Genomic DNA, 144,179 nt, shown 5'->3' with positions numbered 1-144,179 from the left:
ATCTCTACCTAAATTGTTCTCTTTTTTAATTTAATTTTTATATTGGGGTATAGTTGAATTACAATATTACATTTGTTTCAGATATATAGCAAAGTGGTTCAGTTAGATAGATACATAAATCTATTATTTTTCAGGTTCTTTTCCCATCTAGATTATTCCTTTTATTATATTTTTAATTGGAGGATAATTACTTTTCAATATTGTGATGATTTCTGCTCTTCAATCAGCATGAATCAGCTATAGGTATATGTTTGTCCCCCACGTCTTAAACCTCCCTCGCACCTCCTTCCCCCCGCTTCCCCTCTAGGTTGGCGCAGAGCACTGACTTTAAACTCCCTGCTTCATGCAGCAAATTCCCACTGGTTTTCTACTTTACAGTGGTAGTGTACCCATATAGGTTATTCATAGAGTTCCCTGTGCTATGCAGTAGGCCCTTGTTGATTATCTAGTTTATTTTATTTTTAAACCTATATATTTATTTATGGCCATACTACATGGCTTGCAGGATCTTAGTTCCCAACCAAGGATTGTCCTAGACCCTTGGCAGGGAGACCTTGAAGTCCTAAGCATGGACCACCAGGAACTTCCGTGGTTATCTGTTTTGTATGTAGTAGTGTGTATATGTTAATCCCCAACTCCTAATTTATCCCTCCCCCTAACCTTTCATCTCTGTCAACCATAGCATTTGTTTTTGAAGTCTGTGAGTCTGTTTCTGTTCTGCAAATAGGTTCATTTGTATCTTTTTAGATTCCACCTATAAGTGATGGCATAGTTTTCTTTCTCTGCCTTCACTTAGTTCGATAATCTTTCAGTTCAGTTCAGTTCAGTTGCTCAGTCTTGTCCAACTCTTTGCGACCCCATGAATTGCAGCACGCCAGGCCTCCCTGTCCATCACCAACTCCTGGAGTTCACCCAAACTCATGTTCATAGAGTCGGTGATGCCATCCAGCCATCTCATCCTCTGTCATCCCCTTTTCCTGCCCACAATCCCTCCCAGCATTAGGGTTTTTTCCAATGAGTCAACTCTTCGCATGAGGTGGCCAAAGTATCGGAGTTTCAGCTTTAGCATCAGTCATTCCAAAGAACACCCAGGGCTGATTTCCTTTAGAATGGACTGGTTGGATCTCCTTGCCGTCCAAGGGATTCTCAAGAGTCTTCTCCAACACCACAGTTCAAAAGCATCAATTCTTCGGCGCTCAGCCTTCTTCACAGTCCAAATCTCACATCCATACCTGACCACTGGAAAAACCACAGCCTTGACTAGACAGACCTTTGTTGGCAAAGTAATATCTCTGCTTTTGAATATGCTATCTAGGTTGGTTATAACTTTCCTTCCAAGGAGTAAGCGTCTTTTAATTTCATGGTGGCAGTCACCCTCGGCAGTGATTTTGGAACCCCCCAAAATTAAATCTGACGCTGTTTCCACTGTTTCCCATTCTATTTCCCATGAAGTGATGGGACCTATCCATATTGCTGCAAATGGCATTTCATTCTTCTTCATGGCTGAATACTATTCTACTGTATATATGTGTGTGTGTGTGTGTGTGTGTGTGTGTGTGTGTGTGTGTGTATCTAAAAAGACTGAAAGGAAAATGGCCATGGACTTTTGTATAAAAAATCCCACTTTTTGGCAAGGCTTTATTGGGGCCCCTGCAGCAGCAAGGGAGATCAAGAACAAACAATAGGTTCCCTAACTTACTGACTCCCTAAGGGAGGCCAGCTTGTTGCTTGTGTGGTGTGAAGGTAAGGGAGTGTCCAGTGGTCAGGGCTAGGGTGGCTTGGGTATTTTGCCTGTTCCTTAGATGGTGGTGTGTGCATGGGGCAAGTGCAGTTCCCTGCTTTTGCTCCCAACACTCTGCTTCTGCTCCTTGCTCTTCCAAAGTGGCATTTGGGTTTTTTCATCTGTATGTATCTTTTGTTCATAATTTGCCCTAACTGTGCATGCAGGCAGTTAGTTTTAGTCCCATACGTATCTTTGTATTTTGTTGTTCTAGGAAAAGTGTGTTCAGGTGCAAGCATCGCGCACTGCAGCAAAGGCTCCCAGGTCCCAGCCCGTGTCATTCCCCCTGAAAGAGTCTACACCCTTTTTCTAAAGGGAGCCGAAATTCTCTTCTGAAACGTCTTCTTCCTGCAGACCCTAGCCCACCCAAGAGGTGTAGAAGTCTTTTGTGACTGTTCCAAGGACCTATAGGGACCTGGGCCACTCTCCACTGGAATTGGCTGAATTCCTTGAGCCATCATGAGCCTTACTTCAAACTGTTGGAGGATAAAAGACACAAACTTAATCAAAAGGTTCAACAAACAAGGGCTAAAATGGAGAGAAGCATCAATGGGCAATAAGGGCCTAGAAAGGGAAGGAACCAAGTTAACTTTGGGCTTGCTTAGCTGGTGACCAGACAAGGGAGGCAATATTGCCCCTGCCAAAATTATGAAGCCACTCTGCCTAGGCTTATATTTCCTTAATATTAAGTTTAACACGCCCTGTCCTATTGATCCAAGTGCAGCATTAAGTCTTAGTTATTGCACAAACTCTATCTAGTGCTGCCAGAAGGTTTAATGAAGAGCCAGACGATTGTCAAGAACCACATCAGCCAAGGAAATAAGAGAGGTCCCAAGTCCCATGAAGGCTTCAAACAGGAGCCAACCCACTACAACAGTTTACTTATCTGTTGATGGTGCCAGTCTTTTTTTTTTTTAAGCATTTAAAAAATTATTTATTTTTATTTTTTGCTGTACTTGGGCTTTTCTGTAGTTGTGGGAAGCAGGAGCTACTCTCTAGTTGGTTCAGTGTGCCAGCTTCTTGTTGCACTGGCTTCTCTTGTTGCAGAGCAGACTCGAGGCTCTTGGGATCAGTAGTTGTGGCACATGGCCTTAGTTGCTCTGCAGCACGTGGGGTCTTTCCAGACCAGGGATTGAACCAGTGTCCCCTGCACTGAATGGAACATTCTTAACCACTTGACCATCAAGGAAGCCTGGTGCCTGACTTTTGAATAGGTATCTCAGATATTCCAATGGCTCACGGGAGTACTGTTCCCCTCATGACCTGTGGGGTTTCTGGGGATAAAATTTTTAATCTCAACAAATGTACCGAACTAGATATCCCTCGCATTTGACAGCCGTGGGAGCGGTTAAAATTACTTTATAGGCATCCTCCTCCCATTTTGGCAATAGCTGATCTAGGGGGTACCTTTCTTTCCAGGTTTTAAAGAGGTTTCTTTGTGAAGGAACTGCTCCGTTACTATAGTTTTCAGTGGGAGCTGGCAGTGCCTTGCCTTGTGGGCCTAATCCTGAGTTGCCTTCTGAACTTGTCCTAGATTAGTAATATATCTCAGAGCCTGATTTACTTTCTCTTTAGTGGATGTCGGTAGTAAGAAAAGGCCTCCTGTAAGTCATTTCAAATGGGCTAAGTCTCTGACCACTCCTGGGCGCTACATGGACCCTGAGGGCTACATTAGGAAGCAAGTTGGTCCAGGGTTCCTGGGTTTCTTAGCAGAGCTTTGCTAAGGTTTTTTTTAAAAGTATGGTTCATTCTCTCTACCTTCCCTAAAGACTGGAAGTGCCAGGGGGCGTGTAGCTTGTGGTCTCGTCCTAGGGCCATTGTGAGGTCCTCTGTGATTCTGGCTATAAGAGAGGGCCTGTTATCAATCACTCTTGAGGGATTTTGGAAGTTCAAACTGAGGAATTATTTCTTTTAAAAGGGACTTACAGACATCCATAGCCTTTTTAGATCTGGTGGGGAAGGCCTCAACCCATCCTGGGAATGTATCAACAAATACCAGAAGATATTTACATCCTGATCATGGGGGAATTTGGGTGAAATCTAACTTCCAGTCTTTCCCTGGATGTCCCTCAGTGCTGGATTGGTCTGACTAAGGAAGAGGGTGTTGGATGGGTCTGTGGGTTATTAAGGGCATATAAATCACAGGGAAGCATTACTTATTTTACTTTTCTCGTAGTGAAAGTGAGTGAAGTTGCTCAGTCGTGTCCGACTCTTTGTGACCCCGTGGACTGTAGCCCGCCAGGCTCCTCCATCCATGGGATTTCCCAGGCAAGAATACTGGACTGGGTTACCATTTCCCTCTCCAGGGGATCTTCCTGACCCAGGAATCGAACCCACATCTCTCTCATTGCAGGCAGATGCTTTAACCTCTGAGCCACCAGGGAAACCCCTCCTAAAACAGCCTTTAGTATCAAGTCCATAGTGCATCCCTCCCAAAGTGTGTGGCATTGGTTAGGTTCTTACAGTTTCCACTGTTGGACTCAGGGATTAGAACCTTAACCTCCTTTTCATACCGGTCTGTGCTTCACTTCTAATAGCCCCATTTCTCCGCATTGTCTTGTTCCTGTGGGGAATACTGGGGAAGGCTAGGGAGTTCGCGGGGGCCATTCACTAGAGCCATAACTTGTTCAGGTTCCAGTTGCCTGTTTTGCAATTGGATTAGTTTTGCTGTTCCCTTGGCTCACAAAATTTCATTCCTCTGATGGCCCCTACAGTGACTGCTAGTCATTTGGGAGCTTCACTGCTTCTGAAAGAGCCAGAACCAAATCTTTATGTTTTCTGGGGGAATTTCTAGCAGTTAATATTTCTCTTTCTTTCCAAATGGCAGTATGATTGTGTAGTATGTGGAACCCATATTAAGAGTCAATAAAAAAATTTCTTTATCTTCCTGAATTGCAAGGTTCCCATTAATGCAATTAGTTCAGCCTTCTGGGCTAATGTCTGGGGTGTGGCATGGCTTTGGTTTCCGTGACTTCATCTAGACTGACTGTGCCATACCTTGCCTGTCGGGTTCTTATTTCTACACAATTTGTCCTATCGGTGAATCATTCAAATCCAGGGCTGTAAAGAAGCTCATCTGGAAGATGAGATCTACTGGAGTAAATTTGTTCTGGGGTCTCTATACACTGATGCAATAAGTCTCCACTCCCAAACACTGAGCAGAGTTGTTGGGGTCAGGGTATGGCACACCTGCAAGGTAATGTCCAGTGTGTCCATCAAAAGGGCTTAATAGCTTGTTAATCTTCCTTCAGTCAACCAATGATGTCCTTTGACTGCCAGCACAGTTTGTACCTGATGAGGGGTCAGCACATCTAAGTACTGTCCCAGGGTGACCTTCAGTTCAGCTCAGCTCAGTTCAGTTGCTCAGTCATGTCTGACTCTTTGAGGCCCCAAGGACCATAGCATGCCAGGCCTCCCTGTCCATCACCAACTCCCGGAGTTTACCCAAACTCATCTCCATTGAGTCAGTGTTGCCATCCAGCCATCTCCTCCTCTGTCGTCCCCTTTTCCTCCTGCCTTCAATCTTTCCCAGCGTCAGGGTCTTTTTAAATGAGTCGGCTCTTCTCACTCTTCGCTATTCAGCTCAACAGGTGGCCAAAGTACCTGAGTTTCAGCTTCAACATCAGTCCTTCCAATGAACACTCAGGACTGATCTCCTTTACGACGGATTAATTGGATCTCCTTGCAGTCCAAGGGAGTCTCAAGAGTCTTCTCCAACACCACAGTTCAAAAGCATTAATTCTTCAGCACTCAGTTTTCTTCACAGTCCAACTCTCACATCCATAAATGACCACTGGAAAAACCATAGCCTTGACTAGATGGACTTTTGTTGACAAAGTAATGTCTCTGCTTTATAATATGCTGTCTAGGTTGGTCATAACTCTCCTTCCAAGGAGCAAGCATCTTTTAATTTCATGGCTGCAGTCACCATCTGCAGTGATTTTGGAGTCCAAAAAAATAAAGTCAGCCACTGTTTCCCCATCTATTTGCCATGAAGTGATGGGATCGGATGCCATGATCTCAGTTTTCTGAATATTGAGCTTTAAGCCAACTTTTTCATTTTCCTATTTCACTGTCATCAAAAGTCCTTTCAGTTCTTCACCTTCTGCCATAAGGGTGGCATCATCTGTGTGTCTGAGGTTATTGATATTTCTCCCGGCAATCTCGATTCCAGTTTGTGCTTCATCCAGCCCTGCATTTCTCATGATGTACTCTGCATATAAGTTAAATAAACAGGGTGACAACATAGAGCCTTGAGCTTGGAAGCCTCATAACAGGACTGTGGCTGCGACTGCCTGCAAGCAGCTTGGCTGTCTCAGGACCACTGAGTCCAGTTGTTTTGAAAAGTAAGGCCCTTGTCTCTGGTCTGGTCCCAGCTTTTGGGTCAGGACTCCTGGTGCTATCCTTGACCTCCCATGAACGCAGAGTGAAGGGCTTGTACAACTTTGGAAGCCCCAGCGCTGGTGCTCTACTTGACTCAGTCTTTAGAGTCTCAAAGCCCTGCTGGCCGTCCTTGTGCCGTGGAAAGGGTTCCCTTTCTCCTTCCTTTAGTGCCTCGTGTAGGGGTTTTGCTATAAGTCCATAATTTGGAACCCAGATAAGACAGAACCCAGAACCCAGCTGTTCTGAGAAATCCTAGGAGTTGCCTTGTTCTGGTTGGAGATGATAATGCACTAATTGTAGTTCTTCAATCTGTGGCTAAGGCTCATGCCCCTGGAGTCAAAACAAATCCTAAATATTGGATCCACTGCTATAAGATCTGTGCCTTGGTTAGAGAGTCTTTATATCCCCTTTTGGCCAGAAAATTTAGGATCTAACAGTATTTTGATCTCAGTCTTGGTTGGTCTCACTATTTATCAATAAATTATCAACATACTGTAGCAAGTTCCCTTCTCAAGGCTCTATTCCCTTGCTAACGCATTTCCAAACAGATGGGGGCCGTCCCCAGAACCCTGCAGAAATGCTGTCATGTGTACTGGGTATCCTTCAGGGTGTCAGGGCTCTTCCATTCAAAGGCAAAATGTCACTGAGAGTCTGGATGGAGGTGATTACAGGGAAAAAATGCATCTCTGAAGTTCAAAACAGAGAACCACTGGGTGCTCCTGGCACTGGGTGAGGAGGCTGTATGGGTTTGACACCAGTGGGTGAACAGGGATGACTGCCTCACTCGCTGCTCCTAAGTCTTGTACAAACAGGCACTCCCCGCTAGACTTCTGAATGGGGAGGATGGGGGTGTTGCAAGGGGACTGGCAAGACCTAAATAGTCCGTGTTCTAGGAATTTTTTGACCAGTGATTGGATCCCCCTCAGGGCCTCAAGGCTTTAAAGATATTTGTCTCTTTCAGTAGTATCTTTCCCCAGGTCTTAATCTTTTCTTTTTTTTTTTAACTCTGTCAGAAAAAAATTTGGCAGTGTTTAATGTTTTTATTCTCGTTTCATGTATTGATATTTTTATTTCTTTTTTTAAATTGAAGTGTAGTTCTTTACAGTGTGTGTCAACCTCTACTGTACAGCCAAGTGACTCAGTTTTACACATGCACACTTTCCTTTTTAAAAATATTCTTTTCCATTATAGTTTATCTCAGGAGATTGGACACAGTTCCTTGTGGTATACAGTAGACCCTTGCTGTTTATGCATTCTAAATGTAACAGCGTGCACCTACCCGCCCCAAACCTAGCCTATCCCTCTCCTCCCCTGCTCCACCTGTGAACCTCGAGTTTGTTTTCTAGTCTGTGAGTCTATTTCGTAGACATGTTCATTTGTGTCATAGTTTAAATTCCACATATAAGGGATATCACATGATATTTTTCTTCGTCTTTTTGTACTTCACTTAGTATGATAATCTCCAGTTGCATTCTGCAAATGGCATTATTTCGTTCTTTTTTATGGCTGAGCAGAATGCCATTTATATATGTGCTACACCTTCTTTATCCAGTCATCTATTGTGGACATTTAGGCTGTTTCCATGTTTTGGCTATTGTGACTCTGCTATGAACATAGGTGTGCGTGCACATTTTAATTTATTTTTGGCTGTGCTTGGTCTTCTGGCTGCACACGTGCTTTCTCTAGTCTTGGCACCTGGGGGCTACTTTTCTTCGCAGTGCTCAGGCTTCTCATTGCAGTGACTTCTCTTGCGGCAGAGCTCAGGCTAGAGCGCAGGCTCAATAGTTGTGGCACACGGGCTGGGTTTCCCAGGTCATGTGGACTCTTCCTGGACCAGGGATCCAACCCATGTCCCCTGCATTGGCAGGTGGATTCTTAACCACTAGACTATCAGGGAAGTCTGCATGTATCTTTTTGAATTATAATTTTGTCCATGTATATGCCCCAGGCCTTAATCTTTATTCTGTAAAATAATTTATTTATGCTTTAGCCATGCGGCATGGCATGTGAGATCTTAGTTCTGCAACCAGGGATCAAATTTGCAGCCCATGCATTGGCAGAGTGGAGTCCTAACCACTGGACTGTGAGGAAAGATAACTCACCCTGAATATGTAACTTCAACTAATATATTATATAGTATGCATAAACACCAAATATAAAACCTCTAGGGAATGAAGTTGGAAGGAAGGAAATGAAACAGGGAGGGGTTAAGCAATATTCTTGGTATGTGGGTGCTCATTTTTCTTTATATCTTTTCTTAAGTCTAAAATATTTCATTCCTTTTTAAAAATTGAAGCATAGGTGATTTATAATATTAGTTTCATGTGTATCCCGTAGTAATTCAAAATTTTTATAGATTATACTCCATTTAAAGTTGTAAAATATTGGCTATGTTCCCTGAACTAACAATATATCCTTGCAGTTTATTTATTGGCATATAATTGCTTTACATTATTGTTAGTTTCTGCTGTACAACAGCATGAATCAGCTAAATGTATACATGTCTGAGCTTTCAAACCAATCAATCCTAAAGGAAACCAGTCCTGAATATTCACTGGAAGGACTGACGCTGAAGGTCCAATACTTTGGCCACCTGATGTGAAGAACCGACTCATTGGAAAAGACCCTGATGCTGGGAAAGATTGAGGGCAGGAGGAGAGGGGGCAACAGAGCATGAGGTGGTTGGATGGCACCACCATCAGTGGATATGAGTTTGACACGAGTTTGAGCAGACTCTGAGAGATAGTGAAGGACGGGGAAGCCTGGCATGCTGCAGTCCATGGGGTCGCAAAGAGTCACAACTTAGCGACTGAACAATAACAATAATCCAACTTCCCAGGTGGTGCTAGTGGTAGAGAACCTGCCTGTCAATGCAGGAGATGTAAGAGATGCAGGTTCAATCCCTCGGTCGGGACGATCCGCTGAAGGAGGGCATGGTAACCCACTCCAGTATTCTTGCCAGGAGTATCCCATGGAGAGAGGGGCCTGGCAGGCTACAGTCCATAGGGTTGCAGAGTTGTACATGACAGAATTGATTTAGCACTCAAGTGTACATATATCCCCTCCCTCTTGAGACTCCCTTCCACCCCGGTCCCCCGTCTACCCATCTACGTCATCACAGAGCGCTAGCTGGGCTCCCGGTGCTATAAGCAGCTTCCCGCTAGCTAACTGTCTTACACGTGGTAGTGCATATGTCAGCGCTACTCTCCAGTGCGTTCCAGTCTGTCCTTCCCCCACCCCTGCAGTGTCTGTATGTCCATTCTCTAAGACTGCATCTCCATTCCTGACCCGCACATAGCTCATCAGTACCATTTTTCCAGATCCCATATATATGCATTCACATATGATATTTGTTTCTCTCTCTCTGACCTATTTCACTCTGTATGACCTACTTCGCACAGACTCTAGGTCCATCCACATCACTGCAAATGACCCAATTTTGGTTTTTTAATGGCTGAGTAGTATTCCATCTTATGTACCACAGCTTCTTTACCCATTCATCTGTCAATGGACATTTAGTTTTCCTCCATATCCTGGCTGCTGTAAATAGCGCTGCAATGAATATTGGGGTCTATGTGTCTTTTTTGAATTATGGTCTTCTCGGGGTATATGCCCTGTAGTGTGATTGCTGTGCCCCAGGCTTTAATCTTATTTTTATCAGGGGAAGGAATTTTGTCCTTCCTGGCACCAAGTGATCCCAAACTACACAATCCACCTGTTCTCTCATTTCTTAGAGGATGTCCTAGGCTATATCTTGATGACCAGGAGGTGGATCATCTGGGGCTACCGCGACCACCAGAAGCATTTTCTGTTTGAATTCTTTACCACCTTGGATTTCACTTAAGACTCTATAGCTCCTAATTTATTTAGCAAATCTCTCCCGAGGAGAGGGACAGGGCATTCTGGCATATACAGAAAGGAGTGAGTAGTGATAATGGACCCAAGTCCATAGGCAAGGAGAGACGTAAACCACCTTCCCTTTGGCTGTCCATCATCTCCCATCACATTACAGTCAAGGCTGGAGAGGGGGCCAGCTGGTCAAGTCTCAACAGAGCAAGTGGCTCAGGTGCCTGAAGAAATTCCGTTTTCCTACCTGCCACGTCTAGAGTGACCTGAGGCTCTGCTGGAGTCAGAGGATGATCAAGTAGGATCTGGAGACAGGCAGGCACTCGGGTCCACCACACAGCATACAGGAATCTCATTTGAGAAATTATCACAAAACTGAGGCTGGTCAGGGATACCCCTTGGGCATCCCACCCCAGGGTGCTCAGGACATTCCCCCTTCCAAGGTCCCTCTTTCAGACAAAGGCACACCTGTTTCAGCCCAGGTGGCCTCTTGACTGTCTTTTGGACCTTCTCAGTCCTTCTCATCACCCCTCAGGTGGTGGAGGAACCAAAGCAGACAAAAGTTGTGTTTTCTTAATTAGCCTCATCCTTATTGGCCCTCTCTGTTAAGTCTCGGTTGTTATAGACTTTAAAGGCCTCCGCTATCAAGGTTGACGATGGGTTTGGAGCCCAGCCTGAATCTTTTGTAATTTTCTCTGGATGTCAGGAGTAGCCTGAGTGATAAAATGCTGGGCCAGTATGTCCTCCCTTCTGTGGACTCTGGGTCTGTATTGGTGTCCTTCCTAAATGCCTCTGTCACTCAGCTCAAGAAGACTGCCTGGTTTTTGTCTTTTCCCAATGTAAACTCTTAGATCTTAGAATTTAAAGGCTTTACCATACACCTTTTTATTCCTTCTGCTAGACAAGTAATACAATGTCTCATCCTAGCCTGGCCAACATGATCTTCATAGTCCCTGTGTGGGTCATGGTCTGGGATTGAATCCCCACCCACCTGATAAATTTAATGTGGACTGGTGGCCAGTAGGCCATCTGCATGTTCCCCAGCCTTTCTCGGTATATGCTCTTTTCATCCTAGGTGGGCCAAAATAACCATGATATCCTGCCACATGAAAGAGACTGCCAACCGCAGCCTGACAAATTCATCCCTAAACTTGTCAGGGTTCTCTGAGAACCTGCCTAACTTCTCCTTGCAGATTAACCCAATTAATTTAGAATCTCTCTTTGGGATGTGCCAGGCATTTGAGCAAACTCCAAGAGACAGTGAAGGACAAGGAAGCCTGGCATGCTGCAATCCATGGTATCACAGAGTCGGACACAACTTGGTGAGAAAACAATAATAGGTGGGCTAGAGTCTGTGTAGTTGCAAACAGTCGGACTCTACCGAGCATGCACGCATGCACACAGGCACAGGAGATCTTTGAAGCACCCCAAAGTTAAATGGAAGTCAAGAGAAGTTCGATTAGAATTTGATATTTGGAAAGTCTGTCAAAAATTTCTAAAAGTTTAAAAAACTTCCTGCCAGATAGGATCATAGGTTTCTGTGAAATAATACTTATGCCTTGCTCTAAGTTGGGGGAAAAAATCAAAAGTAAATAACAGATTTTATTTTACTTTTAATTGGAGTATAGTTGATTTACAGTGTTGTATCAGTTTGCACAGCAAATTGACTTAGTTATACATATACATGTGTGTTAGCTGCTCAGTCGTGTCTGTCTCTTTGCAACTCTATGACTATAGCCCTCCAGGCTCCTCTGTCCATGCAATTTTCCGGGCAAGAATACTGGAGTGGGCTGCCATTTCCTACTCTGGGGGGTTTTCCCCACCCAGGGATGGAACCGGGTCTCTCACACTGCATGCAGACTCTTTGGCCATCTAAGCCACCAGGGAAGCCCATACATATACATGATATCCTTTTTCAGATTCTTTTCTCATATAGGTTACTACAGAATATTAAGCAGAGTTCCCTGTGCTATACAGTAGGTCTTTGTTGGTTATCTATTTCATATATAGTAGTGTGTGTGTCTCAAGTTCCCAATTTATCCCTCCTACACATTTTTCCTTTGGTAACCATAGGTTTGTTTTAAAAATCTGTGAATCTATTTCTATTTTGTAAATAAGTTCATTTGTATCCTTTATTTAGATTCCACATACAAGCAATATCATATGATACTTCTGTTTCTGTGCCTGGCTTACTCCATTTAGGATGATAACCTCTACATCTGTCAATCTTGCTGCAAATGGCATTATTCAGCTCTTTTTATGGCTGAGTAATATTCCATTGTATACAGGTACCACTTCTTCATTATCCATTCCTTTGTCAGTGGGCATTCAGGTTGCTCCCATGTTTTGGCTATTGTACATAGTGTTGCAATGAACGTTGGGATACAGGTGTCTTTTTGAATTATGCTTTTCTCTAGATGTATGTCCAGAAGTGGGATTGCTGGATCATATGGTAGTTCAATTTTTAGTTTTTTAAGTAACCTCCCCATACTGTTTTCCATAGTGGCTGTACCAATGTACATTCCCACCAACAGTGTAGGAGGGTTCCCTTTTCTTCTTCTCTTTATTGTTTGTAGGGTTTTAAAGGATTAATTTATTTATTTTTGGTTGCACCGGGTCTTCACGGGGGCTCACAGGCTCTTCGCTGCTGTGTGCTAGCTTTCTCTAGTTGTGGTGAGCAGAGGCTACTCTCTAGCTGTGGTGAGTGGGCTTCTCATCGCGGTGGCCTCTCTGTTGCGGAGCACAGGCTGTGGAGTGCGCAGGCTTCAGCAATTGCAGCTCATGGGCTCTAGAGTGTGGCTCAGTAGTTATAGCACACCGCCTTAGTCGCCCCTTGACATGTGGGATCTTAGTTCTGCAACCAGGGATCAAACCGGTATCCCCTGCATTGACAGGCAGATTCTTAACCCCTGGACCACCAGGGAAGTCCCCCTGTTTGTAGGGGTTTAATTTATTTGTTTAATTTCTGGTTGTGTTGGAGCTTTGTGGTGGCGCGGGCTTCTCTAGTTGCGGTGGTGGGGGCTGCTCCCCGTTGTGGTGCTCAGGCTTCTCCTTGTGGTGGCTTCTCTTGTTGGGGAGCATGGGCTTTATGGCACAGGGGCTTCGTAGTTTCGACCCATGGGCTCACAGCTGTGGCTCTCAGGCTTCGGAGCAGAGGCTCAACAGTTGGAGTACGCAGGCTTAGTTGTTCCGTAGCCTGTGAGACGCTGCTGCTGCGTTAGCAGGTGGGTTCTTTACCACTGAGCCGCCAGGGAAGCCCTGTAGCTCTTCTGATGATGGCCATTCTGACCAGTGTGAGATGATGCCTCACTGTAGTTTTGATTTGCAGTTTTCTGATAATTAGAGATGTTGAGCATCTTTTCATGTGACCATCAGATTTTAAAATATTGAACCATCTTTATATTCTGGGGATAAAGTGATGATGCTTTTCATTATTCAATTTCTTTACTTGATACAGGGCTATCCAGACTGTTTCTTCTTGAGTAAATTTTGGTAATTTGTCTTTCTCAAGGAATTTGTTAATTGTGTATAAACTGTCTACTTTATTGATATACAGATGTGCACATTATTCCATTATCCAGTTTTTTAATTTAGTTTTTGCTGGGTACTTGTTGCCGTGTGGGCTCTAGGCATGGTGAGCGGGGGCTACTCTTCGTCGCTGCGGCGACTTACTGCAGTGCCCCCTCTTGCTGCAGAACCCAGGCTCCAGGATGTGGGGCGTAAGTAGTTGCAGCACATGGCCTGGGTAGTCGTGGCTCCCAGGCTTCAGAGCAGAGGCTCAACAGTCGTCGGGTCTCATGGGCTTAGTCGCCCTGCAGCATGTGAGACCCTGGGTCAGGGAACCCAGTGTCCTGCACTGACAGGCGGATTCTTTACCACTGAGTCACCAGGGAAGTCCCCATTATCCTTTTAATGCCTGTAAAAGCTGGAGTTATGTCACTTTTTTGATGCCTGACATTGGTAATTTCTTTTTTCATGGTTCTTTGTCAGTCTAGGTAAAGATTTATCCATTTTTATCAATGTAATCAAGAAAATAGTTTTTTATTTCATTGAATTTCTCCATGACTTATCTATTTTCACTTATTTCTGCTCTTAGTTTTCTCCTGCTTACCTTTGGTTTAATTTATTCTTCCTTTCTAGCTTTAAGACAATACTTTTATTGAAACAATTCACATACCATATAACTGAACAACTTAGAATGTGCTATTTGATGACTTTTAGTATAGCCAATGAATTGTGTATTCATTATCACAGTCAGTTTGGAAACACATTCACTAACCCAAAAAGAAACCTAATGCCAACACTCCCTAATTCCCCCACCCCCAGGCAGCCACTAATCTTTATTTTCTAGGTTTGTCTAGTCTGGACATTCATACATATAGAATCACATTACAATATGCAGCCCCTGGTGATTAATTTCTTTCACTGAGCATATATTTAGGGTTCGTCCATCTTGTAGCATGTATCACTACTTCATTTCTTTTTATTGCTGAGTAATATTCCCCATTGTATAGCTTTTCCAGATTTTTAAGGTGGAAACCAGATTAATTCTGGACGTTTCTTCTTTCCAATGTACACGTTAGTGCTGTAAACTTGCATCTAAGCACTAATTGTTTTTATTATACTTACTAAAGTTTTTCTCTATTTTCCTAATTGAATTTATTTATTTTATTATTATATTGTTTGGTTTTTATAATGCCCTTTAATATGCCAAGAAAAAATGAATAGGATGAAGAACATGATATCTGATGAACGTACTTTTCAGGCTCACCTGTAATATAACCTGAAGATTTTAAAGGCAACTTTTTCAAAACAGCACTTCACCATAATCAATACATTTTTTTCAGTTCTTAATCAACTGACTGAGATCAGGGTTTCTCAACTTGGCACTACTGACATTTGGGAGTGATCGTTTTTCTTGAGTTATAATTCTTATGACATATTAGTTTTAGGTGTACAACATAATGATTCGATGCTTACATATATTGCAAAATGATCATCACAATAATCATGAACATCCATCACTACACATACTTTTTTTTCCTAGTGACTTATTTATTAACTGGAAGTTTGTACATCTTGATCACCTTCACCCATTTTGCACCCCCAACCCACCCTTCACCTTTGGAAAACATTAACTCTTCTCTCTGTATCTATGAGTAGGTTTTTTGTTGTCATTTTGCCTTTTTAGATTCCACATACATGTAAGATCATATAGTATTCAATAGTTCTCTCTCTCTATCCCACTTATTTCACTTGGCATGACATTCTCCAATCCACTCATGGTGTCACAAATAGCAAGACTTACTTCTTTTTATGGATGATTAATATTCTATTGTGTGTATATATCACATTTTCTTTACCCATTCATCCATCAATGGACACTTAGGTTGCTTCCATGTTCAGTGTGGCAAAGAACATGGGGGTGCATGTATATTTTCAAGGTAGTGCTTTCATTTCTGTAGATAAAAAGCCAGAAGTGGAACTGCTGGATCATATGGTAGTTCTCTTTTTAACATTTTGAAGAAACTTCATACTGTTTTCCAGAGTAGCTACGCCATGAGTGCACTAATTTTAAATCTTTTTTTGATTTTATACTATAAATGTTAAAATTTTTTTCTGTTGCTGCTGCTCTGTCCTATGGGTTTGATAATCAGTATTTTCATCACCTTTCATATCTAACTATTTCATATTTTCCATTCTGGTATCAGAAGTACATTCTCTAGATATCTTGGGAAGGTATCATAGGAACAATATTTTCTGAGTTCCTGCATATTGATAGATTTGTCTGTGCCCTTTGTACTTAAAGGCTAAATTATGCTGAATATAAAACCTTTTGTTGACAATTTCCTTCCGTGACTATCTTAAATATATTTTATATCCATTTTCTTTCAGGATGAAGTGTTGCTGTCAACATCTAATAATGATCTAATTCTCTCTCCTTTATAAGTAATGTGGCCTTTTTGCCAAAATGCTCAAAGGAATTCTTTTCCCCCTTCAAATCTAGTAATTTTATAGGTATGTATTGATGTTGGTCATTCTGAGTTGTTACTCTCTGGCACACAAGTCTCTGCTCTTTCAATATATAGTTTTAAGCATTTTTAGGAAAGTGTTGTGTCTGTCTCAGCCTACTCATAGTGGTGCTGTTGGATAGGAATGCCTGAGACCGTTGCCTGGATCCCTGTCACTTGTGGAGAGCCCCCACAGACATTTCCGGACCAGAGTCAGTGTTGTGGCTGACCCAGTCCTGTGGTTCTTAACATGACTGCAGGGAGCACCTCAGCCATCAGGGAATGGATACTCATGGCTGATTCACATTGTTGTACAGCAGAAACCAACACAACCTGTGTTTTGCAGAAGGTTTTCACTTTCATCTCAGGTTTAAAGGATTTGTTAACAAAATAAGCCACTTGTTATATACAAATAAATAATACCTATATTTATTAGAGAATTATCTAGCTTACTTTCAGTATACTAACACTAAAAGGAAAGAGAAATAGAAACAGCAGAGGATACATCACAAAATTGGGTTTTTGACCAATATCCAAACTCAAAGGGTGCTGGAAAGTCCTGTGTCACAGCACATCTGGAATCCCAGTTGGGAAAAGGTCCCAGGCAGCGCATCTGCTCTGTGGGTGAGACTTCAAAAATTGCACTTTGGGTTCCTGCTTATAATCCCAGGACGCAAACTGATATCATCATCTATCTGTGAGCAAACTGCAGCTCTGGTTTCATGTTAATGCTGTTTTTTTTGTCTGGTAAAACTTGGACTGCTGTTAAGCCTGGAGCTTGGTTGGTCAGGGCCCCTCCAAGGTGTCAACAATCTCAAGATATGTCCCCTATCTTATCTATGGTGCCACAAGTCTTACACTCACAGCAGGCAGTCAGGGCACTCAGAGACAGGCCAGTGTCCAGGCAAAGACAGAGGCCTGCTCTGCTTTGTCTCTGAAGCCTAAACAAGACTATTTAACTTCCCTAACACACTGGAAAGCAACTATTGTTGTTTAGTCACCAAGTCATGTCTGACTCTTTGCAACCAACCCCAGGGACTGTAAGACACAAGGCTTCCCTGTCCTTCACCATCTCCCGGACTTTGCTCAGACTCATGTGCACTGAATGGGTGATGCCATCTGACCATCTCATCCTGTACCACCCCTTTCTACTCTTGCCCTTGATGTTTCCCATCATCAGGGTCTTTTCCATTGAGTCGGCTCTTCACATCGGGTGGCCAAAGTACTGGAATTTTAGCATCAGTCCTTCCAGTGATTATTCAGGATTGATTTCCTTTAGGAATTGACTCATTTGAGCCCCTTGCAGTAGTAGGGACTCTCAAGAGTCTTCTCCAGCACCACAGTTCAAAAGCATGAATTCTTTGGCACTCAGCCTTCTTTATGGTCCAACTCTCACATCCATACACAACTGGAAAAACCACAGTTTTGACTATATAGACCTTTGTCAGCAAAGTGATATCTGCTTTATAATGCACTGTCTAGGTTTGTCATCACTTTCCTTCCAAGGAGCAAGTTAATTTCATGGCTGTAGTCACTGTCTGCAGTGATTTTGGAGCCCAAGAATATAAAATCTGTCACTGTTTCAAATTTTCCCCTTCTATTTGCCATGAAGTGATGGGGTTGGATGCCATGATCTTAGTTTTTGAAATGTTGAGCTTTAAGCCAGCTTTTTCTCTCCTCTTTCACTGTCATTAAGAGGCTCTTTAGTTCCTCTTAGCTTTCTGCCATTAGAGTGGGATCATCTGCATATCTGAGGTTGTTGATATTTCTCCTAGCAATCTTGATTCCAGCTTGTGATTCATCCAGCCCGGCATCTCACATGCTGTAATCTGCATATCCGTTAAGTAAACAGAGTGATAACATACAGCCTGTTCAAACTCTTTTTCCCAATTTTGAACCAGTCAGTTGTTCCATGTAAGGTTCTAACTGTTGCTTCTTGACCCACATATAGATTTCTCAAGAGATAGGTAAGGTGATCTGGTATTCCCATCTCTTTAATAATTTTCCACATTTTGTTGGGATCCACACAAAGGATTTAGTGTAGTCAGTGAAGCAGAAGTAGATGTTTTCTGCAATTCCATTGCTTTCTCTGTGATCCAGGGAATGTTGGCAATGTGATCTCTGGTTCCTCTGCCTTTTTAAATCCAGCTTGTGCATCTGGAAGTTCTCAGTTCACATTCTGCTGAAGCCTAGCTTGAAGGATTTTGAACATAATCTTACTAGCATTTGAAATGAGCACAACTGTGTAGTAGTTTGTACACTCTTTGACACCACCCTTCTTTGAGATTGGAATGAAAACTGGCCTTTTCCAGTGCTTTAGCCACTGCTGAGTTTTGCTGATTTCCCAAATTTGCTGACATATAGAGTGCAGCACTTTAACAGCATCATCTTATATGATTTTAAATAGCTCAATTAGAACTCCATTACCTCCACTAGCCTTGTTGGTAGTAATGCCTTCCTAAGGCCCACTTGACTTCACACTCCAGGATGTTAGGCTCTAGGTGATGTCAATCACACCATTGTGCTTACCTCAATCTTTAAGACCTTTTTTGTACAGTTCTTCTGTGTATTATTGCCACCTCTTTTTAATTTTCTCTGTTTCTGTTAAGTCCTTACTATTTTTGTCCTTTATTGTGCCCATCCTTGCATGAAGTTTTCCCTGGATATCTCCAATTTTCTTGACAAGATCTCATGTTTCCCATTCTACTCTTTTCCTCTACTTCTTTGCACTGTTTATTTAAGAGGGTCTTCTTATCTCCCCTTGCTGTTCTCTGGAGCTCTGAATTTAGTTGGGTATATCTTTCCCTGTCTCCTTTGCCTTTCACTTGCAGGAGGACCTGGGTTTGATCCCTGATTTGGGAAGATCCCCTGGAGAAGGGAAAGGCTACCCACTCCGGTGATGTGACCTGGAGAATTCCATGGACTATACAATCACAAAGCAGCTTTCACTTCACTTTACTTCTTTTCTCAGGTTTGGTGAACCTCTTCTAAATTTCTGAGAATGAGTATAAGCACTCGATTTCCTTTAAGCCAATTAAATACAGCTCATTTGCAAGTTTGTTGTTATTCAGCTGCTCAGTTGTGTCCAACTCTTTGCGACCCCGTGGACTGCAGCACTCCAGGCTCCACCATCTCCCGGAGCTGGCTCAAACTCATGTCCATTGAGTCGGTGATGCCATCCAACCATCTCATCTGTCGGCCCCTTCTCCTCCTGCCTTCAGTCTTTCCCAGCATCAGGGTCTTTTCTAATGAGTCAGCTCTTTGCATCAAGTAGCCAAAGTATTGGAGCTTCAGCTTCAGGATCAGTCCTTCCAATGAATATTCAGGACTGATTTCCTTTAGGATTGGTTCATTTGATCTCTTTGCAGTCCAAGGGACTCTCAAGAATCTTCTCTAATACCACAGCTCAAAAGCATCAATTATTCAGTGCTCAACCTTTTTTTATGGTTCAGCTCTCACATCCATACATGACTACTGAAAAAGTTAGATTTTACACAAAGGCAGAACCAGAAATTTAGAAGTTAATTTTTACACAAAGATAGAACCAGAAATCTTGTATTTTCCCCACTTGTATTTAAAATGGCCCTTTTCCCCCTCAGTCTGGTAGACTACAGATGAATCAAGTAGTTCCTAAGAGCCCCGCAGGCTAGTTACATTGCAAGAACAGAGGAGGGGAGAATGCAAGCTCTTGTTTTTTCTTTCTCTTCTTAAAATCCCACTTAGTAAGCCAAAGCTGGAATCTCAGGCAATGGGGACTTGTTTGTTGCTCAGGGCTTCAGTGCTCCACTGTGTCCACAATATCTGTAAAGACTCACAGGAGCAGTAGGACAGACAAAACTACAGCACATACAAAGATACCGATGACAAAACCTAAAGACACGAACAAGAGTTTTCAGGATACAGAGGACTGGAGTAGAGAGATGAGGACCAAGGAAGAGGTGAAAGGAGGAGGGACAGAAAGGACTGAAAATGAGACAGACAGAGAGATTGCCATTTCCACCCACCCACTGTGGGTGTCTATTCAGATCCCAACCTGTACGCTTCCAGAAAGGGCCCGTTAAGGAGAGGGCACCCTGTCCACTGTCCACCAGGGTGATCAAGCCTGGGAAGCAGTCTGTTGTACATCATGTTTGGGACTGCAGCCCACAGGTGGAACTCTCACCCGCATGTACACCAGTATTTAGAAATCTGTCACTTCAGCCCACCCCCATGGGACTTCTCCTAGAGGCATGAAAATAAAGGTGGGAATATTGGGACGATCAGACTTCTAGCCACTACATGATATGAGGTTTCTCCTCAATCTCTGGTCAGTGGGGAGCCCCCTGGATGAAGGTCTGCCAGGTATGAGGTGAGTATCTCTCGCCTCTGCTCGTAACCCATCAAGGTGAGCCATTGCCGGCCAGAGGGAGCAGGTCTCGCAAGCTGAGAGGAGAGATGCTGTAGCTAACTGAAGTCCACACTCTCAGATGGAAAGGACAGAGAGAGAAGAAGTAGAGTTCAGGAGAGGGAAAGGGACAAAGGGAAAGTAATGAGTGAAAAAGGACAAAGTTAAAATGTTAGTCGCTCAGTTGTGTCTGACTCTTCGTGACCCCGTGGACTGTAGCCCACCAGGCTCCTCTGTCCATGGCATTCTCCAGGCAAGAATGCTGCAGTGGCTTGTCATTTCCCTCTCCAGCGGATCTTCCCCACCCAGGGATCAAACCCTGATTTGATTTCGGGCTGATTCTTTACCATCTGAGCCACCAGGGAAGCCCCAAAAGGACAGAGGGAAAATGATGAAGGAAAAAAGACAAGGGGAGGGGGGGAAAGCATTGCCGTAGTGAGGGGACGGAGGCCCCAGGGGGCTGGCAGGCAGTCTTAGCAAACATGGTGATGCTGAAGTACCAAGAGGTCGAGGTGGACATTCGTCACCCACCGGGTAGGTGTGTATGGCGATCATGGAGGCACCCATATCCTCTCCCCAGATAGAGACAACTGCCCTGTGTTGGGGTTACTGACCAGGGTTCTTGTCCTTTCCCAGTCGATAGAAATTAATCAGAGCCTGGAAAAAAAATCCAGACAAGGCTTTATTGGGGCTGTAGCATGGGTAAATGAGAACAATCAACTCCAAAAGTGAGGGGTTGAGCTTGTTCCTTAATGGGGTGAGGGTAGGGGTGTCTCCAGGGGGCATGTGCAGTACCCTGTTTTTGCTCTAGTCTCCTATGAAGTGGCAAGTGGGGTTTTGGTCTCTGTATTTTGGGGTCCAGAATTTGCCCCAAGTGTGCATGCATGCAGTTATTTTCCGTCCCATATAGTCTGTCTGTATTTTGTTGCTGGAGAAGAGGTGTATTCAGGCACAACCAGTGCAGCACTGCAGGAAAGGGTCCCAGGTCCCAGCCTGTCTCAGTTTGGGAAATGGACTTTTTTCTCTTACTTTCCTTTCTCAATTGTCAGTTATTATTGTATATAATTGCAACTATTTTTAAAAATTGATTTTATTCTGCAACTTTTCTTACTCCATACTGGTTTTAGTGGGGATTTTGCCTATAATTCTTAGACTTTTCTACATATAAAGTCATAGCACATGTGAATAGAGATCATTTAACTTCTCTTTCAATTTGGATGCCTTTTTGCTCATTCTTGCTCAATTGCTTGGGCCAGGACTTCCAATACCATGGCAAATAGAAGTGGTAAAACTGTCTTGGTCTTAGGAAAGCCTTTCACCTTTGAATATGTTAACAATGGGGTTTTTAAAAATCATGTTGAGAAAATCCCCTTTTATTCCTAATTTGTTAAGAGTTTTTACCATTAAAGGGTGTTAAAATTTGGCAAATGGATTTTCAGTGGCAATTGAAATTATCACGTGGGTTTTTCTTCCATTCTATTATTAACGTGGTGTATTATATTTCATACATTGTACCATCCTTGCATTTCAAGAACAAACCCCATTTGAAAAGAACAACAAAATAGATAAATCTTTTTGTCAGTGACTAAGAAAAAAGACAGGATTCAACTACTGAATCAGAAATGAAAGTGGGGACATCACTACCAATTTTATAGAAATGAAAAGTGTTGTAAGAGTACTAGGAACAATTGTACACCAATAATTGGATGGCCTAGATGAAATGGACAAATTCCTAAAAATACACAATCCAGGAGACTGGACAATAAAGAATGGAAAATCTGAATAAACCTACAACTAGTGTGGGATTGAATCTATAATCAAAGAGCTCTCAACAAAGGAGAGTCCTGGCCCAGGTGCTCCCCTGTTGATTCTATAAATCATGTACAAAGAGCTAGCACCAGTGCTTCTCAAATTCTTCCCAAAAAAACTGGAGAGGAAAGGACATTTTTAACTCATTTCATAAGTCCAGTGTACCAATGCGATGGTATCCACACTGATACCAATGCAAGACAGTGATACTACCAGAACAGAAAACTACAGGCAAATATCCCTTATAAGTATTGATGCAAATGTCTTCATCAAAATATTAGCCAACTAAATTGATCATCATTTTAAGAAATTATACACCATAACCTTGTGCATGCCTACTCTTAGCTCATTCCACCACCACAGGGCTCTCAAAGTTAGACATTTAATTTCCCTTTTGAGCCTAAGTATCACTTTATCTCTACTTTCATAATATCATTTTAACCTGGTATTACAGTTACTTGTATATAGCATGTTTCTCAGATTTTCCTATGTATTTAATCATATAACCTGTAAATAACAATAAATTTCCCCTTTTTAATCATAATTTCTTTCCTTGGCCAAGACTTATAGCTGCTTATATTAAATTATATCTAATTTAAGCAAAAAGTAGATTGTTTTAAATTATGTGAATTAGATGACTAAAACTACAGGGGTAGGAGATGCTGAGCTTGGATGTAACACAGCAAGGAAAAAGGCTGCCACTCAATATTTGTGAATAGACGCCAGAAACTCTGCCATAGAGGGCCCAGAAAAGCTAGTTGCCACCATCATGAAGCTGGCAGAAAGATCCAGTCTTCAAACGTACAAATGATGCCACGCGTTGCTCTCAAGTGTGTTTTTGTGGTAAAACCTAAGTGGATTCCTACAGACAGGAAGTCTTAAAATTGTTGTAGCTTTCAGTCTACTTGGTATAGCAAAATAAGAGTTGGAATGGGTAGAGTGAATCTTTCTAAACTGTCTGCCATGCACCTCTTATTTTTCTTGTTATGTTTACCAGGACCTTGACACCATTTTCTTAAAATTGTAGTATAGTTGCTTTACCATGTTGTGTTTCTGTTGTACAGCAAAGTGAATCAGCCACACGTATCTCCTCTTCCTTGGATTTCCTTGCCATTTAGGTCACCACAGAGCACTGAGTAGAGTCCCCTGTGCTATACAGTCCGTCCTCATTAGTTACATATTTTATACAGAACAGTGTATATATGCCAGTCCCAATCTTCCAATCCGTTCCACCCTCTCCCCCACTTGGTATCCATACATTTATTCTCTATGTCTATGTGTCTATTTCTGCCTTGCAGATAAGTTCATCTATACCATTTTCTTGGATTCCACATATATACATTAACATATGATATTTGTCTCTTTCTGACTTATTCACTCTGTATGACAGTTCATCCATGTCTTTACAAATGGCACAACTTTGTTCCTTTTATGGGTAATATTCTATTGTATATATGTACATCTTTATCCATTTCTCTGTTGATTGACATTTAGGTTGTTTTTATGTCTTGACTATCATAAATAGTGCTGCAATGAACATTTGGGGTGCATATATCTTTTGATTTGTGGTTTTCTCCAGGTATATGCCCAGGAGTTGGATTGCTGGGTCAGATAGTAGTTCTGTTTTTAGTTTTTTAAGAAATCTCCATAGTGGCTGTACCAATTCACATTCTACAGTGTACATCAACAGTGTAGAAGGGTTCCCTTTTCTCCATGCCCTCCCTAGCATTTATTGTTTGTAGAGTTTTAAACATTATTTATTTTTGACTGTGCTGAATCTTCATTTCTGAGTGGACTTTTCTCTAGTTGTGGCAAGCAGGGGCCACTCTCTAGTTATGGTGTGCAGGCTTCTCATTGTTGTGGCTTCTCTTGTTGCTAAGCACAGGCTCTAGGGCGTGCGGCTTCAGTAGCTGCAACATGAGGGCTCAGTAGCTGTGGTTCCTGGGCTCAGTAGTTGTGGCACACAGGCTGTTTGCAGACTTTTGGATGGTCATTCATTCTGACTGGTGTGAGGTGGCACTTCATTGTAGTTTTCACTTGCATTTCTCTGATAATTAAGACATTGAGCGTCTTTTCATTGCTTGTTGCCCATCTGCAGGTCGTCTGTGGAGAAATTTCTGTTTAGGAATTCTGTCCATTATTTGATTGAATTATTTGTTTGATGTTGAGCTGCATTAGCTGCTAATAGAGTTTTGAGATGAATCTGTCAGTTATTTTGCTTGCAAACATTTTCTCCCATTGTGAGTGTTGCCTTTTCATTGTTTGTGGTTTCCTTTGTTGTGCAAATGTTTTTAAGTTTCATTAGGTCCCATTTGTTTTTATTTTCATTACTGAAGAGAGTGGATAAAAAGAAGATCTTGCTGTGATTTATGCTTGACACTATTTTGAATCGAAGAAGTACTAGCATTTGACCTTTCCTCTGGTGTTAACTGAAATTCTTAAAAACAAATTTCACAATCAAGTGTGATATTTACTAGAAGTTTATAGTTGCTACCTGTTACAGATTAAGGAGGTTCCCTACTACTTTTAGTTTCCTATTTTATTTTTTAATCATGTGGATGTCAAACACCTTCTCAAGCAATTAATATTATATTTATTAAAGCTGTGGATTTAATTAGTCGATTTTATTTTATATTTTTTAATTTTACTAGAGTATAGGTGATTTATAATGTGTTTCAGGTGTACAGCAAAGTGACTGAGTTATGCATATACATATATTCATACTTTTTTAGATTCTTTTTCCATTGAAGAATCAAAGCTACTCCATTTTGTAAGGTTCCGGGAAAAGAGCCTTTGGAAATCCCCTGACCTCACCCCACCACCTGCAAACCAATCAGAACCCTTGGCCAGCCTGGGAAGTTCGAGTCAAGCCCGGGAAAGGAGAACCAATCAGAACTCAACACCTAACCCTTCACCAGAAGGTGACCAATCAGACCTGGAGACTCCCGTTTTTTAAATTTTTCGCACGATAATACCCTATATAAGCAATGTAACCCAGAGCTCAGGGCTCCTCCCTATAGCTGCTGCGTCGGTATCGGTGGGAGCCCCAGCTCCAGCTTGGTAATAAAAACTCTCTTGCTTTTGCATCGGATATCGGCTCCCTGGTGGTCATTGGGAGATTTTGCGACTTGGGCATAACACCATACAGGGAAAGGAATATTCAGTAGAGTTCCCTGTGCTGTATAGCAAGTCCTGGTAGGTTATCTATTTTATGTATAGTACTCCAGTACTCTTGCCTGGAGAATCCCATGGATGGAGGAGCCCGGTAGGCTGCAGTCCATGGAGTTGCGAAGAGTTGGACACGACTGAGTGACTTCACTTTCACTTTTTACTTTCATGCATTGGAGAAGGAAATGGCAAGCCACTCCAGTGTTCTTGCCTGGAGAATCCCAGGGAAGGGGGGAAGCCTAGTGGGCTGCCGTCTATGGGGTCGCACAGAGTCGGCCACAACTGGAGCGACTTAGCAGCAGCAGCAGCAGTGTGTATATATCCCAAGCTCCTAACTTATCCTTCTCCACCCCATTTCCCCTTTGTTAACTTTTTTTGTTGTTGTTCAGTTGCCAAGTCGTATCCAACTCTGTGATCCCTTGGACTGCAGCATGCCAGGCTTCCCTGTCCTTCACTATCTCCCCAAGTTTGCTCTAACTCATGTCCATCGAGTTGGTGATGCCATCCAACCATCTCATCCTCTGTCATCCCCTTCTCCTCCTGCCCTCAACCTTCTCCAGCATCACAGTCTTTTCCAATGAGTTGGCTCTTCGCACCAGGTGGATCAAGTATTGGAGCTTCAGCTTCAGCATCAGTCCTTCCAGTGAAGATTCAGGATTGATTTCCTTTAGGATTGACTGGCTTGATCTCCTTGCTGTCCAAGGGACTCACAAGAGTTCTTCTCCAGCACTATCATTGGAAGGCATCAATTCTTTGGCGCTCAGCCTTCTTTGTGGTCCAACTCTCACATCATTCATGATGACTGTAAAAACCATAGGTTTGACTATATGGACCTTTGTCGGGAAGTGATGTTCCTGCTTTTTGATACACTGTCTAGGTTTGTCACAGATGCTTGCTCCTTCGAAGGAAAGTTTTTAATTTCATGGCTGCAGTCACTGTCTGCAGTGACTTTGGAGCCCAAGACAATAAAAGTCTGTCACTGTTTCCATTTTTCCCCCATCTATTTGCCATGAAGTGATGGGAGTGGATGCTGTGATCTTAGTTTTTTGAATGTTGAGTTTTAAGCCAGCTTTTTCATTTTCTTCTTTCACCTTCATCAATACGTTCTTGAGTTCCTCCTCGCTTTCTGCCATTAAAGTGGTGTCATCTGCATATCTGAAGTTGTTGATATTTCTCCTGGCCATCTTGATTCCAACTTGGGATTCATCCAGCCCAGCATTTTATATGATGTACTCTGCATATAAGATAAATATGCAGGGTGACTATATACAGCCTTGAGGTACTCCTGTCCCAATTATGAACCATTCTGTTGTTCTATGTCCAGTTAACTGTTGCTTCTTGACCTGCATACAGGTTTCTTAGGAGGCAGGTAAAGTGGTTTGGTATTCCCATCTCTTGAAAATGTTCCCATAGTTTGTTGTGATCCATACAGTCAAAGACTTTAACGTAGTCAATGAAGCAGAAGTAGATGTTTTTCTGGAACTCTCTTGCTTTTTCTATGATTCAGTGGATGTTGGCAATTTGATCTCTGGTGCCCCTGCCTTTTCTAAATTCAGCTTGTACATCTGGAAATTCTTGGTTCATATACTGTTGAGGCCTAGCTTGAAGGATTTTGAGTATTACCTTGCTAGCATGTGAAATGCGGAGAAGGTGATGGCACCCCACTCCAGTATGCTTGCCTGGAAAATCCCATGGATGGAGGAGCCTGGTAGGCTGCAGTCCATGGGGTCTCGAAGAGTCGGACACGACTGAGCGACTTCACTTTCACGCATTGGGGAAGGAAATGGCAACCCACTCCAGTGTTCTTGCCTGGAGAATCCCAGGGATGGGGAGCCTGGTGGGCTGCCGTCTGTGGGGTCGCACAGAGTCGGACGCGACTGAAGTGACTTAGCAGCAGCAGCATGTGAAATGAGCGCAATTGTGCTATAGTTTGAAGATTCTTTGGCATTGCCCTTCTAAGGGATTGGAATGAAAACTGACCTTTTCCAGTCCTGGGGCCACTGCTGAGTTTTCCAAATTTGCTGGCATACTGAGTGCAGCACTTTCACAGCATCATCTCTTAGGATTTGATATAGCTCAACTGGAATTCCATCACCTCCACTAGTATTGTTTGTAGTGATGCTTCTTCAGGCCCACTTGATTTTGCACCCCAGGATATCTAATGACCACACCGTCATGGTTATTTGGGTTATTAGGACCTTTTTTTGTACAGTTCTTCTGTGTATTCTTGCTGCCTCTTCTTATCTCTTATGCTTCTGTGAGGTCCATACCATTTCTGTCCTTTATTGTGCCCATCTTTGCATAAGTGTTCCCTTGGTATCTCTAATTTTTTTGAAGAGATTTCTAGTCTTTCCCATCCTGTTGTTTTCCTCTATTTCTTTTCATTGCTCACTTAAGAAGGCTTTCTTATCTCTCCTTGCTATTCTTTGGAACTCTGCATTCAGATAGGTATACCTTTCCTTTCCTCCTTTGCCTTTCACTTCTCTTCTTTTCTCAGCTATTGGTAAGGCCTTCTCAGACAACCATTTTGTCTTCTTGCATTTCTTTTTCTTGGGGATGGTTCTGGTCACTGCCTCCTGTACAATGTTATGAAACTCTTGTCTATTGTTCTTCAGGGATTCTATTAGACCTAATCCCTTGCATCTATTTGTCCCTTACACTGTATAATCATAAGGGATTTGATTTAGGTCATGCCTGATGCAAAAAAAGCAAAATGGCTCTCTGAGGAGGCCTTACAAATAGCTGTGAAAAGAAGAGAAGCGAAAAGTAAAGGAGAAAAGGAAAGATAAAAGCATCTGAATGCAGCGTTCCAAAGAATAGCAAGAAGACATAAGAAAGCCTTCTTCAGCGATCAATGCAAAGAAATAGAGGAAAACAACAGAATGAGAAAGACTAGAGATCTCTTCAAGAAAATTAGAGATACCAAGGGAACATTTCATGCAAAGATGGGCTTGATAAAGGACAGCAATGGTATGGACCTAACAGAAGCAGAAGATATTAAGAAGAGGTGGCAAGAATACACAGAAGAACTGTACAAACAAGATCTTCACGACCTGGATAATCACGATGGTGTGATCACTCATCTAGAGCCAGACATCGTGGAATGTGAAGTCAAGTGGGCCTTAGAAAGCATACTATGAACAAAGCTGGTAGAGGTGATGGAATTCCAGTGGAGCTACTTCAAATCCTGAAAGATGATGCTGTGAAAGTGCTGCACTCAATATGCGAGCAAATTTGGAAAACTCAGCAGTGGCCACAGGACTGGAAAAGGTCAGTTTTCATTCCAATCCCAAAGAAAGGCAATGCCAAAGAATGCTCAAACTACCACACAATTGCACTCATCTCACATGCTAGTAAAGTAATGCTCAAAATTCTCCAAGCCAGGCTTCAGCAATACGTGAACTGTGAACTTCCAGATGTTCAAGCTGGTTTTAGAAAAAGCAGAGGAACCAGAGATCAAATTGCCAACATCTGCTGGATCATGGAAAAAGCAAGAGAGTTCCAGAAAAACATCTATTTCTGCTTTACTGACTATGCCAAAGCCTTTGACTGTGTGGATCACAATAAACTGTGGAAAATTCTGAAAGAGATGGGAATACCAGACCACTTGACCTGCCTCTTGAGAAATCTGTATGCAGATCAGGAAGCAGCAGTGAGAACTGGACATGGAACAACAGACTGGTTCCAAATAGGAAAAGGAGTACGTCAAGGCTGTATATTGTCCCCCTGCTTATTTAACTTATATGCAGAGTACATCATGAGAAACGCTGGACTGGAAGAAACACAAGCTGGAATCAAGATTGCTGGGAGAAATATCAATAACCTCAGATATGCAGATGACACCACCCTTATGGCAGAAAGTGAAGAGGAACTAAAAAGCCTCTTGATGAAAGTGAAAGAGGAGAGTGAAAAAGTTGGCTTAAAGCTCAACATTCAGAAAACGAAGATCATGGCATCCGGTCCCATCACTTCATGGGAAATAGATGGAGAAACAGTGGAAACAGTGTCAGACTTTATCTTTTTGGGCTCCAAAATCACTGCAGATGGTGACTGCAGCCATGAAATTAAAAGATGCTTACTCTTTGGAAGGAAAGTTATGACCAACCTAGATAGCATATGCAAAAGCAGAGACATTACTTTGTCAACCCAGGTCCGTCTAGTCAAGGCTATGGTTTTTCCAGTAGTTATGTATGGATGTGAGAGTTGGAGTGTGAAGAAAGCTGAGCGCCAAAGAATTGATGCTTTTGAACTGTGGTGTTGAAGACGCTTGAGAGTCCCTTGGACTGCAAGGAGATCCCACCAGTCCATTCTGAAGGAGATCAGCCCTGGGATTTCTCTGGAAGGAATGATTCTAAAGCTGAAACTCCAGTACTTTGGCCACCTCATGCGAAGAGCTGACTCATTGGAAAAGACTCTGATGCTGGGAGGGATTGGGGGCAGGAGGAGAAGGGGACGACAGAGGATGAGATGGCCGGATGGCATCACTGACTCGATGAACGTGAATCTGAGTGAACTCCAGGAGTTGGTGATGGACAGGGAGGCCTGGCGTGCTGCGATGCATGGGGTCGCAAAGAGTCGGACACGACTGAGCAACTGAACTGAACTGAACTGAACTGAACTGAATGGCTGAGTGGTTTCCCTACTTTCTTCAATTTAAGTCTGAATTTTGCAATAAGGAGTTCCTAAGTTGTTTTTTTTTTTAATCTGTGAGCCTGCTTCTATTCTGTAAATAAGTTCATTTATACCATTTTTAAAGAACTAGATTCCACATTAGAGTGAAATCATCTTTTTCTGCCTGACTTCAGTTAATATAATCTCTGTGTTTATCCATATTGTTGCAAATGGCATTACTTCATTCATTTTAATAGGTCAGTAATATTCCATTGTATATATGTTCCGCATCTTCTTCATTCATTCCTCTGTCAATGGACATTTAGGTTGCTTCCTTGTCTTGACTACTGTGAACAGTGCTACAGTGATTATTGGGGTGTGTGTATCTTTTAGCTATGGCTTCTCTGGATCTATGTCCTAGAGTGGGATAGCTGGATCATATTGTAGTTAAGTTTTTAACTTTTTAAGGAACACCCATACTGTTCTCCATAATGGTTACCAATTTACACTCCCTCTACAGTGTAGGAGAGTTCTCTTTTCTCCATGCCCTCGCCAGCATTTATTGTTTGTAGATCTTTTGATGATGGCCATTCTGACCAGCGTGAGGTGACATGTTATTGTAGTTTTGATTTACATTTCTCTGATAGTGATGTTGAATATCTTTCCATCTGCTTTTTGGCCATCAGATTTTTAAAATACTGAACCATTTTTATTTCTTAGGATTGTGTGGTAATGGTTTTAATTATTAATTCAGTTTCTTAACTTGATATGGGGTTGTCCAGGATATTTCTTTTTGAGTAAATTTTGGTAATTTGTCTCTAAGAAATTTGTCAATTTCATATGAATTGTCTAATTTATTGACATAAAAATGTTCGTAATACTCTATTATCCTTATCATACTTGTAAAAATTGTTGTAATATCCCTTTTTTGATGTCTGATATTGGTAATTTGTTTCTTTTCTCTTGACTCTATCAGTCTAGCTAAGGATTTATCAATTTTTATCGATGCATTCAAGAAAATATTTTTTGGCTTTACTGAATTTCTCTATGATTTGCCTGTTTTTATATCATTTATTTCCGCTCTTAGTTTTCTTCTGCTTCCTTTTGGTTTAATTTGTTCTTCCTTTCTTGCCTTAAACAGAAAAAAAAACCACTTCTACTAAAACAGAATTCACATATCATACAATTCTATAGCTTAAAATGTACTACTTGATGACTTTAATACAGTCAAAGAATTATGTATTCATCACAATCATCTTGGGAATACTTTCATTAATCCAAAAAGAAATCAATACCATCATTCTCTAATACTCCCATCCCCAGGAAACCACTAATCCTCTGTTTAGATTTGTCTATTCTGATGCTTTTGAACTGTGGTGTTAGAGAAAACTCTTGAGAGTCCCTTGGACTGCAAGGAGATCCAACCAGTCAAATCCTAAATGAAATCAGTCCTGAATATTCATTGAAAGGACTGATGCTGAAGCTGAAACTCCAATACTTTGGCCACCTGATGCAAAGAACTGACTCACTGGAAAAGACCCTGATGCTGGGAAAGACTGAAGGCAGGAGAAGAAGGGGATGACAGAGGATGAGACGGTTGGATGGCATCACCAACTCGATGAACATGAGTTTGAGTAAACTCCAGGAGTTGGTGATGGACAGGGAAGCCTGGAGTGCTTCAGTCCACAAGGTTGCAAAGAGCTGGACACAACTGAGCGACTGAACTGACTGACTGATTCTGGGCATTTCAAATACATGGAATTGTATCACCAATATTCAGCTCCTGCTGATTAACTTCTTTTGCCTAGTATATTTAAAGGTTCATCTACCTTGTAGCATGTATCACTACTTCATTTATTTTTATTGCTAATATTCTCTATTGTATAGTTTTCCAGCTTCTTAAGGTGGAAACCAGATTATTTGGTTTTTATAAAGCCCTTTAATGTTCCAAGAAAAAGTGAATAGGATGAAGAACATGATGTCTGATCAATGTATCTATCAGTGAAGTGAAGTGAAGTCGCTCAGTCGTGTCCGACTCTTTGCGACCCCATGGACTGTAGCCTATCAGGCTCCTCTGTCCATGGGATTTTCCAAGCAAGAGTGCTGGGGTGGATTCCCTTTTCCTTCTCCAGGGGACTTTCCCGACCCAGGAAACGAACCCGGGTCTCCCGCATTGCGGGCAGACGCTTTACTGTGGGAACTATCAGGCTCAACTATAATACAACCTGAAAACTTCACCACAGTGAGTACATTTCTTTCAGCTATTTTTAATCAAATGACTGAAATCAGGGTTTCTCAACCGTTGCACCACTGACATTTGGGAGTGATAATTTTTTTTTTGAGTTATACTTCACATAACATTGTGTTAGTTTCAGGCGTATAATATAATGCTTCAATATTTATATTACAGAATGATCATCACAATAATCATTAACATCCATCACCACACAGTTACATTTTTTCCTTGTGACGTTTTTTTAAGCAAAGAACTTCATTAATCTTTATTTCAAACTTCATTCTTAGGCTTTCCATCTTAATTAGCTGCTAAGAATGAACCGTATATAAGCAAAAACTGAAAAGAACTGCAGTGTCCAGTGGCTGGGCTTAAAGACACTAGAGACGCAGATTTTATCAGATCCATAAACAAAATTTCAAAAGCAGTCATAATATAAAATGGCAGCTCCCAGTAACTTCCTTAAGATTCATCTTCTTCAGAAGTTGACTCAATTCAGTTTGCTGCCTTCTTGGGAGCCTCATCAAAATTACCCACTAGACCTTACCTTCATCATCATCTTCTTCTCTGGCAAGTGGTGCCTCCGTACACAGATTGTTTGGGCAGAGCTTGGCGAGTCTCCTCAAACTAGTCATACTATCTGCACCAAGTCGGTTTAAGACGCTGGGTAACATTTCTGTCAGCTGCTGTGTCTCAGCATTGCCTGTAATGGTGGAAGTGTTTGCTGCCAGAGATGCCTGAACTTTAGCGTTGTTAAAGTGGATCAATGTTCCTTGATTTGTGAACCTACTCACTTCTTCAATACCAGGGATATTGTCTAACCCTAACTTCTTTACGGAGAACTGAATTTTCTGTCATCTACCGCGGTTGTTCTATGAACCACCTTCTTCTTTCTGCAAGCAGTTCCTTTCCCACCAGTGCACACTTGTGCGGGCAACTTTCTCCTGGTTCATGATAGTCTCTCTCATCTTGTTTGAGCGGAAATGGGGCTGTGCTGGGGACTAGGTTTGGTGCTCAGATGGTCTTGGGCAGACCAGCTGAGATTAGGCACACACATGTGGGGATGCGAGATGGCAGCTAGACGTGACTTATTTTATAACTGGAAGTTTGTACTTCTTGATCACCTTCACCCTTTTTACCCTTGACCCTAACCCTTTACCTTTGGAAACCACTAAATCTTTTCTCTGTATCTATATGTTTGGGTTTTTGTTACCATTTTGTCTTTTTAGATTCCACATACAAGTAAGATCATATAGTACTCAATAGTTATCTTTCTCTGTCCAACTTATTTCACTTGGCATGATAATCTTCCAGGTCCATTCATGGTGTCACAAATGACAAAACTTCTTTATGGATGATTAATATTCTATTGTGTGTATATATCACATTTTCTTTATCCATTCATTCATCGATGGACACTTCGGTTGCTTCCATGTCCCGTGCTGCAAAGAACATGGGAGTGCATGTATATTTTCAAGTTAGTGCTTTCAGTTCTGCTGATAAAAAGCCAGAAGTAGAACTGCTGGATCATAGTTCTGTTTTTAACATTTTGAAGAAACTTTACACTGTTTTCCAGAGTAGCTACACCATAAGTACACTAATTTTAAATCTTTATACTCTAAAAGTTAACTTTTTCTGTAGCTGCTGCTCTATCCTATAGGTTTGATAATTAGTATTTTCATCATCTTTCATATCTATTTCATACTTTCCATTCTGGTATCAGAAGTTCATTCTCTAGATTTCTTGGGAAGGTGTCATAGGAACAATATTTTCTGAGTTCCTGCATGTTGATAGATTTGTCTGTGCCTTTAAAGGTTATGCTATACATAAAACCTTTTGTTCACATTTTCTTTCCTTGACTATCTTAAATATATTTTATATCCGTTTTCTTCTAGGATACGGTGTTGCTGTCAACATCTCATAATGATCTAATTCTCTCCCCTTTATAAGTAATGTGGCCTTTTTGCCAAAATGCTCAAAGGAATTTTTTCCCTCTTTAAAATCTAGTAATTATGTATTGATGTTGGTTATTCTGAGTTGTTATTCTCTGGCACAGAAGTCTCTGCTCTTTCAATATATAGTTTTAAACATTTTTAGGAAAGTGTTGTGTCCATCTCAGCTTACTCATAGTGATAATGTTGGATAGGAATGCCTGAGACACTTGCCTGGGTCCCTGTTACTTGTGGAGAGCTCCCGCAGACATTTCCTGGACCAGAGCCAATGTTGTGGCTAGAACAGCCCTGTGGTTCTTAACTATGACTGCAAAAACCATTAGGGAACTTTAAAGAACAAGATTACTCAAAGAGCCTACAGCACTATCCAGGGCCACAGAGTTGGTCATGGGCAGAGTAGGGGGGAGCACCAATCTGGAGGATTCTGCCTTTATTAAGTTCCCAGGATAGGGTGCCTGAGATTTTGTGCCTGCCTCAGTATCGGCAAATTGCAAGTATAAGAGTGGGACCAGGGCATAGGAAGGGAAAAACAGATATGGTAGAATTGTCATTTATCTAGGAAAGAGGTCCCCAGCCACCTGTTAGGAACTAGGCTGCCCTATAGGAGGTCAGAGGTGAATGAGCGTGAAGCTTCATCTGCCACTCCCATCACTCTTCCATCACCCTTAGATAGGGTCATTTAGTTGCAGTTAAACAAGCTCAGGGTTCCCACTGATTCTGCATTATGGTGAGTTGTAGAATTATTTCATTATATATCACAGTGTAATAATAAAGTACACAATAAATGTAATGTTCTTGAATTATCCCCGAACCATCCCCCCGCCCCGGGTCTATGGGAAAATAATCTTCCACAAAAGCAGTCTCTGGTGCCAAAAAAGTTGGGGAGAGCTGATCTAGGACACAGGACTTTCTATTGATAAAAGGGGAATTCCGTGGGTGGGGATAGCCTGATTGCTGCTTATCTGTTTTGCTTCTGGCTGTGTCATACAGCTGACAGTATGTTTAAGATGGATGCCTTTGAATTGGATGTGTCAGCAATTGACAGCTTCTTGTCAGGCACTCACACTACAGAAAGTTTTCTTGAAATACTTTAAAGCATGATTCTCTTTACTTGGTTTTCTTATTTAGAGATTCTCATTATCTTTCTTAGATCTTCTTTGCTTATTTTCAGTGTCATTTTCTTCTGACTTATTTTTATTTTAAAAACTGTCCTCTATCTTTTACTTATCCATCTGTCTATTAATGGACCCTTGGATTGCTTCTGTTTTGGCTACTGTTAAATATAGCTGCTATTAAAGTGACTGTACAAATAAATATCTCTTTGAGCATCTACTTTCATTACTTTTGGAAACATACTCAAAAGAGGAATATATAGTGATTGAACGATTTTACATTCCCACCAGCAATGTGTGAACGTTCTTTGCTAGGGATGGCAAAACTACTTTTGCTATTCTTTTCCTTGTATCTTAAGAGCTTTCCCCTCTCCTTTCCTCTCTTACTGCCTTTTCTTGGTAATAACACATTTTGATTACTTTTCATTTCTATTTTCGGATGTTCTTCAGATATTTTCTTGGTGGTTACCATGTGGACTACATATAACATCCTAAAGTTATAATAATCTGAATAACAGTTTCTGTAACCGCAAATGAAAACTCTACCCCTGTACAGATCCACTCCCATTTGCTAGTGAAGTCACAAATTATAACTTTATATATCGTACACATTAACAGATTCATTTTTATGCATTTGTCTTCTAAATTCTCTAGGAAAAGAGATATAAACCAAAATCACAATGTTGATTTTCCTATTGCTCATACATTTACCTTTATTATAGATTTTCATGTCTTCTTGTGGCTTCAAGTCACTGTCTAGAGCCCTTTCAACTAGAAGCATTTCTTACAGGGCAGGTCTAGTGGTAATGAACTCCTTCAGCTTTTGTCTATCTGCAAATGTCTTAATTTCTCCCTTATTTTTGTAGAAGAGATTTACTATGTACATAGTTCTGGACTGTCAGTGCTTTAAATGTGAAGCACTGCCTTCTGACGTTCTAGGTTTCTGCTAATAAACCCACTGATAATCTTATTCAGGATTCCTCAGACAGTAATTCAGCCCTCTCTTGAGGCTCGTCTTTCAAGAGTTTCATTATAGTATATCTCAGGGTCGTTCTCTTGAGTTTATCCTACTGGGGATTCTTAAAGCTTCTGGAATTTGTCAGACTACTGACTGACATGACCAAAAATCTGTGAAGTTACTGACCATTATTTTTTCAAAGTATCTCCCAGAAATCTTCTTCCTCAAGAAATCATATAATGTTATGCACTAGGCTGTTCGATGGTGTCATGTAAAGTCCCTCTGGCTCTGTTCACTTTTCTATACTCTTTCTGCTCCTCAGACTTGATAATTTGTAATGACTTGTCCTCAAGTTGCCTGATTTATTCCTCTGCCTACTTGAACCTGCTGTTGAATCCCTCTAGTGTATTTTTCAGTTCCAGAATTGGTTCTTTTAAACTGATTTTCATTTTGTTCATATATCACCTGCTGACTTAGTTCTTTGTCCATGCTCTCCTTCAGCTCCTTGAACATATTGGGAACAGGTGTTTTCGGGCAGGAGGGAGGCTTGAAAGGGAAAAGATATATGTATACTTATGGCTGATTCACGTTGTTGTAAGGGAATGTGGGAAAGATAACACATTATTGGACTTTTCCCATTTCATGGTAACACATAATAACACATAATGACTTTTTTCCATTTCATGATAAAAATCTGAAAGTGTTTCATCTTACAGAGCCTTAAACTTTTCTGCTTTTTAAATGTAAAGTAAAAAATAGAACACATAGGTAAATTTAAGTATTTCTTCATCTATGAGTTAACAACTACAGGGTTATTATACATAATATGATTTAACCCCTGATATATCCAAACTCATATAAAACCTAAATTGCAATGGAGCTTAATTGCATTTATGGTTTTAAGGAAGATATTAAAATAATAATTTTGGCTCTTTGCAGACTTAAGTGAATGCCTTTTCTACAACTGACTAAGGATAAAATTCATCTCTCTAAAAAGTCATGAAATGTGCACATCACTCTATGTATTCTCTTTAAGATGTTCTGTTCTGAATCTTTTAAAGTGCTTAGCCTAAAACAGATCTGTATTACAAATCTGGTAGGAATTGGAACAACCAAACGACAAAAATCTAAGGGTTTTCTTTTCAGATTTTAGAGCTCATTTTACCTGTGATTATCTTTTTTTGTACACCTAATCTCAGCTGAATAGTGCACCAATAGGAACTCAACAAGGCTTCAAAAAGCAGAATATAAACTTTTACATTTGATAAGACTATTAATTTTTTATAATTTAGTCTTCCTGCATCAAAATATATATTTAACTGAAGGCTACATTCACACACAAAGGAAACTTCAAAGACCTCAAAAACAAGTTAATAAAACAGGCACCCAAGAACTTTACTGTTCCACTACAGTTACTTTTGCAAAACTCATTAGTGTGGTAGAATAAAATCCAAGGACACTAGGAAATTGGACTATGAAGTCTATTTCATTCTGATAAATCTTGTAATTAAACAAATGGTACTCTCTAGTACTGATAATTCATTCTTATTTCTCTAAGTTATCCAGTACCATTCCTGCTAAATAATACCCTTCTACCAGAGTGAAATGTGGTCCACTGGAGAAGGGAATGGCAAACCACTTCAGTATTCTTGCCTTGAGAACCCCAAAAACAGTATGAAAAGGCAAAAAGATAGGACACTGAAAGATGAACTCCCCAGGTTGGTAGGTGCCCAATATGCTACTGGAGATCAGTGGAGAAATAACTCCAGAAAGAAAGAAGAGATGGAGCCAAAACAAAAACAACACCCTGCATTTGTGGATGTGACTGGTGACAGAAGCAAGGTCTGATGCTGTAAAGAGCAATATTGCATAGGAACCTGGAATAGGTCCATGAATCAAGGCAAATTGGAAGTGGTCAAACAGGAGATGGCAAGAGTGAACGTTGGCATTTTAGGAATCAGAGAACTAAAATGGACTGAAATGGGTGCATTTAACTCAGATGAGCATTATATCTACTACTGTGGGCAAGAATCCCTTAGAAGAAATGGAATAGCCATCAGAGTCAACAACAGTCCAAAATGCAGTACTTGGATGCAATCTCAAACACAACAGAAGGATCTCTGTTTGTTTCCAAGGCAAGTCATTCAATATCACGGTAATTCAAGTCTATGTTCTGACCAGTAATGGTGAAGAAGTTGAAATTGAATGGTTCTATGAAGACCCACAAGTCCTTTTAGAACTAACACCCCCAAAAGATGTCCTTCTCATTATAGGGGACAGGAATGCAAAAGTAGGAAGTCAAGAAACACCTGGAGTAACAGGCAAATTTGGCCTTGGAGTACAGAACGAAGCAGGGTAAAGGCTAACGGAATTGTGGCAAGAGTACACACTGATCATAGCAAACACCCTCTTCCAACAACACAAGAGAAGACTCTACACATGGACATCACCAGATGGCCAACACCAAAATCAGATTGACTATATTCTTTGCAGCCAAAGATGGAGAAGCTCTATATAGTCAGCAAAAACAACACCAGGAGCAGACTGTGGCTCAGATCATGAACTCCTTATTACCAAATTCAGACTCAAATTGAAGAAAGTAGGGAAAACCACTAGACCATTCAGGTATTACCTAAATCAAATCATTTACGATTATACAGTGGAAGTGGGAAACAGATTTAAGGGACTAGATCTGATAGACAGAGGGCCTAATGAACTATGGATGGAGGTTTGTGACATTGTACAGGAGACAGGGATCAAGGCTATCCCCAGAAAAAGAAATGTGAAAAAGCAAAACGGCTGTCTGAGGAGGCCTTACAAATAGCTGTAAAAGAAGAGAAGCAAAAAGCAAAGGAGAAAAGGAAAGATATACCCACTTGAATGCAGAGTTCCAAAGAATTGCAAGGAGAGATAAGAAAGCCTTCCTCAATGATCAGTGCAAAGAAATAGAGGAAAACAACAGAATGGGAAAGACTAGAGATCTCTTCAAGAAAATTAGATACCAAGGGAACATTTCATGCAAAGATGGGCTCAATAAAGGACAAAAATGCTATTGTCCTAACAGAAGCAGAAGCTATTAAGAGGTGGCAAGAATAAAAAGAACTGTACAAAAAAGATCTTCATGACCCAGATGATCACGATGGTGTGATCACTCACCGAGAGCCACACATCCTGGAATGCGAAATCAAGGAAGCATCACTACGAACAAAGCTAGTGGAGGTGATGGAATTCCAGTTGAGCTGTTTCAAATCCTGAAAGATGATGCTGTGAAAGTGCTGCACTCAACAGGCCTGCAAATTTGGAAAACTCAGCAGTAGCCACAGAACTGGAAAAGTTCAGTTTTCATTCCAATCCCAAAGAAAGGCAATGCCAAAGAATGCTCAAACTACCACAGTTGCACTCATCTCACATGCTAGTAAAGCAATGCTCAAAATTCTCCAAGCCAGGCTTCAGCAATACGTGAACCATGAACTTCCAGATGTTCAAGCTGGTTTTAGAAATGGCAGAGAGGAACCAGATATCAATGCCAACATCTGCTGGATCATCACAAAAGCAAGAGAGCTCCAGAAAAACATCCATTTCTGCTTTATTGACTATGGCAAAGTCTTTGTGTTCATCACAAAAAACTGTGGAAAATTCTGAAAGAGATGAGAATAACAGACCACCTGACCTGCCTCTTGAGAAACCTGCAGGTCAGGAAGCAACAGTCAGAACTGGACATGGAACAACAGACTGGTTCCAAACAGGAAAAGGAGTACATCAAGGCTGTATATTATCACCCTGCTTATTTAACTTATATGCAGAGTACATTATGAGAAATGCTGGGCTGGAAGAAGCACAAGCTGGAATCAAGATTGCCAGGAGAAATATCAATAACCTCAGATATGCAGATAACACCACCTTATGGCAGAAAGTGAAGAGGAACTGAAGAGCCTCTTGATGAAAGTGAAAGAGGAGAATGAAAAAGTTGGCTTAAAGCTCAACATTCAGAAAACTAAGATCATGGCATCTGATCCCATCACTTCACAGCAAATAGATGGGCAAACAGTATCAGACTTTATTTTTCTGTGATCCAAAATCACTGCAGATGGTGACTGCAGCCATGAAATTAAAAGACGCTTGCTCCTTGGAAGGAAATTTATGACCAACCTAGAGAGCATATTAAAAAGCAAAGACATTACTTTGCCAACAAAGGTCTGTCTAGTCAAGGCTATGGTTTTTCCAGTAGTCATGTATGGATGTGAGAGCTGGACTATAAAGAAAGCTGAGCACCGAAGAATTGATGCTTTTGAACTGTGGTGTTGGAGAAGACTCTTGAGAGGTCCTTGGACCACAAGGAGATCCAACCAGTCCATCCTAAAGGAGATCAGTCCTTGGTGTTCATTGGAAGGACTGATGCTGAAGCTGAAACTCCAATACTTTGGCCACCTGATGTGAAGAACTGACTCATTGGAAAAGACCCTGATGCTGGGAAAGATTGAAGGCGAGAGGAGAAGGGATTGACAGAGGATGAGATGGTTGGATGGCACCACCGACTCAATGCACATGAGTTTGAGTAAACTCCGGGAGTTGGTGATGGACAGGGAAGCCTGGAGTGCTGCAGTCCATGGGGTCACAAAGAGTCAGACACGACTGAGCGACTGAGCTGAACTGAACCAGAGTGAAATAAGTGCACCAAGAGAAGGGACTGGTTCTTGTGTTGCTGGCCATCCAGACTTACTTAGATACCATTTTTCTCCCTTTTCTCTGCAAATCTCCATTTCATAATTCTGTTTATTCCTGCTCAAGTGACTTGGGTATTTAATGACTGTGGTGGTGGTTGTGCTATTTTGGTATTAAACAAAGATTCTTAATGGCAAGCATTTAGTCATTCAGTTGTTTAGCTCACAGGACCCTACACATTTGTTCATTTTTTACCTTGTATGGACTTAAGTGGAAACCTGGCATAGAATTTACATATAACCAATCATATGACTACATAAGGATATTCAGATTCTCCTCAGCTACAATGACATAAACACACATACACATATAAGGTATTATTTTTATATATGTGTATGTGTTTACTGCTTACAACTGAACCCTTTTTATGCTGTAGTAACCATTTTATTATAAATTCACCAAAGTACATGGTTGGTTGCTTCTTTCACTACTGCATTGACCATCTAGCTTTCTGAGGAATCCTAAAGTCATTTCATTGTCTTTTAAAACAATCCTACTAGTTACGACATTTACTTACCCCGACTGAGTGTTCTGGTGAACTCTCCCGTTCACTCCTGTCAACTTGATTGATACTGGTGATAATTCTATGGGAGTTTCATCGTTCATTAACTTTAACCAATCTTAAAGGATGGACAATTAGGGTTGGTGAGGAAACTACATTTTCCATGATAGCTCTAGCTCTCATTTATTTTAAAGTTCACCATAAAAAAAAACTGCAAACTTTTACACTGGATTTTTTTTTCTTCTTTGCATTTATAAAGAAAAATAGCTGGTAATTATAAAACTTGGGAGGTTTCTGTAAGACCTAACTAATACTGAAAAGAGTTCACCAATTCCTGTGTGGGGTTTTGGGGTTAAATATAATGAAACTGTTAAGATTATGGAATATATCACTTCCTTTCAATAAAGGTATTTTTTATTCTACTAGCTAAAACACATGTGGCAATAAAGGTTATATCCGTTCTTTGAACCCCCATTTATTTCTACAATTTTGAAATTACATTTCTTCCATCTAAAAAAGATTTTTTAAAAATCATCCATGGTCAGAAAAAATCTGAGTAGGTTAATGAATTTAATTCTCAACTTCTTACTAAAATACTTGTAGTGGAATAAAGGATAGGTAGAAGAAAGAAACTTCAGTTTACTTTTTACCAATTGTTTTTGAATACCCTGTTTCCCAGAGAATTAACCAAATTCCTATTTGAATACTGTGTGAAGGATAAAGAGCCCTTTAATGAACTAGGATTCACCATAAGAAATGTAAAGGTTAGCTTAAAGGGTCAAATAACATACTTCCTTAGGTTTAGAGCTTTCTGCTACCACACCATATATCTGAATAAAATAAAGTCTTATATAACATTATTGTAAAAATTCCATAACCATAGTATTAAAGATCAGAGCTCCCTTTGAAGGTAACGTATTTGATTAAATATCTGAAGGTTTAGAGAGCCTACATTTTCTACCATAACAATGAGACTTTAGAATGAATTGAACATCAAGAATAAGTCTAGGTCCTAAATAAAAAGAAATAACCTGTTATTGCAATAGCATACATTCACATTCAAATATGAAAAATACCACACAGAATACAGAAACATTTTTAAAAAAAGGTTTAAGATCATAAATAGGTTATTGTCACAACACATTTCAGAATTGAAGAAACAAACATTTTGACTGTTTAGGAAAAACTTTTTTTTTATCAATCCCCTCATCATTGAAAGAACTTGTACGTTTTAAAATTTCCAGTCTCCTAAGGCACAATATTTATTTAATCTGAATGCCAGCATCATCATCCCCTACTGTCTATAGCTGGAATAAGAGGCAAGGAATTAGCACTAAGGAAAACAACAAAAATTTTTGGACAAAATCATGAGTCATTTAAGAAAAAGAAGAAACAGGTGAAGTCATGATCATTTCTGTTAAGAAGGCCAAAACTTTTAATGTAGGACCTTCTGTTAAATTTTTTTTAAATCAAAGTATTTTAACTCAAATTTAATTCACCACAGAGGAGCTATGAAAGGAGCACATTGGTAAAAATAATACTTTAAAAAGGACTTGGGAGAAGGAAAAATCTACTTAGAAAACATAGGGGCAAACGTTAAACTGAACCGAGTTTAGAGGGCTAATTTATTCCTAGTCGTCAAGCAGATCCAGAAGAAAGTTAAGACTAGGTAAACATAGTACCTAGGTATACACTGTAAGGCATCTGTTCCTTAATCAGATGGACCATTTTAGTTCACCACCCACCGACAGAGATATACTGAAATATTATAATCAGATGCTTGACTTGAATTTTTTTTTCCAACAAAAAAAAATTTTAATATAAAGGTAAAAGTTCCTCATTTTTAACCCTGCCTTTTTGTCCTCTGTGATACTAACTGAACTGTAAGGTTTTTCATATGTACAATGTGGTGATTTAGGGTTACTTTTAAAAGGAAAAAAACCCCACAAAGTTAGTGATTGTCCACAGATGAAACACGGGATGAGGTTCATGACTGAATCAATCACGGAGTGTTAGTCAATTGTAAACTCTTGAAAGTTAAGACTGGGAATTGTGTGTATCAGACACATTAGAGTACAACAGGAGAGAAAGAAAGTTCATTTGTCATTCCAATTCTGACAAGGTGCATGGTCTTCGAAACTCCTGTCCACGTTCATGGAGCCATTTATTGGATACTGTGAAAGAACAAAATATATTAATGTATCCTGCTATCTAACTAGTATTAACTTCTGAGATATAGCTCTATAATGAAGTTTCAACATGGGTTAAAAAATTCAAGACCAAAACCAGACAAAGATGCATGCTACTAAGGCTATCTTTCAAGAACTTCACTAAATGATGGAGACACAGAAGATTTTATATGTATGTACATTTGAGAATCTGTAAATGTACGTTTCTTGAAGTTTCTAATGTTCAATCTAAGGCTTGTGATGTGGGTATGTGTTAGTCACCCAGTCATGTCTGACTCTGTGACACCATAAACTGTAGCCCACCAGGCCCCTCTGCCCATGGAATTCTTCAGGCAAGAATACTGGAGTGGATTGCCATTTCCTTCTCCAGGGGATCTTCCTGACCCAAGGATCAAACCCTGGATCTCCTGCATTGCAGGCAGATTTATTACCATCTGAGCTACTAGGGAAGCGATGTAGATATACACAGAACAAAACACTGTTTTACTTGCTCACAAAATACAACTTCTAATACAAAGACATTTAAAAGATGAACATAAAGTCTCCACGCTAAAGGAGCAACTCTATGATTAATTTCTATTATGTGCTCATTAAGTTTCCTGTGTTCCAAGATACTGTTTAATATACCCCAAAAGGAATTAATTTCCTTCTTCTCCTGTATTATAGAACATGGCATCAACATGTATAAAATATCTAAACTAACTCTTACTAATTCCTTACTAATTCTTAACTAGTCTGTTACCTTTCTTAACCTGTGTAGCCAATCTTCCATTAATTAAACCCTGTCATTTTCTCCTTCTTTGGTCTCTTCAATCTGTTCACTGCTCTCCAAATCATCTGCAGCTGCCTTAGTCCAGCCTTTTATCATCACCCACTTAAGACAACAGGAAATAGCCTTCTAAACTCATCTCTCCTGTGCTAGCCTCTCTTTATTCTAGTCCAGTGGTTCACAAATAGAAACATCACTTCTTTTAAATCTTTGAAGTGTGGCCAAGTGACACATACTAAAATAGTTATGGGGTTAAATGAATCTTTATTAAGATAATCTTACCCATTTCTATTCCCTTTTTTTAACTTGGCCAGTTCTATACTTGCATGACCCTTGAGAGTACCTCTCCAGCCTCATACGAGTCCTGGCCCTGGTCCCTAACATGCTTGGAAAACAACTGCTTATCTTCAAGAGCAAACAGAAAAATTAAAACTTCAAAGAAGCCTCCCTAAATGTAAGTAGTTACTGTCTTCTGTTTACATCTGTGTATTATCATATACTACATTATATTCTACCCACTAATGTGTCTGCGACAACTGCGAATCCCACGAGAGGAAGATATGGTCTAACTTAATTTTGAGTCCATTAGTGTTTCTCAGAGTAACAAGTGGAACTAGTATTTAAAATGTCACAAAAACTAATTCCAAAAGAAGAGACCAAAATCATAAATTCTATTCGGAGACTACAGGAAATATTTACCCCATTTGTTTCCAACCAGCACTGGACAGGCGGCATGCCGTGTACTATAATCTCCTTCTCCACTGGCAAACAGATTATACCAGAAAACAGCAGTTCCCTGAGGAGCAGAACACAAAATTATTCCCAAACAAAGTATGAGGTTATCGCTTTTACAGTAATTAAAATTTCCTCTGTTTTATGGAAGTAATTCCCCATGGCAGCACTATATCTCTTCTAATAGAATTCTGAAAGGATGACATAACTTAGGAAATTTTGGCAATGACATGAAAACATTAACATCAGAGTTGCTTAACAAAGAAGTGGGTTTGCCAAAGCTAACACATCTTATAAATAGCAAGCATCATATGGAACCCATTTTAAAAATGAAAACTTCTAAATACTAATCCCTGGTTGTTCATACCTCTGGGTACCCATGGTAAATTGTACAAAAAAAAAAAAAAAAAAAGTAAAGATTTTCCTATAGATAATGTATTCCTTAAGTATACTACCTTTTAAAATGTTATTTACTTTTATAGATAAATAACTATAGGTATCTCTCTTCCTGAGGGTAAAAAAAAAAAAAAAAAAAAACAGAAAAACACCCCCAGCTAAAATGACAAATCAAGCTTACCTTTTTGGGCCAAACACTAGCTCCTACTTCAGGAAAAACGGTGGCTCCTCCTGCTAACACATCACTCATCTAATAAGAGACGACAGAGTATTATCAAAAGTGCTGGTGGAATAAAATTAAACATGCCCCTTTCGGCCGGAACCTCCATCTTCCAACTAATCTCTCCCCTGGCCCATCAGGCTAATTCACCAAAACAACCAAAACTACAAAGGGCAAAAGGAGGATCACCCACTACGTGTTCTCTAGGCCTCTCAGAAAAACATGGAGTTGTTCCTTTGGCCACATACATGCGAATCTACAAGAAGGGTGATATTATAGATATCAAGGGAATGGGTATTGTTCAAAAAGGAAGGCCCCACAAATGTTACCATGGCAAAACTGGGAGAGCCTACAGTGTTACCCAGCATGCTGTTGGCATCACTGTACACAAACAAGGACAAGATTCTTGCCAAAACAATTAATTTGCCAAGATAGATTCCTGAAACGTGTGAAGGAAAATGATCAGAAAAAGAAGGAAACCAAAGAGAAAGGGACTTGAGTTCAGCTGAAATACCAGCCTGTTCCACCAAGAGAAGCACACTTCATGAGGACCAATGGAAAGGAACCCCAACTGCTGGAGCCCATTCCCTATGAATTCATGGCCTGATGGGTGTAAAAATAAAGATCTAAACTGTACAAATGTTTCTCTTAATTGAGTAGAGGTGTTGTATTCGAATTCAGTGGGTGATGTGTTTTCAAATTTAGTGTTTTTTTCTTCCTGAAAGATGTAACAGTTTGTTGTTCAGTATGTTCCACTGGTTAATAAACTGCCAGATATTAAAAATAAATAAATAAACATGCTACTGTGAGATAGATATGATACTGAATACTAGAATGAGAATACCTGGACTTCGAATTACATAGATGGCTTGGTGCACGCTGGTCAGTTTTTAAAAAACAAGATGCCATTTGGGTTTACATACATATATAAAAGCAAAAGAAAGATAAAGTCAGCAAGGGAGATTGGAAAAGGATTTGGGAGATAGCTATTTCTTTTATAGACAGAGGTAAAAAGAGAGGATTTAAAACTGACAAATTGAGTAACATAAGGGTATAAATATGTATGATATAGCACTAGAATATCACCTCCATGGGGGTAGGAATTTTCACCTGTTTTAATTGTTGAGCTTCAGTGTCTAAAATGGTACCTCAAAATAGTAGGTATTCAAGAAATATTTAAATAACTGAATTCAAACAAAATAGAAATAAACACTAAGAGAAAAGTAACAAACTACAACCAGTTTTGTCATTTCTCATGTAGGGTATCAACACACAGTAACTAAAAATTAGAAAATTAAGAGATTTATAGTTATAGTCTTAAAGGTAAACCAGAATAAAAACACAAATCTTCCAAATAAATTGAAGAAGTACATGCACAAAATGAGGCAAAGGAAACACAGATCATAGAATGAAGTTTTTTTTCAAAAAAATAAGGAAGTATAATGTAGTGTGTCATTAAGCAAAATCCATCTATATGCTACAGTCCGTGATATATAGGCAAATGCTGTACCAAGACACCAGGGAAGCTGTACCAAAGAAAACAGAGTCTGACCTCAATATCAAACAGTTTAAAGTTAAAGGCACTGAGTGATATAAAGAAGTGCATTTTGCTGTGATACATGTATGATCAGCATCAAAGACCTGATCGCTCTTAAGCAATGAAAAGTTAACTTTGGAGAAATTTAAACTTTGTGTTATGGGCCCATCTGGGAAGAGCATTCAAATAGTGGGAAAAAATGAAAACTAATTAATAAAAATGCTATATCTAACTAAAGGGAGGCATAATTAATATATAGTCTAAATAGATTATTTGTAACTTTATGAATACTGGACCAAATAATACAGCATCGTGTATGCTTGCTTTTATGAAACAAATACAGCCAAAAGCAAATGCTTAATGGCTCTTAAAAATCTGAAAAGATGCTCAACCTCTCTAATAAGAGAAATGCAAATTAAACCACAAAAACTGCTAGTCTGATGAAGTAAAAGATGTACAGATCAAAAGTCTGACAAGCATCACACTTAAAGATGGTATATAAATTAGTACAAGTCTACAGATCTCACCTCTAGAAAATATACAAAGACTTCACAACATGAATTTTTGCATAATGTTATCAGCTTCTCCCCTGGTTTTCCCTCTATCATTCTTAATTTATCTTATACATCTTAAATCCTTTTTTTATGGTGTCTTAGATCCTTCTGCAAACCAGATGGAGTTGTGAGAGGGATGAGGAGAGCAATCAGGAGAGTGACAAGGTAGGTTGGATACAGGGAAAGAGGTCTGTTAAAAAAAAAAAAAAAGGAGGGAAAGAAGAATGATCAAAAAAAACTGGGCAAAAGACAAACAGAAGGGAGCAGGGAGCAAGGAAGAAAGAAACTAGATGGAGTAGGGAGACACAGATCTGGTAGGGAGTGAAATAAAATAGGTAACAAAAAGATTCAGTTTCATATAAATCAAAGGAGGATAGGGGATGGAAATAACAATGAAATAAGCAAAACTAAGTCAATATAAAATACATCTTTTAAAGTTAATGAAGGTTACAACACTGTAGGAGACTGTACTTGCTAAATCTAATATACCCCAATATGTCCTGTCCCATGTGTTCTTTTTACATGACAGGGGCATGCTTCTTGAGTGGTAGAATCTATGTCTATGTTCCTTCCCTCTTGAAGCATGGCAGACATCTACAATGGCCTCAATTAATAAAATACAGCAGAAGTGACACTATTTGACTTCGGAGCATGGCTAATAAAAATGTCACATACTGCCTTTTGTGGGAGGATACTTGCCCTTAGAATCCAGTCACCATGCTGTGAGGAAGCCCAGGCCAAAAGTCAGTATTTTGGTCAGCTTCAATCTCAACCTTCAAGGTGACCCCAAGTGCCAGCCATCATGAGAGATTCAGAGCAAGAACCATGAATAAAGCCCAATCTCACCACCATGATAGGTAAAAATCAAATTATTAATTTAAACCATTCAGTTTTGGCATGATTTGTTATGCAGCAATAGATAACTGGGGCAAATATTATATGATCAAAGCTTGGTTTTTCTATATGTATCAATAGATAAACAATTTTTTAAAAGATCATACTGTTTTGAAACTAATGAACAATGTGAGAATGGTTACCCTTGAGGAAAGGGCTTCTAGGGTGCTGTAATGTACTATTTCTTGGTCTGAGTGCTGAATACACTAGATATGTTCACTTTGTGAAAATTTATCAAGTTAATACCTATGATTTGTACACTTTTCTGATACGATCATTTTAACTTTCTTCCTCAGGCTGTAGTAAGTACACTCTGAAAAAGCGATAAATGAAAAAAAAATCTTGACCCTCTTTACTCAGTTGTAAGAAACATTCAACTAAGATGTTAAGAGCTAACCAAAGCAAACATCTAAACACATTAAAATAAGTCATGTGATCAAATCCCAACTTAAAATGAAAATTTTAGCTATAACTTACATAAAACAGCCATGTAGCAATTCTATTTCCTGTCCCCAGCTCTTTGAAAGCATCTGGCTCATCTTTCTGTGAATAAAATACAATTGAGTGATGTAAAATTCAGTAATGCAAGTTCTCCACGGGCAACTAAACATCAGTAACATGCTGAACAGTATGCTAAAAATAGCCCCTAAAGGTTCCTTTGTAATATCCAGTGCACTATATACAAAAGGCTCTCAAATATTTGTTGACTGTTGATTCAACTAGTACACTGAATACTTTTGATAAGACCATTTGGGGGGAAAAACAGATGTGTTAGTCTATACAATGAAAACCAATATCTACTATCCACAGATTGTTTAAAAAATTAACAACTATAGTTTTAGCTTCCAAACAAGCAAGACATGAGAGACTTTCAGCCCCATTCATTAAATCAGTTCTCTGTGGGTAAAAAAAACTAACTTTGAGATTTACTTTGAACTCATGATCCATTCAAATATTCACACTGCTACTATTCCTGTCTTTTGATCGTCAGCACTTTAATCTGGCTAGAGAATTTACATCTGGCTATTTAAAGCTAATAAAATACAGAATAGTCTCTTGGCATTTTTTCAAAAAAAAAGTATTTTATTTTTCATACAGAAATTTCTACACATTCCTTTGTCATATCCTCAATATGTCCCTTCAGTTCAGTTCAGTCGCTCAGTCGTGTCCGACTCTTTGGGACCCCATGAATCGAAGCACGCCAGGCCTCCCTGTCCATCACCATCTCCCGGAGTTCACTCAGACTCACGTCCATCGAGTCCGTGATGCCATCCAGCCATCTCATCCTCTATCGTCCCCTTCCCCTCCTGCCCCCAATCCCTCCCAGCATCAGAGTCTTTTCCAATGAGTCAACTCTTCGCACGAGGTGGCCAAAGTACTGGAGTTTCAGCTTTAGCATCATTCCTTCCAGAGAAATCCCAGGGCTGATCTCCTTCAGAATGGACTGGTTGGATCTCCTTGCAGTCCAAGGGATTCTCAAGAGTCTTCTCCAACACCACAGTTCAAAAGCATCAATTCTTCAGCGCAGCCTTCTTCACAGTCCAACTCTCACATCCATACATGACTACTAGAAAAACCATAGCCTTGACTAGACGGACCTTAGTCGGCAAAGTAACATCTCTGCTTTTGAATATGCTATCTAGGTTGGTCATAACTTTTCTTCCAAGGAGTAAGCGTCTTTTAATTTCAAGGCTGCAGTCACCATCTGCAGTGATTTTGGAGCCCAAAAAAATATGTCCCTTAATATCCTTCAAAGGATGAATGACTAAATTGGTATTTCCATACCACGAGAAACTACTCAGCAATAAAAAGAAACACCCTATCAATATGTTCTGCAAAAACATGGATGAATCTCAAGGGAATTATGCTGAGTGAAAAGAAACCATCTTAAAAGGATGCATGCTGTATATAACATTTATACAACATTTATGAAATAACAATTACCATAAAGAACAGATTAATGATTACCAGCAGTTATGGATAGCAGAAGGGTATGTGGAGCTACAGAGTAGTATACAAGGGAGTCTTACAGTGATGGTGCAGTTATGTATCCTGACCTGTGCTGGTAGTTACACAAAGCTACACGTGTAATAAAACTATATACATATACACACGAGAGCCAGTATAACTGGTGAAACATGAATAAGCTCTGTTGCTTGTGCCAATGCCAATTTTCTGGTTTTAATAATGAACTATAGTTATGCAAGATGTTAACACTGAAGAAGGCTGAGTGAAGGGTGCATGGGATCCTGTACAGTTTTTGGGGGAAACTTCCTAGGAGTCTCTAATTATTTCAAAATACAAACCTAAGAAAAAAAGTTTAGTTACATTAATGTCAGAACTTAAACTGTAGTCTTTCACATCATCCAAGATCCTAAGACATTTTTCAGTAATTGAAAATAGAAGGAAAATAGACTAAAAATATATTCTTTGCTAGCCTATACACAGAAAGTATCTAGGATTTTAGGATTAAGTCAGTCAAGGAATATAACACAATATATTAACAGACTGCGTTTTCTTTCCAAAGAATATACTCTTATTCTAAAATGGTAATAGATCAAGAAGTTTATTAGAATACTTGGCGCATTTCTTAGAATTCATGTAATTATAATAAAGCTTAAATTAAGATTTGGTAATGATATAATTCATAGCTCAATATGTTAAAATTAATTTAAAAGGTTAAATACTTCAGCAAGAGTACTTGGGAAAGGATGTCTTTTTAACAAACTGCTTTAATATTATTTTTCCTCCAGTCTCTGCATCTATTTTTTTTTTCTTTCAAAATGTATTCCTGTAATTCCTGCAGATTTACTGGCCAGTTCACCATAGCTGTCTCTAATCTGTTTAACTTTATCCACTAAATTTAAAATTTCAAAAAATTTTTCAACCTGAAGATTCTATTTCAGTTAAATCATTTTGAGAATTTAAAAATAAAAGACAAAAATGAATGAAGTGTTGTATAGTTATTTTATATTCTATATCTGATCACTGAGGTATCAACACCCTGGGGGCACCTAATAGCTGTTGCAGGCCTATGCTTTCAAACTGCCCAAAGAAGCTTCCCATAATACATCTTACTCAAGCCAGGATGCAAAAGGAAACTCCTGAACTGTCCTGACTCAAAGCAGATGATTTTCTAGGCCATCCTTTCTTTCTCTGCAGGTGTATGCCTTTAGAGATTTAGGTTTTATGCAGGGATCTCAGGTCAGTAGCCTACATTTATGTAGGTCCTCTCAGAGCTGTTAATCTTCAAAGCTCTCCATTCCTGGAGGTATATGCCTTCAGCCTCAGCCTTTTTGCTTCCTTTTATCTCTCTAATTTTAGTCTCTAGATTTTCTTTGTTCAGTTTGCCTTTGAGAACTTCCTTTACTTTCCCCAAAGCTCAGCAATGCATTTAAAAGTATCCTAAATTCTTTTCCATGTCTCTAGTTGTTTCTTACTGCTAAAATGTGTAGACTATCTATCCCACCATGCTTCTACAAATGAGCTACATATCTCTTCCACAAATGAGCTACAAATCTCTTATAAAATAAGCTATGAATTTATAATACTAAAATAACAGAATTAACATGTCATGCCTAAGCTTCAGCGGAACTCCTACATTCTCCATTATTTTTGTTTACTTACCTGTGCAAAATCAAAATGGGGTCCTACATTCTCCATTTTTTTTTTTACTTACCCGTGCAAAATCAAAATGGGGTTCGTACTGTCCTCCAACTCCATAATTTGCTACCTGCATGAGAAACAAGGCATGATAAAAGAACTATCAAGATTACTATTCAAAAAAATCTGAGTCCCATTTTGATCTCTTATATATCACAGTTAGGTACTTCTAAATAAATGAGAAGCAAAGCATTTTTTTTTTTAAATCAGTGAGAGTTTCTAAGAAACCAAGGATGAAAAACTAAGAGATGTTATATGCTATTTTAGAATCTTAAGTTAATATGCTTTTCTTTAGCAAATGTTTGGAACACATGATTTTCCTAATACATAACAAACTTTGATTTTTAGAATTAGTTTTCTAAAATTAGAATTTCACAATTTTTATTATTGTCAGTAAACACTTTCCTTGAGAATTTAAATTAAGATTCATGTTTCCCAAAGCCCCAAATATTGGCAAATTCCCAATCTACTTTAATGAAATCCCCTTTGGATATGTATTTTTTCCCTACTTAAGTAAAAAAGGGAAGAAGTAAACACTAGTTTAATTATTCCTGTTGCAAGGCCCTGACAACTTCATTTGGATGTGACAATGTCCCAGTGAGAAGCAGCAAAAGAAAAATATTTGGTTTGGGTTCACGGTCCAGATTTCTTAGTTAAAATACAGCATATGTAACTTTGGATACAATCAGTTTTCTTGTTTGTAAAATAAAGAGAATGTTAACTACCTCTTTTCACCCCAATATAACAAAATGCTAACAAAATGAAAGGAAAATGTGAGCTAAAGAGCACTGTTGATAAAATGAGTACATAATGCTACATAATGCTAAAGAGCGCTGTTGATAAAAAGAGTACATAATTAAAACTTTGCTCACAGCAAAGTCCAAGTCTTATGTAAATTATTATTACTGTGGATAATTTACTTCTTACGTTGCAGACACCTTGGTTTGGATCAGACTATTCAGTCAGAAATATCAAGTAGCCTGAAAGAGCCTGTGACGGTTAGGCAGGTAAGAATAAATACAAATTAGGAAAGAAAAGACACATCATAGCTTTTATTTTTTAAATAATCAAATGAGTAACAAGGAAGTTGTAGATGACCATGGAGTAAATTATAACTTACTTAGGCAAACTTAAAATATAGGCATTCCTGTTTTGCATAGTTCTAAAATGCACACATCTCAGATATCATGGTTTAGCTAACCATTAACACTAAACCCCCAACAGCACAGTGGACATTTCAGTTACCGTATTACATTAACTGTGAGTAATTATATACAATACCGCAGTAATTACTATCAGTCAGTTCAGTTCAGTTCAGTCACTCAGTCATGTCAGACTCTTTGCGACCCCATGAATTGCAGCACTCCAGGCCTCCCTGTCCATCACCATCTCCCGGAGTTCACCAAAACCCACGTCCTTCAAGTCGGTGATGCCATCCAGCCATTTCATCCTCTGTCGTCCTCTTTTCCTCCTGCCCACAATCCCTCCCAGCATCAGAGTCTTTTCTAATGAATCAACTCTTCGCATGAGGTGGCCAACGTAATGGAGTTTCAGCTTTAGCATCATTCCTTCCAAAGAACACCCAGGACTGATCTCCTTTAGAATGGACTGGTTGGATCTCCTTGCAGTCCATGGGACTCTCAAGAGTCTTCTCCAACACCACAGTTCAAAAGCATCAATTCTTCGGTGCTCAGCTTTTTTTATAGTCCAACTCTCACATCCATAAGTGACCACAGGAAAAACTATAGCCTTGACTAGACGGACCTTTGTTGACAATGTCTCTGCTTTTTAATATGCTGTCTAGGTTGGTCATAAATTTCCTTCCAAGGAGTAAGCGTCTTTTAATTTCATGGCTGCAATCACCATCTGCAGTGATTTTGGAGCCCCCAAAAATAAAGTCTGACACTGTTTCCCCATCTATTTCCCATGAAGTGATGGGACCAAATGCCATGATCTTAGTTTTCTGAATGTTGAGCTTTAAGCCAACTTTTTCACTCTCCTCTTTCTCTTTCATCAAGAGCCTCTTTAGTTCTTTCTCACTTTCTGCCATAAGGGTGGTATCATCTGCATATCTGAGGTTATTGATATTTCTCCCGGCAATCTTGATTCCAGCTTGTGCTTCTTCCAGCCCAGTGTTTCTCACGATGTACTCTACATATAATTTAAATAAGCAGGGTGACAATATACAGCCTTGACGTACTCCTTTTCCTATGTGGAACCAGTCTGTTGTTCCATGTCCAGTTCTAACTGTTGCTTCCTGACCTGCATACAGATTTCTCAAGAGGCAGGTCAAGTGGTCTGGTATTCCCATCTCTTTCAGAATTTTCCACAGTTTATTGTGATCCACACAGTCAATGGCTTTGGCATAGTCAATAAAGCAGAAATAGATGTTTTTCTGGAACTCTCTTGCTTTTTCAATGATCCAGCAGATGTTGGCAATTTGATCTCTGGTTCCTCTGCTTTTTCTAAAACCAGCTTGAACATCTGGAAGTTCACGGTTCATGTATTGCTGAAACCTGGCTTGGAGAATTTTGAGCATTACTTTACTAGCATGTGAGATAAGTGCAACTGTGCGGAAGTTTGAGCATTCTTTGGCATTGCCTTTCTTTGGGATTGGAATGAAAACTGACCTTTTCCAGTCCTGGGGCCACTGCTGAGTTTTCCAAATTTGCTGACATATTGAGTGCAGCACTTTCACAGCATCATCTTTTAGGATCTGAAATAGCTCAACTGGAATTCCATCACCTCCACTAGCTTTGTTTGTATTGATGCTTTCTAAGGCCCACTTGACTTCACATTCCAGGATGTCTGGCTCTAGGTAAGTGATCACACCATCGTGATTATCTTGGTCGTGAAGATCTTTTTTGTACAGTTCTTCTGTGTATTCTTGCCACCTCTTCTTAATATCTTCTGCTTCTGTTAGGTCCCTAGCATTTCTGTCCTTTATCGAGGCCATCTTTGCATGAAATGTTCCCTTTGTATCTCTGATTTTCTTGAAGAGATCTCTACTCTTTCCCATTCTGTTGTTTTCCTCTATTTCTTTACATTGCTTGCTATATATAGTAGCAAATATTGCTACTAGCTCTTCAATCCACAAATTACTACATAAATAACAGCTACACAACATGACCAATGACCAACCACTTCTTTAAAGTATCAATGATTGGCCACTGCGTATCTGTTATTCAGTTCTTGTATAGATAGCAAAGCATATGCCTCCTCATTCTTCAGTAAAAATCTATGTGATCTTTTACAATAAGAGACAATTAGAAGAAATTGGCCAACAAAGGTAACTGCAGCAGAGAAATGGAAAGCAATAATGCTGTAACTGAAATTGAAATCAAACTGAAATGGACTTGGTTCTGAGACAAGATGGGAAAAGATGAGTAGGACCCGAGCTCACCTCTCTCACGATACAACTGATAGGGATTAATCTCCAAAATACACAAACAGCTCACACAGCTCAGTATCAAAAAATAAACCTTAAAAAATGGGCAGACAATCTAAATAGATGTTTCTCCAAAGAAGACATACAGATGACCAAAAATCACATGAAAAAAATGCTCAACATCACTAATTATTCAGTTCAGTTCAGTCGCTCAGTTTTGTCTTTGCGACCCCATGAATCGCAGCACACCAGGCCTCCCTGTCCATCACCAACTCCCGGAGTTCACTCAGACTCACGTCCATCGTGTCAGTGATGCCATTCAGCCGTCTCATCCCCTGTCGTCCCCTTCTCCTCCTGCCCCCAATCCCTCCCAGCATCAGAGTCTTTTCCAATGAGTCAACTCTTCCCATGAGGTGGCCAAAGTACTGGAGTTTCAGCTTTAGCATCATTCCTTCCAAAGAAATCCCAGGGCTGATCTCCTTCAGAATGGATTGGTTGGATCTCCTTGCAGTCCAAGGGACTCTCAAGAGTCTTCTCCAACACCACAGTTCAAAAGCATGCACATCAAAACTATGAGGTATTACCTCACAAGGGTCAGAATGACCATCATCAAGAAGTCTAGAAACAAAAAATGCTGGAGAGGGTGTGCAGAAAGGAGAAACTTCCTACACTGCTGGTGGGAATGTAAACTGACAGAGCCACTACAGAGAACAGTACGGAGGTTCCTTAAAAAACGAAAAACAGAGCTTTCATCTAATTCAGCAATCCCACTCTTGGGCATATATCCAGAGAAAACCATAATTCTAAAAGATACATGCACCCCGATGTTCACTGTAGCACTATCTGCAACAGCTAAGACGTTTAGGAAGCAACCTAAATGTCCACTGACAGAGGAATAGACAAGGATGTGGTATATACTTATCAATAGACTATTACTTAGCCATAAAAAGGAATGAAATAATTCCATTTGCAACAACATAGAGATTGTTATACTAAGTAAGTCAGAGAAAGACAAATATCGTTTGATCAATTATATGTGGAATCTAAAAAAATGATACAAATGAACTTACTTACAAAACAGAAACCAGACTCAGAGAACAAGCTTATGGTTGGGGGTGGGGGAAAGACTAAAAGAAAGGGACAGATAGGGAGCTTGGGATGGACATAAACACACTGCTATATTCAAAATGGATAACCAACAAGGACCAAGATGGGAGGGGAGTTTGGGGGAGACTGTGTGTGTGCACGCACTTAGTTGCGTCTGACTCTTTGTGACCCCAGGGACTGTTGCCCACCAGGCTCTTTTATCCATGGAATTTTCCAGGAAAGAATACTGGAATGGGTTGTCATTTCCTCCTCCAGGGGATCTTCCCAACCTAGGAACTGAACCCACATCTCCCGCACAGGAAGGCAGATTCTTTATCAGTGTGCCATCTTGGGGGGAATGGATATATGTATATGTATGGCTGAGTCCCTTCGATGTTCACCTAAAATTATCACAACATTGTTAATCAACTATACTCCAATACAAACTACAAAATTAAAAAAAAAAAAAAAACACACAAAAAACCAGACCTATGGTTACCAAAGCAGAAAGGTAGCAGGGAGGGATAAATTAGGAACCTGGGATTAACATACACATACTAGTTAATATGAGGCTTCCCAGGTGGCGCAGTGGTAAAGAATCTGCCTAGGGGATTTACGACTGACCAGTGTGTACACACACACTACTATATATAAAATAGATATAGTAAGGACCTACTATACAGCACAAGGAATTCTACTCAATACTCCATAATAACCTACAGGGGAAAGAATCTGAAAAAGAATACATATATACAGATATGTATAACTAAATCACTTTGCAGTATGCCTGAAACTAACACAACATTATAAATCAACTATATTTCAATATGAAAAAGAAAACTCATACTGATCCCCCCACAAATCAAACTAAAAGGCTGACAAGGAAAATGTTTCCAACTTTTGCTGTTTGAGAAACTCTAGATACGCAGTCAGAGGAACATGGTGAAGGTCAGAAGAATTTTGTTGGAGGTAAACTTATTAACATAAAGAAAGTGATCATGATGAAAAGAATGAAGATATATTGGAGGAAGTGACTCTGGAAAAAAATCATCAATAAAAGATCTCTCAGAGATATTTAACAACATTAAAGGCAGAAAGGATAAAACACTAAAAGCTGAACCAAACTTTGAAGCAGGACAATTTACAAAGAAAAAGATTCTCGCTCTGTATCATAAGTTTCACAATGAGAAGAAAGGAAACTACTGTTGATAAGTGCTTGAAGAAGTCAAGTCAAGTCAAGTCGCTCAGTCGTGTCTGACTCTTTGCAACCCCGTGGACTGTAGCCCACCAGGGTCCCCCATCCATGGGATTCTCCAGGCAAGAACACTGGAGTGGGTTGCCATTTCCTTCTCCAGGGGATCTTGCTGACCCAGGGATCGAACCCAGGTCTCCTGCATCGCAGGCAGATGCTTTAATCTCTGAGCCACCAGGGAAGCCCCTGATAGTGCTTCAGTTCAGTTCAGTTCAGTCGTGTTTGACTCTTTGCGACCCCATGAGCTACAGCACGCCAGGCCTCCCTGTCCATCACCATCTCCTGGAGTTTCCAATTTGGAACCAGTCTGTTGTTCCATGTCCAGTTCTAACTGTTGCTTCCTGACCTGCATATAGGTTTCTCAAGAGGCAGGTCAGGTGGTCTGGTATTCCTGTCTCTTTCAGAATTTTCCACAGTTTATTTTCCACACAGTCAAAGGCTTTGGCATAGTCAAAAGTCATAAGTGCTTACAAAGATTTAAAACACTATAATCCTCAATATTTCTAATATTTTAAATTACTGAGACAATTCAATAGTGAAGACTAGTTTTCAACAAATGATGCTGGGACAATTGCCTATATAACCACATGAAAAGAATGAAGTTGGGCCTCTACCTTATATCATATATAAAAATGACTCAAGATGGATCAAAGACCTGAGTGTAAGAAAGAAAACCATGAAAGTTATAGGAAAAACCACAGGTGTAAATCTTTATGTCCTTGGATTAGGCAATGGTTTCTTCTGACACCTTAAGCAAAAGCAACCAAAAAAAGACATATCAGACTTCATAGAAATTAAAAATTTTTGCCAAAGGACACCATCAAGAAAGTGAAAGACATCTCAGAGAATGGGAGAAAATATCTGCAAACCATACATTTAATATGGGTCCAGTATTCAGAACATATGAACAACACTTATAACTCAATAAAAGACAAATAACTCCATTAAAAAAATAGGCAAAGGATTTGAATAGAAATGTTTTTCATAGATATAAAATAGTTAATAAGCTCATGAAAAGACACCCAACATCATTAGCAACCAGTTCCGTTCAGTCACTCAGTTGTGTCCGACTCTTTGTGACCCATGAACCCCAGCACGCCAGGCCTCCCTGTCTATCACCAACTCCCGGCGTTAACCCAAACTCATGTCCATTGAGTTGGTGATGCCATCCAACCATCTCATCCTCTGTCATCCCCTTCTCCTCCTCCCCTCAATCTTTCCCAACATCAGGGTCTTTTCAAATGAGTCAGCTCTTCGCATCAGGTAGCCAAAGTATTGGAGTTTCAGCTTCAACATCAGTCCTTCCAATGAACACCAAGGACTGATCTCCTTTAGGATGGACTGGTTGGATCTCCTGGCAGTCCAAGGGGCTCTCAAGAGTCTTCTCCAGCACCACAGTTCAAAAGCATCAATTCTTTGGTGCTCAGCTTTCTTTATAGTCCAACTCTCACATCCATACATGACTACTGGAAAAACCATAGAGTTGACTAGACGGACCTTTGTTGGCAAAGTAACGTCTCTGCTTTTTAATATGCTGTCTAGGTTGGTCATGACTTTCCTTCCAAGGAATAAGCATCTTTTAATTTCATGGCTACAATCACCATCTGCAGTGATTTTGGAGCCCCCCAAAATAAAGCCACTGTTTCCTCATCACTTTGCCAAGAAGTGATGGGACTGGATGCCATGATCTTAGTTTTCTGAATGTTGAGCTTTAAGCCAACTTTTTCACTCTTTAGTTCTTATTCACTTTCTGCCATAAGGGTGGTGTCATCTGCATATCTGAGGTTATTGATATTTCTCCCAGCAATCTTGATTCCAGCTTGTGATTCTTCCAGCCCAGCGTTTCTCATGAAATACTCTGCATTTAAGATAAATAAGCAGGGTGACAATATACAGCCTTGACGTACTCCTTTTCCTATGTGGAACCAGTCTGTTGTTCAGTGTCCAGTTCTAACTGTTGCCTCCTGACCTGCATACAGGTTTCTCAAGAGGCAGGTCAGGTGGTCTGGTATTCCAATCTCTTTCAGAATTTTCCAGTTTATTGTTATCCACACAGTCAAAGGCTTTGACATAGTCAATCAAGCAGAAATAGATGTTTTTCTGGAACTCTCTTGCTTTTTCAATGATCCAGTGGATGTTGGCAATTTGATCTATGCCTTTTCTAAAACCAGCTTGAACATCTAGAAGTTCATGGTTCACGTATTGCTGACGCCTGAGTCGGAGAATTTTGAGCATTACTTTACTAGCGTGTGAGATAAGTGCAACTGTGCGGTAGTTTGAACATTCTTTGGCAACATTCTTTGGCACTGCCTTTCTTTGGGATTGGAATGAAAACTGACCTTTTCCAGTTCTGTGGCCACTGCTGAGTTTTCCAAATTTGCTGACATATTGAGCGCCACACTTTCACAGCATCACCTTTTAGGATTTGAAATAGCTCAACTGAAATTCTATCACCTCCACTAGCTTTGTTTGTAGTGATGCTTTCTTGACTTCGCATTCCAGGATGTCTGGCTCTAGGTGAGTGTTCACATCATCGTGATTATCCAGGTCGTGAAGACCTTTTTTGTACAGTTCTTTGTGTATTCTTGCCACCTCTTCTTAATATCTTCTGCTTCTGTTAGGTCCCTACCATTTCTGTCCTTTATCGAGCCCATCTTTGCATGAAATGTTCCCTTGGTATCTCTAACTTTCTTGAAGAGATCTCTAGTCTTTCCCATTCTATTGTTTTCCTCTATTTCTTTGCATTGATCATTGAGGAAGGCTTTCTTATCTCTCCTTGCTATTCTTTGGAACTCGGCATTCAAATGGGTGTATCTTTCCTTTTCTCCTTTGTTTTTCGCTTCTCTTCTTTTCACAGCTATTTGTAAGGCCTCCTCAGATATCCATTTTGCTTTTTCACATTTCTTTTTCTCGGGGATGGCCTTGATCCCTGTCTCCTGTACAATGTCACAAACCTCCATCCATAGTTCATCAGGCACTCTATCAGATCTAGTCCCTTATATCTATTTCTCACTTCCACTGTATAATCATAAGGGATTTGATTTAGGTCATACCTGAATGGTCTAGTGGTTTTCCAGAGAAATGCAAATAAAAACCATAATGAAATAGCATTTCAAACATATTAGAATAAACTTAATTTTAAAAAATGGGCAAGAACAGGTGTTGGCAAAGATGTGACAAAAATGGAACCCTGTACATTGCCAGTGGGATCATAAAAGCACTTGGCCATTTGGGAAAACAGTTTGTCAGCTCCTCAAATATTAAAGATAACACATGACGCAGCACACTTCGTTAAGTAGATATGTACCCAGGAGGAATTTAAATGTTGTCTGTTCAAATATTTGTAGACAAATGTTTAGTCATAATATACAAAGAGTGGAAACAAATGTTCCTCAACTGATAAATAAAATGTGGTATATCCAACAAGAGAGTATTATTCAGACAAGAAAAAGCATGAAGTGCTGATTCATGCTACAACAAATATATAGCTTAAAAACATTGTTAAGTGAAATAACCCAAATATACCAAACCACATATTGTATTACTCCATTTATATGAAATATCTAGAAGAGGCAAATTCATAGAAAGTAGAGAAGCAGTTGCCAGGCACACTAGAGCAAGGGAATGGAGAGTTATTACTTAAATGGAGTTTCTTTTGATGTGATGAAAATAGTGGTGATGATGTACAACCATGTGAATACTAAAATCAGGTAAATTTTATGGTAGATGAATAGAAAACAGAAAGAAAAAATTATTTATGCAAAACAGTGTACTAATATTAGTATTACATATTTTTCATTTCCCTAGAAATTTATACTCAACAGTAAGAGTTTTTAATGTTTTGAGAAAAAATTTTAAAGGTCTTAGGACAATTTCAAGTTTTCCCACTGATTATTAAGATCGGTGTACATGGTTTCACTATATATTCACTTTTACAGTCACAAAGTATATTGTGAATTGAATACTGTCTGTACAGTGACAGAAAAATCTCATCTGAAGCATCTTTTTAAAAAAATTTTTTTTAACTTTTTATTTTGTATTGGAGTATAGCCAATTAATAGTGTTGTGATAATTTGAGATGGATAGCAAAGGGACTCAGCCATGCATATACATGTATCCATTCTCACCCAAACTCCCCTCCCATCCAGGCTGCCACATAACATTGAGCAGAGTTCTCTATGTGCAACATCTTTTGAAGAAGTTTAAGAATAATGGGATTACCTACCTGTAACTCCTCTGCTGTGGAGACATCTAGTCCTGTTAGATCTTGGATTCTCATATTAATTCGCGACACCACAGGGTTTTCATAGCCAGACAGCCAGGCACTAAAAACATGAAGAAAATACTAGTTTTACTGATTAAGTTTCAATACATAAAGGCCATTTTAAAAGCCATAATATACAGCCATAATATTATGGCGTTATCTATAACCACTTAGTTGATTTGCTTCTTTGATATGGTTTTTACTGATGTTAAAGGGTGTTACATTCAACAGCTAGAGGTTGGAAAGGGAAAAAATTAATATCATTTATTACAGAGTTTTCATGAAAACAGGTGGGTTAATGTAAGAAGGCTATAAAGGACTATCTACACTGAGAATTTCTTGTTAATTTTGAAAAATATATATATACCAAATAAATATATACGTAAAACTGAAAACAACTGTCGCTTCTAGGTAAGGTATAGGAACTGGCCAGGGTGGAGGTTAGGGATTTTAGCTTGATTTATATAATGCTAATACTTTATAAGGAAAATAATTCATGTACTGATTGTATAAATGAAAAAGTTTTTAAAAGATACCCAGCACACACAGTAGGATGGCTATAATCAAAAAGATGGACAACAACAAGTGTTGGTGATGATGTGAAGTAATCAGAACCCTCATATATTACTGGTAGGAATGTAAACTAGTGCAGTACTCTGGAAAACACTTTGGCAGTTCCTCAAATTGTTAAACATAGAGTGACCTAGTAATTCCATGCCTCAGTATGTATATCCAAGAGAAATTAAAATGTGTGTTCATACCAAAACTTGTGCACAAATGTTCACAGTAGCATTGTTAATGGCAAAAAAGTGGAAATAATCCAAATGTCCATCAACTGATGGACAGATACATAAAATGTGATATATCCATAAGATGGATTATTGTGTCATGAAAAGGAAGTACTGATACATACCACAACATGGATGAACCTTGAAACCATTATGTTAAAGATAAATCAGACACAAAAGGTCACACATTGTGATTCTATTTACATGAAATGTCCAGGTAAATCTATAGACAGTAGATTAGTGGTTGCCAGGGGAAGGGGGAATTAAGGAATGGTTGCTAATGGGTACAGGATTTCCTTTTGGGTGGTGAAAATGTTCTGGAATTAGATAATGGTGATGACTGCACAGCTAAAAAGACTGAAAACCACTGAACTGTACACTTTAAAAGGATGAATTTTATGGTATGGAAACTATAGTTAAATAAAATGGTACTGCAAAATTCAACCCTCTCCTTTATGTAGGCTTTTTTCCTGTCTAACAGACTTTTTCTTTCTTCACTTCTCTCATCAAGCTATGGTCCATCATTTCTACAGCATCAGCAGTTTTTTTTAGTAGTGCCATGGCTGCAAGATCTTAGTTTCCCAAACAGGGACTGAACTCATGCCACCTGCAATGGAAGCGTGGCATCCATTGGACCACCAGGGAAGTCCTTCAACAGCATTCTTGATAAAAGCCTAAATTCAACTTTCTGGCAAAAAGACAATCCTGAATGAATTTCTTTTCTCCAAGCTTATACCTGTATTACCAAATTCTACTGGAGAAAATTGTGAAATAAGGCGCATACATTCCACTAAAAATTCACGAACGCTAACTCTAGGTGGGCCTTACCCTCTCCTTTATTCTGAACGCCAGCCTACCCATGACTTCCCCTTCACTCAGTGGACAACATATCTCCTACTTAGAAAACAAAACAGAAACCATACAATCTGTTCCTGATACACAGTTCATTCTAGTTCATTCCAGTTCCAAGAGGAGACTTCTCTCCATTATCTAAGGCCAATCCTTTGCCTTAGATTCTATTATCTCCTGCCATTCCAGGAATCATGAATCATTGATTAGCCCTTCTCTCTCTCACATAATCAACATCCATTCTCAGTAATTCCTCCCACAGCTTTTAACAGCGCTTAAGACTCTGCCATTAAACAAATAAGCAAAAATTTCAAATTCTTTTCCTCAATTCTTTCTCTCTCCAGCTACCAACTTCTTTCTCCTCCCTCTTCAGGTCAACCTTTTCACAGACTCCTCACTTCTCAAACCATTCCAATCTAGATTTAATCTCTATCACTCCATCGAAACTGCTCTTGCTAACATCACCCATAATCCTACTGTTATTAAATCTAACAAGATTTTCTGATTTTTCTCAGTTATTTGGGCTTTTAGTAAAGTTTCACAATGTTCATCCCTCTTGAAACTCATCTCCTCGCTCATGCATTCTCCAGGTATTCCTTGCTTACTAACTCTTTAGCCTGAAGACTCCTGTTATCAAGAACACCTTCACTTTTACCAGTTTAGCAAACTATCAGTCTAATCTTTCATTTTATGGTTTTAGAATTGTAAAAGCTTGTTATAGTCAACATTATAATATGCTTGTTTACTTAACAAGACTATAACAAATTGCTATAGTCAACAAATGGTTCTGGGACACAGGATAACCACGTGCAAAAGAAAGAAGATGAACCCCCTACCTCATTCACATTATAATTAAAAAAAAATTAACTCAGAAGGGATTAAAGATCTAAATATAAGAGCTAAAATTACAAAACTTTTTGGAAAAAAACACAATGTGTATCTCTGTGACCTCAGTCATTGTTTTAGCTATGCCCCCAAAAGTAGAAACAACAACAAACAGGACATCATCAAAATAAGCTATATTTCAAAAGACTTGAATTTCAGAACAGCATTATTTATAATAGCCAAAAAGTAGAAATAACCCAAATATCTATCAAAAGATAGATAAAATGTGGCATATCTATACAAAAGAATATTGCTCAACCATACCCTGAAAACATGCTAAGCAAAAGAAGCCAGACGCTAAAAGGTCACGTTTATGATTCCATTTACACAAAATATTCAGGATAGGCAAATCCATTAAAAACAGAAAGTAGATTAGTGGTTGCCCAGGGTTGGGGCAGGTAGGGGATTAAGGATTGGGTAGTTATGGCTGAGGAGTGTAAACCTTCCCTTTGGTGTAATGAAAATGTTCTAAAATTAATTGTGGTGATGGAGGCACAATTCTCTATACTAAAAACCACTGACATACACTTCAAATGGGTGAAATGTATGGTATATAGCTCAATAAAGCTGTTTTGGGGGGACACCAAGCAGCTTGCAGGATCTTAGTTCTCCAACCAGGGGCTGAACCCATGCCTCCTGGATTGGGAGCTCGAAGTCTTAACCACTGGACTGCAAGGCAAGTCCCTCAATAAAGCTATTTTTAAAAGAAATATTTATTATAAAAATTTTGAAGAGTATAAAAGTATATGAAGTCCCTTTCCTAGTCTCAAAACACTACTAACAAATAGATATATATCCTCTCAATAGCTTTTCCCTGTGTAAACAAACTTACTGAGAGAATTAAAAAAAAAAAAATCCACCCTTCAACCTTACACCTTAATATACACGTATACTTTTTTCTCCCTAAAAATACTTCTGACATATTTCCCAGTTAATACACATAATGCTACCTCATTTTTAAAAAAATTATTGTGGTAAAAAATATACAACATAAAATTAACCATTTTAACCACTTTTAAGAGTGCAACTCAGGGGTGTTAAATACATTCACAAAGTTGCACAAGCATCACCACTCTGTATTTCCAAACCTTTTTCTCCATCCCACACTGAAATTCTGTATACTCTGAAACAACAATTTGCCATTTCCTTCTCCTCCCAGTCCTGGGTAACCTCTAGTCCACTTTTTGTCTGTATGAATTTGCCTATTCTAGATACCTCCTATAAGTGGAATCATACCATATTTGTCCTTTTGTGCCTGGCTTATTTCACTTAATATAATATCCTCAAAGTTCATCCATGTAACAGCATGTATCAGAATTTCAATCCTTCTAAAGGCTGAATACAGTCCATAATTTGTTTATAGCACATTTTATTTATCCATTCATCCACTAATAGATGTTTGAATTGCCTCTACCTGTTGACTATCATGAATAAGGCTGTTATGAACATGGATGTACAAGTAATCGGTTTGAGACCTCTTTTCAATTTGGGGGATATATACCTAGAAGTGGCATTTCTAGATCATATCATAATCCCATGTTCGACTTTGTGAGGAACTGCCAGCCTGTTTTCCACAGCAACTATACCACTTTACGTTTCAATTTGTCACCTTTTTTTAATTACTGCTTTTTATTTTTAATATTAAAATTATCTTTAATTCCAAGATGACCACAAAGGTCTGTCAATAAAGCACTGGTTAAAAAAGGTTGTTCCTAATTTTTCTCTATTACAAACAATATTGTAACAAATTTCTGTATGCATTTTGCATACTTCTGTAAATATCTCTGTAGGATAATTTCCTAGATGTGGAAATACTACATGAGTTTTACATTTTGATAAATGATATCAAATTGCCCTCCAAAAATATTTGCGACTTATACTTCTATCAACTGTTTATGAGTGCCCATTTCATAAAATCCTTGACAGTATCAATCTTTTTAATCTTTGCCAATCTTAGAGGCAAAAATACTTTAATTGTTTAAATTTTTTAAAAGTTTTAATTTGCACTTCTTGCTATATCATAAACTATCTTAATAGAAGGCTTAGAAATTAAGCCTTAGATGATGGACAGTCACTGATAACCACAGCTTTAAAAGAAACTGCTATAGTCACTGGAGAGGAAAATGAGTTCTACCTACATAGGAGGTTATTTCACTTAATGTGACTTTTATATGAAACCTCTCCAAAATATAGTAAGATTCTCCTAAGCTGGAGAACACATTTAAAACATTTTATTCATCCCATCCTTAAAAGCATTGCTGCTAATCTGTCTTCAGGAACATTATTGTAGACTTATTGGACAGTTGAAATTAGCTGAGTTGTTTTAACACTACTAAAAATAACAAGACAGTGATACTGTAATATGTTAACTGTCTGTTCTTTAGGATCTAGAAGTCTTACTCCTACATTAAATGAAATAATCAGATATCAACATTCTTCTAGTACTCAGTGCTTTCACTGAGTTAGAATGTAAAATTATAGCATTTACTGTAACCTGCAAAAAATCATTTGAACATTCTTTATCTTTTGTACAATTATAATTGAAAATGTCAACTAAGTTATAAAGTGTTTTTTCCACAAAACATAGTTTAGCACTAGGAGAAAAACAGAACCCTTTTTATGTGTCCTTTTTCCATTAATAATTAGATAACCCAAAATATATTTCTTTTGGTCTTAATGACAGGAACCTGAGAGTTAAGTTGTACATGCATTAACATTAACATTTTTTTCATTTCTAATGAGTTTCTGCTATAAAAAAAAGTTCATTATCCTTTTACTATATACTTTAAAAAATATCACTGGAATGCTTTATTTAAGTAAGAAGAAACAGTCTCAAGTTACATGATTATATTTCTAATACTAAGGAATGCATGCTTAAAGTAAAAAAACACCACCACTTTGGAGGTTTTTAAGTGAAAGTCAGTCAGTCATGTCCAACTCTTTGCAACCCCAAGGACTGTACAGTTCGTGGAATTCTCCAGTCCAGAATACTGGAGTGGGTAGCCTTTCCCTTTTCCAGGGGATCTTCCCAACCCAGGGATCAAACCCAGGTCTCCTGCATTGCAGGCAGATTCTTCACCCGCTGAACCACAAAGGAAGATTAAGATTGTTACAAAACTGCCAAAAGAAAACATGATTAATGTAATCTGCATACCACTATGTGATTTTTATGCAAAGGCAAAATATAATTCAGGGCCCAAAGTGCCAGTTACAGAGGGCAAAACTTTCAATAACTCTTCCATAAGTGCTTCACAATTAACAAAGAAAGGCTAAACATCTAGAGCTGGAATTTATCCAGTCCCTTTGGTTCTCAGTGGGACAATTATACAATAACACTATAGATCCATCTGGATCTATCCATTTATCTCAATCTGAGAATGACTGTTATAGCCAATAGAAGAGGATGTTGTTGTTACAAGCTATGCCAATTTAAAAAAATTTGGTATCACTCAAAGCTATCTACACTGGCCTCTAAACTGTAAAAATATTAATACATTTTTACACTCCATTTGCTCCTTTTTAACATGGGGTATACTAAATCCTAAGCATAATAAAATATATTATAGGACATCTGTACTTCAAAGTAAAAAATGAAATCACTTCCAAGAAGTGATATTGATTCCATCAGAATTAAAGAAGCTTTTTCTACCACACTCAATAAACTGTTTATTTGCATATATTACTTTAACTGGACTTACAAACTCACATAACTGTCCTCTCAGAGTATACATCTGAATGTGTGTATGTGCGTATGTGTGCTCACTCAATTGTATCCAACTCTTTGTGACCCCACAGACTATAGCCTGCCAGGCTCCTCTGTCCATGAGATTTTCTAGGCAAGAATACTGAGTGGGTTACCATTTCCTTCTCCAGGGGATCTTCCCAACCCAGGGATTAAACCTGCGTTTCTTGTATCTCCTGCATTGACAAATGGATTCCTTTATCACTGTACCACCTATAACTGAATGTATCTCTTAAAAACTAAAATTCCATTACTCTGATTTAGCCAAACTATTAGCTTCTCCAGTAACAAGGTGAGGTGAAGTGGTGGTAAAGAATCTGCCTGCCAATGCAGGAGACACAGGTTCAATCCCTGAGTTGGGAAGATCCCCTGGAAGAGGAAATGGCAACCCATTCCAGTATTCTTGCCTGGAAAATTTCATGGAGAGAGGAGCCTGGCGGCTACAGTCCACGAGGTTGCAGAGTCAGACACAGCTGAGCACACACACACACAGTAAAATTTTAGGGTTTTTTTTTTTTTTAACACTGGAAAGACAAAAAATGATTTGCCAAAAGTTCACAGGTAGTCAATAAAGTAAATATTTTGTTTTTTAAACAGTAATGGATTTCTACACATACTCTGCCCAAAGAAAATTCTATTTGCTAGAAGATGAACATATTTTTTCTTCCACAGGTGGTGATGCAATCACTTAGAAATGTCTCAGAATACAGATATTTGAAATTCCCTTCTGACTCTTTCAAAATACAGATGTTCCCAGAGAAAAGGGGACCTCTTTAACTGATATCGGTACACAAACTTTTTCTGCTATTTTTGCATTGGAGATGCCTTCTTCAGAGGTATAAAATATGAAAGTGAAGTCACTCAGTCGTGTCCGACTCTTTGTGACCCCATGGACTGTAGCCTACCAGGCTCCTCAGTCCATGGGATTTTCCAGGCATGAATACCGGAGTGGGTTGCCATTTCCTTCTCCAGCAATAAAATATGAAGGAAACATAAAACACTCATTTATTTCACTTGTGAAATCTCCAAATTTCAGATTTACAGTGATGGGTAGAAAATGACTCAACAGAGATCAAATTTTCAAAATAGTAAAAACTTTTTATTTGTTAAAATATAAAATGTATTGGACATTTCAAGGAGCAAATTCCTTCCTTAACTGTTAAGACCTCTCACATTAAGATTTTATTTTTTAAAGGGCTGATGAAATTTTTTCCTTTAGAGTAAAAATGAAAACCACTGTGCTATGGAATTCTTTTTTTACTAGGTTGTTTTGAACACAAACACACACTCACACTGCATTCTTTGCCAAGTCTGTGTGAATTTACTGTGGTGTTATTCAGTCTTTCAATGTGTCTAATGTTACTAAGTATCTTCTACTGTTAAATATAATATAAAGTATGGCTGTGCCTTTCTCAAAAATCCAGAGCTATGAAATTATAGTATTTTCAAAAATAAGCTCAAAATGTTTAGAAATATTTAGCTCCAAAGAGAGAAAAAAAAGGTTTGGATCACCTTTCCAAAAGTAATTTGACTTTTGCTAAGAGTCCAGTGACTCTGTGGGCTGAATATTTTGTCAAAAAGTCCACTGTATATATAGAAAATTTCCAAAAATTACTTTGGAAACACTAAGTTCATAAAATTTTTTTTTAAATGCTTCCTAAAAACATCCAAATCTGGAGAATTTAGATACTTACTACCTTTATGACAGTTAAAAAAAAGGCTAAAACCATGTAATAATCTCTGATAAAATATATAATGGATTTAGTTATTTTTTTAAAAATAGATGAGTTCATTTTTTAGACACAAAAAGGTTCTATAAATGGAAAATTAGCTTACTTAACTTCAAATGAAGGTTAATTATTATACAATGTACAGAAGCATTACAATCATGGTTTAACATGTCTATCCAAATTATTTACTGCAAATCCTTACCTTGTATTAGTGTTAACAAACATCAAAATCACATTGCGGGAATGTGATTAGAGGTAAGGGGATAGCTACCGGTATAGGACAAACAGTTAGTATACCAGAATACGTGTGTGTGGATACTGAAGGTTAATACATAAAGAACATAAAGCTTTGCCTTAAAAAAGTAATTAAGAAAACAAATCAATGCGTTCTGTATAGTCTTTACAGCACTTCTGCTATGACTTACAGAGCAATGCTAGTTTTTGTTTGACTGCCTCCTAAATTAGTTGTTAAAATCTATGTACTCCTTTGCACAATTTTTAGCTGACAAATGAAATTTTTCATCCCAAGAGTTTCAAAAAATTTAATTCTGTCAAACTGAAAACAGTGGTAATTTCTGAAAAATGATTATTTTTTGATTTATCCAGTGAACTCTAAATATCATGATGATTTTATGCCCATCATCATCCACTTAAGAAAATACATGAATGAAGCATTTTTTAAATGCTTGAAAATTTTACATCAGTCTTCCCTTTTTTTCCTTGAACATGCATTTTCATTCCATTCCTATCTTAAAACAGTGGTTCTTAACAGGGGTAGGAGGTAGAATTCCCAGGGATGGTGGTGGAAATTTTGCCTACCAGGGGACATGTGACAATGTCTGAAGATATTTTTTATTGTCACAACTGGTGACAGACCGGTGCTGGCACTCAGCAGCCACTAGAGATGCTGCTAAATATCCTACAAGCCTCAGGTCAGTCAACAAACAACAATCATCTGATCCAAAATGTCAATAGTGCTAAGCCTGAGAAGCCCTCTCCAAGAGGGATATATTTTTATGATTTAAAGTCTTTTATTCATCACATTATACTTCTCCACAACAAAATATTTACATAAACTGATAAAAATATAAATTTCCTATAACATAAAGGCCTAACTGTTCAAAAAAAACAAAAACAAAAACATGTCTCCTAGAATGGGTTATTATAATGCTTTCAAACTGTGGTGCTGGAGAAGACTCTTGAGAGTCCCTTGGACAACAAGGAAGTCAAATCAGTCAATCCTAAAGGAAATCAACCCTGAATATTCATTGGAAGCTGAAGCTCCAACACTCTGGCCACCTAATGTGAAGAGACAACTCACCGGAAAAGACCCTGATGCTGGGAAAGATTTGAGGCCAAGAAGAAAAGGAGGCGGCAGAGGATGAGACGGTGAGATAGCATCACTGACTCAATGGATATGAATTTGAGCAAATTTTAGGAGATAGTGAAGAACAGGGAAGCCTGACATGCTGCAGTCCATGGGGTTCCAGAGAGTTGGACATGACTTAGTGACTAAACAATAGCAATCTAAAGAACATAATTAAACAATCATCAAATATAAAAAATGAAAATATATTAAAATATTCCTAAGGAGATGAAGCATATTTATTTTCAATTAAGTATTATATGTGAATAAATATTACTTGTTGCTACAATGAGACAGAATTCAGCTCAATGACACTTCTATTTTCATGAGAGCTGAGAAACTTTATTTATACAAATAAGTAAATGGAAAAAGAGTTCTGTTGAAATAACGTCATTTATTTTGTGAGCTTCTATTAAGTTATATATACTTACAAGTTACATAGCGACCTTTTATTAAAAATTATTTCAGTGACCTATCAGCCAATAACTTAGGCGATTCTCTTAAATATTGTTAAAAACAAAGAATTTGAAACCAACTGACTTACAGAGGACTTTTTAGGTAATCTTTCAAGGTGTCACTCTCACTACCTATAGCTACTGAGTCACCCTGAGATTTTTAAGCCCCTGCTTTACTACAAATTAAATTAGGCCTTGTTCTATGAAGAGTCTTTGGGAATGTCTGTTACTTTAACATGAGAACACAAATTCACTTACCAGGTAGGGTGTGGGCTATCTCAGCAGGCTTTTTAAAACCTAGCAAGTCACTTTGAAAAACCTCTATCAACTTCCCCATAACCATGTCCATCATGAAAAGTCATGCACAGTTATCAAACACCTATGCCTAATAGCCGAGGTCTTAGAAACGATAAGATGGGTTTTATGAAAACTAGACTCACAAGAAAGAAAATAGTCCAAATATGACTAAAATTCTTCCCATTACTCCCTTACCTCTTAGATACTCTGTACTGGGCTGTGGTCAATTTTCCAGTCTCAGGGTCATGTACTGTAGCTCGGCTCAGCTACAAAAAAAGAGAAAGGACAAGGGCTTACTCACGTAGCAGGCAATTTGGGGCTTTTGTTTTGTTTTGCCAAGCCACAGGTGATTGGAAGGGTTCAGATTGGTCTGGATGGTAGGCAATGGTTTCAAATCAGCAGAAACATTTAGAAAAGTGGCGATAAGAAAAGCCACTTCCAAATCAAGAAAAAAATGGGTTGACAGATTTTTGTTGCAGATTGTCCTTTCACTTTTTTTTTTTTTAAATCATTTGAAGCTGTATGTAAATGATTTATAGCACTGGGTTTCACAGGTTCTTTCTCAGATCTAGAAGTTTAATGTTCTTCAAATTATTTGAAAAAAGAGTAATTAGTAGTCTCTTTAAATTCATTTTTAAAAACCCTCACCAAGCTATAACTGTTGTTAAATCTCTCTAGTGAAGTAAAAGGCAACTAAACTCATAAGTAATAGCATTTGGAAGACTGAGATCTCAAGCATAACTCTGTTCTTTCCATTGCCAACATTTAAGTCAGCAAGTTTTTAAAAATAAAAACTCCAACAGGAGAAATACAAATTACTCCATAATGACAATGTTATTTTATAAGATGCATGAACAAATGCCAACACAATCATCATGAAGAATGATGTGAATTCACTGCAGCATATTTATGAATATGAGAGAACTACATAAACAAAGACTACTCCCAGATTAATCCAGGCTGCTGCCTTTTTTTTTTTTCCCCCCGTATTTGGCAAGAAAAAAGAAAAAGGAATAAGAAAACAAGTATTAGGCCAATTCCTGGACTGGCCTAACCTGATTTGATTCCTAACCTGAAGAAAGATGAAAAGCATATTAACTCCCTAAAAATAATAGACCAATTAAATATTAAAAACAGAACTTCTAGTTAAAGAGAAAGACCTGTGAAACACAAAGCAGTTTTTCCATGCTTAAAAATAGGCGGTGACTTGACTGGAGACTGAAAATGACCTACTTCCCTTAAATGAATAATTCCTGTAGGATGCACAAAACACTCATTAGAGGGCAAAATATGCAGCATACACATCTCTTACCTTTTGCTAATTCTGTAATGTACCGTCTCCAAGTCTCCTGTTATTGGGTTTGAAATGGTGGCTCGCCTCAGCTGTGAAGCCAACCATCAAAATAGGTGCATTACAAAACAAAAAAAAAATGAGTCACATTTATCCAATCAGTCAGAAATCTGGGATTTTTACACAAAGGAGGCTAAAAAGAGAAAATAACTCCATAGACTTCCAGTCACCTGTGTTGAGCCTTGAAAGCCAGTTGACTTTTAAATTTTTTATATTAAAAAAAAATTTTTTTTGCATGAATGGAGTGTACACAAAACAGACTGGGAATTAAATTTCTTTGAAAGGTTACAGGATGTGAAATAGGAAAAGAAATTTCTAAAATTTGAAGTTAATTTATAGTTACAAGAATCGTTATATGCATTCAATAACTCATTACAAACTTTTAGTTTTTTTCAGTGATGGAAATGCTTGCAAAGCTAATGTTCAAAATCAGTTTGAAGAGAAGATGGCAGAGTAGGTGGACAGGGAGTACATCTTTCTCCGTGGATAAATCAGGAGCACACCTTCAGACACAGAAGTGCATGCAGAATACCAGCTGAGGGTGAACAGGAGAACCCGACCAGAGGAAAAGAATCTACAGAGCCACACAAATCCCAAGAGCAAGCCCTGAGCCTATGGGGTGGGAGCACTGACTCCAAGACCCTAGACTACCAGAGAACTAACCCTACTACTACTAAGTCGCTTCAGTCGTGTCTGACTCTGTGCAACCCCATAGACGGCAGCCCACCAGGCTCCCCCGTCCCTGGGATTCTCTAGGCAAGAACACTGGAGTGGGTTGCCATTTCCTTCTCCAATTCATGAAAGTGAAAAGTGAAAGTGAAGTCGGTCAGTCGTGTCTGACTCCTAGCGACCCCATGGACTGCAGCCCACCAGGCTCCTCCATCCATGGGATTTTCCAGGCAAGAGTACTGGAGTGGGATGCCATTGCCTTCCCCGAGAACTAACCCTAGAGAGTGTCAAATAGTGAGAACTCACACAGTGGAAACCACTTGAATACAAGACCTGGCATCACCTAACCAGCAGGAGTGCCCTGTGCAAGATGCCTCATCTAAACAACAAACAAAACAAAAATACAAACCCAATCATCAGCAGACAGGATCACCACCTCACTCAGCCTAGCCCATCACAGGAAAAACAAACAAAAACTCAGCACAAATCTCACCCTATATGAAGCTTACATAAACCACTGGACCAACCTTAGGAGGGCAGACCAAAAGGAAGAAACAATTCAGCCTTGAAGTTGGGAAAAGGAGATCTCAATCACAATAAGTTAAAAAAAAAAAAAAGAAAGAAAAGGCAGAGAAATACTACACAAATGAAGGAACAAATTAGAAACACAGAAGCCCAAATAAATGAAGAGGAAACAGGCAAACTCCCTGAAAACTCAGAATAATGATAGTAAAGATGATCAAAAACCTTGAAAACAAAATGGAGAAACTGCAAGAATCAATTAACAAAGACCTAGAAGAATTAAAGAATAAACATTCAGAGACAAATGAGACAATTACTGAAATTAAAAATACTCTGGAAGGAATCAATAGCAGAATATCTGAAGCAGAAGAATGAATCAGTGAGCTGGAAGATAAAATGGTGGAAATAACTTCTGAAGAGCAGAATTAAGTAAGAAGAACAAAAAAAACTGAGGATAGTCTCAGAGACCTCTGGGACAATATCAAAAGCACCAACATTTGAATTATAGGGGTCCCAGAAGAAGAAGAGAAAATGAAAGTGTATCAGAAAATTTTTGAAGAGATTATAGTTGAAAATTTCCCCAACATGGAAAAGGAAATAGTCAATCAAGTCCAAGAGGCTCAAAGAGTCCCATACAGGATAAACCCAAGGAGAAACATGCCAAGACATATACTAATCAAGCTAACAAAGACTAAACACAAAGAAAGAACATTAAAAGCAGCAAGGAAGAAGCAACAAGTATCATACAAAGGAAACCCCATATGCTTAACAGCTGATCTTTCAGCAGGAACTCTGCAGGCCAGAAGGGAATGGCAGGATATATTTTAAGTACTGAAAGGGAAAAATCTACAACCAAGATTACTGTACCCAGCAAGGATCTCACTCAAAACTGATGGAGAAATAAAAAGCTTTCCAGACAAGCAAGAGTTAAAGAGAATTCAGTACCACCAAACCAGCTTCACAACAAATGTTAAACAGACTTAATAGTCAAAAAACCAAGAGAAGGAAAAAGATCTACAAAATCAACTCCAAACAATTAAGAAAATGGCAATAGGAACATATATATCAATAATTACTTTAAATGCAAATGGATTAAATGCTGCAAACAAAAGACAAAGACTAGCTGAATGGATACAAAAGCAAGACCCATATATATGCTGTCTACAAGAAACCCACTTCAGACCTAAAGACACATACTGAAAGTGAGGGGATGGGAAAATATATTCCATGCAAATAGGAAGCAAAAGGAAGCTGAAGTAGCAATCCTCAAATCAGAAAAAATAGACCTTAGAGAATATTACAAGAGATAAGGAAGGACACTACATAATGATAAAGGGATCAAACAAGAGAAAGACATAACAATTGTAAATATCTACACACCCAACATAGGAGCACCTCACTACATAAGACAAACAATAACAGACACAAAAGGAGAACCCTACAGTAACACAATAATAGGAGGAGACTTTAACACCCCACTCACACCAATGAACAGGTCATCAAAACAGAAAACTAATAAGGAAAGACAAGTTTTAAATGATATATTAGATGTGATGAATCTCATCAATACTTTCGGGACATTCCATCCAAATGCAGAAGAATACACCTTCTTCTCAGGTGCACATGGAACATTCTCCAGGACAGACCACATCTTGGATCACAAATCAAGCCTCAGTAAATTTAAGAAAACTGAAATAGTATCAAGCATCTTCTCCGACCACAACACTATGAGACTAGGTATCAATTACAAGAAAAACAAACTGTAAGAAACACAAACACATGGAGATTAAACAACACACTTCTAAATAACCAACAGGTTACTGAAGAAATCTAAAGGGAAATCAAAAAATTTCTAGAAACAAATGACAATGAAAACATGACAACTCAAAACCTATGAGATGCAGCAAAAATAGTTCTAAGAGGGAAGTTTATAGCAATACAATCCTTCTTCAAGAAACAAGAAAAACATCGAACAGACTACCTAACTTTACACCTAAAACGGCTGGAAAAAGAACCAAAAAAAAAAAAAACCAAATTGGTAGAAGGAAAGAAATCATAAAGATCTGAGCAGAAATAAATGAAAAAGAAATGAAAGAAACAATAGTAAAGATTAATAAAACTAAAAGCTGGTTCTTTGAGAAGATAAAACTGACAAAACTTTAGCCAGACTCATCAAGAAAAAAAGAGAAGACTCAAACCAACAAAACTAAGAACGAAAAAGGAGAGGTTACAACAGACACTATAGAAATACACAGGATTATAAGAGACCATTATGAACAACTATACGGCAATAAAATGGATAACCTGGAAGAAATGGACAGATTCTTAGAAAAGTTCAATCTTCCACGACTGAACCAAGAAGAAATTGAAGCTGTGATCAAAAATCTCCCAAAAAACAAAAGCCCAGGATCAGATAGCTTCACAGGAGAATTCTATCACACATTTAGAGAAGAGCTAATGCCTATCCTTCTAAAACTTGCAAAAAATTGCAGAGGAAAGAACACCTCCAAACTCATTCTACTAGGCCACCATCACTCTGATACCAAAGCCAGACAAGGACAACACACAAAAAAGAAAACTACAGGCCAATAAAACTGATGAACATAGATGCAAAAATCCTCAACAAAATTTTAGCAAACAGAATTCACCAATACATCCAAAAGTTCATGATCAAGTTGGGTTTATTTCAGTAATGCAAGGATTCTTCAATATATGCAAATCAATCAATGTGATATACCATATTAACAAATATGAAGAGAAGATGATAAGTCTATAGCAAACACTATTCGCAGTTGTTAAAAACTGAAATCACTCCCCCTAAGATAAGGAACAAGACATGGGTGTCCACTTTCACCACTATTATTCAACATAGTTCTAGAAGTCCTAGCTACAGCAATCAGAGAAGAAAAAGAAATAAAAGGCATCCAGATCAGAACAGAAGTAAAGCTCTCAATGTTTACAGATGACATGGTTCTGTACATAGAAAACACTAAAGATAGTATCAGAAAATTAACTAGACCTAATCAGTGAATTTAGCAAAGTTACAGGACATAATATCAATACATAGAAATCACTTGCATTTATATATACTAACAATGAAAAATCAGAAAGAGAAATTAAGGGATCAATCCCATTCACCATTGCAACAAAAAGAATTAAATATCTAGGAATAAACCTACCTAAGGAGACAAAAGAACTGTACACAGAAAATTGTAAGACATTGATGAAAGAAAGACAACATAAACAGATGGAGAGATATTCCATGTTCCTGGGCAGGAAGAATCAATATTGTGAAAATGACTATACTACCAAATGCAAATCTACAGATTCAATGTGATCCCTATCAAATTATCAATGGCATTTTCCACAAAACTAGAACAAAAAATTTCACAATCCATATGGAAACACAGAAGACCCTGAATAGCCAAAGCAGTCTTGAGGAAAAAAAATGGAGCTGGAGGAATCAACCTTCCTGACTTCAGATTATACTACAAAGCTACAGTCATCAAGACAGTAAGGTACTGGCACAAAAACAGAAATACAGACCAATGAAACAAGATAGAAAGCCCTGAAATAAACCAATGCACCTATGGGTACCTTATTTTTGACAAAGGAGGCATGAATATACAATGGGACAAAGACACCCTCTTCAATAAATGGTGCTGGGAAAACGGGACAGCTACATGTAAAAGAATGAAATTAGAACACTTTCTAACACCATACACAAAGATAAACTCAAAATGGATTAAAGATCTTTATGTAAGACCAGAAACTATAAAATTCTTAGAGGAAAACCTAGGCAGAACACTCAATGACATAAATCAAAGCAAGATTCTCTATGACCCACCTCCTAGAGGAAAGGAAATAAAAACAAAAGTAAACAAGTGGGACCTGATTAAAACTTACAAGCTTTTGCACAGCAAAGGAAACTAGAAGCAAGGTGAAAAGACAACCCTCAGAATAGGAGAAAATAATACCAAATTAATCCTGATGAAGGATTAATTTCCAAAATATACAAGCAGCTCATACAACTCAATGCCAGAAAAACAAACAACCCAATCAAAAAGTGGGGAAAAGACCTAAACAGACATTTCTCCAAAGATGACATACAGATGGCTAACAAACACATGAAAAGATGTTCAACATCACTCATTATTAGAGAAATGCAAATCAAAACTATGATGAGATATCACCTCACACCGGTCAGAATGGCCATCATCAAAAAGTCTACAAACAATAAACGCTGGAGAGGGTATGGATAAAAGGGAATGTTCTTGTACTGTTGGTGGGAATATAAATTGATACAGCCACTATGGAAGATGGTATGGAGATTCCTTAAAAAACTAGGAATAAAACCACCCATATGACCCAGCAATCCCAATCCTAGGCATATACCCTGAGGAAACCAAAATTGAAAAATACACATGTATCCCATTGTTAATTGCAGCACTATTTACAATAGCTAGAACATGGAAGCAACCTAGATGTCCATTGACAGATGAATGGATAAAGAAGTTGTGGTACATATACACAATGGAATGTTATTCAGCCATTAAAAAGGAACACATCTGAGTCAATTCTGATGAGGTGGATGAACCTAGAACCTATCATACAGTGTGAAGTGAGTCAGAAAGAGAAAGATAAATATCATATGCTAACACATATATATGCAATCTAGAAAAATGGTTCTGAAGAATTTATTTACAGGGCAGAAAAGGAGAAACAGACATAGAGAATAGACTTATGAACATGGGGAGATGGGAGGAGAGGATGAGATGTATGGAAGAAACTTACACGACCATATGTAAAATAGATAGCCAATGGGAATTTGCTGTATGGCTCAGGAAACTCAAACAGGGGCTCTGTATCAGTCTAGAGGGGTGGGATGGTATGGGAGATGGGAGGGAGGTTCAAAAGGGAAGGCATATATATATATATATATATATATATATATATATACACCTATGGCTGATTCATCCTGAGGTTTGACAGAAAACAAAAAAATTCTGTAAAGCAATTATCCTTCAACAAAAAAATAAAAAGAAAAAATCAGCTTCAAGGTCAATCTTTTCTTCCTTCAAGATATTTGCTCATGTATTTCAGATAAATAGTGAAATAATCTTAGACTGAGCACAAAGATTGATGAAAAGAACTCATGTTATTTAAAAAAAACACACACACACAGAAAGAGATGTCAGCCAAGATAATGATTTTAAACTTTTTTCTAAAAATGAAAGATGGTTTGGAGGTTAACAAGAATATAAAATTTTCCTTGTCACTGTATTTTTTGATCAAATAATCTAATTGAGGCATCCCTTTTAAGACTGAGATCTCCAAACTCAGAGATATAAGACAGTCTCCAAGCGGAAATGAATTCTTATTTAATATTCTACCACAATAATTTTGGTTTACTGACACAAATAATAGACTAAAATCCAAAAAAAAATGACAGAATAGGACATCACTATCTTTTACCTCTTTAAAAGATTTATAAGCGCTCCCTTGGACAATACCCATACATATTAGACAAGTCTTTTCATTTAAAATACTGGAGTGGGTTGCCATGCCCTTCTCCAGGAGATCTTCTCGGCCCAGGGATTGAACCTGAGTCTCCTGCATTGCAGGCAATTTCTTTACCATCTGAGCCACCAGAGCAGCTCATAATCTTTAATAAAAAAACAAAAAGTACTCATTTGGAAAAGTAGTAAAACTTAACAGCAACAAACATTCTGATTTCAAGTTTATTCTGCAGTATAGATATCCAGACAAAGAACAGCAAACTATGGTCCATGGGCTGAATTCATCTCCCACTTGCTTCTAGAAATAAAAGTTTTACTGGAATATAGCCATACTCATTTATGTATTTTCTATGACTGCTTTTGCATTACAACAGCAGAGGTGAGTAGTTATAATAGACTGTACAGCCTGCAAAACCTAAAAAGATTTACTATCTGGACCTTTACAGAAAAATTTTCCAGTTCCCGTATAGTAAGTGAGCAAAAATATTTCTAGTGTTTACTTAACAGCCTCTTTTTATGAAAATAATCATAGTTTGTATTTTGCTGTCAATAAGACCAAACAGATTTTAAGAACAAGCTGATGGGAAAAAAGGCAAGAGCATAAAGGTCATTCTTGCTCACCAAAGATGAATTTCTATGCTAAACTCTAAAGCTTATAGGATTGTGTTTATCATAAATTCTTTCTTATTAAGATAAATGATGTAGGCTGAAGCTAGGAAATGATGATATCATTATTTCAGATTAGCAAGACGTTCGTGCCCAATGATATTCTCCAAGTAATAATGTAACTTGACAGGAACAAAAATACTTCAAGTATTATTTCAGATAAAACTACAGAAGTTATATATAAAAAGTTGGCCTTTGATTAGTCTCTAGGATTAAAGGGCTCCAAAGTACACAGAAATTTTTTCAGGAAAATGCTGAAACACAAATCTATTAAGTGTGAATAAAAATATCACCTATGATTTTCATAATTCAGTGCTTAAAACCTAGTTGCAAGGTTACATACAAAGTATGTAATATGTGTCGATAACAAAAAGAGAAAAACTGGTATAAGTAGAGCTTAGTTAATTCCATTAGTTTGCAACAATAGTATCTAAAACTATCTATGGGGTTATTGTCATGTCAATTATCATTTTTATAATCTTACAAAGGAAAAGCTGAAACACAAGTAAATTGAGGAGAGAAAAAAAGGAAAAAATTATTTACCCTTGGTTTTGCTAGATCTTTAACAATTTCAATTTCTGCATCAGAAATAATATCATGGAAGCGGATAATACGAGGCTTGTCCCACTCATCCTCCTGTTTGGCTGGAGCCAGAATAAACTTAGGGTTCCGGTTTCCATCATGGTAGCGACAGAAGAGTTTTTTCTGTCTCCGAGGAGTCTGAACAAGAAGTTTAAAAAATTATAAATATATTAGAGCAATAATATTTTTAATGCTTGTTCCTATGAAGACAAGAAGCAATAATCATGCTGGTGTATAGACAGAGTACTTGAGGAAGAACATGCAAAAGAAATAGTACTCTGCAAATACTCTGCATCAAACAGGACCTTCAGAATTTTAAAAGATTTATTAATGATTCTTTTCTGGAAGAGATGGTGAGGTTTCTCTTTAACCCTTCTCTCATCAAAATAAAGTTCAGGCCTTATAAATATGAACAAAATAATAAAATGATTATAGAAATATGAAATGAATGACCAACCCTGCTCCAAACTTCACAAAGTAACTGGGAAGAACCCAGAAAAGTTTCTTAAAGAAAAAAACCTAACCAGTACCCAAGTACCTCCCAATTTTTAAAAATTTAGGTGTTTTTTTTTTTTAAGATGAAAAGCAGTAGCTCTGAAAGAGAGAAAATTAGTTATTAAACAAAGAAGCCAGGTGCTTTTAGTAGCAGGTATTAAAGTCAGCAAAAATCAACAAAGGTACTCTTCAATCACCTATGTATCACATTAACTAAATATGGGATTGACCAAAAAGATCTTACCAAAAAAAACACCCCACATGGATGTTTTGGCCAATCCAATGTTATGCCATTGCTGATTCTTCTCTTGATTAAAGAAGTATTTCATATTATGAAGTAGAACTAATAATGATTTGTGTTTATTCTTGTTCTTCATTTACCAAGAATCAAATACAAGGTTTTAAATATATCTTTTATATGATGATAAGACCAGTTTAACTGTTCTGAGAAAAAGCACGCTCCTTTGATTTTGGGCTGAGTTTACACGTGTGTCACCTCAACAAACGGGCAAATTAACACACTTCTGTTTCATAACTACAGTTCTATTTTGCTCTCTTATTTAAGAGTTTCTAAGGGCAGTAAAAAATATCTGCTCACTATTGGAAACCTGAACACTGACTAGGTACTTAATGATATTACGCCAACTACTAACGATATTGGAAATATCATGATAATGGTATTGTGGTCATTTAAAAGTTCTTATCTTTAAATGATATACACTAAAATATTTAGATGTGAAATTAAAAAAAAATGTTTCATGAGTCTAATTTGTATGTATTCATTAGATCAAAAGTAAACATGTTCTCTGGGAATCCATGAACTTATCAAAAGTGTCAACATAGCTAAGATCTACTTATTTGCTGGTAGAGGTTAGGCTGTCAACAGTAAATCACCAAATATCAAGAAGTCATCAATATCAAAACATAAAACTCAGCCTAAGTTTATCAGTAGTAGAGAAAAGTTAAACACTATTCAAATGCTTTCACTTAAAATTACTCCATAAATGTACTAAATCCTTCTATATACACCAGCATTCAACTGAACACTAGTACCGTATGATACTCCTTTAAAAAGGGTTCTATGATCAATTAATGTTGAGAAACAAAGTATATCATACTCATAATCATCAATAACAAGGATCTGAAAAGCCCTAAAGCTGAAGAAAGAAACCTATGTTTCCAAGGCTTGAACTGTATTATTTGTGGCCTATTACCTTTTTAGTATTCTGGTAAACTGAGTATAAATATATAATACAGATATACAATAAACAAAGGGATATTTACAGACACATTTTAGTGTTTAAAAAAATAAATGTTATAAAGCCAAAAGCTATTTAAAGTCTTTATGCATTTTTAATATTTCTTAAATAGACTAAAACATTACATTAGGCAGTCTTATCAAGGCTGACTAGGAGCAAAACCACAAGATATCACTGTATAGATAAATCCATCGTTTCATAGGATAAGTTAGAATGGTATATTATTTCTATGTAAGACTCCTGAAATCTCTTTTGCATTAAGATATAAGAAAATACTGTATCACTTCTCTTAAATAATCTGACCCTTCACCTTAAAAAGCCTCTTCTAATCTATGGAAAGGGTAATAATTACCAAAAATGCATGTAATGGTATAGGAGTCACAAGTTTTATTTTAAAGCCATTTTACTAGAAGTTGGAACACATTGAGTGCAACACCAACAATAAAGTGATGTGACAGACTGTAATACTTTAGGAATAATTCTGATTTTTACCACAGTTTAAAAAATTCTGCATCTCTCCAGAACTACGTACAAACACACATGCACATTCACACACACACAATTGGCTTTTCCACTTTACCATTTTGATACCCTCCCCACGGCACAGCATTTCGTACTTCTGTCTCTCTGGCAGGTAATCCACAGCAGCACCTTTTTTCTTCAGTGTGGTTTTCTGATCAGATTGGTCATCTGAAGAAGACTTATTGGCATCTTTTTCTTTAGCCATTATATACTCAAAGTATTTTAAGTTACCGTTAGCTCTCTGATGTTCAGGATCTATTACAAAAGAAAGCAAGCATGTCCATGAGTAAGTTTACAGTTGTTCAAGCATGAGCGTAAGATACCAGTGGAGGAACATGTTTACCTTCCAGACCAGGTTGCTTTATGAGAGTGAAAGGAGGCATTAATGAAAATTATTATAGCAAAAGAACAGGTGTAAATCAGTACTGCCCCAAGCAAATCAAGATGTACAGTCGCCCCATATAAAGGGAGTTCTGGAGATGGAATCAGCCATCTATTTCAAAGTAGTAATTATTGCTTTTACTTTGAGAATGTTCCATGTGACAAATTACTAAGCAGCCAAAGGAACTATGATCAATTTGATGTCAAATGAATTTTAAAGTATTACTGATTAAACTTATTTTAAGCAACAGAAAAGATTTTTCTGAGACTGAAATATAATGACCATGGGGAAGACAGGGTATAGAGTTCAAAGGTAACCTTTACCACAGATAATATTATAAATGCCGAACACAGCCTACTTCTGAGGGCTGAGTGCATTTCAGTCCCAAAATTCTAAGTGAGACAAAAAAGAGAAACTAAAAATATAATTTTCAAATAAGCCAGAATCCACTAACTGCCTGAGAATTGCTAGTCATAATTTTTAGCTATCTTTTAGTAGGGGGAAGGAGGACTACTCCACCCATCTGGGAGAAAAAAAATATAAACCACCACACACACACACACACACACACACAAATGAAAAAGACAGAGTAGGACACAGAAAGTTCATTTGTGACATTAATTGAAGTGTTTTTAAAAATCCAGCCTTAGATTTGTCAAATACTTCTTTTCTTTGAGAAACTGCTTATGTTGTGATGTACAGAATATGAGGCTAATTTTACAAAAGAAATGGAAAAATGGGGGGAGAAGAGGGTATGCTACAAGGAAACAAAAAAATTCGTAGGTATCTCTGGGTGATTGGTTTATGGTGACTCTTCTGTATCTTTTTCTACTTTTTAAATTTTTTCTAAAATGAAGTATTTTTAAGTCAGGAGGAAAAAAATCACTTAAAATACTGGGGGGAAAGGGCTAATGGAATATCTCAATTTATCAATTCATTCAACTAAGAAATAACCTAATTTCAAAAGCTTATTTTCAGATGACCAATCCTTTTGAATTATTTGACTCTCCTAACATACACATATTTACCTATTCATAAAAAGAATTTAAGTTTTAAAGCTTCATTATATACCAAAGGCCATATGACTTTTTTTAGCATACAATTCCACCACCACAGATTCTAAGTTAGTAGGTTTGGGGTGAGATCAAGGAATTTTCATTTCTAATAAGCATCCAAGTAATTCTGATCACTGGCCTTTGGATCATACTTAGAGAAACACTACTGCTACTGCTAAGTCGCTTCAGTCGTGTCCGACTGTGCAACCCCATAGATGGCAGCCCACCAGGCTCTGCCGTCCCTGGGATTCTCCAGGCAAGAACACTGGAGTGGGCTGCCATTTCCTTCTCCAAGAGAAACACTACATTCCTGTTAAAAATACTAGTGGTAAAATCTTTGTATCATATTTTCCTAATATTTAAATACGACAATCAAATATATTTTCATTCTTTTTATTTGTGAAATAATTTCAATCTCCGATGGAACTGGAAGATATTAAATGGAAAATCTCATTCATGTGACCTCAGGAACACAAAAATTAAAGACTGAGAGACTGATTTCCCATAAATGCCTGATTTTCAGAAAACTGATAATATTGGAATGTTCTTAAATTTCAGGGAATCGGCCAGGGGTGGCCTCATATCAATCTTGGGAAATTTTGCTTACACTTTCCAAGGGCATGAACAAGAAATGACCCAGTTTGAGATGGTCTTACAAAGTAAGCTAAATTGAGCTTTGTTTGTATGACTGGAGGGTTTTGTCTGCCTAGGGAATGTTCAATGCTGGTCCCCATTTGTTCCTGATTTCAACAAACTCTAACTGAACTCTCACCTCTTCATATTTTCTGCCCTACTCCAAACCCTCAACGGACTTACCTGTAGCTTCCTACAGCTTGCATGTCCCAAATGCAGTTCCTCTGCTATTCCTGAATAAACTCTTCTTTCTGACAATTATGAGTTTGCTAAACCTTTTCATTTAGGTTGACATTTCAAATCACTATTTCCAAATAGGAGATTCAGTAAACCAAAAATTTCCTTCAAAGGATACTGGTTAATATTTAATACGGCAACATGGCAAATAAACAGTTTTGACTGAGTTAGCTATGTTCGATTCAATTTTGAAGTTCCTAAGAAGTACACAGCAGAGAAACACACCTACTCTTATAGCACTGTTAGGTGAGAAAGATCAGTTGCCATTTATTTATTTAGAGGATAAATAGAAAGATAAAGTATGTCTGACAGATGAGCTCTTGACTTGTGACAAAAAGTACCAAAACTATATGACAAATATACATACTCACACATAATTATAATTAGTATTATCTATATATCCCCCAATATATCCTTAACCTTGAATTAGGCCAAATTAACATACCTAGTTCAAGAAGCTTCTTTGTGAGCAAAAGCGCCTTATCCAGGTCTCCCTGCTGGTATACTGCATAGCTCAAATAATCCAGAACGGAGACTTTATCAATGGGAGAAACCTCGCCTTCATCCAGCTGCCTCAGGGCTTGTTCCATCCACAGTTCTGTATGGTAATAATCTGCTTCTGTGTAGGCCACTTTGCCCAACTCAAAACAGTCCTCAACTGTTAGAAAAGATTTGTGTTTTACCCCTATGGAAAGAAAATACAGAGAACTTTAGGAATCTATTATATGTTTATTATACTATTATATATTTATTTAGGACTATATGGCTTTCAAAGTACTATCTCACTCATTTGAACCTCCCAACAACCTTCTGAGGTAGGAAAAGCAGGAATTACCCTAGGTTTATAAACAAAGGAACAAACTACAAGGTAATGAAACATGGCAAGGATCACATAGCTAATAGGTGACGTGGGACCTAGAGAATCCAGATTTCAATTATCAGTCATCATACCAAAAAGATGCACCAATTAAGCTGAAGTATGCGATTTTCCAACACAGTGGGAAGCACCATATGAGATATATCTAACTCTTAACCAACAACTTAGGATAAACAGAGACATGGAAGAGAGACAAACCTGTTTATTGATTCCTTCCCCTACTATTCCCCTTTTCAAAAATATTAATGATATGCAATTTACATACCATAAAGTTCACCTAGTTAAAGAATTCAACAGTTTTTCACTATATTCACAGAGCTGTACAACCATTACCATAATAGGATTTTAGAACATTTTCATTACCCCAAAAAGCAACGCTGTAACCATAAGCAGTCACTACCCATTATATCTCCCCTTTCCTGCCCTATCCCTAGATACCACTAATCTACTTTCTGTATCTACTTGTCTATTCTGGCTATCATACATAAATGGAACTGGACAACAGGTAGTCTTTTGTGACTGGACTGCTTTAATCAGCATGTTTTCAAGGTTCTTTTTATTGCCAAGTACTAGCCCACTGTAGGACAGACTACATTTTGCTTATCAGTTGATAGACATTTGAATTGTTTCTACTTTTCTGACTTCTATGAATAATGTTACTATAAACATTCATGTACAAGTTTTAGTGTAGAAATATTTTTTCATTATTCTTGAGTATATACATAGCAGTGAAATTGATGGGTCTTATGGCAACACTATGCTTACCATGTTCAGAAACTGCCAAACTGTTTTCCAAAGTGGCTGCACCATTTTACAATTTTACAATCCTGTGTGTATGCTCATACATAAATCAGTGTATGAGGGTTCCAATTTCTCTGTATCTCACCAATACTTGCTACTACTCATCTTTTTTATTATAGCCACTGAGGGTATGAAGTAGCATTTCATTGTGGTTTTTAAATTTTATTTCTCTAATGATGATGTTGAACATGTTTCTACATGCCTATTGTCCATCTATATATCATCTTTGGAAAAATGTCTGTTCAAATCCTTTGTCCATTTAAAAACTTGGTTGTCTTTTTACTATTGACTAATTATGTTTCAAATGTTGTATAATCACCATTACTTTTATAAGATTAAGGAAAAGATAAATAACTACAGAAAGATATAAATGTAAAAAATATTCTCTGAATGATAGCAATCATGTAACATTTCATTTTATAAACAGTAAATCAGTGAGTTAAGTAGAGACTTTAAGAGCCTGAGTATTTTTATGTTGTCCTTTGTTTATAGCATGTTAAGTAAGCAATAGTGAGAAAATTACATCTGGACCACATATTCTGGGGGTGGGGAAGGGAACTGCTTCTGATATAAAACACAGGCGATCCTTGAACAACAAAGTTTGCATTGCATGGGTCCACTTATATGTGCATTTTTTTCAGTAAATACATATATGTATTATAAATGTATTTTCTCTTCCTTATGCTTCTCTAAATAACATTTTCTTTTCTCTAGTTAACTGTATTGTAAAAATGTAGCATACAATAATACAACATATGAATTGTGTTAATAAGCAACTGTTTAAAATATCAGTAAGGCTTCTGATCAATAGTAGGCTATTAGTAGTTAAATCTAGGGAGAGTCAAAATTTACATGCAGATTTTCAACTGCTCAGGAGCTCAGCAGCTATAACACCAGCATTTTTGAAGGATTAACTACTCTACCTAGAAATGCTGGATAAAATGTAACAGTTATCCATTTATCCATTTGTACCATGGCCAGATTCACAGGAATTAAGCAAATTTTTTGAGGTCAAAGCAAAAAGGAACTTGAAACCTAGAGAGTTAAGTAGAGGATGAAGCTGCATCTCCTCTGGAGGCAGTCATCAGATGAGAAAACTAGAAGCATGATTTTTAACCATCAAGAAAGGGATAAAGAGGGCTTCCCTAATGGCTCAGTGGTAAAGACTCTGCCTGCCAATGTGGGAGACATGAGTTCGATCCCTGGTCCGGGAAGATCCCACATGCTGAGGGACAACGAAGCCTGTATGCCACAACTGAGTCTGTGCTCTAGAGTCTGCCAGCCACAACTATTGAGCCCATGTGCAACTGCTGAAGCCCCAACGCTCTACAGCCTGTGCTGCACAACAGGAGAAGCCACCTCAGTGAGAAGGCCGTGTACTGCAACTCTCCAGCTGGAGAGTAGCCCCGCTTGCCATAACTAAAGAAAAGCCTGCACAGAAATGAAGACCCTGCACAGTCAAACAAATAAATAAATAAATTTTAAAAAGAAAGGGATAGGAGATAAAGCCACAGGCCCATGCAAAATGACAGAACAGACCCTTGAAAAACCACATCTTCAATTAAAAAATGAGCTAGAAAAAACTCTTGTCAACTGGCAAAGAGAAACAACAAAAAACTTATTTTTCTCATCCTGCACTGTAGGTAAGGAAACAATCTCTTAAGAATTCCACAGGCGTGCCTTCTGGGAGGTTTTGATTTCAAATATACACTATCTCCATGGTCTGGGAAACTAAAGCCAAGAATTTAACTTAAAGTGGTTGGAGGCTGGTAAGGTCAAAGGACACCTGGCAGAAGCAACATTTATACTCTGCAAAACCCACCCTCACCTCAGGTTTTGCAATATTCTCACCCACAATCTGAAGAGATGCACACAATTCAAAATCACAAAGCACACGATTAAACAAGCCACTACGAGCAAAATCAGCAGAAACTATTCAAAAACAGTATTAGATATCACCCAGTATATTCAGATGATATCAGGTTAAGAACACAAAATAACTACGATTAAAACGTTTAAAGAATTTCTAAAAAAAATTAAAGATAAACATGTAAGATTCCCTAAAAAGACTAGGAAGATGTGAGTAGGAGAAAATATAGAACTTTCAAAAATTATAAATATTATCAAAGAGACAAACATGTATTGCTCAGGTCAAACAGCAAGTTAGACACAACAAAAAAGAGAATAACACACCTAGAAGAGAGAACTGAAAGAATTACCATAGGATAAACTACTCAGAATGCAGCAGAGAGGAGGAATACATATAACGTGCTAGTTAAAAGATAAGGAAGAAAAACTAGGAAGACCACAGAACGTGGAGAAGGCACTATTTAAAGAAATAACAGTGAACAAGTTTCTAGAATTAGAATGCATGAAACCAAAGATTCAGGGAGCACAGAGACTCCTAAGCCAAAGTACATGCAAGGGATTCTCAAGGATTTGTTTCAACAAGGAGGAGGAAAATAATTGCTAAGGAAAAGTCTGAGGTACCAAAAAAAAAAAAAGATAGAGAAATTGGTATACATTTAAAGAAAAGTGAGCTATCAGATTGGCAAAAATTTCAAAGTCTGAAATTTTTTGTGTGATGCTGTGGGGAATAGGCACTCTCATGTATCACTAGTAGAAAAATGACAGAACCACTATGGAGGGAAACTGGAACAAAATTAGCAAAATGTCCCATGCATCTACTCTGAATCAGTGGCATCGTTTCTAGAAAAAATATCCCAAAGATCACTTGGCAAAAAAAACCCCCAAAAACATATGCACAAGGTTATTGGCAATCTTATTTTTATAACAGTAAAAGACTACAAACAAAACAAGTGTCCATATCAATGGGGCCCCAGTTAAATAAACTATAATAAAATTCACAAAATACAGTAACAGATAGCTGTAAAAAGAAATGAGGATTTCTACATAGCATATGAGGTAATATCTAGAGCATATCAATAAATTAAAATACCAAAATACAGAAAGTATACTATGCTGCCTTCTCCACCGAAGCTGAGAGGAAATAGGAATATATATACACAGCCGCTTACATTTTAAAGAAGAAACAGTGAAAATGAAAAACCTAATCAAGTGGTAGTTCATATAGGAAGAAGAAAGCAACAGGTTGGCAAGTAACAGAATGATAGTAGAACTTCTATAAGTGGACCTTATTAATACAGTTTGGACTTTGAGTGAATAAAAAAACTGCATAACTAAAACTAATATGAGAGACATGGTGATGGTGGTCAAAAGGTACAAACTCCCAATTATATGGTAAGTCCTGGGGATGTAATGTACAGCATGTTAACTATAGTTAATAATACTGTATTGTATATTTAAAGTTGCTGGAAGAGTAGATATATTTTAAAATAAAAAATTTTTTAACTATGTGACGTGATGTGATGGTGCATGTTAACTAAACATATTGTGGTGATCATCTTGCAACACAGACATATCCAAGTCATACTGCACACCCAAAACTAACACAAAGTTATATGTCAATCACATCTCAATTTTTAAAAAATTGGGCGCCTCTTTTAAATAAAAACATTAAAATTTTTTAATAATAGAAGAGGACAAAGATAGGATATAAATTAAAAACTGAGCCTGTGGGGCTTTCCTGGTGGCCCAGTGGTTAAGAATCTGCCTTGCAATGCAAGGGACACCGGTTCAGTGTAAGGGACACCGGTTCGATCCCTGGTCCAGGAAGATCTCACAAGACACAGAGCAACTAAGCCCATGCACAACTACCAGCCTATGCTCTAGAGCCTGTGAGCTGCAACTCCTGAGCCCACGCCCTAGAGCCTGTGCTCCGCACCACTGCAGCGAGAAGCCTGTGTACCAAACACAGACCAGACCCTGCTCGCCACAACTAGAGAAAGCCCATGTGCAGCAACAAATACCCACCACAGCCAAGTAAATAAATCTAAAAAAAAAAATCCTGTGATAAATCTGATTTTAGTGAAAAAGATATAGAAAAAGGAAGGGGAGAAAGAAAAGGAGGGGTATATTTTCCAAATTTTGATACCAATGTTCAAACAATAAATGTGAAGCTCTGGGCGGTTTACTGTTAATGTCAAAATATCTTACTTCCTATATCAAAACAAAAAGGTATAGCATGTCCATGGGTTAGAAAATTGTCTTGTTAAAATGACAAATGTTGCCCAAATTCTTCCCAAGATTCAAAATAAACCTAATTAAAACACCTACAGGCATTTTTGTAGAAGCTACCAAGGAAATTCTAAGATTTATTTGGAAATTCAAAGGATCTAGAATAGCCAAAGCAATTTTAAACAAAGAACATATTTAAAGGACTTATTCACAAGTGTTTGCAAGTACGTGGAGGTACTGAAATGCCCATATACTAATCACAAGAGTATAAAATGGTACAACCATCTGGTAGTTTCTTAAAAATCAAATATATACCTACCAATTATTTCACTTTAAAAATCAGATATATACCTACTATGCAACCCAGCCAACTGACTTCTAGGTATTTAACCAAAAGAAGCACATGCCTAATATGTCTGAAGGACAAAGGAAATAGATAGAAAAAGGAACACAACAGTGTTTTCCTTAAAAACTTCTGACTGAATGTACTTTAACGAATCAGTATATTGGCTAGAATCAGACTTAGCTCTAACCTACCCAATGGTGTCAACATTTTTTTTTTCAGTGCTAACAGAAAAGGTTCATGAAAAATTAAGAAGAAATAAAATCTAGGACACATTTTGCTAGTGATTCTTTGTCTAGGGGATAACATGCTCTGGTCTGAGGATGTTAGATTTCAGTACAAAGCAGCATCCTAATACAGAAGTATATGTACTGGAGGATCACACGGACCAATACAATCAAATATTCAAATCATACAACTACCTCCATTTACTACATATATATATATACATATATATATATATATTTGCCTATTAGTCATTTATGGATAGTAACTGATTATCATGCTTGCATGCTCAGTCCCTCAGTAATGTTTGACTCTGCAACCCGATGGACCATAGCCCACCAGGCTCCCCCGTCCACGGAGTTTTCCAGGCAGGAATACTAGAGTGTGTTGCCATTTCCTCCTCCAGGACATCTGCCCAACCTAGGAACCAAACTCAGTCTCTTCCATCTCCTGCACTGGCAGGTGGATTCTTTACCACTGTGCGACCTAGGAAGTCCATAACTGATTACCAGTGTACTACTAAAATGAAGATAAAGATCCATATTGTGACAGTTACTCTCTACTTCTCTCTAGTCTAGAAAAGGATACCAACAAACTAACTTATTAACAGTTTAACAAGATGCAATTTCAGAAACAAAAGAAACATACTGAATTTTGACTGTTATTTTTCAGTTACGAGAACTGGAATACAGTTCTAAGACGAGCTTTACAGTGCAGAAATTAAGAATGTCTTTTCTCAGGGATATACAAAAGACACAAGAGGACAGTATTTATTAATTTATTTATTAATAAATTTAAATTATTTATTAATAAAATTTATTAATAAATTTATTTATTAATAAATGTAGACAGCACCAGTAAAATTTTTCACATGACCTTATATCCTGGCAATATTATTTGAAAGCATAATGGAGACAGTAGAGGATCTTGAGCTATTCTGCCTTGGTAAAGTATCTCTGGTCATCTTACCTATTGATCTATTCACAATTATTAAAGGCAAACTGTCTGGGAACTGTATTAAAGAAAATGAAAGAGAAGTGATATAGCATTTGAAAGGGAAGGCTGCTTCCAAAGTAGAGAATGTGAGAATAAAAAGTAATGGACAAGAAGACAAATAAAATGACATAAGGGAAGTGATGCTGGCAGGAAAAAACCATAAAAAGCGTTCATACAAAGCATGAATAGTTAGAATTTGATGACAAAAAAAGGAAAATTCTTTCGGTTCAAAGCAGATGGCACAGATGATTGACATTAGCATGTCAAACTGAATGCAGTGAAGGAGAGGATAGGATGAACTGAGAGAGCAGCACTGACATACATATGTACAGTACCATGTGTAAAATAGACAACTAGTGGGAAGCTGCCGTATAATACAGGGGAGCTTGGTTCGGTGCTGTGATGACCTAGAGGAGTGGGGGGGGTGGTAGAGACTAAAGAGGGAGGCGCTATATGGATACTTAATAGATGATTCACAATGTTGTGCAGCAGAAACTATCACAACATTGTAAAGCAATGTTTAATCTCCCAATTAAAAAAAAACTGAATGTAGTAACCCAAATTTACAGTTAAAACACAAAAGTCTTTTAAATTTATTATCACAGTATAAACTATAATAATATGTGACAGGAGACAGTATAGGAAAATTTACTTAGAAATTTTTGGCTCACCCTTAAACTGCAAGATTTTATTTTAAAATTCTTACCCTTTATAGGAACACTTACTGGATAAAAACTTGATTTGTAAGGAACAAATACATTTAAAATGCACATACCTGGGAAGCTGATGTCTTGCATCAGAGGCAATATGGTACACTCATAGCTGAGTGCACTCCAGAGATGTACAGAGAATCTACTGCTTGGTGTTGTAGTAAGCTTATCAGTTCACCAAGATAATGATGTAAATGACCAATAAGAATGTTCAACTTCTACCTGAAGTAACTCAGATTTTATATATGACATATTCCATACCAAAAAAAGTGTAGAGGACACAGTTTTGAGGGCATTAGCTCCCTGTTGTCCCCTTTGCCTATCAAAGCAATACCACCATTCTTTTCTACTTTACCACCTCCCCTCAAAAAGTGTAATATCTCTGGAAGCTATGAATCTATTAAACAAATTAGGGTTAGGAACAACCTGAAACTAAAGGAACAGTCCATATGAACTGTAAAGGCAACATCGATGCCAAAATACATATAACTTATCAGATTTTATATTAAAATATCAAGAAAGCATTTCAAAAGGTAGGCTCAAAAAAGGAGAAACAGACAAAATTAATCAAGGAATAACATCACATCAATATAAATCCACTGAAAAAAGCTTTCTCTGATTTTTTGGGGGGGTGAGGCAATTTAAAAAGGCAAATCATCCTTCCCTCCAGTCCTCATCCTTAAGGCTTTACATCTCAACTGCTACAATTTTAAATCTGACAAAACTAAGTGTTAGCAAGGACATTAAGAAATGAGAACTCCCATACATTGCTGGAGGGAATATTACTGTACTTGGGTACATCTGCTCTGGACAATAATCTGGCTACATCTAGTAAAATCTGAGAAACTTATATCCTAGAGAAACTTTTGCATGTGTGCAATGGACACAAGAAAACATAATGAAAATGTTTGTTGAAGCCTTGGCCCTGCAAAAATTGGAAATAACCTAAGCTACCACTGTCATCTCTTAAATTTTTACAACAGCCTCCTCCCTGATTTCTTTGTCTCTACCTTCGGGTCTCAAACCATTCTGCAGCCAGAATGATATCTCTAAAATGAAAATCATATAATTTCCCTGTTTAAAACTTTTCAGTAACTACACATTATACTCAGAATGGTTCAAACTTCTCTACATAACTTACAAAGTCCCTCAAGAGATGGCTTCAGCTTTACCTACATAGCCTCATCTCTCACTATTTCACAGCATCCCGTGCCCCTAGTTCATGCACTTAGCTCTTAAACAAACTATGTTCTCTCCTCTCTGGCCTATATACATGCTCTGTTTGGAGTACTTTTTTCATACCCTCTATTTCTGGGCTAATTCCTTGTCCATTATTTCACAGTTTTTAAACATATTCTGTCTTCCAGGAAGTCTTACTTTACACCTCTCATTTATCAAGTTCAGAATTAGATTTCTGTCTATGCGCTCCATGGTCTCCTAAGTTATCTCCAGCTAGGCATTCATCATATAATAGCATAAGAATATAAGTACCCTAAGGGCAAAAGCAGTGTTATTCATTACTGCATCTCTAATACTTAGACACAATGGTTATCATGTTAAATAGATATTAAATAGATACTAAGTGGCTTATATCTATTAAACAAATTATGTTTTAAACCAGAAGCAAATTTAAAAACAAGGCTGTGATCTTATCACAAGTATTATAACAGTAGAAACAGAAATAAAATTTGTAAATGTATACTTTTTCAGAAGTCCAACTTAATGGAATTACATTACAGTTTAATGGAACACCATGGTTAGTTTTTCCACTTGCTACTTCATTCCAAATTTAGAAAGATAAGCAAGAAAAACATCTTAAGTCATTCATCTCACTGTATTTTCTTACTGAGAAAGTCAATTTCAGTATGAAGACAGAGGTAACATATTTTATTTTTACAATTGATAAGGACAAGAAGATAGTAATGGTATATTCATAGAATAAATGACAGATCGCAATAGTAAACTATCACATGAAGGTAAATATCAGTAACACAAGTAAAACTGGAAAATTTCAAATTTTGCAAAAACTAAACAACACACTCCACACTCTTTAACAGCTAACAGAAAAAAAAAAAAAAGAAATCACAGGGAAAATTAGAAAATACTTAAAAGACAAAAGAAAATGAAATTACAACATACCAAAACTTACAAGACACAATGAAAGCCGTGCTAAGGGTGAAATTTATAGTTATAACTCTTGCATTAAAAAAACAAGATCTCAAATCAACAACCTAATTTTACAACTTAAGAAACTAGAAAAACAAGAACAAACAACCCAAAGCTAGCAGAAGAAAGGAAACACTGAAGCACAGAATAGAAAATAACAGATAAAATTAATGAAACCAAAAGTTGGTTCTCTGAAAAGAATTTTGTCAATAAAAGTGACAATCTTTTAGCTACATGGATCAAGAAAAAAAGCCAAATAACTAAAATTAGAAATGAAAGTGGGGATACTTCTACTGATTCTATAGAAAAACAAAGGATTATAAGAATTCTATGAAAAATTGTACACCAACAAACTGAATAATCTAGATGAAATGGACAAATTCCTAAAAACACAAAACCCACCAAGACTAAGAAAAAAATAGAAAATCTCAATAGATCTTTAACTAGTAAGGAAACTGCTGATGCGAACAGCTGACTCATTTGAAAAGACCCTGTTTTGGGGAAAGATTGAGGGCAGGAGGAGAAGGGGACGAGAGGATGAGATGGTTGGATGGCATCACCGACTCAATGAACATGGGTTTGGGTAGACTCCGGCAGTTGGTGATGGACAAGGAGGCCTGGCGTGCTGTGGTTCATGGGATCGCAAAGAGCTGGACACGACTGAGTGACTGAACTGAACTGAGTAAGGAAACTGAATCAGTTATCAACAGTCTTCTGACAAAAGAAAAGCTCTGTTATTAACACAAATAAATGGAAAACACGTGCCATGTTCCTGGATTAGAAGACTATTAGCTTCACTGGAGAATTCTATCAAATACTAAAAAAAAAAAAACTAATACCAATCCAGAAAATTCTAGGAATCCTGCTGCAAAAACTCTTGTTAGAACTAGTAAATGAATTCAGCCAAGATGCAGGATGCAAAGACAACACACAAAAATAAGTTGCATTTCTATGCACCAATGAAAGTGAAAGTGAAGTCACTCAGTCGTGTCCGACTCTTTGTGACCCCATGGACTGCAGCCCACCAGGCTCCTCCGTCCATGGGATTTTCCAGGCAAGAGTACTGGAGTGGGTTGCCATTTCCTTCTCCAGGGGATCTTCCCGACCCAGGCATCAAATGCTGGTCTCCCATATTGTAGGCAGACACTTTTACCGTCTGAGCCACCAGGGAAGTCCTATGTACCAATAATGAACAATATAAAAAATTACAAAAACAAATCTAAGCATACAGTACTTAGGAATTAACTTAACCAAGGAGGTGAAAGACATACAGTGAAAACTACAAAAAGCTACTGAAAGACAACATAAATAAATGAAAAACACATGCCATGTTCATGGATTGGAAGACAGCATTATTAAAATGTCAATACTACCCAAAGTGATCTGCAGATTCAATGCAAAAGACAGAAATAGAAACAGAAAACTCCACCGTAGAATTCATACATAATCTTAATAGTCAAAACAATTTTTAAAAAGAACAAAACTGGAAAACTCATATTTCCTGATTTCAAAACTTAATACAAAGCTACAATAATAAAGTAGTGTGTAAAAAACCAACTTATAGACCAGCATAAAAACAGACTTAGAGACCAATGCAATAGAGAGCCAGAAATAAATCCTTGTATATACTGTCAAATGATTTCTGACAAGCATGGCAAGACCATTCAATGGGAAAATGACTATCTTTTCAACAAATGGTGCCAGGAAAACCAAATATTCACATGCAAAAGAATGAAGCTGAACCCTTACCAAATACCACATGTAAAAATTAACTCTAAATAAATCAAGGACCTAAATATAAGACCTAAAACAGTAAAACTCTTAAAAGAACCACAGGACAAAAGCTTCATAACACTGGGTTGGGCAGTGATTTCTTGTATATGACCCTAAAGGCACAGGCAACAAAAGAAAAAAAAAAACAAAACTGGATTTCATAAAAATTTAAAAATTTGGATACAAAATACAGTTATCATTGGAGTAAAAAGGCACCCAAAGAAAAGGAGAAAATATTTGCAAATCACGTATCTCATAAGGCATTAATATTATATAGAGAATCCCTAAAACTCAACAACAAAAAAATGAATAACCCAACTAAATAATAGGCAAAGGACTTGAACAGATATTTCTTCAAAGAAGACATACAGACGGCTGCTAATAAGTACATGAAAAGATGCTCAACATCAGTGATTAGAGAGATGCAAAACTTCAGTGAGATACCACCTCACATGCACTAGGTTGGCTACTATCAAAAAAAAAAGAAAAGAAATAGGGAACAAAATAGCCACCAAAGACCAGGAAGCCCAGAGAGTCCCATACAAGATAAACCCAAGGAGAAACACAAGACACATGTTGATCAAACTAACAAAAATTAAACACAAAGAGCAAATATTAAAAGCAGATAGGGAAAAGCAACAAATAACATACCAGGGGATCCCCATAAGGCTAACAGCTGATCTTTCAACAAACTATTGGTAAAGAATCCACCTGCAATGCAGGAGATCCTGGTTCAATTCCTGGGTCAGGAAGATCCCCGGGAGAAGGGAGAGGCCAGTATTCCTGGCCTCCTCTTGTGGCTCAGCTGGTAAAAAGTCTGATTGCAATGTGGGAGACCTGGGTTCAATCCCTGGATTGAGAAGATCCCCTGAACAAAGGAAAGGCTACCTACTCCAGTATTCTGGCCTGAAGAATTCCATGGACTGTATAGTCCATGAGGTCACAAACAGCCAGACATGACTGAGCGACTTTCACTTTCATACAGGCCAGAATGGAACAGCAGGATATATTTAAAGTGATAAAAAGCAAAAACCTACAACTGAGATTACTCTATCCAGCAAGAATCTCATTCAAAGGAAAAATCAAAAGCTTTACAGACAAGCAAAAGCTAAGAGAATTCAGCACCACCAAACCAGCCCTTCAACAAGTGCTAAAGGAACTTCTCTAGACAAGAAACACAGAAAGGGCCTATAAAAACAAACCCAAAACAATAAAGTAAATGGTAACAGGATCATGCTCATCAATAGTTACCCTGAATGTAAATGAGCTAAATGCTCCAACCAAAAGACACAGATTGGCTGAATGTATACCAAAACAAGACCCCTAACCCTATATATACTGTCTACTAGAGATCCACCTCAAACAAACTGAACAAACATGAACAAACTGAAAGTGAGGGACTGGAAAAAGATATTCCACGCAAATAGAGACCAAAAGAAAGAGGTAATAGCAATGCTCATACCAGACAAAATAGACGTTAAAATATAAAGAACATTAGAAGGGACAAAGAAGGACACTACATAATGATCAGAAGATTAATCAAGAAGACATAATGATTACAAATACATATGCAGTCAACACAGGAGCACCTCAATACATAAGGCAAACGCTAACAAACAGTAACACAATAATAGTGGTGGATTTTAATATCCTACTCACAACAATGAAAAGATCATCCAGACAGAAAATTAATAAGTAAACACAGGCTTTAAATGATACATTGTACCCATTGGACCTAAATGATATCTACAGGGCATTTCACCCAAAAACAATAGATTTCACTATTTTCCCAAGTGCACATGGAACATTCTCCAGGACAGATCACATTCTGGGCCTCAAATCAAGCCTTGGTAAATTTATTTAAAATTGAAATCATTTCAAGCATCTTTTCTGATCATAACACTGTAAGATTAGATATCAACTACAGGAAACACTAAGAAACACAAACACATGATTGCTAAACAATACACTTCTGAATAACCAAGAGATAACTAAAGAAATCAGAAAGGAAATCAAAATATGCCTAAAAACAAATGACAATGAAACCGTGACAACTCAAAGTCTATGGGATGCAGTAAAAGCAGTGCAAAGAGGGAAGTTTACAGCAATGTGAGTCTACCTCAAGAAACAAAGAGAGACATCAAACATACAACCTAAACTTACACCTAAAGCAACTAGAAAAAGAACAATAACAACAACCAAAAAAACCCAGTTAGTAGAAAGAAATAAATCATAAAGATCAGAGCAGAAATAAGTGAAAAAGAAACGAAAGACTATAGCAAAGCTGGTTCTTTAAGAAGATAAAATTGACAAACTGTTAGCCAGACTCATCAAGAAAAAAAGGGATTAAAAAAAAATCAGAAATGAAAAAGGAGAAGTTACAACAGACAACACAGAAATACAAAGGATCCTAAGAGACTACTATGAGCAACTACATGCCAATAAATGGACAACTTGGAAGTAATGGACAAATTCTTAGAAGAGTATAACCTTCCAAACCAGAACCAGGAAGAAATAAAACATGGACAGATCAATCACAAGCATGGAAATCAAAACTGAAATAAAAAATCTCCAACAAACAAAAGCCCAGGGCCAGATGGCTTCATAGGTGAATTCCACCAAAAGTTTAGAGAAGAGCTAACATTTATCCTGCTCCAACTCTTCCAGAAAAATGCAGAGGAAGGAAAACTCCCAAATTCATGCTATAGGGCCACCATCACCCTGACACCAAAACGAGACAAAGATGTCACAAGAAACGAAAATTACAGGCCAAAATCACTGATGAACATAGATGCAGAAGTCCTCAACAAAATTCTAGTGAACAGAATTCAATAATACTCTTAGAAGATCATACATCATGAACAAGTTAGCTTTATCCCAGGGATGCAAATATTCTTTAATATTCAAATAAATGTGATATACCATATTAACAAATTGAAAGACAAAAATCATATGATCATTTCAATAGATGCAGAGAAAGCCTCTGACAAAATTCAACATAAGAAGGAACATAACTCAACATAATAAAGGCCATATACAACAAACCCACAGCAAATATCCTCAGTGGTGAAAAACTGAAAGCATTTCTTCTAAAATCAGGAACAAGACAAGGATACCCACTCTCACTACTATTATTCAACATAGTTTTGGAAGTCCTAGCCAAATCCAGATTGGAAAAGAAGAAGTAAAACTCTCACTGTTTGCAGATGACATGATTCTCTACACAGAAAACCCTAAAGATGCCATCAGAAAACTATTTGAGCTAATCAATGAATATAGTAAAGTCACAGGATATAAAATTAATACACAGAAATCCCTGGAATTCCTATATACTAATGAAAAATCAGAAAGAGAAATTAAGGTAACAATCCCACTTACCATTGCAATAAAAAGAGTAAAATACTTAGGAATAAATTTACCTAAAGAGACAAAAGATCTGTATGCAGAAAACTATAAGACACTGATAAAAGAAATCAAAGATGACACCAAAAGATGGAGAGATATACAATGTTCTTAGATTTAAAGAATCAATATAGTGTAAATGACTATACTACCCAAAGCAATCTATAGATTCAATGCAATCCCTATCAAACTACCAATGGTATTTTTCACAGAACTAGAACAAATAATTTCACAATTTGTATGGAAACACAAGCGACCCTGAACAGCCAAAGTAAACCTGAGAAAGAAGAATGGAACTGCAGGAATCAACCTTCCTGACTTCACACTACACTACAAAGCTACAGTCATCAAGACAGTATGGTACTGGCACAAAAACAGAAATATAGACCAATGGGAACAAGATATAAAGCCTGGAGATGAATCCATGCCCCAGTGGACCTTATCTTTGACAAAGGAGGCAAAAATATACAATGGAGAAAACAGTCTCTTCAACCAGTGGTTCTGGGAAAACTGGTCAACTGCATTACTAATAGAATGAAATTGGAACACTTCCTAACTCCATACACAAAAATAAACTCAGAATTTATTAAAGACCTAAATGTAAGACCAGAAACTATAAAAATCTTAAGAGGAAAACATAGGCAGAGCACTCTCTAACATAAATCACAGCAAGATCCTCTATAACCCATCTCCTAGAGGAAAGGAAATAAAAACAAACAAACAAACAAAAATAACAAAAAACAAAAACTGTGACCTAATTAAAGTTAAAAATTTTGCACAACAAAGGAAATTATAAGAGAGGTAAAAAGACAACCCACCCTCAGAATGGGAGAATATAACAGCAAACTTAATGACTGACAAAGATTTAATCTCCAAAATATACAAGTAGCTCATGCAGCTCAATACCAGAAAAACAAACAACCCAATCAAAAAGTAGGCAGAAGACCTAAACAGACATTTTTCCAAAGAAGACATACAGATGACCAATAAATACATGAAACATGCTCAACACTGCTCATTACTAGAGGAATGCAAATTAAAATTATAATGAGGTATCACCTCTCATTGGACAGAATGGACATCAAAACATCTACAAACGATAAATGCTGTTTGATGTGGAGAAAAGGGAACCCTCTTATACTTCTGGTGGGAATACAAATTGATATAACCACTAGGAAGAACAGTACGGAGATTCCTTTAAAAACTAGGAAAAAACTAACATACGACCCAGCAATCCCATTACTGGGCATTTACCCTAAGGAAACCATAATTGAAAAGGACACATGTACCCCCATGTTCACTGCAGCACCGTTTACAATAGCTAGGACATGGGCATGACATTGAAAGATGACATGGATATAAACTGAAAGATAGGACACGAAAGATGAACTCCCCAGGTTGGTAGGGCCCAATATGCTACTGGAGAAGAGTGAGAAATAACCCCAGAGAGAATGAAGACACGGAGCCAAAGCAAAACAACACCCAGTTGTGGATGGGACTGGTGATGGAAGTAAAGTCTGATGCTGAAAAGAACAATATGCATAGGAACCTGGAATATTAGGTGCATGAATCAAGGCAAATTGGAAGTGGTCAAACAGGAGATGGCAAGAGTGAATGCTAGCATTTTAGGAATCAGTGAACTAAAATGGACTGGAATGGGTGAATTTAACTCAGATGACCATTATATCTACTACTGTGGGCAAGAATCCCTTAGAAGAAATGGAGTAGCCATCATAGTCAAAAAAGAGTCCTAAATGCAGTACTTGGGTGCAATCTCAAAAATGACAGAATGATCCCATTTGTTTCCAAGGCAAACTATTCAATATCACAATAATCCAAGTTTATTCCCCGACCAGTAATGCTGAAGAAGCTGAACGGTTCTATGAAGACCTACAAGAACTTCTAGAACTAACACCAAAAAAAGATGTCCTTTGCATCATAGGGGACTGGAATGCAAAAGTAGGAAGTCAAGAGATACCTGCAGTAACAAGGCAAATTTGGCCCTGGGAGTCCAAAAACAAGCAGGGCAAAGGCTAACAGAGTTTTGTCAAGAGAACACACTGGTCATAGCAAACACCCTCTTCCAACAACACAAGAGATGACTCTACACATGGACATCACCAGATGGTCAATACTGAAATCAGATTCATTATACTCTTTGCAGCACAAGATGGAGAAACTCTATACAGTCAGAAAAACAAGACCAGGAGCTGACTGTGGCTCAGACCATGAAATTGCCAAATTCAGACTTGAAGAAAGTAGGGAAAACCACTAGGCCATTCAGGTATGACCTAAATCAAATCCCTTACAATTATACAGTGGAAGTGACAAACAGATTCAAGGGATTAGCTCTATTAGACAGAGTGCCTTGAGAACTATGGATGGAGGTTTGTGACATTGTACAGGAGGCAGTGATCAAGACCATCCCCAAGAAAAAGAAATACAAAAAGGCAAAATGGTTGTCTGAGGAGGTCTTACAAATAGCTGAGAAAAGAAGAGACGTGAAAGGCAAAGGAGAAAAGGAAAGATATACCCATCTGAATGCAAAGTTCCAAGGAACAGCAAGGAGAGATAAGAAAGCCTTCTTCAGTGATCAATGCAAAGAAATAGAGAAAAACAACAGAATGGAAAAGACTAGAAATCTCTACAAGAAAATTAGAGATACCAAGGGAACATTTCATGCAAAGATGGGTTCGATAAAGGACAGAAACGGTATGGACCTAACAGAAACAGAAGATATTAAAAAAAGGTGACAAGAATACACAGAAGAAGTATACAAAAAAGATCTTAATGACCCAGATAACCACGATGGTGTGATCACCCACCTAGCACCAGACATCCTGGAATGCAAAGTCAAGTGGGCCTTAGGAACCATCATTATGATCAAAGCTAGTGGAGGTGATGGAATTCCAGTTGAGCTATTTCAAATCCTAAAAGATGATGCTGTGAAAGTGCTGCACTCAATATGCCAGCAAATCTGGAAAACTCAGCAGTGGCCACAGGACTGGAAAAGGTCAGTTTTCATTCCAATCCCAAAGAAAGGCAATGCCAAAGAATGCTCAAACTACCAGACAATTGCACTCATCTCACACATTAGCAAAGTAATGCTCAAAATTCTCCAAGCCAGGCTTCAACAGTATGTGGACCGTGAACCTCCAGATGTTCAAGCTGGTTTTAGAAAAGGCAGAGGAACCAGAGATCAAATTGTCAACCTCTGTTGGATCATCAAAAAGGAAAGAAAGATCCAGAAAAAATCTGCTTTATTGACTATGCCAAAGCCTTTGACTGTGTGGATCACAACATACTGTGGAAATATGAGACTACCAGACCACCTGACCTGCCTCCTGAGAAATCTTATGCAGGTCAAGAAACAACAGTTAAAACCAGACAGTGAACAACGGACTGGTTCCAAGTCAGGCAAGGAGTATGTCAAAGCTGTTTATTGTCCACCCTGCTTATTTAACTTATATGCAGAGTATATCATGCGAAATGCTGGGCTGGATGAAGCACCAGCTGGAATCAAGATTACCGGGAGAAATATAAACAACCTCAGATATGCAGATGATACCACCCTTATGGCAGAAAGTGATGAACTAAAGAGCCTCTTGAAAGTGAAAAAGGAGAGTGAAAATGTTGGCTTAAAACTCAACACTCAAAAAACTAAGATGATGGCATCTGGTTTCATCACTTCATGGCAAATAGATGAGGAAACAATGAAAACAGTGAGAGACCATTTTGGGGGGCTCCAAAATCACTGAAGATGGTGACTGCAGCCATGAAATTAAAAGGCACTTGCTCCCTGGAAGAAAACTATGACCAACTTAGCATATTGAAAAGCAGAGACATTACTTTGCCAACAAAGGTCCATCTAGTCAAAGCTATGATTTTTCCAGTAGTCATGTGTGGATGTAGGAGTTGGACTATAAAGAAAGCTGAATGCTAAAGAATTGATGCTTTTGAACTGTGGTATTGGAGAAGACTCTAGTGACTCCCTTGGACTGCAAGGAGATCAAACCAGTCAATCCTAAAGGAAATCAATCCTGAATATTCATTGGAAGGACTGATGCTGCAGCTGAAACTCCAACTGGCCACCTGATGCAAAGAGCTGACTCACTGGAAAACACCCTGATGCTGGGTAAGACTGAAGGTAGGAGGAGAAGGGGACAACAAAAGAGGAGATGGTTGGATGGCATCACCGACTCAGTGGACATAAGTTTGAGCAAGCTCCGGGAGTTGGTGATGGACAGGGAAGCTTGATGTGCTGCAATCCATAGCGTCGCAAAGAGTCAGACATGACCAAGCGACCAAACGGAACCGGATGTGGAAGCAACCCATATGTCCATAGACAGATGAATGGATAAGGAAACTGGTACATATACACAATGGAATATTCCTCAGCTATAAAAAGGAATGCATTTGAGTCAGTTCTAATGAGATGAATAAACATAGAGCCTATAACACAGAGTGAAGTAAATAAGAAAGAGAAAGACAAATACTGTATATTAATGCATACATATGGAATCTAGAAAGTTAGTACCAATGATCCTATGTGCAGGGCATCTGAGAAGACACAGACATAAAAAACAGACTTTTGGACACAGTAGAGGAAGGAGAGGGTGGGATGATTTGAGAGAATAGCCTTGAAACATATACGCTCCCATATGGAAAACAGATAGCCAGTGAGAGTTTGATATTAGATGCAGGGAACCCAAAGCCAGTGCTCTGTGGAAACCTAGATGCACAGGGTAGAAGGGAGGAGGGTGGGGGTATCAAAAGGGAGGGGACATGTGTACCCGTGGCCAATTCATGCTGATGTATGGCAAAAACCATCACAGTATTGTAAAGTAATTGTGCTTAGTCGCTCAGCCAGGTTCGACTCTTCGAGACCCCATGGACTGTAGCCCGTCAGCCCCTCTATTCATGGGGATTCTCCAGGCAAGAATATTGGAGTGGGTTGCCATTTCCTTCTCCAATTGTAAAGTAATTATCCTCCAATTAAACATAAATAAATAAATAAATACATAATCATGTGGCAAATAAGGTACAATATTAATATGAATCCTAGGTGGCAGGTTCATGAATGCTATTCTCTATACTTTCTGTATATATGAAATTTGTGTAAACAAATAAATAATTTTAAAAAAGAAAATAACCAGTGTAGGCAACGGTCTAGAGAAACTGGAACCCTTGTGCACTGTTGGTGGGAATGTAAAATGGTTTATCTACTATGGAAAAGAGTATGGTGTCTTCTCAAAAATTAAAAATAGAATTACCATCTGATCCAGCAATTCCACTTCTGGGTATATACTCAAGAATGAAAGGCAGTGTCTTGAAAAGCTATTTGCATACCCTTGTTCACAGCAGCATTACTCACAATAGCTGACATGTGGAAGCAGCCCAAGTGTCCATGGATGGATGAATGCATAACAAAATATGGATACATACAATGGAATATTATTCAGCCTTAGAAATGAAGGAAGTTTCAACATGTACAACAACATGGATTACCCTTGAAGGACATCATCCTAAGTGAAATAAGCCAGTCACAAAAAGGCAAACACTATATGATTCTACCTACATGATGGACTCAGAGTAGTCAAAATCAGAGACAAAAAGCAGAATGACAGTTGCTTGGGGCTGGGAAAGTGGGGGTTGGAGAGTTGTTGTTTAATGAGTACAGAGCCTCGGTTTCACAAGATAAAAAGAGCTATGCAGATGGATGGTAATAATGGTTGCATAAAAATGCAAATGCACCTGAAGCCATAAACTGCACATTTAAAATTGGTTAACATGGTAAATTTTGTTTTTATTTTCTTTTCACAATAAAAAACGGATTGTCATGAAATCAGCTGTAACTTGAAAAAAGAGGGTTTGGGGGCTTCCCTGGTGGTCCAGTGGTTGACAGTCCACCTTGCAATGCACGGACATCAGTTTAATCCCTGGTCCAGGAGGATCCCACATGCCATAAGGGATGCTATTGTAAGCGTGTGTGCCAAATACTGAGCCCACACTCTAGAGCCCACACTCTAAGCCTGAAAGCCGCAACTACTGATTCCATTCTCCTTAACTACTCGAGCTTGAGTGCTCTAGAGCCTGTGTTCTGCAACAAGAGAAGCCACTGCGATGAGAAGCTAGCATACCGCAACTCCAGTAGCTCCCACTCTCTGCAACTACAGAAATCCCACATGAAGCAACAAACACCCAGCACAGCCAAAAATAAATAAAAGTATTTAAAAAGCGTTTTGTGAAAAAGAAGTCAGAAAGCAGGATGTTTCATACTACAGAATACTAAAAATCAGCACACACTCAACATGTCTTGGTTTTAAATTACTGAACATACAAACTTTGGTATTATAAAGAAAGACATTTGGAAAAAGTTTCTTTTTCTTTCATGCTAAAATTGCTTAAGTTAGTCCCTATAATCACAGGCTTTCACAGTAACAAGCTAGCAGCTTATCCACAACTATTAAGAACTAGAGAAAAGGTTGTTTTGACCTCAAAGGCTATGAAACAAACTAAAGTTAAAAATTTTTAAATAACTGAAGTCTTCTTATATTAATATTGTCCTAATGGACTGAACAGAGAAGCCAGGAGATGGGTTTTTTCATAGGCTACAAGAATTCTTACCTGGAAGATCACCCTTTGAGATGGTATCTGTATCCAAATTGTAGGTGTCCTGGAGACGCAACAGAGCTTTGGCTGCCCCAACCTGATCTTCATCATTAGGGAAATACTGTCTCTGAATGGTTAGGTTAGAGATAAAACCTTAAAATAGAGGAGCAAAAAAAGATTTAGACACAAGTTTGAAATGTACAATGTAGAGAATATAGTTGATAACTATGTAATATATTTGTACGGTGATGACATTTCATACCTGGTCTTCTCATGGTGGTCATTTTGAAATACACAGAAATATAGGATCAATATGTTGTATAACAGGAACTAACATAGTGTTGTAGGTCAATTATATTTCAAAAACAAACTCATACAAAAAGAGATCAAGTTTGTGGTTATCAGAGGCAGGTGGTAGGGGTATAAGGGATTTGGAGGAAGGCAGGCAAAAGGCACAAAGTTTCAGGTATAAGATAAATAAGTACGGAGGATGCAATGTACAACACAATAAATATAATTAACACTGCTACATAAAAAAGAGTACACCCTAAAAGTTCTCATTACAAGGAAAAACATTTTTTTCTATCTTTTAAATTTTGTAACTACATGGGATGATGAATGTTCACTAACTAACTGTGATAATCATTCCATAATGTGTGTAAGTAAAATCATTGTACTGTACACTTTAAACTTCTATAGTACCATGTCAATTATATCTCAATAAAATTGGAAGAAAAAAGACTCTAGACCCTCACAGACTTTTAATTTCTAACGTAAGTCTTATAAAGATTTTTTTAATCTACATTATTATAATTTTCCACTATATCATGTGTAGTAAGAAAAAATTAAATATACTGAATGAGACTTGATATACCTCTAACTTGTTAAATCTTCCCAAACCATTTTTAATGTTGCTTATGTAATCTGAGGTCACTGCACAAATTATACCTATATGAACAGGTTTTAGTTACACAGTACAGCCTCTGCTAAGCTTGAAGCTTGAAAAGCAAACAGATTTAAAGACTTGAAAACCATATTCACTGGCAACAAATTATATTTTCAGATAAAATGTATGTTCTTAAAGTTCTATTTTCTTCTTCCATGTGCCACATATCACATAAATGTGTAAATATATAAAGTTTGGTGGAATTCTTTAAGGAGAAGGAAGAAATAATTACGTATTTCAGAGTGTTGCATAAGCTCATTTATTAAAATATATTTAGATCTATTTAATTATCAAATATAGTGTCATCAATCCAGGTTTGCTCTACATAAATCCTAATATTAATTTTAAAATGTTTTACATAAAATATAGCAAAAATCAAATTCAGAAACTAATTACTGATAACTATGTAACTCCTAGGGGTTCCCTGATGGCTCAGCTGGTTAAGAATTTGCCTTCAAAGGAGGAGACACAGGAGATTTGATTCCTGATCAGCAAGATCCCCTGGAGGAGGAAAATGGCAACTCCTCCAGTATTTTTGCCTAAAAAACATTCCATGGGCCTACATGATGATCTTTTATTTAGTTTGTTTCACTTTTTCTATTTTATATTCAAAGCTCCCATTTCACCTAGTTTATGTTTTCCAATTTCCCCATCTTTTTTTTTTTTTGATGTTCTCAAGGCTTTATCAAGCATAGTCGTAAAGTTTTTGTACACATATATATGTATAAAATATATATTTTAGAAAACTTATGAAATTTTGCCTAATTAAAAAATGTATGACATTTTGATTACACTTTTTTCACTTACTATGAATAAAATGCTAAAGTTCTAATTAAAAAAATACAGATATACAACAAGCAACACAGGTTTACTGTATAAAACAAGGAACTATATAGTCAAAATCTTGTAAAAATCTATAATGGAAAATAATTTCAAAAATAACATATGCATATATATAAATGAATCACCTTGCTGTGTACCTGAAACACTGTAAGTCAACTATACTTCAATAAAATATATATATTAAGGAAAAAAATCCCATGAACAGAGGAGCCTGGCAGGCTACAGTCCAAAGGGTTGTAAAGAGTTGGACACAACTGGGCAACTAAGCCCAAGTACATACATATAACTCCGAAGGAAAATGGATGCTAAATACTCCCTTAATAAATCAATCCAACAGAAACAAAAAGTGATTTAAAATTTGAATAATGTATGTGTCATCATTTGCAGATCAAAGTTAGGTATGAGACTTCCCTCCATTCTCATTTACTTATAATCAATTATGCATATACTCTGATCATCAAAAGGCCAGGTATTGTTATGTTAATTGAAATGTATAAATGAACAACTAGCTAAAGAGGTCTAAGTTCATATTAAGCATATTCTTTAGTTTTAAGTCACAAAATCCACACAATTTTTACAAGCAAGTTTTACAGAGAACTGTAATGTTTTTTATGCCTCAAAAAAAAAATCTCTTAGAAGTTGCTTAAAATCCTCTCCAATAAGAGAAAATGTATATCTACTATGGCATTATGGGGTACTACCATGGATTAAAATACCAAAGTCTTAAGGCTTATCTTATATATATGAATATCTATGACCTTAAAAATATTCTCATGGTGTTATATAAGAGAGCAAATGATCATAGGTATTTCCTTCTCATGTCAAAATATTTATAAGTGCTTGCCTGAATTTTTCTTAGCAAGGTTTTCCTATCCTATGCATAATAGTTTAGTTTACTGCTCACAAACACTTGAAAGCACCCTTGGAGTACTTCACCTACACAACTGGCTCAGTTTGTTTTTTTTTTTCTTTTTTTGCCATCTTCAATCATTCAACAAATAAATACTATGTACTAAGCATAATAATACCTTTACTTTCTTAACCTTCAGACTTAGTTTTCTGTATATGTTACTTAAATATCTAAAACATCTCATTACTCCAACTACAATTTCATTGTTTCATTGAGAAGGACACTCATTATTACTGTTTGCAGTCTCAGTTTTTAAATTTATAGTTTATGTTAAACAAAACAACCCTAAGCTTCAAAGTACTAAAACACAGCTAATGCTTTCCCTTAACAGTACCACTCCCAGTACATTAATAATTGATTAGAAGATAAACAACTAGCCATAAATTTTTTAAATCTGAAGGTAATCCTAAAATGCAAATGATTACCCTCAGAAATGAAGCTATATGCCAATAATTGATTCACTTTAGTATATTTCAGAGTAAAAACGACCAGTGTTAAGTAAATGACTAGAAATTACTTCTTTAAGAATAAAATTTTATTTTTCTTTGTTTTCAGTTTTTACTTTTTTTTTTTTTTTAATCAAGAATTCAGGATCTAGACTAAATTAACTCTAGTCAAATCAAACACATTTCAGCAATAATTCAGTTATAAGACTGAACACCTGATGTTCTGGGAACTGAATTTATCACTTCTTTTGGCATTTCTACAGGTTGTACCAAAAATGCCGTGTTTTTTTTTTTGGCTCGTTAGTTTTACCATCTGACTTACCATCTGACATATCCTTAAGGACCAGATTCTCCAACTCACTCCACTCAGTGTTCAGACGTTTCATTAATTTGAATGCATTTACAGGGTGTCCAACAAATCCTTCTGGATCTTTTGTCGCTGTGCTGGTTAACCGATCTAATTTCTCTGCCCATCTAAAATGGAACATAAGACATAAGTATGTATATGTATATGCATGTATATGTAGACATACGTATATTCCATTAAGACATAAATGGAATATACATAAAGTATATGCACACTTAATGAGGAAGAACATAATTTAGTAAAGCACTCAAAAAAGATTAGAGGTTTTTGAGTTAAAACTATAAAAAATTTTTTAAGCAAAGTTATAAAGATTTTTTAAAAAGCAAGATTCTCTTACAGATAAAATCTAATTTGGAAAAATTAAAATATAAGACTTTTTTAGTTTTATGTTTCTCCCAAATGGTTACAGTAAACTGTAACATATCTTAGTAAAAGTTGATTGGACCCCTCTAGTAAGAATCTCAGAGAAGGCAATGGCAACCCACTCCAGTACTCTTGCCTGGAAAATCCCATGGACAGAGGAGACTGGTAGGCTGCAGTCCATGGGGTCACTAAGAGTCGGACACAACTGAGCGACTTCACGTTCACTTTTCACTTTCATGCATTGGAGAAGGAAATGGTAACCCACTCCAGTGTTCTTGCCGGGAGAATCCCAGGGACGGGGGAGCCTGGTGGGTTGCCGTCTATGGGGTCGCACAGAGTCAGACACGACTGAAGCGACTTAGCAGCAGTAGCAGCAGCAGTACGAATCTAAAAATTTATTTCCCTACAAGTCCAAATAATTGATTATTACAAAGTACAAACGAGCCCAATCCAAATTCAGTTACATATTCATTTAAATCACACTTACAGAAAAATTTTGTACTCAGTACTTAGAAACTATATTTTAAAATAGAAAAAATGGGGCTTCCCTGATAGTCCAGTGGTTGAGAATCTGCCCGCCAACGCAGGGGACACAGGTTCGATCCCTACACCAGGAAGATCCTACATGCCGAGTGGTAACTAGGCCCATGCACAGCTACTGAAGCCCATGCACCTAGAGCCCAAGGACGCAACAAGAGAAGCTACCACAACAAGAAGCCCGTGCACTGCAGCTAGAGACAGCCTGAGCAAAGCAATGAAGACCCTGCACAGCCAAAAATAAATAAATCAATCAATCTTAAAAAAAAAAATAACCTGACTACTTAGCTACTCTTTAAACAAAGGCTAGGAACTCTCAGGTCAGGATTAACTATGAACCTGAGTCAATTAAAGATAAATTAGCATTTCAAGAAAAACCATATCAATTAAATAATACTATACTTACCACTGTAATCTCTAGAATGCAACCATAAAACTAAAGGCTAAATAGCACTGGAAAACTGCTTGATGAGGGAGGACAGAAGATACTAGCAACTATTTAAAAAAAAAACACTGTCAGTCAGTTACCTGTATCCATTTACATTCTTATCTCAATCCATATTCTTCCACATGCAGTCTTTAATTGGGCCTAACTTTTGTTTTCTGTAGTCCTATTTTAGCCCTTATCTGGCCTTCTAAGACTGACAGAGGGCTTTCATTTTCACTTAAAGAATGTTTTAGCCAGGAAGAAAACATCCAGGTGGAGTCACTCATAGTAAGTAAAACACTTGGCTTACTTTTTTATTTGTTCTAATTTGTCCTCTTCTGCCTTTATATAGTCTTTCAGGGAAGTCACGAGATCTTTTTCAGTATGAATCAAATCAGTCATCTGACCTAGAAAGAAGAGAAGAAAGTTATCAAATACCCATACTATCAAAACAAGTTTAAGAATGATTGAGAATGCTTCATTTAATGAAAGGACTTAACTGGCATGAACCAGATATGTTGAAGACAGCATCATTTTTTTATCTTTTTAAGACCAAATAAATAAAAATTAAGCCCCAAACTTTCTAAGCATGTGGTCCAATTCTAATTTTCAGGCTACTTAATTCTGCAAGCTTGGACCATATCGACAAATTGTCTGTTCATCTAAGAATTTATTTTTTAATTTCAAAACATTACTTTCCAAGGATCAACATTTCTTCTTCCCTACCTCCCCCCTCATCCTTTTTGGGTTTTGAGACTACTGATAATTAAATTTTTATTCAATTTGACAAAGACCACACTAACAAAAAGTTTAAACTTTTAAAGTTTAACTTTTAAAGTTAAAAACTTCACAACTGAAATTCAAATATCCATATTTAGTTATTCCTAATGGGATGAGAGAAAAAAGTGGCACAATTGTGTCTCCTTGCAACCACATGGACTGTAGCCCACCAGGATTCTCTGTCCATGGGATTCTCCAGGTAAGAACACTGGAGTGGGTAGCCATTCCCTTCTCCAGGGGATCTTCCTGACTCAGGCATCAAACCCAGGTCTGCATTTCAGGCAGATTCTTTACTGTCTGAGCCACTGCTGCTGCTGCTAAGTCGCTTCAGTCGTGTCTGACTCTTAGCGACCCCATGGACTACAGCCTACCAGGCTCCTCCATCCATGGGATTTTCTAGGCAAGGGTGTGGGTTGCCATTGCCTTCCCTGGTCTGAGCCACTAGGCAAGCCCCAATAGGATGAGAAAACTCATCATTTTACATTCCAAAATTAAGTGTCATAAATATATTTGCTTGTGTTTTATTTAGCTCCACAATCACATTAGGGTAAAACTGGTCAACAGGACGAAGGGAAACACCTCTTTTAAAACATATCAAGTATGCATATAAGAAAATATAAAAGACTAAGTATATATATTAAGTGATTTGCCAGGTAGACTCTACCAGAGAATTTTCTTTTGTATGCTTTACAAAGTTTTAGCAATCAGAAAAAATCAAATATTTAAATATGAAGGGAAAAAATGACTTTAAAAGAAAGATTTTTAGAGGGGTAGGGACTGAAGTAATGTTTCAGTCCTGGAGAATACAATGTATTTGTTTTTACCGATTTAAAAATACGAAAAAAAGGAAAATCTTAAATACAAAAACAAACACAACAAAATAATTAAGACTTACCAATAGAAGTGAAAAAGCCTGGATGGGCCAAAGACTGGGGAAGTAGAATCCCTACAACTAAAACATACCAGATCATCTTCAAAGGTTTAATTTTACAGGCTCACACACCTACAAGAGAAATATGGCCATTATTTTAACAAAAGAAGGATAGGACAAGTTCCTAACCTATTTTGCCTATGAATAAAATGTAAGTCAGACTTTAAGATTGCCTATAGAACACTGTTAATTCTAGTAAACTGATTTAATAACCTAGTAAGAGCTACTATCTTATTTTTCATAGAAGAGTACTCACTTGATATTTCATGTTAAAAGAAAAATATACATGTTTGCTATCACCATGATAATATATGCTTTAAAATGCAGTTTGTTTTCTCTTTAGTTACTACTACAGTTAGATCAACCGGATAGTAGTACACTTTTTCATTAAGTTCACTTTGCGATCTAGATCTAAGTCATGAATTTCCCATTAAAATATACCACTTTACTATAGTAACTCAATTTAAATACTACCAAAATATATTCTAAAATGTTAGAATACATTTAAAGGGACAAAATGTTTCAGAGCTTTCTGATTAAAATCCCCTTAATTCCTAACTTGGTCCATCTTTTCCCTACAATGGCTTTAAAATAAGTTCAATTAAAAGTTGTAGATTTGGAGGTGATGAATATGTTCCAAAATATACTGTGGGGATTGACGCCTGAAGAACACTGTGAAACTACTCAAAATCAACCAACCATGAATATTAAATAGGTGAACAGTGTGGTATTTAAGCTAGCAAGCTGTCTATTTAGGCTAGTAATCTCTCTCAAAGGACCCAATGTTGAGCTTTTTCTCTTATTTACTGTGTTCTATGTAAAAAATCCTTAGCCCAGTACATAACTGTAGCATTCAGGGGGCAAAAAAAAAAAAAAAAAAAACCTGGCAGCAAAGCCGTTCTGTCTTTCTTTTCTGGAATGGATTCTTCATGGCAGATGCAGATTTTCAACGAACCAGCAGATTTCACCCTGCTTTCCGAAAGGCCCTGTTAGCACTCTTCTCTTGCTCCTTCTTTACCACATAAACATGGACTTTTAAGTTCTTCTTTATTACCTTACAGGAAAACAAGTTACCCCTGTAATACTGTTTACCCCAGTAACAGACACCCATTGCTTATTCTCACTTGTCACCCTATTCCTTTGTGCAGGCACCTCCGATTCTCCCCAAGAGACTTCACTGAAAGCAACAGGTTCAAGTCCACGTTAGAAAACTCCCTATCACTCACTCACTCACTCACTGACACACACACACACACACACACACACACACACATTTTCCACATTAGAAAACTCCCAATCTCTCTCTCACACACACACACACCAACACACATATACACACACCATTTTCCACCTAACTTGAATCAATAAAAATAGATCACCGCAGAAACTGACATGCTGGAAGTCCTCCTAAGTCTCCTCCTCCAGAACCACACAGTAGTGAAATACACTGTTCTCTTGGCTGCCTTACAGTAACTCTTTGGGAAGGCTTCTAGAATGTAGCAGATGCAGATACTTCCTCTCCTGGGCTCTTGCCAAAGCCCAAGGTTTTTTCAAAACCCTGGGCTGTCTGAACAGTCTAGAATTTTCTCACTGTTTAAACAGATTTCTGCCATAATTTCTTCATAAATGAATGTTATTTCCAGCAAATACAAATGCTTTTGCTGTACCAAGAGAAGGCTAACCAGAAATGTTGTCTAAACATTAACTCTGATGAGAAAGTTTAGATCCGTCAGATAAGAAGTTATCATTTTTTTCATTGCTAAAATGTATTTTGTCACTAAAGTTTCTCTGTCATCTTTCATTGTCCTTAAATCTTACAATGAATCACAAAACACTGGCCTACAGAAATTGCCAAAAAAGCTTGAAAATTTCTTTATTCTAGATGAGATAAAGAGTCATAATAACAAAAAACAAAACAACAAAAGTTACTGGACCTCTGAAAAAAGAATTTTTAAACTTAAAAATAAGACAATTTATCAAAAGCCAGATGGAATTAAAATACACAAAATAATTTAGGTTTATATATTGTTTTATAAAAACTAAACTATAAACAAGGAAACTAAAGAAAATAGAGCTCATTTAAGGAACTCCTACAAAACAAGAAAAAAAACCCAAGACATCAGCAGATAGGTGGGCTGAAAATGAAACTCACTCAGTCGCATCTAACTCTTTGCGGCCCCATAGACTGTAGCCCACCAGGCTCCTCTGTCCATGGAATTCTCCAGGCCACAATACTGGAGTGGGTAGCTGTTCCCTTACCGAGAGGATCTTCCCAACCCAGAGACTGAACTCAGGTCTCCTGCATTGCAGGCAGATTCTTTACCATCTGAGCCACCAGGGAAGCCCAATAAGTGGGTTAAGAACACAGAAAGCCACAAAAGAGAAACTATAGTTAACGAAACCCATCAAAACAAAAACTCACTCATCAGTAATCAAGGACACAAGAAGTTGAAATAAGATAGCCAGTTTATACCTATCAAACAAACAATTAAACAAATTCAACAACTAAATATAAAATACCTAATGATAGTGCTATATGTCAAGAAACTTAAAATGAACATATTCCTTACTTGCAAATTCAAATGAAAAACAAGATTTAAAAATTAACATCAATCCTACAACATTCATTGCTGGTGGGATTGCAAAATGGCACAGTCACTTTGGAAGACAGTTTGACAATTTCTTAAAAAATTAAATACACTCTTACCGTATGATCCAGCAATCATGTTTAGTATTTACTCAAAGGAGTTGAAAATTTATGTCCACAAAAGCCTGCACATGGATATTTATAGCAACTTTATTTATAATGGGCAAAACTTGGAAGCAACCAAGATGTCCTTTAGTAGCTGAACAGATAAACTGTGATACATCTAGGCAATGGAATATTATTCAATGCTAAAAAAGAAATGAGCTATCAAGCCATTAAAAAACATGGAGGAATTAAAAATGTTACTAAGTGAAAGAAGTCAATCTAAAAAGGGTATATACTGTATAATTCCAACTATATAATATTCTGGAAGAGGTAAAACTATGAAGAGAATAAAAAGATTAGTAGTTGGTAGAATAAGAAGGGGGATGAACAAACGGAGCACAGAGGATTTTTAGGGCAGTGAAAATACTGTGTAATATCATAATGATGAATACATCATTATACATTTGTTCAATTTCACAGAATTTACAACACTAAGAGTGAAGGGGTAATGTTAAACTATGGACTTTGGGCAATTATGATGTGTCAATGTAGATTCATTAATTTTTAAAAAATCTGCCATTCTGGTGGGGGGCTACACATATTGGGAGCAGGGAGTACATGGGACATTTCCATACCATCCTCTTAATTTTGTTATGAAGCCAAAACTGCTCTAAAAAATTAAGTCTTAAAAAAAATAAACACTATACAACTCTGGTGAAATCTATACTGAAGAAGATGATTAAGTTTCTACTACACTCTGATAGAAAGTTATAAATACTAATCAAAACAAAGAAAAAACAACATTATAATATGATCATAATTTTTCAAGAAAATACGCAGAGGAAATTCACCAAAATGTAGTTGTCTCTGGAGAGCAGAACATTACGTGATTTTTTTTTCTTCCTATTTTTCAGTATTTTCCAGATGTCAAGGGTTTGGGCATCCCTGGTGGTTCACTGGTAAAGAACCCACCTGCCAATACAGGAGACACAAGTTTGATCAGGAAGATTCCTGGAGAAGGAAATGGCAACCCACTCCAGTATTTTTGCCTGGGAAATCCCACAGACAGAGGAGCCTGGTGGTCCACTGTCCACGAGCTCGCATAAGAGTTGGACACGACTTAGCAACTAAACAACAACACAGGGTATATTTACTTTCATACTCAATGCTTATTTTTTCTCATGTAATAGGTTTTTATGATTTAATTGTTTTATTGAAGTATAGTTGTTTTGCAATGTGCAAGTCTCTGCCGCACAGCAAAGTGACTCAGGTATATACATACATTTTTTAAAAAATATTCTTTTCCACCATGGTTTATCACAGGATATTGAATATAGTTCCCTGTATATATAGTAGCCTGCTCCAGAGTGGGACCATGTTGTTTATGCATCCCATATATAGCAGTTTACATCTGCGGATCCCAAACTCCCCGTTTTTCTCTCCCCCCCACACCCTTCCCCCTCGGCAGCCACAAGTTTGTTCTGTCTGTGAGTCTTTTTTTGTTTTGTAGACAGGTTTACTAGTGCCATATTTTAAGATTCCACATATAAGTGATATCACAGGATATTTGTCTTTCTCTTTCTGAGTTACTTCACAGTATGCTAATCTCTAGGTGCATCCATGTTGCTGCAAATGGCATTCCATTCTTTTTCATGACTGAGTGGTATGCTATTTTATATAGGTACCACATCACCTGTATCCATTCATTTGTCAATGAACATTTAGGATGTTTCTCTGTTTTGGCTATTGTGAGTGATGCTGCTATGAACACAGGGGTGCATATATCTTTTGGAGCTATAGTTTTGTCTGGGTATATGCCCAGGAGTGGGATTGCTGGATCATATGGCAGTTCTATTTTTAGTTTTCTGAGGAACTGCCACACTGTATTTCACAGTGGCTATACCAACCAACATTCCCGCCACCAGTGTAGAAGGGTTCGCTTTTCCATACACTCTCTGCAGCATTTTCCATTTGTAGACTTTTTAATGATGGCCATTCTGACCAGTGTGAGATGGTAGCTCACTGTGGTAAACATGATGTGGTACCTATATAAAATAGCATACCACTCAATCATGAAAAAGAATGGAATGCCATTCCACTGGAATGGAATGTTTTGATTTGCATTTCTCTAACTGTATTTGCTTTTATAATGACGAAAATTAACTCTATACAAAATAAAAAACCTAAAACATCAACTTCCATATTCTGGCACCATAAGCCTTTAATGAAATAATTAACCACACTCTAACACAATAAAGTGGCTAACATGTTTGTGTATGTCCCATTTTCTAACTCTATAATCCTCTAGATTTCTTGCTGTGCTTCAAAGATTGTTAAGCGTATTTGAAAGCAACCCAAAGTGTGCCACTCCTGACAACGTAGTGGCACACTTTCCTATTCTCCTTTTTCCCAGAAATAGACATATGACCCAGGCTAAGCCAGTCATTGACCCTCATTCCTATCAATTTAACTGTTGAAGAGTGGGCTTAAGAAATGATAAAAAGCAGCTCTTTCTGGCATTGCTACGCTCAGAGGATGTGAATTTGGAGCTGCCTGTGACCATCTGTGCCACCTGACAAGCATACACAGGAACCTAATTTATAAAAATGACAAAGTTATGCAGAAACAAGCAGTTTTACAAGCTCTATGGCCCTGATTCTGGTAGTCTCTGCTCTGAACCTGTGAACTTCCCCAATAATCTTCCAACTCAGCCGAGGGAGCCTGTAAATTCCCTTTTTCTTAAACTAGTTTAAGTTGGATTTCTGTCACTTGCAATAGAAAATTCAGACCCTCTCACAGCATTACTCCAAATTACCATGCCAACCTAACCTAGTTAATATAAATGAAGATGGAGTATATAGCAGTGGTTCTAAACTTTAGCTGAATCAGATCACCCAAAGGTCAAAGTACCTAGATCACATATGCAAGTTCTCAGGTGATGCTGCTGCTGCTGCTGCTGCTGCTCTGGTGATCACACTTTGAGAACCACAGGATATGACTACCTCTTGAAATCATACAAAAGGTGCCCTCTGCCTTTAAAATATATTTTACTTCAATTTATTTTTTAGAACATGTCACAATTTCTAATTACTCTAGGGAATGGCTTCTCTAATCTGTATGAATACTATGCCTCATGCACATTCTTTAGAAACCTTAAGTGGCATGTTTATAGACAAGCATATCCTTATCAATCACAGGTTTTTAAAACATAATGGTTTCTTTACTTACGATGACTCACTTCCATTTATTACCACCTTTGTTCAGTTAGCAGCGTGCAAAGCAATCATTATGTACAACTAAGAGTAAAGCATCCCAAAAGACATTAGGGTTTTATCAAAAACAGTAAGATAAATGCCTTCTGTTCTAAATCCTCAAACAAGCTTGAAATAGCATTTAAATGTGTTAAAGAGGATGCAATCTTCTTCAAAAGAAGGCAAATCTCAGATCCGAGAGAGGGCATAATGAAAGAAAGACGGAAAAGAAGAGCAGGGAGAACGGAGGAAAGGAAAGAAAGACAAGGAAGAGGCAGATACAAAGACAAATTTATACAGGAATAAAATTTATTACTAAAACAGTATGGATAAGTTACTCATACTATTTTGGTTCTTGGTTGGATGGCAGTTTCATGAGTGTCTATTAATCTATAAATAATCTATATATATTACATATAATGTTTGAAATGCATCAATATTTTTAAATTAAAATATTTTTTTAATTTTAAATATTTTAAAAACTATAAAGAAACAAAAACCTGGGAAACATATTCTCTGGTAGACCTGGACAAAAATAAAATGCAAAGTGCACTGTTTATCTAAAACTTTCCTACTGTCCTTCTTCTAAGAAAGTCCAGTCCCACATACTCACAGATAAACCAAACCTGGGAACAGATTTTAAAACAGTTCTACTACATTGTAAATATGACTCTGAGTTATCAGGATTCACTGAATTGTATATTTTTGTTATTCAATGGATTACTAGAACAGGGCATCTGGCAAATAATTCTATTAGCCTTTTGGTCTAACATTTTTCTTCCAAGAAAAAAAATGCAACATTAACAAGTCTGTCTTTCCCAAACAAATCACTCAAAAATTAGGCAGACTAAAGAATGCTTAATATTCTAATCTTTCTCTGACACGAAAAACTTTACAGGGCTCCTAACAGTCTCTCCACATCTTCCACAACTTGTTCCAAACCCTCTTTTAGAGAGTTCCAATTTTAAGATTATTTTTCCTCATACAAATTCCATACTCAACTGTTGGTTTCCCTGACATTTGTGTTAATCTTTCTGACAGGTTTTATGGTCAGCACAAAATATCAACACACATTCAAGCTGCTAATTCAGGCCACTGCAACGTGGTATATACATCTAGACAGAATGTCTCTTTCATATAAGCAGGATGGATTTTCCAAGACAACTAAGAGTGATTGCAATAGAACCAGTTATATTTCTGTTCTGCCCTGTAGTCGCTCTGCCAATTGCCATTTGCTTTAACTTAACTCTTAAGAATCCCAGTCATACTTCTGCTCCCAAAGTGAGTGAGCTGCATCTCTGGTACATACATAAAATCTGGGATGAGTGCTTCAGTGGTATGACCAACGTTTCAATTAAAAACCGAGAAGTCATGCTAGCCTAATTGCCACAATTTTCTGTACTTGAGCAGTGAACCCGGTCTTTGGCATCATTCCAATGGAACAGCAGTTTAGGATATGACTGGAGAGAACCTCTAAACCAAGATACTGCCCTTAACTGAAAGTGCTATGTAGGCTGTCTTTCAAAGGTTCTTTCAAAGCTCAGTCGTCCCTATCAGAAGTAATCTGAAGATAAGATCATTTCAAAAACACAGGCTTGTTTTTCCCTATAGGGCATCTCAATCATCCCTACTCTTTCTTCTGGAAATTGCCCCATTCTACCTTTTGAACTGCCCCAGTTCACCTTTAATTCATTCCCATAGTTTTACCAGTCATGTTATATAGCATGATACTTCTCCCTGACCAAGTGGCCATTCAAAGTTTTTTGTCAGAAAATTTGAAAATGAAACTGAGAAAAGAGGTGGCAGGCACTCTTTGAATGTCTGAACTATTTTATAAATAAAGCTTGGGAAAAGTTAGGAACCAAGTGAATGAAGCTTATCTAGAAAGATTTAAAAATGAGGCACATACACAGAGAGGAAGACAGACAAGAGACAGAAGAAAACATGCTGATGTTCCAATTATTCTGGAAATTTAATCATACTCCTGACCTCTGTTGCTAAGATAACTTCCTATCGCCACAATTCTTAAATTGCATTATGGACTAGTATGAGTTAAGATTTCTGTTTAACCCAGAGTCCTAATTAATATACTTTCTCTCCTCTCTAAAGAAGAAGATGTCCACCAATATATTGTGAGAAAGCCCTTAAACAAAGAAGGTAAGAAACCCACTACCAAAGCACCCAAGATTCAGCGTCATGTTACTCCATGTATTCTGCAACACAAATGCTGGCCTATTGCTCTGAAGAAACAGTGTACTAAGAAAAATAAGGAAGAGGCTGCAGAATATGCTAAACTTTTGCCCAAGAGAATGAAGGAAGCCAAAGAAAAATGGCAATAACAGATTACCAAGAGACGGAGGCTGTCCTGAGAACTTCTGAGTCCAGTCAAAAATGAGGTGTTCCAAGAGTGACAAATAAGATCTAACATCAGATCTAAAAACTAAATTTTAAAAAAATGTATATATATATATACATACACACACACACACACACACTTTCACTCATCAACCCTGTTTCTTTAAGGCAAACTAAAAAAGGTAGATAATTCTCATGTATTTACTGCCCTCTATTCCCTAGCACCAAAAAGCAATATTTTTCAATGCTCTTTTAATGTTTTTCTTAATTTTAGAAATTCAATGAATTTATATGTGAGATACAAAGTTTAAGAATAAATATGAATTTAATCCATTAAAAAAATATTTAAACTGAATTCAAAATTGAAGTTAAGCTTAATATTTAAAGTTTCTATTTCTAAGAAAGTCAAGTTCCCCTAAACTAGAAACATTTTAATAATAATTGTAGGCTGAGGGGAAAGTTTGAGAAAGAAACAAATCTTATTTATAATTAAAATGGTACCATTCTTCAGTGATTTTTAAACTGTGTTTTTTAAATTGTATAATATACCTCTCAATTATTTCAAACACTTTAGTTAGCAATGCATACATTTCCCAATATAGGATAAAGTATCAGGATTCTTTTTCTCAGAACAGGAAAAAAACAAAAATTACCATACGTGAGACTAGGAGTCCTGCAATTTAGTAAAATTTCATCAGTAATGTTGACTTTTATTTGGTGGTCCCTTTAAAGGGAAGCAGAATAAGCAAAAAGATAAGGTATCTACTATGAGGCCAAACTTGACCACTAGCTAATAATAAAAATCAGCAGTACTTCAGATGAAAGTGCCTTGAACAATGCCTGACACCTAGAAGACTCTTAAGAAATGTTACTTTTGGACGTGGGGCAAGAGCACAAGAATAAATGGATTTGTTGCCAAGAGTGTCTCAAAGGACACGGAAAAAGAGGTGACTTGGAGAATTGTGGGAAACCCAGGCAACATCAACCCTGGGCTAAGGCAGTGAAAAGAACCAAGAAGCCCAAGAAGCCCAATCTACTAGCAAACGGATGCACAGGGTTTATAATTTAGGAATTTGAGTGGGAGAAAAAAGTGGACAGAGGCAGTGGAAGGGAAGAAGTAAAAGAAATAAACATTAAATTACACATGCTCTCCTTGTGGCTTGTAAAAATGCTGGTATTTCCAAAAATTAACATAGTCTATATATCTCTCATCTGATGAATTTGCAGTATCTTCTCTTTATTAATGAAACTATGTGTTTCATGAGTATCAATAAATATTGATTAGGATATTAAAAACAGCAATAATATAAAACACAGCAATTCTTTAAACTTTCTTTAAACTTTAAACTTTAAGTTTGTTTTCTAGTTTAAAGAGTATTAAATATAAACATGAGAAAGTTTAAAGCCTAATTTCTAAGTTTAAAGAATATACTTGGATATACATGTAAAAAGCTTAAAACTTTATACAGTAATTAAAAGAATTTGAAAAATGTTAACAATTGTCTGAGAGGGAATCACAATTAATTCTCTTTACTCAATTTCTGCATTTTAAGAAACATTTTTAACAGAAAATTTGTATTTCTATAAATAAATATGCAAGCTAACAAATGAAGTCAAAGTAGCACTGAAGTGAAAAGATCAAGTCAAACCATTGGGTTAGTAAAATTCAAATGAGCAACTCCATACTTCTACTAGGGCATAATACCACCATCAATCCCTTCTGCTCAAAAAACAAATTGTATGTATATTTGATTTACAGAAAAAATCCTGATAAGGCAACTGCAGTGTCTTTGCTACCCTTAGGATACAAGTGGAAAATAAAATCTTGTACAATACACATTTTAGATTTATTCAACTTAAACAAGGAATATGTGGGCTTCCCAGGTAGCTCAGTGGTAAAGAATCCACCTGCCAATGCTGGAGACTGGGTTTGATCCCAGGGTCGGAAGGCGGGTTATACTTCATGGGGTTGCAAAAGAGTCAGACATGACATAGCCAGTAAAACAACAAGGAACATGTGGTAAAGCAAACTACTCCAAAAGAAGTGTTTTCAATGAAACTTCCTTAAAGATTGATTTTTTAAATTATTTTAATTAGAGGATAATTACTTTACAATATTGTGATTTTTGCCATACATCGACATGAATCAGTCATGGGTGCACATGTGTCCCCCCATCCTGAACCCCCCTCCCAAATCCTTCCCACCCTATCCCTCTGGGTTGTCGTGATTTTTTTTTTTTTTAGAGCAAGCTACTACTACTTGAAAAATTATCATTTACAAAAAAGCAGCATTTCCTTTAGAAAAAGACCTAGAAACAAGAACCAATCACCGGAAGCAACAGCAACCAATATGTTAATTACCTGGGAATAAACTTAAGAAAACTTTATATTGACCCTAACATTAACTCAAAATGTATCCAAGATTATCTTGAAATCTAAAACTACAAACCTCTTGGGGAAAAAAACAGAGGTAAGTGCTTGATTAAGCCCTTAAACATTAATATCTAGAAAATAATCTCTTAGATGTGACACATAAAAAGCACAAGAAGCCAAGGAAAAAATTAAATTGGACCTCATCAAAATTTAAAACTTTCATTTTTCAGGAAAGTGAAAAGACAACCAAAAGAATGGTAAAAAAAAAAATTAAAAATCATTTCTCTAACAAAAGTTTAATACCTAGTATACAGTATTCTCAGAACTGAACAATAGAAAAATAATCCACTTTTTAAATGAGAAAAGGATTTGAAGAGACATTTCTCCAAAGAAGCTACAAATGGCCAATAAGTACATGAAAAAACTCAACATCACTAGTCATTCAGTTGCTTAGTCTTGTCCGACTCTTTGCGAACCTATGGACTGCAGCACGGCAGGCCTCCCTGTTCATCACCAATTCCCGGAGTTTACTAAAACTCACATCCATCGAGTCGGTGATGCCATCCAAACATCTCATCCTCTGTTGTCCCCTTCTCCTCCTGCCTTCAATCTTCCCCAGCATCAGGGTCTTTTCAGATGACTCAGTTCTTCGCATCAGGTGGCCAAAGTATTGGAGTTTCAGCTTCAGCATCAGTCCTTCCAATGAATAGTCAGGACTGATCTCCTTTAGGATGGACTGGTTGGATCTCCTTGCAGTCCAAGGGACTCTCAAGAAAGAGTCTTCTCCAACACCACAGTTCAAAAGCATCAATTCTTCAGTCTGTCACTGTTTCCCCATCTATTTGTCATGAAATAATAGAACCAGATGCCATGATCTTAGTTTTCTGAATGCTGAGGTTTAAGTCAACTTTTTCACTCTCCTCTTTCACTTTCATCAAGAGGCTCTTTAGTTCTTCACTTTCTGCCATAAAGGGTGGTGTCATCTGCATATCTGAGGTTATTGATATTTCTCCCAGCAATCTTGATTCCAGCTTGTGCTTCATCCAGCCCAGTGTTGCCCATGATGTACTCTGCATATAAGTTAAATAAGCAGGGTGACAATATACAGCCTTGACGTACTCCTTTTCCTATTTGGAACCAGTCTGTTGTTCTATTCTAACTGTTGCTTCCTGACGTGCGTACAGATTTCTCAGGAGGCAGGTCAGGTGGTCTGGTATTCCCATCTCTTTCAGAATTTTCCACAGTTTGTTGTGATCCACACAGTCAAAGGCATAGTCAATAAAGCAGAAGTAGATATTTTCCTGGATCTTTCTTGCCTTTTTGATGATCCAACAGATGTTGGCAATTTGATCTCTGGTTCTTCTGCCTTTTCTAAAACCAGCTTGAACATCTGGAAGTTCTTGGTTCACGTATTGCTGAAGCCTGGCTTGGAGAATTTTGAGCATTACTTTGCTAGCATGTGAGATGAGTGCAATTATGCCGTAGTTTGAGCATTCTTTGGTATTGCCTTTCTTTGGGATTGGAATGTGGCCACTGCTGACTTTTCCAAATTTGCTGGCATATTGAGGGCAGCACTTTCAGCATCATCTTTTAGGATTGGAAATAGCCCAACTGGAATTCCATCACCTCCACTAGCTTTGTTTGTAGTGATGCTTCCTAAGGCCCACTTTACTTCGCATTCCAGGATTTCTGTCTCTAGGTGAGTGATCACATCATCGTGATTATCTGAGTCATGAAGATCTCTTTTGTACAGTTCTTCTGTGTATTGTTGCCACCTCTTCTTGATATCTTCTGCTTCTGTCAGGTCCATACCATTTCTGTCCATTATTGAGCCCATCTTTGCATGAAATGTTCCCTTGGTATCTCTAAGTTTCTTGAAGATATCTCTAGTCTTTCCCATTCTATTGTTTTCCTCTATTTCTTTGCACTGATCACTGAGGAAGGCTTTCTTATCTCTCCTTGCTATTCTTTGGAACTCTGCATTCAAATAGGTATATCTTTCCTTTCCTCCTTTACTTTTCGCTCCTCTTCTTTTCACAGCTCTTTGTGAGGCCTCCTCAGACAGCCATTTTGCTTTTTTGCATTTCTTTTTCTTGGGGATGGTCTTGATCCCTGTCTCCTGTACAACCTCATGAAGCTCCGTCCACAGTTCTTCAGGCACTCTTGTCTATCAGATCTAATCCCTTGAATCTATTTGTCACTTCCACTGTATAATTGTAAAGGTTTTGATTTTGGTCATACCTGAATGATCTAGTGGTTTTTCCTACTTTCTTCAATTTAAGTCTGAATTTGGCAATAAGGTTGGCAATAAGGAGTTCATGATTTGAGACACAGTCAGCTCCTGGTCTTATTTTTGCTACTGCATAGAGCTTCTCCATCTTTGGCTGCAAATAATATAATCAATCTGATTTGGGTGTTGGCCATCTGGTGATGCCCATGTGTAGAGTCTTCTCTTGTGTTGCTGGAAGAGGGTGTTTGCTATGACCAGTGCATTCCTTTAGAAAAGCTCTATTAGCCTTTGCCCTGCTTCATTCTGTACTCCAAAACCTAATTTGCCTGTTACTCCAGGTATCTCTTGACTTCCTACTTTTGCATTCCAGTCCCCAATAATGAAAAGGACATCTTTTTTGGGGTGTTAGTTCCAGAAGGTCTTGTAGGTCTTCATAGAACCATTCAATTTCAGCTTCTTCAGCATTACTGGTTGGGGAACAGACTTGGGATTACTGTGATACTGAATGGTTTGCCTTGGAAACAAACAGGGATCATTCTATCATTTTCGAGATTGCACCCAAGTACTGTATTCAGACTCTTTTGTTGACTGTGATGGCTACTCCATTTCTTCTAAGGGATTCTTGCCCACAGTAGTCAATATAATGGTCGTCTGAGTTAAATTCACCCATTCCAGTCCATTTTAGCTCGCCAATTCCTAACATGCCAACATTCACTCTTGCCATCTCCTGTTTGACCACTTCCAATTTGCCTTGATTCATGGACCTAACATTCCAGGTTCCTGTGCAATATTGCTCTTTATAGAACTGGACTTTGCTTCTATCACCAGTCACATCCACAACTGGGTGTTGTTTTTGCTTTGGCTCCGTCTCTTCATTCTTTCTGGAATTATTTCTCCACTGATCTCTAGTAGCATATTAGACACCTACTGACCTGGGAAGTTCACCTTTCAGTGTCCTATCTTTTTGCCTTTTCATACTGTTCATGGGGTTCTCAAGGCAAGAATACTGAAGTGGTTTGCCATTCCCTTCTCCAGCGGACCACATTTTATCAGAACTCTCCACCATGACCCGTCCATCCTGGGTGGCCCTACACAGCATGGCTCATAGTTTCATTGAGTTAGACAAGGCTGTGGTCCAGGTGATCAGATTCGTTAGTTTTCTATGATTGTGGTTTTCAATCTGTCTGCCCACTGATGGAGAAGGATAAGAGGCTTATGGAAGTTTCCTGATGGGAGAGACTGACTGAGGGGGAAACTGGGTCTTGTTCTGATGGGCGGGGTTATGCTCAGTAAATCTTTAACAATTTTCTATTGATGGGTGGAGCTGTGTTCCCTCCCTGCTATCTACCTGGGGCCAAACTATGGTGGAGGTAATGAAGATAATGGTGACCTCCCTCAAAAGATGCCATGCGTGTACTGCTACAATCAGTGCCTCCAACCCTGCAGCAGGCCACCACTGACCCATGCCTCGGCTGGAGCCTCCTGGACACTCCCGGGCAAGTCTGGGTCAGTCTCCTGTGGGGTCACTGCTCCTTTCTCCCGGGGCCTGATGCACACAAGGTTCTGTTACGTCATTATGGAAATATAAATGAAATACCACTATGAGATACCACTTCACAGCTCCTAGAATAGCTATAGTAATAAAAAGAGTAAGTATTGACAAGGATGGGAAGAAACTGCAATACTCATACATTGCTGATAAGAATGTAAAATGGTGTAGCTACTTTGGAAAACAGTGTTCCTAAAAAAGTTTTAGGAACTTTTCAGTTCCTAAAAACGTTAAACATGGAGTTACCATATGATGCAACAATTCCTACTAGGACTATACCCAAACCAAATGAAAGCACATATCCACAGAAATATTTGTATAGAAATGTCCATAGCAGCATTGTTAATAATTGCAAATAGGTGGAAACAACCCAAATGATGACTGAATAAAAAAAATTTGATGTAACCATACAATGGAATCTTATTTGCCCATACTGTTACTGCTACAACACAAATAAACCTTGAAAACATTATGTTACATGAAAAAAATCTACAGACATAAAAAGCCTATTAGTGACTGCCTAGAGCTGGGGGAGAGCAGAGTGACTACTAATAGATCTGGGGTTTCTTTTTGGAGATATTTATTTTAAAAAGGATTAAAATTGATTGTCATAATGGTTACACAACTCTGTAGATGTATTAAAATCCACTGAATTGTACACTTTAAGAGGTAAATTATATGGTATGTGAATTGTATCTCAATAAAGCTGTTTAAAAAAAAAAAAGAAATCAAGAACTTCCTTGGTGGTACAGTGGATAAGAATCTGCCTGCCAATGTAGGGGGCAGAAGTCTGATCCTTAGTTTGAGATCAAACCTGCTGCAGAGCAACTAAGCAACAAGAGAAGCCACGGCAATAAGAAAACCACACATGGCAACTAGAGGGTAGCCCCTGCTCACAGCAACCAGAGTAAGCCTGCCCAAAGCAAAGACCCAGAACAGCCAAAAATAAAATCAATGAATAAAATTATTTTTAAAAATCGACATAAACTCTCATTTCACTAGGTAAATCTGGGAGTAGGAATGCTAGGTCCTACAGTAAGCATACATAGTGGTGGTGGTTTAGTGGTTTAGTCACTAAGTCATGGCCAACTCTTTTGCGATCCCATGGACTGTAGCCTGACAGGCTCCTCTGTGCATGAAATTTTGCAGGCAAGAATACTGGAGTGCCATTCCCTTCTCCAGGGGACCTTCCTAACTCAGAGATCGAACCCAGTCTCCCATATTGCAGGCAGATTCATTACCAGTTAAGCCAACAGAGAAGCCCAACTATATATATGTTTACCTTCATAAAAAACTGCCAAATGTTAAAGTCGCTACACTGTTTTCATTGCCCGTGTCAACAAATGAAAGCTCCAACTGCTCCATGGTCTCATCAGCACCTGGTATTGTTTTTTTTATTTTTCCTTTCTTCCTTCATTTTTCTTAATGTCTTAATTTTCTCACTACTGGTTTCTTATTGTGGTTTTAACTTACAATTCTTCAATTATCAATGATGTTTAATATCTTTTGGTATATTTACTTGCTATCCTTATTCCTTTTTTGGTAAAGTTTCTACTCAAATCCTTTGTCAAATTTTTAATTAGTTTGTTCACTTACTATTGAATTTTTTCTGTAGATATTCTGGATACAAGTTTTTTGTTAGATATGTGATAGGAGAATATTAACTCCCAGTCTGTGACTTGTCTTCTCACTCTCATAACACTCTTTCAAACAGCGTAAGTTCTTAATTTTGATGAAGTTGAACGTAGTACTGATTTATTCATTTATGGATCATGCTTTTGGTGTCTTTGCTTAAAATTAAAAAAAAAAAAAAACTCTGCTCAATCTAAGGTCCAAAAGATTGTCTTATATCTTCTTCAAGTTATTTTCTAGCTTTAGGTCTTATTTTGAGATCTATGAACCATCTTGAACCAGTTTTTGCATAGACTATGGGGAATTTTTGCGCTGAGGCTACAATTAAGAAAAATTGTCTATTTTGATGTTTGAAGGCTAACTGCCTTAAAGCCCACTTCCCTTTCCCTTTGCCCCACATCTGGATAAGTTAGTATGAAAGCCTGGCCATTCTCTCCACTATTAAAGGGAAGCCAAAACCATGAAAATCCCACACATGGGAACTATCACACTCCAAGTCACAATGAAAATTAAATCAACAACCCTATTTCACTTTTGCTTCATTCTGGACTAAACCTAAGACCTCTCCTTAAGGAATCCTTTTGCAGTTGACTCAGTGAGTAAATCTTATTTCCTATTTCATATCCATTGGCACCTTTCTGTCATCTGTTCCAACATTTATACGAGTTCCTGAGCAAGGGGCTGCCCAGTGTTCAACAGAGGATATTAGATGCTCAAATAAGACAGAGTTTTTTTATATATGAACATCCAACTATTCCAGATTATCCTTTCTCTACTGAATTGCCTTAATAACCTCGTCAAAACAAACTGACCATTTTGCATGTCTGAATTCTCTATTTTGTTCCATTGATCTGTAAGTTTGTCTTTTCTCTATCTTTACTCTTGAGTATTGCAGTAATACAATAAGTTGAAATCATGAGTTTTTCAACTTTTTTGTCTTTTTCAAAACTGTTTTACCTTTTTCTAGTTCCGTTGTTTTCCCATATGAATTTTAGAATCAGCTTGTTACTTTCTATAGGAAATCCTCTCCTCCTGAGATCTGGCTGGAATTGCACTGACTCTATTAGATGAGCTCAGGACAAATGGTTATCTTAACAATATTAACTCTTCCAATACATGAATATGGTATCTCTCTCCACTTATGTAAGTCTTCTTTGGTTTCTTCCATTAGTGTCTTGTAATTTTCATTATACAAATCTTGCACATGTCTTGTAAAGCTAATACTAAATATTTTATAAATTTTGGTGCTATTGAGATGGTACTTTAAAATTTTTATTTCCAATTGTCCTTTGTTATTATATAGAAATACAACTGATTGTTATATATTGACCTTCTATCCTTTAACCTTGCAGAATTCACTTATTAAAAGATTTTCTGCAGATTCTGTCCATGACTAGAGCCGGTTGCTGCCCTTTGAAACACACTGTTAAAATAATTAAAACAAGCCACAGTCTGGGAAAAAATATTTCCCTATCACATATGCAGCTATTCCACTCTTAGACATTTATGTCAGAGAAAAGAAAGTATAAATTCCTCCAAAGACTTATATGTGAATGCTCATAGTAGCTTTATTTATAATAGTTAAAAGCTAAAAACCACCCAAATGACCCTCAATTAGAACATGGACAAAAACAAAGATTACAGTATATCTATACAATATAATATTACCCAACAATAAAAAGACACAAACACATAACAAAATGGATGAATTTCAAAGCACTAATACTGAGTTTAAGAAGCCAGACATCCTCCCCCCACCACAAGAAATACACACTATATGAGGGGTCTCAAACAGTCGGACACGACTGAATGACTGAACTGAAAGTCCTTTAATTGTTATCAGATTGATTAAAAATCTTTAATCTAATTTAAAAAGCCCAATTCAATCCCCTAGAAAATTCTTAGTGGGAAGAAAAAATGACTGGCATAAGAATTTTTACTGTGTTTCTTTTCCAAAATAAAAAAAAGTACAGGTAGAAAGAAAACTAGTTAAGGTTTTGCTCAACAGGTAGATAAAATAAACCACTAAATTTCAGGCTTCTCTTCACAATATTTACAATGAAGAAATAGCTTAGGTGCCCAATAAGAAAAAAAGACTGAGTATATTAACTTGATATAACATCACTATTTAAATGAAAAATATGCAAACCAAAACATAGACACTTATATAAAACACTAAGCAGGAAGTTTAAGAAGTCCAAGAGAGTACTCATTCACTGATGACAACTATGTAAGAAACATAAATCTCTACACTATATTGCTTTTGTCAATGTACAACCAAATGCACTAATAGTCACACTGATCATCCAAACAACATCAGGAAAAGGAATGTTTTTCATTATATCAAGTTCAAAACTGTTGGGAGTAAACGTAATGAAATCCTTTGAGTTTCATTAGTTTTTACTGAAGCACAATTATTTGGCTAGAAAAAACTAATGCGAGAATAGCTTTAATTTATACAAATAAATTTCATTGGGTAGAAACATAAACGAAGCTTTAACTAATGAAGCTTTCACAAAACCACATACCCACTTTATTTGGCTTGTCTCATATATTCATTTACTACACACACACACACACACACACACATATTTATACCTTATAATTTAATTGTAAGATTCAAGATCTTAGGACTTCCCTGGTGGTCCAGTGACTAAGACTCCAAGCTCCCAATGCAGGAGGCCCGCTGGGTTCCATCCATGGTCAGGGAACCAGATCCCACATACCACAACTAAGAGTTTGCATGGCACAGTGGCCTGGTGCAGCCAAATACACAAATATTTTTTAAAAAGATTCAAGATCTCATTGTAAGAAGAGCAATAAAGTGTAATGCCAAGGGTCTATGCAATTTATCTTTCTTTACCTTCAAGCATTTTCCACTTTTAGAGCAGAACCAAAGATATGTTACAATATGTAAGGGGGTGAGGGGAGGCCAATATGATGTATAACTACCCAGGCAATTAAGCAATTCAACAATTTCCCAACCAACTTATTCACTTTGTTAAAAACTCTTCTCTGTACAGTTGTTCAGTCATGTCAGACTTTTTGTGACCCTTCGGACTGTAGCCCACCAGGCTCCTCTGTCCAGGGAATTTCTCAGGCAAGAATACTGGAGCGGGTTGCCATTTCCTCCTCCAGGGGATCATTCCCAACCCAGGAAATGAACCCCTGTCTCCTGCACTGCAGTCGGATTCTTTACCATTGAGCCATCCAGGAAGCCCTAAAAACTCTTTTAGCCAAAGTTTACCAGGGTAATCTATACAGTCAAGGCCAGTCAGACATAAAGCCTAGATCTATTATCAAAAATATTCAAGAAATCCTGCCTCAAGATACCTAGATGCCTTTATTCCGTATCTCTCTTTACTTTTTAGTTCTTAACAGCGTTAGGGTTTTTAGAATTTACAGATGCACTTACGGAGGGAGAAAATTTCTGTAAATGGTGATTAAAATTCCACACTGATATGTGTACTTGCATTTTCAGACCCAGAGTCCACACCTTCTATCAGATTCCCAATGGACTTCACGACCACAAAAGAGGTTGAGAACTACTACTATGAATCGCACAGGGTTAGTTCAAATGTAAGTGATGTAATTATATTTCTCCCAGTTGATAACTGTTAAGTAAAATAAGGCATTCTGTTCACAGAAGTGAAGGCTCACAAGTTTTAGGCTGCATCCATGGAATAAAAGCAGGAGCTCAAACCTATCTGCCCTATGAAAGATACTGCTTGTCAATATACAACCCACTCTGAGGTAATAGAAAAGGTTAACATCTCCTTACCAAAAAGCCAAGATTCACCTGCAACAACCTGCACTACTCTAGTAATACACAGCTTTTTTTTCATTAGTCTTTTACACTAATTTTTTCTGCAATAATTAAAAGTACATTTTCACTTTTTTCACTATTTTAATTACCAAAACGGCAAATAGAATTACCCGCTTACCAAAATCCTTGATTTTCAGTACTTCAAAATAAAACTCATTGTAAGATATCAAAGGAAATAGCATTCTTCACCTAAAGACACAAAGTAGCCCTTTTCTTAGTAACTAGTTAAATCTATAAGAATCATTTGCCATCAGACATCTAAAATACTGACAGGACTTAAGGCATAATGTACTAAAACCAAAACTGACAGGACTTTCAAAGATAAATAACAGGACTTCCCTGGTGGTCCAGTAGTTAAGAATCCGATTACCAATGCAAGGGACCTGGGTTTGATCCCTGGTCTGGAAATACCTCACATGTGGAGGAGTAACTAAGCCCATATGCCAAACTACTCAAACCCCTGCAGAGCACTGTGCTCTCCAAGAGAAGCCACCGCTATAAAAAAACTGTGCAGGCAACTAGAGAGTAGTCCCTGCTCACCACAATTAAAGAAAGTCCATGGGCAGAAAGGGAGAGCCAGCACAGCCAAAAATAAATAAATTAAAAAGTTTTAAGGTAAGTAATAAAACTTATGCTTCCCACGGGGGGTGGGGGGAAGGTAAAATATGAAGTTCATCATTAAGATTAGGAATTACATTCACAGGCTAAAAGTGTCAAAGTTTTAAAAAAAAATCACTGAGTGTCTAAATTTTAAATCAAGGGAAAAACCCTTATTCAAGGTTGTTCACTTTCAGCTTCTTAAATATTTCTTGCTTATCATATCCATTTTTTCCATAGATATTTGATCAGAAAAATCCCTTTTAAGTGTTTCATAAATTCCAGTATTCCCGCTATGAAGACTTGAATATTTCATCAGATTATTTTAAGGAAAAGACTAGCCTCATTCATAAGCTACATATAAATCTAAAAGGGGAAATAAGTTTCTTGCCAGAACCTATTAAAAAAAAGAAGAGGCAAAAGTTGATGAAAGAACACTGCTGCCACGTCTTTTCCCTTCCCCCACTCAGTAGTGGCTATTCCATTCCTTCAGAGTGCATTCCAAGGGAAAGTCCAAGAGCCACAGCTCTCAAGAGAAACCAGAAACAGTTAAGTTGAAACTGGCAAGCCTCTTTGGCCTTTTAGATCAATTTCCTAAAAGGAGATCCAGCGTCTGCTTCATCCCTTTCTTAAAGCAAACAGTGCAAAATACCAACTCCTGTCCATTCTATCCCGAACGCCTATGTTGTTAGTGTCTACGACCTGACTGCATTTAATACATTCGATTATTTAGGAGAAATGGTCTTATGAAACCATTCCTCCCGCCCCCTTAAAAACATGCAGCTGTGGGCCATCCATGTAACTCAACTCAAACTTCTCACACAGAAACAGAATTTGATTTACTGATGTGGACTTTTAAAAGCTGCAAACTCGGCTGAGAGAAAGAGAGGGGGATGGGAAAAGCTCATGTGTCTTTAAAAAAATTTTGTGGCAGAAGAAGGAAGGAAGAAGACTAGCTTCCCTGTTCACTGGAGGATCTGACAGCCGACTTCCTCAACCTAGCTGCCCGAAACTCGCCGCCCGGGGCTACCTACCTCCAGCTGCTCAATCAGCCCGCGGCGCGCAACAGATGAGTTAAACCTGAACTTTCCCGGTAGGTCCGCTTCCCAGACCCACGACTCCGGCAGAATAAAAATGCCCGAGCGCTTCAGCCTCGGGTCTAAGCTTTAAAAACCGCTCTCTATTGCCACATGCTAACCATCTGCGGCTGTGGAGGCCGAAAACCCTTGCATACCTCTCAGCTTTGACGGGAAGGACCCACGTAGGCGAGGCGCTTGGAAAACTCAACAGGGTGATTCCTCCCCAGGAAGGAATATTCAAGAAAGTGCTGGTCCCCGGGGCGGAGACTGAGGCTGCCGCAGCCCCAGCGGTCGGGGGCGCCAACCTGCGAGGCGGTGGAAAGGGGAGCACGGAGGACTGCTAAAGGGCCTCTGGGGCTCCCAGGGGAAACGGGGCTCAGGGCGAGTCTCCAAAGAAGATACTGAGGCAACAGTAGTAAACTGGGGAGCACCGTCCCCCCCCCGCCCCCGAGCTATACCACGAGAGGGGGCAGGGACCAGACCAGCAGAGCCATCGAGAAAGACCACGGCTGCCCAAGGACTGCAGCCTCAGTCCCCAAGGTCGGGGGAACGTCTCACCTGGGAAGTGGCACGCGAGAGCTGCGCGTTCTTCAGTACCCGGTCGCCTGCACCCGGCCGGCTACCTACTCCTTTCCCTCAGCCCGCTGGCGGCGCGACTGGGCAGCAGAGGGAGCCAGTTAGCCCTTTTATAACCTCCAGACTGCGACGGCTGCGCTGAGGAGGAGGCGACTGCAACCCTCGCTACGTGAGCTCGATCACACCAGCGGCCCGGCGTCTGCGCAGGCGCCCAGCCCCGGCCCTCTCCGCCCCTACCCGTGGCCCACGGCCCACGCCCCGGACTCCTCACCAGCCTGTGGAGTCTGAGGCCGAGAGGAGGGACCGGCGGGCGGGCCTAGGATGTAACGCGCCTGCGCGGGGCTCTCACCACGCCACCGTCTCCATGGTTACCTGGGATTTGCGCTGCTTCTTTCAACAGGTTGTTTAGAGCCGGAATTTTGGGATCAGCCCCTCAATCAGGCCTGAGCGACGAAACCACCAGCGAGGAAATGTCTTAAATGTGAGAAGAGGAACAAGAGGAACATGGAAGCATAGAAAATAAAGCAGAAAAGAATAAGTATCGGGTGGAAAATAACAGTATATTCTGTCTTGGTGTCTTGGCCCTGAGGCTGTTCGCTTTACCTACCTACCGTCACCTACACTCATTTTATGTGTATCTTGTTCCATCGCACATCTTTATACTTAATCAATAGATAACGGACTGCACGCTCTGGAGATTTTCTGGGTTCAATTTCTGGCTCAGTCATTGATCTCTCTGTATCTCTGCTGCTGCTGCTGCTGCTAAGTCGCTTCAGTCGTGTCCGACTCTGTGCGACCCCAGAGATGGCAGCGCGCCAGGCTCCCCCGTCCCTAGGATTCTCCAGGCAAGAATACTGGAGTGGGTTGCCATTTCCTTCTCCAATGCATGAAAGTGAAAAGTGAAAGTGAAGTCGCTCAGTCGTGTCCGACTCTTAGCGACCCCATGGACTGCAGCCCACCAGGCTCTGCCATCCCTGGGATTCTCCAGGCAAGAGTACTGGAGTGGGGTGCCATTGTCTTCTCCGTCTCTGTATCTCAGTTTCCTGCAAAATGAGAATGACAAATAGGTACCTCATTGTACCTACCTCGTAGTTGTGAGGATTAAATGAGATGATGTATGTAAAGCACTTAGAACATGCTTAGCACACAGAACAGAGAAGGACATGGCACCCCACTCCAGTACTCTTGCCTGGCAAATCCCATGGACGGAGGAGCCTGGAAGGCTGCAGTCCATGGGGTCGCTGAGGGTTGGACATGACTGAGCGACTTCACTTCACTTTTCACTTTCACGCATTGGAGAAGGAAATGGTAACCCACTCCAGTGTTCTTGCCTGGAGAATCCTAGGGACGGGGGAGCCTGTTGGGCTGCCGTCTGTGGGGTCGCACAGAGTCGGAAACGACTGAAGCGACGCAGCAGCAGCACACAGAAAGGACTTGGTAATTATTAGATGGTGTTGTAGTATATAAGGAACCCAGTCTTGTGACTGGTCTTCGTTTAACATTTCCCTTGGCTATTATATTCCTAAAAAAAAGTCTTAACTATCTGGAAGCAGACAATGAAAGAAATATTTTTTCCCTTGTCAGTGAAAGGAAAAAAGACTTCTCTAAGACTTGTTAGTCATTAAAAATTGTTTCTAAAGTTTTCCATGAATGAGAAACAGCACAGCAATAATTAAAGTTTAACTCTTATCTAGGAGGTGGGGTTGATTATACAGATACAGAAATAATCCTAGACAGGGTACTTAGGGAACATTAGGCAACCCAAAGGAAATACAGTGAAAAATATAGTGAACCACTAATCAGCGGTTCTCAGAGTGTGGTCAGGGAATTCACAGGAAAAAAATCACTTCATACTAAAAGTTTATTTGCCTTTTTCACGCTAATGAAAGTACAATGGGGTTTTCCAGAGACTACATGTCCTGGGATATTGCAACAGAGTGCACACAGAAGAATGAGAATCTTCTATTAGGTCAGATATTTAAAGAGATCTGCAGAAATGTAAAGTAATGCCACTCTTCTCACTAATTCTTTTTGCTCTGGGAAACAGTTATTTTTTGTTTAAAAGTACTTTAACATGTACATGCTAAGTTGCTTGAGTCATGTCTGACTCTGAACCTGTATGGACTGTAGCCTGCCAGACTTCTCTGTCCATAGAATTTTCCGGCAAGAATACTGGAGTGGGATGCCATGCCCTTCTCCAGGGGTTCTTACTGACCCAGGGATCGAATCCCTGTCTCCTGCATTGGCAGGTGGGTTCTTTACCAATAGCGCCACCTGGAAACCTTGTTAACATGTAGTGAAAGTGAAAGTCACTCAGTCGTGTCCAACTCTTTGTGACCCCATGGACTATACAGTCCATGGAATTCTCCAGACCAGAATACTGGAGTGGGTAGCCTTTCCCTTCTCCTGGGGATCTTCCCAACCTAAGGATCCAAACCAAGTGAAAGTGAAGTCACTCAGTCATGTCCGAGTCTGCGACCCCGTGGACTGTAGCCTACCAGACTCCTCTGTCCATGAGATTCTCCAGGCAAGAATACTGGAGTGGGTTATCATTTCCTTCTCCAGGGGATCTTCCCGACCCAGGGATCAAACCCGGGTCTCCTGCATTGGAGTCAGACGCTTTAACCTCTGAGCCACCAGGGAAGCCCAAGTCTCCCATTAACATGTAACCACATTATTATTGTTTTTAAATGATTTAAATAAACAAATATTTTGCATGTTTGTTTTAACTGCTGATATAGTCATTTTTGATAGATATCCACATAAAAGCATTTTGGAGTTCTCAATACTTTTTAGGAGCATGAAGTGGTTATGAGATCAAAGAGTTTGAGAACCACTAGTCTAAACAAAAAGCAGGGAGCCCTTTGACCTAAAGGGCAAGGCAAAGATCTTTTCCTTAAATCTTGGTCTCAAGTAAAGCTATAATCAGTGGTATCCACTGGCCCTATATAGAGCAGAAAATCCTGAAAACTGCAATTTACCCTGTAAATAAAATGGCTCCAGACCTTGAGGCAGATTTAGTGAAGCTAAGAAGTCTCAGCTTTAGGGGGACTTCATTTGCAGTAGCCCTTTCCAAGACACTGGAAGGGACTTAGCAAGATGCTCACACAGTCTTATGCTTTTGTAAAATTTGTGAAAGTAAAAATTTAAACTGCAGTCTTTAGACTGCTACTTCTCTTCTCACTGATCTCCCTCTGTCACACTTAACCTTGTCTAGTGCTGCAGTGGCTAGAAGGCATTTTTATAATTTAACTGAAGGGAACTTCAGTTAGAATACATTTGGTTTGAGTTTAGTGGGATTTATTTCTGTAATTTACAGTCACTCCCATGTATAGTTAAGCTATTTTCAGCTGTCCCATTGTAGGAGTGGCATCCAAGAATACGCCTACCACCCATTGTTCTGACCCGCCCAGCACTATAAAACAAAGGTACAGGGTCAGATGCTAAACAGTGAGAAATTCTTCCAATTATTGGATGTATAAATTTTTAATTAAAGATTTAGTGCTTATCAATGCTTAACCAATAAAAGTAAGTAAGTGGGTTTTTTGGGGGCAGAATTTAATTAGGATATCCATAACGAACTGGTTAGAATGTCATCAGTTTAAAGAAAACTGATGTGCCCTGAACACTTTAAAGTCATACAAATAACCTTATTGGGTTTTTCCCAAATGTGACAACAATCCTAAAAATTTACATGACATTATCAGAACTATGAAGCAGAAACTTCTTACCTATCCCTATCAATTATCATTTGATTGCCCAAAAAGGACACTTCATATCAAGTCTACATATGACCACCCACATCGTCATCCTTGCTTAGTTAAAACGAAGAGGCAGATACTTTGTGGGGTAGAAAAGACAGGAATCCCCTCTGAACGGTCAAACGTTAGAGTGGAGGTAAACCTCCACTGGCTTCCCCAGTAGCTCAGTAGTAAAGAATCTGGCTGCAATACAGAGACATAGGAGATGCAGGTTCAGTCCCTGGGTGGGGAAGATGCCCTGGAGGGGGGCATGGCAACCCATGCCAGTATTCTTGCCTGGAGAATCCCATGGACTGAGGAGTTTGGTGGGCTACCTAGGTCAAAGGATCAGACACAACTGAGCACACATGTACGTAAGCCTCCATTAAATCTCTTCTTTTACTTCTGAAAAATTCATCAATCAAATATTTATTTTAAAAATATTTAAAGTCCTATATTCTCAGGAAAAGCCTATTATGTAGCCACTGTAACCGCTAATGAGCAGAAGCGATTTTAAACTCAGTTAATAGAAAAATGGCCACTCAACCTTGCGAACAAGCTTCTGAAAAGTCAGCCAGTCATTGACAGCCTCCCACTTTTAAAATTAACCAGACAGCAACAGCTTTACTCTCATGAACACATCTCTGAATTGTCAACAGTCTCTCCAGCAGAGTAATCATGCTTCCATGGCTGATGTCAACCCACTTTAACCTCTGAAAATCAGCCAATCCCTGAACTCCATCTTTCACAAAACCTAGATACGATCAGCAGAGGGAATGTGTCAAACAAGTATAGTGTTTTTCTAACATAGAAAGTAATAGTTTTTATTTCACATTTTGAATGATGGTTTCTTCCCTTGACACTGAGCACTTGTGTGCCCAACAAAAAAGGCAGCCATAACAGAAGATACCAACCCTGTTATTGAAGGCATTCATACATATGAAACAATTAGAAATTATCTGACAGTGAATAACTATATTGTGAGGATAAGATACTACATACTTGGAGACACTGCTTTGAAAAGCATGTGCTCTCCTCACTTGCTGCAAGTAATAAATCTTTCCTTCTCTGGAAAATAAAAAATTAAATAACCTTGAGAGTTAGGAGACTGAATAAAGTTAAATTTGATAAAATAGATAATGGTGGGTAGGTTCTTTAGCAGCAGTTAAGATGATGGAAGCAATATTTTAGCAATATTATGCTATGTGAATTAGAAGAAAGTGATATCTAGGCTAGTAATCCAAGATTCACTGAGTAAATATTTGTAGAAGGCCTACCATTGTGTCCAAGACACTGTCTACTGCACTGTGGAAGATCAAACTTTAATTAAGACAGTCTCTGCTTTTAAAGAGTTTATAAACTATTGGATAGAGTTAAAACCTGCACTTGTGGCAGTGGGAATTCATTCATCCAATAAAGATTTCCCTATATGAGCCAAATAATGCTAAGTGCTGGGAATATGTTTCCTGCTATTATAGAACTTGGGGTCCTTTTAAGGAAATGAATAGTACACGTAAATAAATAAGTGAATAAACAAAAGTGACAAGGAAAATGACCAGATGCTATGAAAAAGAATAATGGAAAACAGTAATAGGAAGGACATAATTTAGATTCATAGCACAGGGAAAGTGTCTCTGAAGAAGTGACATAAACTGAGATCTGAGCTAGCCAGCCACAGTATGTGAGTAAGAACAATCTTTTCATTCTTATTCACGTAAGAGAGAGGACAGGTTGTGTGAGAATCGTGTTGCAGGAAAAAGCTTGGTGCATTTGAGAAGCGAAAAGAAATTCAGTGTGATTGTAGAGCAATAAGCAAGGGAGAAACTGGTATGATCGGTATGCAAAGGCTCAGTCAGTGGGACCTGCTTAGTACTGGAACAAGTACAATGGGAAAGCATTGAAGTATTCAAACAGGGCAGTAACATTATGTTATTTACTGTGAACAAAGTAAAAACACAATGTAAAAACATATGAGTTTTCTATGTCACTGGGGGTGGGATGAGCCTTGGAACAAGGAGTGATAGGGACTTCCTCCTAATCTTGACTAAGAACATGGAAGTCAAGAGAAGAGTTATTCTAGAATGCAGCTGAAACTAGAAACCATTCCAGTCACTAACATCCTGTCACCGTGGCACTGAGGAGAGTGGCTGCAGTAGGGTAGCCAGACCGCCTCCATCATGTGGCCCCAATAGGGACACTCACTGTAGCAGGCAGAATAATGGCCCCACAAAGATGTCCACATCTTAATCCTTAGAACCTATGAATATGTTATTTTACACAGCAAAAGAACTTCGCAGGTGAGACTAGCCCAGATTATCCAGTTGGGCCCAATCTGATTAAATAAATTCTTTAAGGCTGAGAATGTTTCCTTGCCCTGATCAGAGAAGGACATGAGGGTGGAAGCAAAGTGAGATAGTCGATATGTTGCTGATTTGAAGATAGAGAGAGGGGCACCGTGAGTCGAGGGATGTAGGAAAGTAGCAAAGAATTACCTCTAGAAAGAAGAAAAGAGTTGGATTCTTCTCTAAAGCCTCCAAAAAGAGACACAGCCCTGACAATACTTTTTTTAATCTTGAGCCCAATGAGAGTACCGTCAGAGTTATAACCTATAGAACCGTAGGATAATAAATTTGTATTGTTTAAGCCATCAGATTTGTGGTAATTTGTCATAGCAGCAATAAGAAACTGATATACCTACATATATGATCACAATGAAACAATGTCTGAAGATTATTACATTTCTCAAGGGTCAGAGTAAATTTCCCAATGTTCTCTCTTAGAGGTGAATGCAGTTATTAGGACTGACCCTTTACACCAGATAAACATTCTTGAAATCAGGGAAATAGTCTGAGGAAGAGGACTCCAGAAAATAAGAAAGATCTCTCAAAAAGCACAATAGGAGTATTAAGACCTCTAATTTTAATACTAAGAGGCATATGACCTACTCATTTTTTGCTCTCAAAAAGCAAGACGTGTGAATTACATAAAAACTGTGCCAGGGTCTTTAGTTTGGAAAACTGGCCAAATAGTGGTTATCAACAAACAAAATAAGGAAGTTGGGAAAGTGAGCTGAATTTGTAGAAAAAATAAAGAATTTGATTCTGAATCTTAATGGATTTGAAATGACAGGGACCACCATAGGCTACATACTTACTCTACTAATTAATAACCAGTTTGTGAATATTAAGGAGATTTCCACAACACAACAGGAAGTGATACAAGGGCTGAAATTCTGACTTTTTATCTAGCTGCAGTTCTAATTTAAAATTAATCTGGTTTCTTTAGATTTAATTCTGCTCAACTTGAG

At 38.0% G+C, this 144,179-nt stretch overlaps 1 protein-coding gene and 1 pseudogene across 3 annotated transcripts; both read right to left on the bottom strand.

The window, feature by feature from the left end:
- Nucleotides 1-32,720: 32,720 nt before the first annotated feature.
- LOC128048505 (transcription factor BTF3-like) lies at nt 32,721-33,193 on the bottom strand (annotated as a pseudogene).
- Nucleotides 33,194-42,577: 9,384 nt separating this feature from the next.
- Nucleotides 42,578-137,279, bottom strand: P4HA1 (prolyl 4-hydroxylase subunit alpha 1). Of its 3 annotated transcripts, none has more exons than XM_052639611.1 (15): nt 137,115-137,279; nt 114,937-115,044; nt 113,572-113,668; nt 111,890-112,041; nt 108,438-108,575; nt 86,865-87,104; nt 84,171-84,367; nt 81,798-81,974; nt 73,840-73,910; nt 62,377-62,476; nt 52,442-52,495; nt 49,240-49,305; nt 45,739-45,807; nt 45,129-45,225; nt 42,578-43,645 (listed from the first exon to the last, which is right to left on the bottom strand). In XM_052639611.1, the coding sequence occupies exons 2-15, from the start codon at nt 115,010-115,012 to the stop codon at nt 43,575-43,577; spliced, it is 1,605 nt and encodes a 534-aa protein (XP_052495571.1). In that variant the 5' UTR covers nt 115,013-115,044; nt 137,115-137,279; the 3' UTR covers nt 42,578-43,574. The 3 variants fall into 3 exon arrangements, with proteins under 3 accessions (XP_052495571.1, XP_052495572.1, XP_052495573.1); XM_052639612.1 differs by lacking the exon at nt 73,840-73,910 and adding an exon at nt 72,723-72,793; XM_052639613.1 differs by lacking the exon at nt 137,115-137,279 and adding an exon at nt 136,712-136,830.
- Nucleotides 137,280-144,179: the final 6,900 nt, after the last annotated feature.

This window comes from Budorcas taxicolor, chromosome 5, assembly GCF_023091745.1.
Source record: "Budorcas taxicolor isolate Tak-1 chromosome 5, Takin1.1, whole genome shotgun sequence".
NCBI lineage: Eukaryota > Metazoa > Chordata > Mammalia > Artiodactyla > Bovidae > Budorcas > Budorcas taxicolor.
Note: the sequence above shows the minus strand (reverse complement) of the source record. Positions and strands in the feature narration are given on the sequence as shown.

Coding starts and splice junctions, on each gene's coding strand:
- P4HA1 (XM_052639611.1), bottom strand. CDS start 115,012: ATGATCTGGTATGTTTTAGTTGTAGGGATTCTACTTCCCCAGTCTTTG. Junction 113,669..114,936: donor AGGCTTTTTCACTTCTATTG/GTAAGTCTTAAT, acceptor TCTTCTTTCTAG/GTCAGATGACTGATTTGATT. Junction 52,496..62,376: donor CCACAGCAGAGGAGTTACAG/GTAGGTAATCCC, acceptor TTTCTCATGCAG/GTAGCAAATTATGGAGTTGG.